Below are 140002 nucleotides of genomic sequence, written 5' to 3'. Positions count from 1 at the left end.
AGGGCAAGTGTCAGCTGGGGACTAGGGAGCAGGAGAGATGGATGCTGCCGTGATGGAGGAGCAGGATCTGGGAGTAGTGAGATGCTGATCTCTGTGCTAATCGCACCACTGCAAGTCCCTCTGACAGAACCTCAGCTGTCTGACTTTGTCTTCTTGTTTCTTCCCATCAGGTCTTTGAGAACCTCAGCACTGTAACGATGAGACTCCACTTTTTCCTCACTGCTCTTTTTGCCATCTTCCAGCTACTGCCCAGTAAATACCAACATCATGGCACTTTCTTATCATTGTTTCATTTTTTCCTCTCCCCAACAACAGTTGGAAGGTTAAGGATTAGGGGGATACTCGGAGGTCATCATTACATCCCCAAAATAATTTACTGAAAAGTTAAAAAAATTCCTCTGTGACTGGCTAAAAGTTATGATGCTAAAAGTCCAGTTAGGTCACTATCTTCTACTCCTCCACTTTTCCCTAGTGAACTAGATGATTTGAGGACCAAATCTATTGACTCATGTGATCAGTATAAACTGGGGTGGAGACAAAGATTCTTTGTATTTGCCCTGACCAGAGACCTCGTGCCACTCATCACAGTGGTGACTTCAGTTTGCCTGGACAGGGCTTCCATCTTAAGAGACTGTGAGAGATGGGCCAGGTCACATGAGCAGGGGTCCCTTGAGAGATGGACCAGGCGAAAGGTATTGATCATACTGCATCCCTGACACATGAACCAACTCCTGATTTATTTTTGAGGGTGGAAAGATGATTTGGTCAGTAGTTATATCAACAACAATGGGATCTTATGGCAAATTAAGAGGGTGAAGGGAGAAGAGGCTGAGGCCTTGGAATCAAAGTCACTTGCTTTTGCTGTTTAGCTGGGAAAGGTGGAGATTCCATCTGCATGGTCAACTCTCCTGCTTTCCTCCTCAGACTGTTGGCTTCATACAAACGTCTTTCCATTTTTCAGGCATTACTAGGGCACTTAAATTTGAAAGACCCTGCTACCTTAGAGGTGGAATCTGCCTGAAGCGAGGAACACCAAATTGTGAGCCTTTTTCAGAGGACCCTGCAGAGCTTTCACCATTTGCTGTAAAATAAGGAGAAGCTAATGGAGGAGCCCGACAAGGAATGCAGGCACAGGATCTGAAGTATGGCTCCTTTAGTTCGAATGAGAGCAAACCTCACTCAAGCCCAGATAATTGATTACAATAATTAGGATTGATTAAAGGAAGATATGTTTCCCATGATAGGGTAGGCATTTTTTAGGTTAAATAACTTGCCCGAGATCACGCAGTCTAAGACCTTTCCTTCAGTGATTTGCAACACTTTATGTGCATGGAAAGGAGACTGGGTATGAAAGAATTTACTACAGTTGGAAGAGGAGATGTGAGGACAGGGCTGGTCTCGGGATACCCCTGCAGTGGGTATTGGGCTGAGTAGGAGGAACCTACTGAGGGTGTACAGTCCTGGGAGCCCTGTGGTGTTGGGATGGGTAGGAGGGAGGCACACCTGTCCAGAGAGACTACCCAAAGTAGTCAGTCCTGCATGGAGATGCAGGCAGAAGCCTGTTGAGAGGTAGGAATTCCAGTTGTATGTCAGAGGCTTATGCTGTAAGGCTGGAGACCTGGGGTAAGTGTGATTATTTTGTGTCTTCCTTGGTCACTTTTCTTGTCCAGGTCTCAGCATCAGCTGTAGTGTCCTGAGCGAGTCTTTCCTCCACTATGAGCATCTGTGTCCTGCTCTGGTGAGGGAGTTAGCTTAGAGATGACCATTGCTTTCTGTAATTTACCGTGAAAGTTTGGGGTGGGAGGATGGAGACTGCAAATACCCCAAAGCGCCCAGGGAGGCAAACGACAAGGAGAAAGATGAGACACACAAACATGAAACATGCTGCCAAAACCTAAACAATCACATGGAAAAGAAGAGTTTGGCTGGCACTGTGATGAGTAACAAACAGAACCATGACCAGGTCCCAATCAATGAATAACTACAGAAAATTCAGCACAGGTTCGCAGATGAACGATGAGTAAAGATATCCAAATAAAGACACAAATACTAACTTCTCCAGTTGTTTTTTTATTGGCACTGGCTTCCTATACAGTCTGTTTACAGGGATTATTACTAGATTTTGAATATTTTTGGTGCCTTTGAACTTGGTTCATAGCATGCTCTGTCAGAACAGTTTATCTGTCCATCAGGAACATAGCCTACTATTACCAGAAGAGCTTGGAAATCAGCTAGTAATTTAGAAATAACTCAGTCTCTTACTTGTATTTCTTCACCATGAAGTGAAAAACCTCCTTTGCTCTCCCATATATTTTTCTCAGTATTCACAGATTCGCCATCATCTCTCTCCAATTTTTTTTTTAATCGCAGCTCTAGCCCTCTGTTTCTATTTCCTTTTCTTCCTTCCTTTTTCTTCTTGATTCAAGCACACAGGATTGGTCCAGTAGTAATAGAACAAACCTCAGGGAGGAGGGGAGGGAAAGGAAAGAACCCTAGTGGGAAAAACATAGTGGGAACACTTTGTCCTGGATGAAGAAAGAGGAGAGGCTGGGAGCACCAGATATAAGTGTTACATGTGTGTATTGTCAAATTTGTGATAATGTTCACAATCAATCAGTAGAGTGAGGTAGAATTCTGATTTGCTTACCCACATTGCTTGACTACTCAGAGAAAAGTACCAATTATGTTAACTTTCATTTGTTCATTTTTGTCAACAAACATTTACCTAGCAGTGAACAAAGCAAGATAAAAATTCCTACCTTCGTGGTGTTTACATAATAATAGGGAGATAGAAAATAAACACTAGGAATGAGTACTATATTTAATACATTATTTTATATGCAAAATTTTTAATATGGTTAGATTTATTTGTCACAATCTGCATTCCATTTTTCTTCCCATCAGGTCACTTTATACATAGTAAAATTCAAAGTTTGTGGTGTTGAGTTCTGAGGGATTTGCAAATGCAGAGCCCTATGTTCACTGCCACACTTCTATATGGCCTTCACCCCCAGTTTCTTTGTATTAGTCCATTTTCACACTGCTGATAAAGACATACCCAAGACTGGGCAATTTACAAAAGAAAGAGGTTTATTGGACCTATGGTTCCATGTGGCTGGAGAGGCCTCACACTCATGGTGGAAGGTGAAAGTCATGTCTTACACGGCAACAGACAAGAGAAGAGAGATTTTGCAGGGAAACTCCCCTTTTTAAAGCCATCAGATCTCATGAGAATTATTCACTGTCAGGTGAACAACACGGGAAAGACCTGCCCCCATGATTCAATTACCTTCTACTGGATCCCTCCCATAACATGTGGGAATTCAAGATGTGATATGGGTGGGGACACAGCCAAACCATATTATCCTTTATAGACAAACCCCTCCTGTGACTCTGAAACCCTGACAGTCACTGATCTGGTTTCTGAGCCTACAGTTTTGCTTTCAGTGTCATATAAATGGAGTCATGCAATCTGTAGCCTTTATGTCTGGCTTTCTTAATTCAACAAGTCTTTAAGATTCATCCATGTTATTGAATGCATCAATCATTTATTGTTGCTGTGTGGTCTTTCATTACGTGACATACCATGGTCAGTTCACTGGTCAAAAGGCAGCTGTGTTTCTTACAATTTGGGGCAATTATTGATAGAACTGCTATAAACATTTGCATACATGTTTTTAGTTTGAACATACATTTCATTTCTCTATGATAAATATCCATGTGGGGGATTACTGGGTTATTAGGTAAGTGTATATTTTACAAGGAACTACCAAACTGTCTTCCAGAGTAGCCATACTATTTTGCATTCCTATCAGTGGTGTATAAGAGTTCTGTTTAGTTGAATAAAGGAAGCTGATAAAAGAAAAAGATGATTCAGAAATTGTTTCTGGACCGTTTCAAAATGGGAGACATTTCCAGTCTAATCAGCAGGCTTCCACTGTAAAATTTGATCTTACCTATGCTGAAAACAATTCCTTAGGTTCTAAGAAAATGATTTTAAAGAAATATTGATATTTGGAAAGGTACCTTTGAAGAGAAGAAAATAATCACTGTCTCTCTAAATCTCGATCCTCTATAAATCAATGAGTTGATTTCAGCAATGTCTGAGTTCTGATTCTATGTGTTAATACCTAAGTGCCAAGTTAAATATTTCTGTAGAAGCCCAACTTATTTTCTTAGCTGTTTAATAATGAACTGGGATCCATTGCTGGATACCCAAGAGTTGTTAAGGGAGAAGGATACAAACAAGTGAGAATTAAATGTCTGTGAGAGCTGAGTGTGGTAGCTTACTCATGTAATCCCAGCACTTTGGATGGGAGAATGGCTTGAGGTCAGTCTGGCAACATAGCAAGATCCTGTCTACAAAAATATTTTTAAAAATTAGCCAGGCTTGGTGGCTCATGCCTGTTGTCCCAGCTCCTAGGGAGGTTAAGGTGGGAGGACCGCTTGAGCCCAGGAGTTCGAGGTTGCAGTGAGCCACGATTATGCCCCTGAACTCCAGCCTGGGAGACAGAGTAAGACCCTGTCTTGAAAATGAAAACAAAAATAAAACCTCTGTGACTTTTTAACTTATAGCCAACACACACACACACGCATGCACACACACAGCCCTCATCCAAAAATTCATAGATTCACAGACATATTAAACAGCATACAGGTGTCTTAGAAAATGCCCATTTCAGTGGTTAGAGGTGCAGAAACTGAAACCTAGGAAAAGAAAGGCCTTATTCAGAATTAATCAGGGAGTTAGTGGTGTGACCAAACCCAGATTCTAAGTTCTCCCCGCTCTGGTCCAACGGTCTATAAGTTAAGCATGTTCTCAGCAACAAAGTCCCATGGGTGGTGACGGCTTTATTCAGCAGAAGTCAGGGGCTGCGGTTCTCCTGGGCTACCCTGAGGCCCCTCTGGCTGTGCAGCTACAGCCTACAGCAGTGTTTGTACCGGCTTTTGCACAGTGCAGAAAGGATAGAGCATCCGTGGGTTTTTTGGTGCCTGCAGACACCACCCATGTGTTCACATTCAAGGAATATATCCTTTCTCTCATATCCTATAAGGGAAGAAGGGAAAAGAACAAAAAAGTAAAATCCTGTTTTAACAAAGTTACTAGCGTTCATCTTGTTTAGCGCACTATAGGTCACAGGGCAAAACTAACTCTGCTTCTTTTGATATGATGTGCGAACCTAGGACAGTTCTTATATCCTTATTTTTAAAATTCAAAACAAAATTTGGTGATACATGAAAATTACGTGAAACTCAAATTTGAGCGTCCATAAATAAAGTTTTAGAGGACAACAGTCACGCTCATTTATTTACGCATCGTCTGTGGCTTTCATCCGGCAGAGATGAGTTGTTATGACAGAGATCACACGGTCCACAAAGCCCAAAGTATTCATTACCTAGCCCTTTACAGAAAAAGCTCGCCGACTGCTGTAGTAGTCTCTTCTGACTGTGCTGCAAGGCCAGAACTATAAAATTTACTTCCCTCCACATGCTCGCCATAAAAGCTTTCTCAAGTGCCTTCCTTCTTCTAGACAGGGCAAAACTTTATAAATACTGAGTGCAAATTAGTCAATAAGTATTGAATGAATAGATAACTAAAGTGGGGTCCTGAGTATTCTGATTCCTCAATATGGTGCCTCCCATATTCTGTGAAGTGTGAGTTTTTTCATAAATTGTGATCCTTTTAATGTCAAAGCCGAGGCATGGAGTAGGCACTGCCTTCCTATGCTCAGGGAGCTAGGCTGGAGACTGGCACTACATCGAGGAGGTTGACCTTAGTCATACAGAGAGCAGGTCTAAGGAGCCAGAGAGAATGACCAACAACCATAAGAAAACAGTGTGAAGGGTTTCCATTAGAGTTTATGTCTTTTAAAGGCATGGCATTGTGATGGAAAGCATACTCAACTAAGATTAGGAAACTTGGTTTCTAATTCCTACTCCACCACAACTATAGTTACGGGCAACCAGGTTTTCCTTTGTGAGTCACAGATGCTCCTAATCTCTCATGAGAAGAGAAGGATACATATATAGATACAGATATATGTTATCTGTAACCACATCCATATCTATAGCTATTCTATCATCTATCTAATCTATTCTCTATCATCTATATTCTATCTATCTATCATCTATCTGATCTATCTAATCTATTCTCTATCATCTATATTCTATCTATCTATCATCTATCTATCTGATCTATCATCAATCATCTATCTATCTATCTATCTATCTATCTATCTATCTATCTATCTATCTATCACAATTAGGGTGTTAAGGTGTTCACCAAATAGATCTGGCTATTTTCTTGCCATGAAGTAGGATTGCCTCCCTACCTTTTGTTAGGAAGGGCCAATGAGACTTGCTTGGATGATAAATTTTGAGCAGAGGTGATGTGTCCTTGCAGGGCTGAAGCCCTTACCTGCGAGTGTGCGAACCTCAGAGCTCCTCCTTCCTTTGCAGTGGCCAGCAGTAGTCAAGGTTGTGGCCACTCCACCAGTGGGGTGGAGCGGCCACAGGGAGCAGAGCAGCCCTATGGCCACAAAGCATTTGTACCAGAAGTGGGAATTAAACCTTTGCTCTTTTTAGGACACCAAGATTTGACTGTTGTTTTCACCACAGCGTAACCTGGTCCATGTGTCATATACAGGAGGTTGCCAGGAAAATGTGAGACCTCTAGTTGAATTTGAATATCAGATAAACAACGAATCTTCTTGTAGTATAAGCTTGTCCCAAGTGTTGCATGGGACATACCCATACTTAAAACTGTTGATTTTTATTTTCAGGTATTGTTAAGTATTTAGTAAGTATTTAGTAACAGCATAATCTTTGGAACCAAACCAACTTGAGCCTGAATCTAGGCTTCACCACATACAATCCTTGTGACTTTGGACAAGTGATGCCATTTCTTAGTCTCCTATGTAAGGCAGGGTTAAAAATACCTGCCCCATAAATATTCTTATGAGGAGTACATGGCAGATAATATGTTAAAACAGAACACACATTTGTTTCAATGTCTGGTAAAGAGAAAGTGGTCGGCATTATTTGCTATTAGTATTGTGTTGTCATTGCCATTGTTTTGAATCTCATGGAAATGGTTTGTAAGCCATGATGCCTACGATTGATGTTATCTATCATAATTGTTAATTATGTCTGGTATCTACTGCAACAACTAGATAAACATAATCTTGGGAAGAGTTTTTTAAATTTCTTTAAGCTTCTCTCTCCTGAGTTGTAAAATGGCATTTCTTGTACATGCTGTGTTTTTGCTCAGCCCTGCGGCTGTTCAGTTACCCCCTATTTCAGTGCATCCTTGGCTTATGAATCAATTTGGCCTGCGTCAGCTCCAAGGGCATCTACCTCGTCATCCTCCAGGTGAGCTCGTAGCTTACCTGAGGCTGTTTGTATCAGACATCCAAGAAAGAGAAGAAGGTACAGCAGTCTCATGATGGGAAATGATTGGTCAGGATTATAGGAAGACCTCACAGCCTGAAGGAGGCTCTTTCTTCAGTGCACATCACTTGACAGGGACAAGTGGTCTGGGAATGAGTTTAAATTCAGTCAGGAAACTAACAGAGGAATAGAAAATCAAATATTACACGTTCTCACTTATAGGTGGGAGCTAAATTGTAGGAACACACACACAATTCCCCGCTGAATTTCACTTATTTAATGTTACCATAACTTAAGTTTACATAATTTAATGAAATTATATTGAAACTCCTCTGTCACTCCAGTAAGAATGAACGCTGTTGGATACCTATCACGTACCATGAATCTTGAAAGCAGTATCTTTGTTGATATAACTTTTATATGAGATAGACATTTTCGCTAACAAGTTATCTACAACTAGTGATTGAGCTGGGATTTGAACTCTACCAACAATCAAAGCTTTTGCTTATTCTACAGTCTTTCTTGCTAAAAAAAGAAAGATAACATTTTTTGAATAAAATAACACATTTCTAGTGAGATAAACTAGTTATGTGTGTTTGACAGCAAAAGAGCTTGAGGTTTAGAGAATGAGCAGGGTCGTGCATGAAAGGCTGTCTGAATTGCACTTTCCTAACACGGGGGAAAGTCTGCCTCAGGTGGGTCATGGTGGGTCAAGTGGGAAAGGCCAGTGCTCCCTATGCAAGCTCACCAAATAATTTATAACCCAAACAGAAAAAACTTTTTGGGAGCCTATTATTGATAGTTGGAACAACAGACATAAACTGGTACTGCCCCAGACAATCTGGGTGTGTTGCTACCCTGTCCTTAAGGAAACTCCTTTGTTAATAAGCACAGATTTCTCTGCAGCAGGTTTAGTTAGAGCCTTGGAGTTGATCACCATCTCTCTCCATTGTCTTCCCCATCACCACCCTGGAAATGGTCAACAACACATTGACCAATCACAGGGGTCTCCCAGGACACAGTGATCATTGATGGTACTGGCTTATCTTTCTAGCTCATTTCAGTTTTCTCTCTCAGCCCAAAGATTATGGTGGGAAAAGGCCTGAGAAAGAGTACTACCTCCTTTCACTGGGAAGTCATGTCAGCAACTCCATCAGTGTGCATGTCTGATTTTATGCTAACGTCGAACACACTTGTACTTCTAACTACATACCATCCACAATCACATCCTAAAAGAGACAGCATTGTCGCAGGTAAGCATTCATCCGGGAGGAGATGCTGAGAGGGAGGGTTTTCCTGGTTACTCATTCTTGGGGGCGAGTACACATTCATCCATCATCTCTTAGAAAATCCTCATCACGTGAGGATAATGTCAAATTATTTTTTGAACAAGGTTAGGGCATCAGTGAATGACTTCTTTAATATTTTGGCCCATGTATCACCTCCTGGGTTGGGAGAGGGTCTGGTGAGGATGCACTAATCTTCTTATCCTCAGTGTCTCTGCACACATGTGGCCTCCTCCAGGCCCCTCCTCAGCCTGCCATCGATCAGGTCTTCATTCTTGCTCCTCATCTACCACTGTCCTTAGAATGACGCTCTCAGTAGATGAACTAAGTATGTTTCTGACATTTTCTTTTGGTCCAGGCACGACTTAGAGATTAAATGTCTCAACTTTGAAACTTTCAATCAGTATTTGAATCTCTTACTACATAGAGATCTAGTTTAGTGATCTTGACCTGAAATAGGAAAATGTTTCTGGTAAAATATTTTTTAAAAGTAAACTTAGCACAGAGGCTGTGAGGGTTTTGCTCCCTTGGCCTCAGCAATAGTACTTTTGTGATAGTGGTGATGGTGACAATGCCTTGGTCCATTTGAGATGCTATAACAAAATACCTTAGAATGAGTCATTTATAAACAATCAAAACACATTGCTCACAGAGGCTGGGAAGTCCCAGATCAAGGCCCTGGCAGATTTGGTGTCTGGTGAGAGCCCATTCTTTATAGATGGTGGCTTCTAACTGGACCCTCATGAGGTAGAAAGGGAAAGGGAGCTTTCTAGGACCTCTTATATGAGGGTCTTATTTGAGAGGGCCTAGGTTCCACTTCTTAATACTATTGCATTGGGGATTGGAATCCAGCATGAATTTTAGGGGAGAGACACAAACACTCAAACCACAGCAAATAATAATGATGATAATACTGATAATAGTAATAATAATAATACCTCTATAAAGTAGAGTGGAGGCTGAAAGCTGTTGTCCACATTTCTGTCTCCTACACTTGCACCCTGAAAGCAATCCTCTTTATTGCCTCTCTCCCCTTCTTTCACCCCAGATGACCCTACTGGAAACCCACCTTGCAGCTGGTTCCTCCACACTCCACGGGTTGTGTGCTGTGTGTCCCTTTGAGCAAGGACACCTGAGAGCAGCTGCCAGTGACCACATAATTAGGGGTCAGATCAATGGATAGAGGCAGGGCTGAGTGAGGTCATGCAGGAGGCATTGTGACCCTCTTGACAGAAGTCAGGCTTAAGTGGCAGTGAGGGAAAGACGGGTAGTAGGATGTGGGGACTATGTAGACACCCCTTTCATAGGGTTTTCCTGAAAAGCTGGGCGAAGACAAAAGATAACAGCTCTTGTGTGTCCAAGAAGTGCTTTTCTTTTAGTTGGTATAGATTCAGTAGAGAGAATAAGAGATAGAGCAGGTGAGAGAAAGAATTGCTGGAGTCCTATTTTGGTTCGTCTCTGTGACCCCACCCAAATCTCATCTCGAATTGTAATCCCCACGTGTCAAGGGAGGGAGCCGGTGGGAGGTGATTGGATCATGGAGGCAGTTTTTCCTATGCTGTTTTTGTGATAGTGAGTGAATTTGCCTGAGATCTGATGGTTTTAAAATGGTGCTTCTCTCTTCTCTCTCTCTCCTGCCTGTACAGAGCTCATAGTCTAATGGAGCAGTAAAAATTTATCCCCAGAGCAGGAGCCACAATTGCATAAGCAGCCTAAATCAGAAGGAGGGGAGCACTTGGGAAGTGCAGGAGGGCAGGGTGTTCCCTGCTTGGTGGATCCACCCTCATTCCATGAGGAAAGAGGGCTTTGAGTTGAGAAAATAATAAGGCACAGTCTTTAGGGATGTTTTGGGGTAGGTGAGGGCATGCAAGGAGAGGAAGTAGGAGGAGCAAAGCACAGTTTATAGAAAAACAATGGGAATAACTGGGGAAGGTCAAGGGACCTAAAGGGAATAGATGTCAATGAACCGGAAAGCATTCCAGGTTCTGGGAACTAAACCTCCCCCAAACTGCAGCAGTACCAGTCTCCTTGTCAGAAACTCCCATTTCGTAATCATTCACTCACATCTCATGATCATGATGGAAAGGCTCAGGCTTGGAAAAGAAACTCAGTGTGGATTTTTTCAAGATGATACTGACACAGACTTTGTGTCTTTCTGATATGGGGTTTTGAATTCTAACATCCCATCGCTCCTGTTGGTTTGGGGTTACAGGAGAAGCAACCCACAAAACTCCTCCTGTGGCATCCCTGAACCCTGGTCTAGAGAGCTGGGAAGAACATTCCAAGGATGTCAGAGATGGGCTTGTCTGAAACCAACAGCACGCAATCACCATTATGATGACTAGGATCAAGATTCTGCGTCTTTGAACAGCGTAGCTTGATTTGGTTTACATGTTGCATGTTTCTGCTGAATGAGCCCTTTCTGAATCCACATGACTTTTTGCAGCATTTTATTCTATTATGGCCATAGGTGCCAATCTGTTTCAAGCTTCTAGAGCAAATATTCAGAACACACACACCTTTATTCCTGTGGCAGCTAGCAGGATTTTTATTATCTTTAGAAAAACCTAAAGAAAGGAAAAAAAAAATAGATAAACAATAAACAATAAGCAACCAAAGAACAACAGGAGTGATAGGGCACTAGAATTCAAGGCTCCATGTCAGAAAGACACAAAGCCTGTGTCAGTATCATCTTGAATAAATCTGTGGCAAGTTTCTTTTCCAAGGCTGGGCCTTTCCATCGTGATCATGAGACCTAAGTAAATGATTATGTGAACCTAAGTTTCTTACAAGGAAGCTGGCCCTGCTGTGCTTTGGGGATTCTTAGTTCCTGTAACCAGAATGTGAAAGACTCATTCTCTGCTCAGTGACCAGGGCCCCCAGATGGGGTCAGGTAGGAGCTCAACAAAGCCTCCTTGAGAATTCAGTTCCACCACAAAAAATAACCTAAAGCTACCCTACCTCCATTTTACACACACTGGCCAGTAACCTCTGCTTTCCAAATCATGAAGCCCATTAAGTATTTGAGCTGGAAGAAGAAGACATGGCTCAAAGGGTAGACATTGCTGAATGTGAATTTAATATGAAAGTAGCTTAGGGGCGGGTGCAGCGGCTCACGCCTGTAATCCCAGCACTTTGGGAGGCCGAGGCTGGTGGATCACCTGAGGTCAGGAGTTCGAGACCAGCCTGGCCGACCTGCGGAAACCTTGTCTCTATTAAAAATACAAAAATTAGCTGGGCATGGTGGCGAGCACCTGTAATCCCAGCTATGCAAGAGGCTGAGGCAGGAGAATCACTTGAACCCAGGAGGCAGAGGTTGCAGTGAGCTGAGATCGCGCCATTGCACTCCAGCCTGCGTGACAGAACAAGACTCCGTCTCAAGAAAAAAAAGAAAGTAGCTTGCAATTTAAAACAATAATTAACAGCAGAAGTAAATCTTTGTAATGAATTCTTTCTAATCTGTAAATCCTGTTATCAATCTCACCCTTCCATTTTCCCTCCTTCCTTTCCTTCTTCCCTTCCTTCCTCCTCCCTTTCTCTTCTTTCCTGCTCTCCTAAGTGGTGGAAAATCATCAAGTGTCTGGTGCCTCCAAAAACCCTTCTGCTCCTCTGTAACCCAGAACACAAAGAAAATTGATAAAATGAGTTTTTTTAACGTAATTTTTATCTGATTAGATCTCTCAGGTCTTAGGCTCAAATTGTCTTTTTCTCTCCATTCCTCCCTTCCACTCTCCTTTTCTTCCTTCACCCTTTTATTTTATTCTTAAAATATCAAGGAGAAAATGAAATTGGGAATTCAATTTTAAAAGTGGCTTTCAATAAGCTTTTTTCGTGCTGTGAACCTAGAGCAGCCTGCAGAGGAACAGTGTTCTCCAGGGACTTTGATCGGAAAAGACTAAGGACCAGTGTCCCAAACACAAGTTCCCGAAGTACAGGCTGTGCCTTATCATTCCTCCAAATTCTCCAGGTCACTCAAATCTACACTTCAAATATAAGAATTTAGAAAAATGACATTCTGTTCTTCTTTGGATAAAATCGAAATTTCTCACTTTTATTGAAAAATAAAAGTCACCTGACAGGTTTCAACCATAGTCTTAGTAGTCATAGAGTGAAGATCCGGGAGGAGATGAGATTTACAAGCTATTGGGCCCCTCGGGCTTAGAGGAGGGGGTGAGGCTGCCATGAGGCTCTTCAACTCCTTTCACATGGAAGGCAATGGAGTTTGGTTCAATAAAGCAAGGCATGCAATCTACTCAGTCTAGAAGTGAGCATAGAAGAAAGAGTGTGAGAAAGGGAGAGAGAGAGAGTGTGCTGAGACTGAGAGAAATAAGAGGCAGAGAAAGAAGAAAGACAAGGGAGAGATACGGCCCTACCACCTGAACATGCTCAATCTCCCCTGATCTTGGACGCTAAGGCGGGGTGGGCCTAATTAGTACTTGGATGAGAAAGAGGTGAGAGAGAGGCAAGAGAGAGCCTCTACCACATTCTTCCACTTATTCAAGCCTCCTGTTTCCCTGACCCATTTCACCTGGAAGAGGCGTCAGAAATACAAAGAGAAACAAGAGAAGGAAACACAGAACCCTCAGGAGTGATGGCCGGGAGCTTCACCACGAGCTGAGTCTGCGAAGGACACTGAGCCTTCCACCTAAACAGGTCTTGGCCCCTGGTCACTGGGCAGAATTCACAACAGGTAATGACTTCCATGTTAGTAATTACAGTGATTGAAACTGAACTCCTTTCTGGCTGTAACAGAGAAATGGCCTTCTGAGAGCAAAGTACACCCAGGAGCTCTTATGCAAATTTGGACACAAGAAACCCTAGAAAATCACCTTGTTCTACTCATAGGACGAGAGTTTTGTTCTGTTTTGTGTCATCTGGGAGCTGGGGTGTGAATGGAGTGAAGGGCTAGGCCTTTGTTACAGAGAACAGACTCAGGGCCTGTGAACGGGGGCTCACCTGCCTGCTCTGTGGGACGTCCTGTTTTGCCTGAATATCTGGGGACAGTCTCAGGCCACACTGGGAGCTGGTTCCATCTAATTGCATCCATTGCTGGAACATTCAGCTCCTGGGGATGAAGCAGGGCTGGCTGAAGCCCGGGGGCCCTGGAGGGGCTCACGGCTCTGGCAGCACCAGGAGCGTGGTGGGCCCAGTCCTCCCGGGAGGTCCGAGCTGGTAAAAGTCATGTGAAAAGTCCCCTGAAACACTCCATCATCCCCACAGGACAGAGATGAGACAGATGAGTGCCCGTTTCCTTCCTCTGAGAAGGAGAATGGGAGGGTGTGATTGGGCTTCATGTGTCCCCTCAGAGTCCACCGAGACCTGGCCAGGAGGTGGCCTACGGCCCCCACTTGAGTTCCTTCAGTTCACACAGTCACTCAAGGAGCATCAGCTCTGCAGGCTTCAGGGCTTTGGGAGCCAGGGCTTTCTCTGCCTTCCACAGACTCAGCATTAAGGGAGCTCACTGCTATGGGGATTTGGTGGAGAAGCACACAGTGGGGCTGCAAGGCCTCCACATGGTCTCCCTGTGGGTGATGGGACAAACTTCTGATGGAGCCCCATGTTTTCAGGGCTGTGGAAGGTCTCTGGGGCCTCTCAGGACCCTGTCCTTCCTCCATAACCCAGAGTGGCAATCGGTGGCTACAGGCAATGAACACAGCCTCTGATGCCAAGTGCTCAGGGGTGGGCTTTTCTCGGGAGAATAAGTGGCCTTCATCCTGGTTCCACCCTCTTTGGATCTAAGTGAAGTTTGAGAGACAAGCAGGACCCAGTGTCCGTGTCTGTGCTGTCTCGGGAGGTGCAGCAGTGACACAGCCATGAGGATAATGAGCCTGGAGCCATGGTCTACATTTAAAATGTCACAGTTTAAGAACTCACGGTTTGAGGCAGGCCAGAGGTATTTTTAAAGAAAGCTGAGGCCGGGCACGGTGGCTCACGCCTGTAATCCCAGCACTTTGGGAGGCCGAGGCGGGTGGATCACGAGGTCAAGAGATCGAGACCATCCTGGTCAACATGGTGAAACCCCGTCTCTACTAAAAATACAAAAAATTAGCTGGGCATGGTGGTGCACGCCTGTAGTCCCAGCTACTTGGGAGGCTGAGGCAGGAGAATTGCTTGAACCCAGAAGGTGGAGGTTGCGGTGAGCCGAGATGGTGCCATTGCACTCCAGCCTGGGTAACAAGAGCTAAACTCCGTATCAAAAAAAAAAAAAAAAAAAAAAGCTGCAATGGATTGTCTGAACAGGATCTTCAATGTCTTTCTTGTTATGAAAGTAAGTTTCTTGGGGAGTATGCAAAGAGAGGGCTGGGCCAGGGGTTGTCACAACTCCTGAAGGAATTTGCATCCAGGGCTGCAGCTCAGTCACCAGGGAGTCACTCCCTTTGTCACGACCTGGTTTTCCTTTGTGCTGAGTAGGCTGGAGTTGAGAGGAAGGCTCATTCATTCCTGATGTTAAAACTATTCTGGCCAAGGAAGCTAAACAGAAAACCTGAATGTGGGGAAAAAAAGCATTTATGTGCTCTGTCTAAATTAGTAATTTTTAAAATACACTTTCTATATCTTCACCTTTTGAAAGTAAGAGGCAAAAGTCATGACAGTTTACCCTAATTATCTCATCATGGATCTCTTATAAATAAGGAAAAAATTCCTGCATCAGTCACAATACCATTTATGCACATTAACAGGAATAATTCCCTGTCCTGAACATGGGGACAGGAACCATACTCTCAGGAAGTAAACTGCCAGGAAATTACTGCAAAACAGAAGTGTACCCATAGACACTGAAATTGTTCCAAGAATAGCTTCATGGCTGTTGATTTTTCTGGGTACATGTTCAATTGAGATTTGCACATTGAATTAGGTTGTCATGTCTATTCTTTGTTGAGTAAATATTCTTAAGAAAATCCCATGGTACTTGGCAAGGGGCCTTACTGGGGTTTAGAGTTTAAGAGGGTTCCCATCTTTTCATGTGCGGCGTCACTCCTGATTGATATGTTCTTAATGACTCCTAAGCTTAACATTGTTTTACAAAAGTAATACACTCGCATTTAAAAACTTACCCATAGCGGAGTGTGAGTTTCTCCTACACTCCTGTTCCAATCCCAGGAACCACCGATGGCATTGTGGCTTTATACTTTTTGTCCTCTGTAGATCTCACTCCATTTGTGAGGCCTTGTTAGAGAAGGAGGTGAAATTGCTCTGAAATAGGAAAGTCACTGAGAAGTGCAGCACCTCCGTGTCCCTGGGGAAGAAGCCACCAAGGCTGAGGTGACATGGGCTTGTTGCTCAGGGACAGCTGGGCTGACTCTTCCCATGAAAATCCCTATGGTTGCAGCTGCTGCTTTTTTCCTGGCACAGCCCAATGGGACTCCTTCACAGCTGTGTGCATCCTGGTGATTAAGTGTGTTTGATAAAGATCAAGGGAGGAGCACTTTTGTCTTAAAGGTAGGGTTATTATCTTGCTTCAGCAAGGACGACCAGCACAGACATGGGGTCCTTCCCAAAACCAGAGGCTGTTATTTGTGGCAAAGTGGTTCAGTACTTAGGTCTTACTTTATACTACAGGGTTGCCAGTGAGGAATTCTCTTAGTTTTTGTTGTTGTTATTAGAAAGTGCCTTTACTTATTATTGGAATATGTGTTTAGCATTGATCTAGAAATGTATTTTTGCTTGTGTGTTATGTTGCCTTATTTTTCTTCTTTAGGTACTTAAATAAGTCACTTTATTTTTTGCACTTGTGTAAGCAGTGTCTTCCTTCAGCATGCTTTTAAGATTTTCTCAATATTTTTTATTGAAAACGCTTTGATTATTGATATGGTTTGGCGCTCAGATCTCATCTGGAATTGTAATCCCATAATCCCCAGTGAGGGGGGCAGGACCTGGCAGGAGGTGATGGGATCATGGGGGTGGTTTCTGCAATGCTATTCTCCTGATAGTAAGTGAATTCTTAAGAGATGTGGTCATTCTCTAAATGGCAGTTTCTCCCTCCTCCCCGACATCATGGAAGACTTGCTTGCTTCCTCTTCACCTTCCGTCATGACTGTGAGATTCCTGAGCCCTCCTAGCCATGCTTCCTGGATTTCAGAGGATGTGTGGCAAAGCCCGGTTGTCCAGGTGGAAAACTGATGCAGAGGAGGAGTACCAACAGAAAAACTCTACCAGGGCAGTGCTAAAGGGAACTATGGGCTTCGATTCCCCACACAGTGTCCCCAATGGGATATTTCCGAGGGAAGGGAAACATTGCCCTCCAAACCTGAGATTAGTAGCAGAGTTCATAGCTTGTACCCTCAGCACGGAGGAACCACAGGCATCAGATTCTGACCTGTGGCAGCAGTCACGTGGACTGCACCCTGTAAAGCCACAGGGGCAGAGCTGCCCAAGGTCTTCAGAGCCCACCCTCACACCAGAATATAGGATGTGGAGTCAAGAATTATTTTGGAGCTTTGAGGTTTAATAGCTGCCCTGCTGCGTTTCTGACTTGCGTAGGGCCTGTAATCCCTTTAATTGGGCAATTTCTGCCTTTTGGAATGGAAGTGTCTAGCCAATGCCTGTACCATCATTGTAACTTGAAAGTAAATAACTTGTTTTTAATAGTACAGGCTCGTAGGTAGAAGGAACTTGAGTCTCAGGGGATGAGACTTTGGACTTTTGATTAAGTTACTGCTGGAAGGAGTTAAGACTTTTGGGAGTGATTGGGAAGGGATGATTGTATTTTGCATGAGATTTGAGGGTCTGGGGAAGAAGAATATTTTTCAGATGTTTGTGCCTTGGAAACCAATGCTGAAATCTAATCCTCAGTGTTGGAAGTGGATTCTGGTGGGAAGTGTTTGAGTTGTCGGAGTGAATCCCTAATGAATGGCTAAGTGCTTTCCTTACAAGAGTGAGTGAGTTCTTGCTGTGGGTTCATGCACATGTAGTTGTTTAAAAGAGTTTGGGACCTCCTTTCACTGTCTTGCCCTGCTCTCACCAAATGATACTCCTGCTCCCACGTCACTTTCCACTATGATTAAAGGCTAACAAGGAGCAAATGCAGGCATCGTGCTTCTCACAGGGCATGCAGAATAGTGAGTCAAAATAACTTCTTTTCCTTATGTATTATCCCACCACAGGTATTCCTTTAGAGCAGTGCACACAGAGTAACACAGGTCATCTTGTGCTATGTGAGATTTGACCTCAGTCTCCTCAATTCCACAGGATGCTGGTCTCCATGTGAATCTTCCTCCCTGTGCCATGGCCTGTAACCTGCCCCTGTGGCGAACTGGGGGCAGTAAGAAGTCCCACTTTATTTGTTTGTTGCGCTGCCTATAATCCAGTGTCTGCACACAGGTGTCTTACACCTGCCAATGGATTCCTTCTTGTCTACTCTAGGAGAGCCGTTCCCATATCTGTGAGTCCATTTGGATGGGAACTGAGGAATGGGCTCAACTTTATCCGACTTTGTTCTTTCTTCCTGAGAGTCTCTTTGTTTTTTCATATAAGCCTTCAGAATTTGACAAAAATATACATAAGATTTAGTAAAATGTTGATAGTTTTTCATCTTCGTTCTCCATTAAACAAATGTAGCCTTCGCTCTTTTGTCTTACTAATTTTATGCTCAGTTTATAATTTGAAACTGTGTATAGCTGGCCCTTCCTATTGGTGAGTTCCAATTCAGGAAATATTCTACAAAAACACTGTTTTTGAATTGAGCGTGCACACATTTTTTCTCTCAACATTATTTTTCTAAGAAATATAGCATCACACCTATTTACTTAGTATTTACATTGTGCTCGGTGTTACAAGAAATCTAGGAATGATTTAAAGTATATGCAAGGAGGTGTGAAGTAGTAATAATAAAATTCATGCACCTCTGTAGGAAGCATAATTGCATAAGAAACATAAACCAGAAGAAGGGAGCGCTTGTGGAGAACAGAGGACTGGGCATCTCCTCCCTTGGCAGATCTGCCATGATTCCATGAGGGAAGTGGTCTTTGAGTTGGGCTTGCTTTTTTTAGGGATGGTGAGGGGTAGGTGAGGGCATGCAAGGGGAGAATGCAGGAGGAGGGAGGCACCCATTCTAGGAAAATGCTGGGAGCAACTGGGGAAGGTCAGGGGACACAATGGGACAGATGGCTGTGACCCTGGAAAGCACTCCAAGCGCCACCGTGGTGTTCCTGATCACTGCACTGGTCTGCAGAGCAGAGAAGGACATTCCCAGGATGTCAGACAGTGGCCTGCCCAAACCACCACCACAAACTTGCCGCAATTACCAGCATCCAGGTTCTGTGTCTTTGAACACTAGTTTAATTTGGTTTACATGTCACACGCCTCTGCTGAGGGAGCCCTTTCTGAATCCACATCAGCCACAGAAGCTTCTCGGCCTCCTCATTTCCTCTTGCAGCACTTTGTTCCAGGGAGACCACAGGTGCCGACTTGTTTAAATTTTTTAGGGCAAAACCATGGATGACATATGGCACCACTCTTTATGCAGCTGACAGGATTATTTATATCACCAAAAACACCTAACAGGAAGAAACACAGAAAAAGCAAACACCACGTTAGAATTCAAAACCCATGTTGCAAAGCCACAAACCCTGTGTCAGTATGGCCTTGAGTAAATCAGCAGTGGGCATCTTTCCCAAGCCTGGGCTGTTCCATCACGATAGTGAGACGTGAGCCAGTCAGTGGGATCTAAGTTTCTGACGTGGAGACTGGCACTGCTGTGGTTTGGGGGATGCTTATTTTTGTAGAGACTGAATGTGAAAGACTCTGATCTCTCCTGAGTGACGGGGGCATCCAGGTGGGGTCAGGTAGGACCTCATCGAGGATCTCTTGTGAATTCAAGCTCCACCACGAGAAGCTAACCTCAAAGCCACCCTACCTCCATTTTAACATACAGGCCAGTAACTTTTGCTTCCCAAGTCATTTAGTCTGTTAAGTATTAGAACCGAGATGGAATAAAAGCATGCATCATGCTGGGCTGGGATTGTCGAATATGAACTTAACATGGAGTAACTTACAGTTGAAAACCACAATTAACTGTAGTAATGGCTTTTGTTATGGCTTGTTTCTTATATCTAAGCCCTGGTTCCAATGTCACCCTCTTTTTTCCCTCCCTCCCTCCCTCCCTTCAGTTGTTCCTGGTACTGTGCTACGTGTTGGAAAATATCGAGGTTTCTGGTGCCTCTCAGAGCCCCATTGTTCTCTTGGAAGCCAGCATCCGTAAACAAAATTGATAGAACGAGGCTTTGACAACATAATATCTCATCAGTTCCTTTAGGTTTCAGTCTCAAATTTTCTCTCTCCTTCTCTCTATCCTTCCCTTCCTTTCTCCCTCTTTTATCCTTTGATGCTTTCTATTTTATTTCTATAATATCAAGGAGAAAATGAAGGTTCAGCATCCAGGTTTAAAAGTTGCTTTCAATGGGCTGTCCCCATCCTGTGAAGCTGCAGTGGCCTCGTGGCAGGGAAGCGTTCTCAGGGCCTCCGATCAGAAAAGACCCAGGGGCAGAGTGTCTGTAGCAGTAGTTCCCAGGGGATAGGCGGGGCCTTAAGATTCTCTGGAGTTCTCCAGGTTGCGGTATCTGCCCCTGAAATGTAAACCCTTAGAAAGTGACATTGTGTCCTTCTTTCTTTAGATAAAATAACATTTCTGATTTCATTTTTAAAAAGTCACCTCACAGGTTTCAATCACAGTCTTAGCAGTCATAGCGTGGAAAGCAGTGAGGAGATGAGTTTAAAAAGCTACTGGGCGCCTTCATATCAGCCTAAAAGAGAGATTGGGGTGTCCGCTGGGTTATCAAACTCCTTCTATATTGAACCAATGCTTGGATCAATTAAGCAAGGCATGTGGTCTACTCAGTCTAAAGGTGTGTGTAGAAGAAAGAGAAAGACAAGTTCTGGGGGAGAGAGAGAGAGATAGGGAAGAGAGAGAGAAATAGGGAAGAGAGAGAGAGAAAAACAAAGAGACAGGAGGAGGGAGAGAGGGAAAGAGAGGGGCAGGACAGAGAGATACAGGGAGAGAGAATGAGGAGGGGGAGAGAGAGAGAGGGAAAGAGCAAGGATCAGGAGAGGAAGAGAGGAAGACAGACAAAGATAGGTGAGAGAGAGAGAGACGTGAGAGAGAGAGACAGTGAGGGGCAGGAGAGAGAGATAGAGGGAGAGAGAGAGGTAGGACATAGAGAGATAGAGGAAGAGAGAGACAAGAGAGGGAGATGGACAAGAGAGAGGGAGAGAGGAAGGGGCAGGAGAGAGAGAAAGAGACAGGAGGGAGGGGGAGAGAGAGAGGCAGGAGAGAAAGAGTGAGGGGCAGGAGAGAGAGAGATGGAGGGAGAGACAGAGGCAGGAGAGAGAGATGGAGAGAGAGGAGGTAGGAAGCAAGAAAGAGAGGAGGGGTTAGGGGAAATTAGAGAGGAGGCAGACACGGACAGCCTCTACCCCATTCTTCCATTTGTCCAGCCTCCTATTTCCCTGGCCCATCTCACCTGGAAGAGGCATCAGGAATACGAAGAGGAAGGAGAAGAGGAGGTACAGGACCCTCATGGCTGATGGCTGGGAGCTTCACCGGGAGCTGAGTCTGGGAAGGGCACTGAGCCTTCCACCTTATAAAGGTCCTGGCCTCTGGTCACCGGGTAGAATTCAGACCTGGTATTGGCTGCAATGCTCATTGCAAAGAGTAGAATTCAACCACCTAGCTGGTGAGTCAGAGAATGGTCCTCAGAGGACACTCAGGAGACTGTATGCAAATTTGGACTCGGGAAACCCCAGACAATCCCCTTCTCCTGCTCTTGGGACTCGAAAATTCCTCCTGTCTTGCATCATTTAAAACTTAGTGTATTGTTGGAGTGACGGGCTGGGCCTGTCTCACAGGGAAACAAAGTCAAACTCAGGGCCTGTAGCGTGGAGCTCACCTGCCAGCTCTGTGGGACGTCCTGTTTTTCCTATCTGGGGACAGTCTCAGGCCACACTGGGAGCTGGTTCCATCTAATTGCATCCATTGCTGGAACATTCAGCTCCTGGGGATGAAGCAGGGCTGGCTGAAACCCGGGGACCCTGGAGGGGCTCAAGGCTCTGGCAGCACCAGGAGCGCGGTGGGCCCAGTCCTCCCAGGAGGTCCGAGCTGGTGAAATTCATGTGAAAAGTCCCCTGAAACACCCCATTATCCCCACGGGACAGAGATGAGGCAGATGGACACCCGTTTCCTTCCTCTGAGAAGGAGAATGGGAGGGTGTGATTGGACTTCACGTGTCCCCTCAGAGTCCACCCAGTCCCGGGCCAGGAGGTGGCCTACGGCCCCCACTTGAGTTCCTTCAGTTCACACAGTCACTCAGGGAGCGTCAGCTCTGCAGGCTTCAGGGCTTTGGGAGCCAGGGCTTTCTCTGCCTTCCACAGACTCAGCACTAAGGGAGCTCACTGCTGTCAGGATTTGGTGGAGAAGCACACAGTGGGGCTGCAAGGCCTCCACGTGGTCTCCCTGTGGGTGATGGGACAGACTTCTGAAGGAACCCCGTGTTTTCAGGGCTGTGGAAAGTCTCTGGGGCCTCTCAGGACCTGTCCTTCCTCCATAACCCAGAGTGGCAATCAGCGGCCAGAGGCAATGGACAGAGCCCCGTGCCCAGTGCTCAGCGGAGGGCCTTTTCTTGGGAGAATAAGTGACCTTCATCCTGGTTCCTCTCTCTTTGGATCTAAGGGAAGTTTGAGAGACAGGCAGGCCCCCCAGTGGCAGTGGCAGTGTCTGTGCTGTCTCAGGGTGCAGCAGTGACACAGCCATGGGGACAATGAGCCTTTGCTTGTGGCCTGCTTGACCTCTTCATTTAAAATGTCAGGTTCTGAATAACTCTGGTTCCAGGCTGGCTAGAGGTGGATTTAAAGGAAGCTGGTGATGATATTGTGTGGCCAAGAGCCTTGATGACATTTTTTATAAAAGGAAGTTTCTGGCCCAGCATGACAGCTCACACCATGGGCATCCCAGCACTTTGGGTGGTCTAAGCATTTGGATCACGTGAGGGCAAGAGTATGCGACCAGTTTGACCAACATGGTGAACCCCCATCTCTACTAAAAATGCGAAAATTAGCCAGGTGCGGTGACTTACACCTATAATTCCAGGTACTTGGGAGGCTGATGCAGGAGAATCACTTAAGACAGAGCAAGACTCAGTCCCAAAGGATAAAAAGAAGGTTCTGATGCGGTATGCAAAGAAAGGGCTGGGTCAGGTGCTGTCAGAACTGCTAAACGAATTTGCATCCAGAGCTGGAGCTCAGTCACCAGGGAGTCACTCCAATTATCAGGACTTTGATTTCCTGTGTGTTAAGCAGGCTGGATTTGAGGGGCAGACTCATTCATTCCTGACACTAAAACTATTTCTTCCTGGTAAAGAAAGCATACAGAGAAATGGACTATGAAATAAAGCCTTTATGCGCTCTGCCTAAATTAATAATTTATGTTTTTTTGTATATTTGCTACGTCACATTTAGAAAGTAAGAGACGGCCCTCACTTGCTGCCAATGACCTGCCTCGCCACGTGTGTGTCCTGCTGCCGCCCTGCAGAAATGCTTCTGTTACCCACAGTCTTTGCCAGATCAGACTGGCATCCACAGTCCTGGCTCCTCATCTCACTGGGGCTGATGCCAAAGATGTAAAATTTGGTGCAGATGCCTGAGCCTTAATGCTTCAAGGCCTAGACCTTTTACCTGATGCTGTAGCCATTACGCTGGGGCCAAAGGGAAGAACAATGATTATTGAGCAAAGCTGGGGAGGTCCCAAAGTAACAAAAAATGGTGTGACTGTTGCAAAGTCAATTGAGTTAAAGGATAAATATAAAAATGTTGGAGCTAGACTTGTTCAAGATGTTGCCAGTAACCCAGATAAAGACTTTGGGGATGGCACTACCACTGCTATTGTACTGGTACGCTCTATTTCCAAGTAAGACTCCGAGAAGATTAGCAAAGGTGCTAATCCAGTGGAAGTCTGGAGAAGTGTGATGTTAGCTGGTGGTGCTCTAATTGCTGAACTTAAAAAGCAATCTAAACCTGTGACCACCCTTGAAGTTGTGCAAGTTGCTACGATTTCTTCAAACAGAGACAAAGAAATTGGTAACATCATCTCTGATGCAGTGAAGAAGCTTGGAAGAAAGGGTGTCATCACAGTAAAGAATGGAAAAACACTGATGAATTACAAATTGTTGAAGGCATAAAAGTGTGACCAAGGATATATTTCTCCATACTTTATTAATACATCAAAGGTCAGGAATGTGAATTCCCGGATACCTATGTTCTGTTGAATGAAAAGAAAATGTCTAGTATGCAGTCCATTGTATCCACTCTTGAAATTGCCAATGCTCACTGTAAGCCTTTGGTCATAATCACTGAAGATATTGATGGAGAAGCTCTAAGCACACTCATCTTGAATAGGCTAAAGGTTGGTCTTCAGCTAGTGGCAGTCAAGGCTCCAGGGTTTGGTGACAATAGAAAGAACCAGCTTGAAGATACGGCTATTGCTACTGGTGGTGCAGTGTCTGGAAAAGAGGGGTTGACCCTAAATCTTGAAGATGTTCAGCCTCGTGACTTAGGAGAAGTTGGAGAGGTCACTGTGATCAAAGATGCTGCCATGCTCTTAAAAGGAAAAGAAGGGTAACAAGGCTCAAATTGAAAAACGTATTCAAGAAATTGTGCAGCAGTTAGATGTCACAACTAGTGAATATGAAAATGAAAAACTCAACAACTGGCACAAGTTTCAGATGAAATAGCTGTGCTGAAGGTTGGTGGGACACGTGATGCTGAAGTGAATGAAAACGAAGAGTTCCAGGTGCCCTTAATGCTACAAGAGCAGCTGTTGAAGAAGGCATTGTTCTGGGAGGGGGTTGTGCCCTGCTTCTGTGCATTCCAGCCTTGGACTCATTGACTCCAGCTAATGAAGATAAAAAAACTGGTATAGAAATTATTAAAAGAACACACAAAATTCCAGCCAGTGACCATGGCTAAGAATGCAGGTGTTGAAGGACCTTTGATAGTTGAGAAAATTTTGCAAAGTTCCTCAGAAGTTGGTTATGATACTATGGTGGGAGATTTTCTGAATATGGTGGAAAAAGGAATTATTGACCCAACAAAGGTTGTGAGAACTGCTTATTGGCTGCTGCTGGCATAGGCTCTCTGTTAATTAGATCAGATGTTGTTGTCACAAATTCCTAAAGAAGAGAATGGCCCTGGAATGGGCGCAATGTGTGGAATGGGAGGTGGTATGGGAGGTGGCCTGTTCTAATTCCTAGAAGAGTGCTCTACCTTTATTAACAAATTGTGAAAGGAAGCCCAGGGCAGTGTTCCTCACCAATAACTTCAGAGAAGTCAGTTGGAAAAAATGAAGAAAAGTCTGGCTGATGTTTGAGAAACCACAATAACCATCAGCTACTGGTTTCGGTTGACAAAATATATAATGGTTTAGTGCGGTCATTATTCATGCCTACAGGTAATTTATACTTTTGAATAAGACGTTGTACATTGCTGATGCTGGGTACAAGAGTCATGTACCAATGTTCTGCTTTCAACTTCAGTCACTGAGGCATTTGTACTACTATTCTGTTAACATCAGGATTTTAGTGCTTGACACCACCAGATGAGAAGTTAAGAGCCTTTCTGTGCAGAGTGAGAATAATCGTGTACAAAGTAGAGAAATATCCAATCATGTGAGAACCTTTGTGTGATAAGTTTGTTTAAAGTTAGAAAGAGGCAAACATCATAACACTTTACTGTAATTATCTCAGCATGAATCTCTTACATATGAGGAAAAACCCCCACATCGAACGCAATACAATTCACACACGTTAAGAAAAATAATTCCTCAGTGTTATTTATTATCTTGTCAATATTTCACATTGCTCCAGTTGTTCCAACGATGGCTTCATGGCGGTCGATTTTTCTGGATACATGTTTGATCTAGATTCACACATTGAATTAGGTTGTCGTGTTTCTTTGTTTGTTGAGTAAATATTCTTAAGGAAACGTCATGGCACTATGAGAAGGGCCTTAGTGGGGCTTAGAGTTTGAATTAAGAGACTGGTTGCCATCTCTTTCATGTGTGGCATCAATCTTGATTGATACATTCTTACTGACTCCTATGCTTAGCAGTATTGTTATAAAAGTAATACACTCGCATTTAAAAACTCACGCATAGAAGAGTGTGAATTTCTCCTCTAATCCTGTTGCAATCCCAGGAACCAGTTGATAGCATTTTGGTTTTATACCTTTTGTCCTCTCTCTGTCTCAGTCCATTTGTAAGGCCTTGTTAAGGAGGTGAAATTGCTCTGAAATAAGAAAGTCGCTGTGAAATGCTGCACGTCTGTGTCCCTGGGAAGAAGTCACTGAGGCTTAGGTAACATGGGCCTGGTTGCTCCAGGAGAACTGGGCGAACTCTTCCTAATGAAAATTCCTGTGGTTGCACCTGCTTCTTTTTTCCTGGCACAGTCCAGTGGGACTCCGTCACATCCATGTTCATCCTGGTGATTAAGTCTGTTTAACAAGTACCAGTGGAGGGGCACCTTTGTCTTAAAGGTAGGGTTATTATCTTGCTTCAGCAAGGAAGACCATCCACTGGCGCACAAACGGGGTTCTTCACCAAAAGCAGAGATTCAGCAATTCTAGGATTTGGAGACGTGAAGATCTGGAAAAGTATAAATGACTGATTTTTATTTTCTTAATGAGCTAAAAGCAAAGCCAGATTGTAAAAGGGAAACCATCAAGCCTGACTGAGAAATATACTCACTGTGCTGTCTATTATGGAACATGAGAAGCCCTGCTGTGTCCCCAAACCTCTTTCCTGGAACCGAGGAGAGAATTCCAGCCTCGCTCTTTGTGGCAAAACGGTTGAGTTCCCTGGGCAAGTGTGGGAAGCCTCATTCTTAGAAGTAGGCTCCTAGAAAGCAAAGTCTTTCATATCTGTGGTTTAGGAAACAAAGTTTCTCTGCACTGTGTCCTCAATGGTAAAGAACAGAAGCAGTTTTACTGGTTCTCAGCTGTGGAGGCAGGGCCAGCTTCATGGGCTTGAGGGCTGGGCAGGGACACGGAGACCTCTCTCGGAAGGGCCGGTGCCTGGTGTCAGGCTCTGCTGACAGCTTCCTTTCTTGTTTTTTTCTTAGAACTTGTGTTTTGTAAGTGAAGCCCACTGAGACAATGGAGTGTGCACATGAGCAGAGTGGCTATGAGGGGAGACGAGGTGGGCGGGCCCAGGCCTGGGGCATGAAGGCCACATGCTGGAACTTGCTGCCCTGAGCATGGGCATCCTTGGAGCAGCCCAGGCACGCCTGCACCGGGAAGGAAGATGGCAAGGGACGGGGATGGGAGGTGGCAGCAGCAGCAGCCGCAGTATCCTCAGCCCTGGGGTGAAAGGAGGGTGTCTGTGTGGAGGCAGCAGAGACACCTCTGTGCCTGCTTTTCCTCGGAGTCATCCTTGGAGCTTCTGCACAAGTACTTACCCCCTGACCTGAACCCCAGGACAGGAAGCATAGGTGCTCAGATACATAGCAGATTGGGAGTAGATAGTCACAAAAGAAAAGTGTGCCCATGGACATTGAAATAAAGTATACCAGGGAGTTACTGGAATTCTTCAGAGAGTTTAGAGTTCTTCAAGGAGTTATCCAAGGCTCAGAAATAGAAATTAAACATGTAACGATAGTCACATTTAACAGAGATGGATGCGATATTTGTAAAATTTCTGATGGGCCAGACATGGTGGTTCATGCCTGTTATCCTAGCACGTTGTGAGACTGAGGTCAGAGGATTGCTTGAGGTCAGGTGTTGGATACTAGCCTGGGAAGTATAACTAGACACCATCTCTACAAAGAATAATAATGATAATAAGAGAAAGATTAGCTGGCCATGGTGTCACATGCTCATAGTCCTAGCAGCTTGGTAGGCTGAGGTTGGTGGATCACATGAGTCCAAGCTGTAGTGAGCTATACTATACTACTGCACTTGTCAAAATAGAGAACTTGTCAAAAAAAAAAAAAGAAAAGAAAAATCTGATTAATCAATTATTAACAAGGAGGGCAATTTTAAAAATTAAGTTTTTCTTGTTATTAAATACACAACAATAGAATTCATAAACAGGTTTTGAATAAGTTATAAATCATGATGTTACAATTGGTCATCTGCGGGCCCCTGCAACTTACAGAATATGTCAGAAGATGCTTCAAAATTCCATTGGTGAAATTTACACTTAAAATTAAATTAAAATTTACATAAAACTGATTTGTTTAAAGAGTTACATCTTTTGAGAAAAATTGTTTCACAAGAATCACCAGCTCCAGATACACTAAAATTTGTTTCAAAAGAATTTATTGGCATGTTGTCATAGCTTAGAATATATTCCAGAAAGTTGTTTTAGCAGATTCTTCTCAAAAGATAAAATGAAGTTGCTCAAGGTATAAAGTTTGATGACTTAATAAATTAATTGACAAGAAGTGGGCCAGAAAAATTGATTCATCTAAATCCAATTAATAAAGAAGTATTGTTTATAAAACTATGGAATTAATTTCTGTGGAGATTTGTAAGATTTTGTTGTTACTCCTGTATAACTATTAAATTTTTCATTAATGAAAAATATTTGCTTGAAAAAAAGATTGCCATCCTAACTGCGTTCATTACACTTTCTTTTTCTGCTCTTTAAACCATGCTCCTCTGCATTTCCGTTTTGCACTGAGCCTTGGGAATTTTGTAGCCAGCCCCGCCGTGGCCATTTTCATACAAGTTATCTCACTGAATCCTCAGAAGCAAACCTGCCAGGCTGGTATTACCCAAGTTTACAGAGACAGATCCTGGGGCCTAGAAAGGTTAGAGGACATGTTAAAGGTCACCTATTTCTAAGTGGCAGAGATGCAATTAGAAATAAAATCCTCATAAAATGATTTGGGAAGGATTCCCTCTTTTTGGATTATTTGGAATAGTTTCAGAAGGAATGGTACCAGCTCCTCTTTGTATGTCTGGTAGAATTCGGCTGTGAACCCATCTGGACCTGGGCTTTTTTTTTTGGGTGGTAGGCTCTTAATTGCTGCCTCGACTTCAGACCTTGTTATTGGTCTATTCAAGGTTTCGACTTCTTCCTGGTTTAGGCTTGGGAGGAGGCAACTGTCCAGGAATTTATCCATTTCTTCCAGGTTTTCTAGTTTATGTGCATAGAGTTGTTTGTAATAATCTCTGATGATGGTTTGAATTTCTGTGGAATCTGTGGTGATATCCCCTTTATCATTTTTTATTGCATCTATTTGGTTATTGTCTCTTTCTTTTTTATTAATCTGGCTAGTGGTCTGTCTATTTTGTTGATCTTTTCAAAAAACCAGCTCTTGTATTTATTGATACATGAGGCCAAAAAACATGAAAAAAATGCTCATCATCACTGGTCATTAGAGAAATGCAAATCAAAACTACATTGAGATACCATCTCAGGCCAGTTAGAATGGCGATCATTAAAAAATCTGGAGACAACAGATGCTAGAGAGGATGTGGAGAAATAGGAACACTTTTACACTGTTGGTGGGAGTGTAAATTAGTTCAACCATTGTGGAAGACAGTGTGGCGATTCCTCAAGGACCTAGAAATAGAAATTCCATTTGACGATTTATATATCCAAAGGATTATAAATCGTTCTACTATAAGGACACATGCACACGAATGTTCATTGCAGCACAGTTTACAATAGCAAAGACCTGGAACCAACCCAAATGCCCATCGATGATAGACTGGACAGGGAAAATGTGGCACATATGCACCATGGAATATTATGCAGCCATCAAAAATGAGTTCGCATCCTTTGTAGGGACATGGATGAACCTGGAAACCATCATTCTCAGCAAACTGACACAAGAACACAAAATCAAACACCGCATGTTCTCACTCATAGGCGGGTATTGAACAATGAGAACACATGGACACAGGGAGGGGAGCACTATACACTGGGGTCTGTTGGGGGGAAATACGGGAGGGACAGTGCGGGGTGGGGAGTTGGGGAGAGATAGCATGGGGAGAAATGCCACATATAGGTGAAGGGGAGGAAGGCAGCAAATCACACTGCCACGTATGCACCTATGCAACAATCTTGCATGTTCTTCACATGTACCCCAAAATCTAAAATGTAATAAAAAATAAATAAATAAATAAATAAATAAAAATAAAAGAAATAAAATCCCCCTCTCTTCAAAGCCCGTGTTCCTAACCACCCCCACACAATCACCATGGTGTCCTGATCACCTCCCTCTTCATCCTCCTACAGTCCCAGAGCTACAGTAATGCTCTGCCTGAGGCCACAGTGCATGGAGCTACTGTCGACCTCTCCCAGCTCCTGAGCTGAGTAGTGAGTCCAGAGCCTGGCCTGGCCTTGCAGGGGGTGAGGAACGAGCATACAGTTACCGCCACCTTGTGGTGGCTCATCTACATGACCGTAAAACACAGATCTAATCTCAGTTTCCTGCCTGCCTGAAGCCTGGGTGTGCACCTGAGACTTACTGTGATTTTTTTCCCCTTGTAATGAACCTAGTGAGAGTTCTCACAATTGTATGCATTCTCTCAAGGAATTAGCTTTCATTTATTTATTTTTAATGTTTTATTTCGTGCCCACTTTCTTTTTATTCACTCATTTTCTTTCAGTTTAGTTCTTTTTTTCCCCGGTATTTTTACAATAAAACCTTAGATTGTGTATTTCTGCATTTTTCTGCTTCCCATTGTAACAGCAGTGAAGGTTATTAATTTCTCTCCAAGCGCTGGGTTAGCTGTATTGCTACAAACTTTGTTATGTTTTCATTTGCTATCACTTCAAATTATTTTCTAATTTCTCCTTTTACTCATTAGAAACATGTTCGGTAACGTCCTAATATTCAGAGAATTTTCCAACTCCCTCTTCATGACAGCTTCGTACATTCCGCTGCGGATAGACATTATGTTTCATTTGACTTTATTTTGATTTTTTGAGACTTGCTTCTTAGGTCAGTATGAGCTCTCTTAGGTAACGTGTTAATGCATTTTACTGTTATTGGGAGGAGTGCCCTGTAAATCTCAAACAGGGCACAGTGGATGATACTGTTATTCATGTCCTTTCCATCTTTACATATATGTGTCTGCAAAAAAACTATATCAAGGAGAGGCCAGGCGTGGTGGCTCACAGCTGGAATTCCAGCACTTTGGGAGACCAAGGATGTTGGATCACCTAAGGTCAGGAGTTTGAGACCAGACTGGCCAACATAGTGAAATCCTGTCTCTACTAAAAATATAAAAATTAGCTGAGTGTAGTGGCATGCACCTTTAATCCCAGCTACTTGGGAGGCTGAGGCAGGAGAATTGCTTGAACCCGGGAGGTGGAGGTTGCAGTGAGCCGAGATCGCACCACAGCACTCCAGCCTGATTAACAAGAGTGAAACTCAGTTTCAAAAAACAAAACAAAAAAGCTATTAGAAAAAAGTGTTGAAATATCCCATTGTAATTGTTAATTTGTCATTTTCTTCTCTCAGTTCTATCAATTTATCTTTAAAATTTTTGAGATTCCCTTATTAGGTGCATACTAATTTAATAATAATAATATCTGTCCCTGGTGACTTAACCACTTTAACACTGGGAAAAACATTCTCTTAATCACTGATTATACACCTTGTTTTTAACTCTACTTTGAGTTAGAGTCAATTAGCCAATACAACTAATTATGTTTCTATTAGATTAATGTGTTCATACTGTGGTTCTTTCCATCCCTTTATATCAAGCTGTCTTTGTCTTTATATTTGGTTTGTACATTGGGTTTTTTTTTACAGACAGCATGTATTTGGATCTTGTTTTGTAGTAGAGGTTTGCTAGTGAGGAAATCTCTTAGTTTTTGTTGTTATTAGAAAATGCCTTTACTTATTAATGGAATATGTGTTTACCATAATTTTAGAAATGTATTTTTTGCTTGTATGTGTTCTGTCTTGACATGTGTTTCTTCTTTTGGCACTTAATCACTTTATTTTTCATTCTTCTGTAAGCCTTGTGTCTTCTCTAAGATTTTCGCAGCTGGGTGTGGTTGTTCACACCTATAGTCCCAGCACTTTGGGAGGCCAAGGTGGGAGGATCACGAGATCAGGAGTTCAAAACCAGCCTGGCCAGTGTGGTAAAACCCCATCTCTACTAAAAAAAATAATAGCGGGGCCTGGTGGTGTGTGCCTGTAGTCCCAGCTACTCAGCTACTGAGGAGGCTGAGGCAGAAGAATTGCTTAAACCTGGGAGGCAGAGGTTTCAGTGAGCCGAGATTGTGCCACTGCACTCCAGCCTGGGCAACAGAGCAAGACTGTCAAAAAGAAAAAAAGAAAAACCTTCTCATTATTTTTGATTGAAAATAATTTGATTATTGATATTGTTTGGTTTCCCCACCCAAGTCTTAACTCGAATTGTAATCCCCATAATCCCCAGTGTGGGCGCTGGACCTGGTGGGAGGCGACTGGACATAATCCCCAGTGTGGGCGGTGGGCCCTGGTGGGAGGCGACTGGATCCTACTGTTGGTTTCCCACATGCTGTTCTCATGATAGTGAGTGAATTCTAACAAGATCTGATGTTTTTATGATTGGCAGTTTCCCCTGCACACACGTGCGCTCGCTCGCTCGCTCTCTCTCTCTCTCTCTCTCTCTCCTCCCCTTCTCCCTCCCTCCCTCCCTCTCTCTCCTCTCTCTCTCTCTCCCTCTCTCTCTCGCCTGCCACATGTAAGACTTGCTTGATGCCTCTTCACCTTACCAATGATTGTGAGTTTCCTGAGGCCTCATAGCTATGCTTCCCGTGAAGCCTGCAGAACATTAGTCAATTAAACCTTTTTTAAAAAATACTCAGTCTCAACTAGTAGTTTTTAGAGTAGTGTGAAAATGGACTAATATAATTCTAATATCCTTGCTCTTGTTTTCTTTATAGTTATTCTTCTTGGATGTCTTTAAGTACCAAATTGTGTTATAGTCTCACCAAATTTACAAAAATAGGCTATTTTCTTTCTTTCTTTCTTTTTTTTTTTTTGAGAAGGATTATTTTCTTTATCCTTTCCCTTTCAACTTCTTTCTGCCTTTAAACACACACAGGTGATAGATTCCTTGATATTTCTGCACAGCACACTGTTCATTGTTTATCCAGCTTTTCTCTGCCTTGTGTTATTTCTTCGTCTGTTTGTATTAATATACAGATTTATTGATCTTTTCTTCAATCCTGTCATATGCCATTAATTCAGTTCAGAATATTTTTTATTCACATTCTTATTTTGTTTTATTGCTGGAAGCTCCATTTGTTTCTTTGTATGTGTCTCTCCTCATCAAAAACAGTTTTTCTCAGCCTTGAACATATTTATGACTTTTATAATCCCTCCCTGACATCCCTCTTTCTAATCCTAGTGCCTTTGTCATCATTAGGCCTGTTTTTACTGAATGACTTTCCTCCTGGTTATAAGCCTTATTTTCCTTCTTTGTATGCTTGGAAATATTTCACTCGATTCAGTATATTATAGAGCTGAAATGGCTGAGTGACAATTTTTGTTGTTTTCCTATGAAGACTGTTAGACCTTATTCAGATTCACTTTCACATTTGAGATTCTGTAGATTTGTCTGGACCTTTCGGGAACGGCTTCACACATTTCTTGGAGCAGTTGCAGAACACGTTAATCCAGAGCTAAATAGCACCGTGACTTGCCGATGGCCTTCTGAGGTCTCTGAGGGTCTCTCGACTTTGCTGTGGGGATGCAAAGTGTTCGAGTCTTGTCTGTCCTCATGAAATTGCCGTTCACTTCCTTATGGCGTTTTTGCTTTTCTCTGGTCTGGTGATGTCTTACCCCCAGTGCGTTCATATCACAACCTAGCCCTAGAGTGAAGGCGTCCCTGCCCTTCTCCAAAACTCAAGACCCCTGCCTCCTTCCAGTGGCCCCCTCTCTGCTATTCTCGGCTGTAAATTGGGGTGTGACACAGTTTGAATGTTTTTCTTTCCAAATATCATGTTGAAATGTAATCCCTGATGTCGGAGGTGGGGCCTGGCAGGATGTGTTTGGCTGGGGGAGTGGATCATTCGTGAATGGTTTGGTGCTGTCCTGGAGATAATCCACAAGTTCCCGCTTTGAGTCATGGGGGTTCTGGCTGTTTAGCATGGTGTGGCACCTTCCCCACTCTTGTTCCTTCTCTCACCCTGTAATACGCCTGTTCCCCCTTCACCTTCCACCATGACTGGAAGCTTTCTGAGGCCTCACCGTAGCAGACGGATGCTGGCACCATTTTACTCATAACACCTGCAGAATAGTAAGCCAGAATAAGCTACTTTTTCTTATGAATTACCTGGCATTAGGTATTTCTTCACGGTAGTAAAAAACAAACTAACACAGAAAACTGGTACCGTGGAGGGGACATTGCTATAAAGATACATAAAAAATGGGGAAATGGCCTTGTAACTGGGTAACTGGCAGAGGTTGGAAGAGTCTGCAGGGCTCAGCAAAAGACAGGCAGAGGAGGCTGGGCGTGGTGCCTCAGGCCTGTAATCGCAGCACTTTGGGAAGCGGAGGAGGGTGGAGCATCTGAGGTCAGGAGTTCAAGACAAGCTACACCAACATGATGAAACACCGTAACTAAAAATTATCCGGGTGCGTGGGGTCACCCCCGTAGTCCCAGGTACCCGGGAGACTGCAGCATGAGAACCGCTTGAAACCGGAAGGTGGAAGTTGCAGTGAGCCGAGATCATGCCACTGCACCCCAACCTGGGCAACAGAGTGAGACGTGGTCTCAACAATTAAAAAGAAAAAAAAAGGACAGGCAGTTGAGGGAGAGTTTGGAACTCTTTAGAAACATGTTAAATGTATGTGACCAAATGCCGATAGAGATACGGACAACCAAGTCCAGGCTGACAAGGCATCAGGCGCTGTCTTTCTTCCTGACGTTTGCGCCTCTCTCCTTGTGTCCTGTGCGATACTGTCCTCATTTAACGGTGCTCTCAAACAGGGCTTGTTTTTAGCAGCATTTACTTAGATCCTATTACGTTTGTGTGTAAGGAAACCCTTGTACAACTCCATTTTGCCATCCAATTTATGAAATAGTTTATGAATGACCAGCACATAAATGAATAAGACAAACTCCACACTTGTAGAAATCTCATAGCTAAATGGAGAATTAAAAATTCATGCACCTCTGTAGGAAGTATAATTGCATAAGAAACATAAACCAGAAGAAAGGAGCGCTTGTGGAGAACAGAGGACTGGGCATCTCCTCCCTTGGCAGATCTGCCATGATTCCATGAGGGAAGTGGTCTTTGAGTTGGGCTTGCTTTTTTTAGGGATGGTGAGGGGTAGGTGAGGGCATGCAAGGGGAGAATGCAGGAGGAGGGAGGCACCCATTCTAGGAAAATGCTGGGAGCAACTGGGGAAGGTCAGGGGACACAATAGGACAGATGGCTGTGACCCTGGAAAGCACTCCAAGCGCCACCGTGGTGTCCCTGATCACTGCACTGGTCTGCAGAGGAGAGAAGGACATTCCCAGGATGTCAGACAGTGGCCTGCCCAAACCACCACCACAAACTTGCCGCAATTACCAGCATCCAGGTTCTGTGTCTTTGAACACTAGTTTAATTTGGTTTACATGTCACACGCCTCTGCTGAGGGAGCCCTTTCTGAATCCACATCAGCCACAGAAGCTTCTCGGCCTCCTCATTTCCTCTTGCAGCACTTTGTTCCAGGGAGACCGCAGGTGCCGACTTGTTTAAATTTTTTAGGGCAAAACCATGGATGACATATGGCACCACTCTTTATGCAGCTAACAGGATTATTTATATCACCAAAAACACCTAACAGGAAGAAACACAGAAAAAGCAAACGCCACGTTAGAATTCAAAACCCATGTTGCAAAGCCACAAACCCTGTGTCAGTATGGCCTTGAGTAAATCAGCAGTGGGCGTCTTTCCCAAGCCTGGGCTGTTCCATCACGATAGTGAGACGTGAGCCAGTCAGTGGGATCTAAGTTTCTGATGTGGAGACTGGCACTGCTGTGGTTTGGGGGATGCTTATTTTTGTAGAGACTGAATGTGAAAGACTCTGATCTCTCCTGAGTGACGGGGGCATCCAAGTGGGGTCAGGTAGGACCTCATCGAGGGTCTCTTGTGAATTCAAGCTCCACCACGAGAAGCTAACCTCAAAGCCACCCTACCTCCATTTTAACATACAGGCCAGTAACTTTTGCTTCCCAAGTCATTTAGTCTGTTAAGTATTAGAACCGAGATGGAATAAAAGCATGCATCATGCTGGGCTGGAATTGTCGAATATGAACTTAATATGGAGTGACTTACAGTTGAAAACCACAATTAACTTTAGTAATAGCTTTTGTTATGGTTTGTTTCTTATATCTAAGTCCTGGTTCCAATGTCACCCTCTTTTTTCCCTCCCTCCCTCCCTCCCTTCCTTCCGTTGTTCCTGGTACTGTGCTACGTGTTGGAAAGAAAATATCGAGGTCTCTGGTGCCTCTCAGAGCCCCATTGTTCTCTTGGAAGCCAGCATCCGTAAACAAAATTGATTGAACGAGGCTTTGACAACATAATATCTCATCAGTTCCTTTAGGTTTCAGTCTCAAATTTTCTCTCTCCTTCTCTCTATCCTTCCCTTCCTTTCTCCCTCTTTTATCCTTTGATGCTTTCTATTTTATTTCTATAATATCAAGGAGAAAATGAAGGTTCGGCATCCAGGTTTAAAAGTTGCTTTCAATGGGCTGTCCCCGTCCTGTGAAGCTGCAGTGGCCTCGTGGCAGGGAAGCGTTCTCGGGGCCTCTGATCAGAAAAGACCCAGGGGCAGAGTGTCTGTAGCAGTAGTTCCCAGGGGATAGGCAGGGCCTTAAGATTCTCCGGAGTTCTCCAGGTTGCAGTATCTACCCTTGAAATGTAAACCCTTAGAAAGTGACATTGTGTCCTTCTTTCTTTAGATAAAATAACATTTCTGATTTCATTTTTAAAAAGTCACCTCACAGGTTTCAATCACAGTCTTAGCAGTCATAGCGTGGAAAGCAGTGAGGAGATGAGTTTTAAAAACTACTGGGCCCCTTCATATCAGCCTAAAAGAGAGATTGGGGTGTCCACTGGGTTATCAAACTCCTCCTATGTTGAGGAGGCTGGCAGGACACAGACATAGGGAGAGAGAGAGGCAGGAGAGAGAGGGAAAGAGTGAGGGTCAGGAGGGAGAGATAGAGGGAGGGAGACAGGCAAGAGACTGAGATAGGAGAAAGTCAGAGAGAGGGGCAGGAGGGAGAGAAAGACAGGTAGAAATAGAGAGATAGAGGGAAAGACAGGTGAGAGAGATAGGAGAGAGAGATAAGAGACAGGGAGAGAGCAAGGGGCGGGAGAGGGAGACAGGGAGAAAGGCAGGAGAGAGAGGCAGGAGAGACAGCAAAGGGCAGGTGAGAGAGAGATGGAGGGAGAGAGGCAGGCAGGAGAGAGAAATGGAGAGAGAGCAGCAGGAGAGAAACAGCGAGGGGCAGGAGAGAGAGAGAGATGGAGGGAGACAGGCAGGAGAGAGAGATGGAGAGAGATACAGGAGAAACAGAGGAGGGAGAGAGATATGAGAGAGAGATAGAGAAGGGAGGGAGAGAGAAACAGAGGGAGGGTTAGGGGAAATTAGAGAGGAGGCAGACACGGACAGCCTCTACCCAATTCTTCCATTTGTCCAGCCTCCTATTTCCCTGGCCCATCTCACCTGGAAGAGGCATCAGGAATACGAAGAGGAAGGAGAAGAGGAGGTACAGGACCCTCATGGCTGATGGCTGGGAGCTTCACCGGGAGCTGAGTCTGGGAAGGGCACTGAGCCTTCCACCTTATAAAGGTCCTGGCCTCTGGTCACCGGGTAGAATTCAGACCTGGTATTGGCTGCAATGCTCATTGCAAAGAGTAGAATTCAACCACCTAGCTGGTGAGTCAGAGAATGGTCCTCAGAGGACGCTCAGGAGACTGTATGCAAATTTGGACTCGGGAAACCCCAGACAATCCCCTTCTCCTGCTCCTGGGACCAGAAAATTCCTCCTGTCTTGCATCATTTAAAACTTAGTGTATGGTTGGAGTGACGGGCTGGGCCTGTCTCACGGGGAAACAAAGTCAAACTCAGGGCCTGTAGCGTGAAGCTCACCTGTCAGCTCTGTGGGATGTCCTGTTTTTCCTATCTGGGGACAGTCTCAGGCCACATTGGGAGCTGGTTCCATCTAATTGCATCCATTGCTGGAACATTCAGCTCCTGGGGATGAAGCAGGGCTGGCTGAAATCCGGGGACCCTGGAGGGGCTCAAGGCTCTGGCAGCACCAGGAGCGCGGTGGGCCCAGTCCTCCCAGGAGGTCCGAGCTGGTGAAATTCATGTGAAAAGTCCCCTGAAACACCCCATCATCCCCACGGGACAGAGATGAGGCAGATGGACACCCGTTTCCTTCCTCTGAGAAGGAGAATGGGAGGGTGTGATTGGACTTCACGTGTCCCCTCAGAGTCCACCCAGTCCCGGGCCAGGAGGTGGCCTACGGCCCCCACTTGAGTTCCTTCAGTTCACACAGTCACTCAGGGAGCGTCAGGTCTGCAGGCTTCAGGGCTTTGGGAGCCAGGGCTTTCTCTGCCTTCCACAGACTCAGCGCTAAGGGAGCTCACTGCCGTCGGGGTTTGGTGGAGAAGCACACAGTGGGGCTGCAAGGCCTCCACGTGGTCTCCCTGTGGGTGATGGGGCGCCCAGGACCCTGTCCTTCCTCCGTAACCCAGAGAAGTCATCGGCGGTCATGAACAATGAATAGAGTCCCATGCCAGGGGCTCAGGGATGGGGCTTTTCTCGGGAGAATAACTGGCCTTCTTCCTGGTTTCTCCCTCTTTGGATCTAAGCGACGTTTGAAGGATGAGCAGGCCCCAGTGTCCATGTCTGTGCCGTCTCGGGGTGCAACAGTGACACAGCCATGGGGACAATGAGCCTTTACTTGTGGCCTGCCTGACCTTTTCTTTTAAAATATCACATTGTGAAGATTTCTGGTTCCTGGGAGGCCAGAGGTGGATTTAAAGGAAGCTGGTGAGGACACTGCACGGTCAGGATCCTCAATGGCTTTTTGCGTCAGAGGATGTTTCCGATGGGATATGCAAAGAGAGGGCTGGGTCAGGTGCTGTCAGAACCGCTGAAGGAATTTGCATCCAGGGCTGCAGTTGTGTCAGATCTTTGCTTCCCTGTGTGTCCAGCAGGCTGGAATTGAGGCGCAGACTCATTCATTCCTGACACTGAAACTATTTCTTCCTGGTGACAAAAGTGTACAGAGAAACAAAATGTGAAGTAAAGCCTTTATGTGCTTTGTCTAAGTTAATGATGTTTTTAAAATATATATATGTTTCTGTTACCTTTAGAAAGAGGCAAACATCATGACGCTTCACCTTAATTATCACAGCATGGATCACTTACAAATGAGGGAAAATTCCCACCTCCATCCCAGTGCCATTCGCACCAATTAACAAGAGCAGCTCCCTGGCCTGAACACTGCGATGGGAGCCATAGGTACTCAGGAAGCAGACTCTCCGTAAATTATTGCAGAGCAAAAGCATGTCCATGGACATTGCACTTGCTCCAAGAAAAGCTTCCTGGCTGTTGATTTTTCTGGGGACGTGCTCAGTCTGGCATCACACATTGAATTAGGTTGTCACGTCTCTTTCTTTGTTGAGTAACTATCCTTAAGGAAATGCCGTGGTACTTGGCAAGGGGCTTTATTGGGGCTTAGAGTTTGAGTTAAGAGACTGGTTCCCTACTTTTTCATGTGCGGCATCACTCCTGATTGATGTGTTTTTAATGACTCCTATGCTTAACGGTATTATTATAAAAGTAATACACTCGCACTTAAAAACTTACCCGTAGCAGAGTGTGAACTTCTCCTACACTCCTGTTCCAATCCCAGGAACCACCGATGGCATTGTGGCTTTATACTTTTTGTCCTCTGTAGATCTCACTCCATTTGTGAGGCCTTGTTAGAGAAGGAGGTGAAATTGCTCTGAAATAGGAGTCACTGAGAAGTGCAGCACCTCCGTGTCCCTGGGGAAGAAGCCACCAAGGCTGAGGTGACATGGGCCTGTTGCTCAGGGACAGCTGGGCTGACTCTTCCCATGAAAATCCCTATGGTTGCAGCTGCTGCTTTTTTCCTGGCACAGCCCAATGGGACTCCTTCACAGCTGTGTGCATCCTGGTGATAAGGCTTGTCTGGTAAGGACCATCAGAGTATCACTTTTATCTCTCAAAGGTAGTTATCAGCTTCAGCAAGGAAGACCATCCACCAGCACAGACGTGGGGTTCTTCACCAAAACTAGAAGCTATTAAAGGATCTCAGGGCATGCCAGGCTTAGGTCAAATCAAATTGAATTCACTTTTATAAGCTCAAAGCAAAGCCATGTAAAAGGGGAGCCATCAAGCCTGACTGAGAGACACATGGCCTGTTTTTAATGGAACGTGAGGATCCATGCTGTGTCCCCAAACCTCTTTCCTGTAACTGGGGAGGAACTTCCAGGCTGTTTCTCTGTGGCATCGTGGTTCAGTTCCCCAGGTGATAGAGGGAAGCCTCATTCCTATAGATAGGATCCCAGAAAGCAAAGTCTCTCATGTCTATGATTTTAGAAAACAAAGTTTCTCAGCAGTAAGTCCTCAGTGTTAAGTAACAGAAGGAGTTTTATTCGTTTCTCTTTCTGTGGAATGGCCAGCTTCGTGGGCTTGAGGGCAGGGCAGTCCCACAGGAACCTGCTCTCGGAAGGCCCGGTCCTGGTGTAAGAATGCCACCCTCTCGACATTCTGAGTAATTTTCTCTTTGAACTTATGTTTAGTAAGTGGAGTCCTGTGAGTGGTGCGTGCGCATGGGCAGAGTGGACACACACGGACACGAGGTGGACAGACTCAGACCCCGGCACCACAGCCACATGATTTGTCATAGCTGGTCTAGCTGCCCTTAGCACTCACATCTCTGGAGCAGCCCAGGCACCTGGGGCTGGGCATGGTGGCACATGCCTGTAATCCCAGCTACTCAGGAGGCTGAGGCAAGAGAATTGCTTGAACCCAGGAGGTAGAGGTTGTGGTGAGCCGAGATCGTGCCATTGCACTCCAGCCTGGGCAATAAGAGCGAAACTCCATCAAAAAAAAAAAAAAGTCCTGGTCTCCACATGCCCCACTGTCTCACAGGACTCTACCTACGATGGCAGTGCCAGTCCTCAGCCCTGGGGTGAAAGGAGGGCCTCTGTGGGGGGGTAGCACTGACACTTTGTGCCTGTTCATTCCTGGAGTCACTCTTCTCGGAGCTTCTGCAAAATATGAACCTTCTGGCCTGAGCACAGGGACAGGAACCGCAGGTGCTCAGGCAGCAAACTCTCAGTAAATGACTGCGCGACAAAGTATGCACACGGACATTGTAATAAAGTCAGCCAGGGAGTTGATTAGAGTTCTTCAGATAGTTTAGAATTATGCAAGGAGTTATCATGGCCTCAAAAATGGAAATTACATTTATAAAGATAATTACATTCTATATATTACATAGAGAAGAGTGCTACTTTTATACAAACTTTCAGACGAATCAAACCTCAACAAGGAGGGCAGTTTTTAAATAGTTTTTCTTATTATTAAAGATACAGAAGTGAATGCATAAGCAGGTATTTTCAATAAACTACATTTTACAATACCACTTTGGTTCTGGTGCAGGCCCCTGCAAATTACAGGAAATATCAGTAGAGGCATCAAAATTCCATTGGATAAATTCACATGTAAAATTCAGTTCGAACTTACATGAAAATGGTTTGCTTAAGGAGCTACATCATTTATAAAAAACATTTAGAAAAAATCACCAGCTCCAGATATACTAAAATTTCTTAGTGTATCAAAATAATTCAACCCCATATTGTCACAACTTAGAAAATATTCCAGAAACATTTGCTTCAGCAGATTCTTCTCAAAAGAAAAAATGAAGTTGCACCAGGTATAAAGTTTGATGGCCAAATTAATTGACAGATGAGTGGACCTGAAAAATTGTTTAATTCACCCATATATCCCATTAATAAGATATTATGATTCTATTATAATCATGACGCTCATTTTGGGGGGAGATTCGCATGATTCTGTCATCCCTCTTGTATAACTATTATCTCTATTACATTTTTAAAACAATGAAATATATCGGTTTCGGAAAGCTGAATGTCCTCCTGCCTTTCATGACACTTTCTTCTACTGCTTCTTGAACAAGGCGCCTTGCATTTCCATTTTGCATTGAGCCGTGGGAATTTTGTAGCCAGTGCCACCGTGGCCATTTTTATGCAAGTTATATCGTTGAATCCTCAGAAGCAAACCTGCCAGGCTGGTATTACCCAAGTTTACAGGGACAGGTCCTGGGGCCTAGAACGGTTAGAGGACATGTTGAAAGTCACCTACTTCTAAGTGGCAAAGATGCAATTAGAAATAAAATCCCCCTCTCTTCAAAGCCCGTGTTCTTAACTACTCCCGCACAATCACCATGGTGTCCTGATCACCTCCCTCTTCATCCTCCTACAGCCCCAGAGCTACAGTAATGCTCTGCCTGAGGCCACAGTGCATGGAGCTACTGTCGACCTCTCCCAGCTCCTGAGCTGAGTGGTGAGTCCAGAGCCTGGCCTGGCCTTGCAGCGGGTGAGGAACAAGCATGCAGTTACCGCCACCTCGTGGTGGCTCTTTTACATAACGCTGAAACGCAGATCTAATCTCAAGTTTCCTGCCTGCCTGAAGCCTGAGTGTGCACCTGAGACTTACTGTGATTTATTTTTCCCCTTAATGAACCTAGTAAGAGTTCTCACAATTTTATAGATACTCTCAAATAATCAACTTTTACTTATTTATTTTTAATGTTTTGTGTCCAGCTTCTTTTTATTCACTCCTTTTATTTACTTTGGGTTTAATTTGTTCCCTTTTCCCTTTCCGTTTCTTACGGTGGAAACTTAAATTGTTTATTTGTGAGCTTTTCTGCTTTCTATTATAATAACATTTAATTATAAAATTGTCTCCAAGAGTTGCTTTAGGGCAGTTCCACCGATCTTGGTATGTTATGGTTTCATTTTCTATCAGTTCAACATATTTTCTAATGTATCTTGTGATTTCTCCTTTGACCATTAAGAAATATGTTCATTGATGTTCCAATATATGGGAATTTTTCCAGATACCTTTCTGTTATTGATAGCTTTGTGAATTCCACTGTAGATCGACACTATATTTTGTATAATTTTAAACAATGCTGATTTTTTGAGACATTTCATAAGTTAGTATGAGTTCTATTGGGTAATATTTGAATGGATTCTGCTGTTATTTCATAGTGTCCTATAAAACTCAAAGAGGTTGTGCTGGATGATACAGTTTTTAAGTCTTCTCAATCTTTACTAATATTTTATCTGCTTTAAAAAATCTATTACAAGAAGAGAAGTGTTGAATTGTCTAATTGTAATTGTTAATTTGTCTATTTAATATCTATTGATTTTTCTTTAAGAATTTCCAAATTCTGTTATTAGGTGCACATTGATTTAATATTAGTATCTGTTCTTGGTGATGTAACTGCTTTATCATGAGGAAAAATATCCCTCATTATTCCTGATAATACCCCTTCCTTTAAAATCTCCCCCAATTTATACCAACGAGCCAATATAGCCAACTCTATTTTCTTGATACTGTTTTTATATTATATCTCCTTCCAACCTTCTTTCACTCTGAATTCGTTCTTACAGTTTATACATAAAGTGGCTTTTCATAGACAGCATGCAGTTGGGTCTTGTTTTTTACTGATCTGGCAATCTCTCCCTCTTTAAGGAACTTCCAGAATGTTCGTAGCACATTCTTTTCATCATATGGAACGAAATTTCTATCTGGCATCTTCCCTTTCTGTGAAAAAAATTATTTTTGCATTTTATGGTACAGACTTGCTGGTGAGGAATTCTCTTAGCTTTTATTGTTGTTACTGGAAAATGCCTTTGCTTATTATTTGATTATGTGTTTACCTTTTCTTAGAAATATATTTTTGCTGAGATGGAATTCTAAGATGACTTTTTTTCTTTTGGCAGTTGAAGATTTTTTATATTTTGTTCTTCTCTAAGTAATATGTTCTTCTGTAAGTAATAAGTTTTGTTTTGTTTTGTTTTGAGATGGAGTGTCGCTGTGTTGCCCAGGCTGGAGTGCAGTGGCGTTATCTCAGCTCACTGCCATCTCTGCCTCCTGGGTTCAAGAGATTTTCCTGCCTCAGCCTCCTGAGTAGCTAGGATTACAGATGTGTGCCACCATGCCCGGCTAATTTTTGTATTTTTTTTTAGTAGAGACACGGTTTCACCATGCTGGCCAGGCAGGTCTCAAACTCGACCTCAAGTGATCCTCCCGCCTTGCCCTCTCAAAATGCTGGAATTACAGGGGTGAGCCACTGTGCCCGGCCTCAGGCTGCTTTTAAAATTGTATTTTTATTACTGATTTAACATAATTTGTTTATGACATGCTTCATGTGGCTTTCTTCACGTTTGTTCAGCTTGGATGTCTTCGTGTGGTAAATTTGTGCGTTTATAGTCTCACCAAATTTGGGAAACAATAGGCCATTCTTTCCTTAGCTCTATCCTCTCTCCCAAAACTTCTTTCTGCCTCTAAACGTACATAGGTGCTACATTGCTTGATGTTTCCATGCAGGTCAGTATCATTTTCCAGCCCCCTTTCCCTCCCTTTGCTTTATTTCTTCATTCATTATCTTTATGGTAATATAAACTCAGGTTTACTGATCTTTATTTTGGAATATATGCTACAATCCAATTCATAATTTTTTTACTCGGATATTTATTTTTAATCTCTGGAAATTCCATTTGTTTCTTTACATCTCTCACTCCTCATCATGAACGGTTTTTCTCTTCAACCTTGGACACATTTATAACAGGTCTTTTATATCCCTTTTTGCCAATCCTAGTATCCTGGTCATCTCTGGATCTGTTTTTACTGAATGACTTTTCTCTTGGTTATGGCCCTATTTTCCTGCATGCCTGCTAATTTTTGATGAGATTCAGTGCATTATAAAGCACAAATTGTTGAGTGATAGATTTAGTTGTTTTTCTTTGAAGAAGCTAGACTTTATTCTGGACCACATTTAAGTTTTTTATAGACAAGTCTTTCAAGAATGGTTTAGATAAGAATTGTTAGAGTAGTTGCAGAAAGGTTTAATCTAGAGCCAAACAGCACTGTAAGGCTGGTTGCCTCAACAGGAGCTCGGATGTACACCCCTCCCCCTCTTTTTTCCGAAAGCTTGGACATACTCGGGCATGTTCCCTTCTTCCCTTCTTGCACAGCCTGGCCTTCCCTTAAAGAACCCAGTATGCAAGCGGGCTCTTGGGATTCTAGCCAATAGCAGCCGAGTCTTTCTAGCCAATAGCAGCTGAGTCTTTCTAGCCAATAGCAGCCGAGTAATTCTAACCAATAGCAGCCAAGTCCTGTATGCAAACAAAGGCTTGTAACCTTACCCAATAGTAGTCCTGCTCTCCCACAACCAATCGAGCTCCTTCACTCCCTTTAAAACCCCATGTCTGAGAGGAGTCCGTGCGACTTCTCTGGCCCTTCCTGTCGGACCGCAGAACCTCGCCCGGGAGCCTGAATAAATTCCTTCATATTGGATCTTCTTGTGTTGGCCTCAGTTTCTTCTTTTTAAACTCGGCAAGAACCCAAGAACAAACCTTACAAGCACCACTACTAATGTGTTAGTTTTCCGAGGACTCTGCAGCCTCTCCACTTTGCTGGTGGACATGAAAACTTTTCCAGCCTTTAGTGCTCCTGACGTTGTTATCCAGTCCATTTTGTGTGTTTTTGTTTGCCTCTGGCCTTGTGAAGTCTTACCCCAAGTGTGCTCAGATGAAAACATAGCCCAAGACTGAAGATTTACCATGTGCCCCTGCCCCCACCGCCAACACTTGTGGGCCTGGTTTCCTTCTAGATACCCTCTCTGTGCTATTTTGCCCTGGAGATGGGGGTGTTTTGTGCTTCATGAACTTTTATCTCAGTTTCTCCAGTGCCTCAGAATTGCTGGTCTCCGTGTGACCCCTGTGGGCTGTGGTCTGGACCTGTGGCTGTAGTGAGCTGGGGGCATTCGGAAATCTCATTTCAATTGTCTGGTGCACCGCTTATTACCCAGTGTCTGAACACAGCTATCTCACACCTGCTGACAGGTTGCCTCTTGTCTACTGTCAGAGGGAGATTCCCATAGCAGTGAGTCCATTTTGGATGGAAAATGAGAAAGAGGCTCATCTTTTTTGAGTCCTTGAGCCTTTCTTCCTAAGAGCCTCCTTGTATTGTCTTTTTTCCACACATAATGCCTTGATTGGGGTCTGGTGTCGGGTATGAAGGACCACACACTCCGTTTCCTGGAATCCTTCCACATCAACATTAAGAGAGCACTAGACAGTTAAACTGCAGTACCTCCATATCATTTGAATGATTGAAGGACTCAAGTCAGAACCCATGTGGTGAATTAGAGGAAAGACTGTAAGCATTTGGGAAATCAGCTGTGTTTTTAAGTTGGAGATAAAATGTGAGATGGTCCCTGAAGGACGGGTTAAATTTAGAGATGAAGTTGGAGGAGCGATTATATATCAGACATGAGGCCAACCAGAGCAGAGGCATAGGTGAGAGAAAGCTAAGCGAGTATTTGAGGACGAGCCAGATTCCCTATTTCTCTGAAGACAGCGGTTTTGGAAGGAATTGGGATGACCCCTGAGGGATGCATGAACACCTGAGAAATAGATTTAGTGGAGAGATGCCATCTGGGGTGGAGGGACTGAAAGATCCAAGGCTTGTGTGACATAAAAGCAAAGGGCGTGTTTCAAGAGAGTGAAGAGTCCAACTTCACTGGGGCATGACGTTCAGAAAGGAGGAATAGAACCCGGTAACCCTTAGGTAATGTGATCAGGCTCCCTTGTAGATTTCTCGAGAGATTCTACCCTCTTTGAATGAAATGTGAGTCCTTAAGACTTTCTAAATTGCATTTTGTGAAACAACTACCAAAATAACCAGAATTCATAAAAAAAAAAAAAAAAAAAAGAAGCTCTTAATTTTTTTTTTTTTAAATTTTACTTTTATAAACATTATGGAGGCATTTCCACACTTTACAGCATCTCATCATGTTTCCGGGTTTTTTATTTCTTTCTTCGGCAGCATTTTCGGCCACGCGTCGAGCACTTGCCAATCTGTTCCTCCTTTGGAAGGCAGCTGAGCACAGCACACCGGCCGCCTCTGACTCGGCAATAATATTTCTGTAATGCGTTTATGATTCCTCCATGGCCTGCAATGACAAAATAGCACACATGGAAAGATTTTAGGAAGACTTTCGGTACATGTACAAGGCTTCTGGAATTCCGCAAATAACACATCTGTTGCTCTTCTTGTATTCTTTTGTTTCTTTTTCCTTTTTCTATAAACTCAGGAGGTAAAGGTAGGACCAAGCAACCCATAGGCGATGTTTCTACGGCTGCAGCTCAGCTGTGGACCCACAGTGGCCCTGGGGAAGCGGTGGGACCCTGTGACTGCCGCAGGAACGGTGTGGGTGCTGGGGCTGTGGTGTCCTCAGAGGCAGCCCAAACACTCTGCCTCCAACCACTGCACTTAGTAAAACAGGAGCCTGTGCTTCTGTTCTCAGAGTAAATCAGTCTTCCCTGCTGTATTAAAATATTGTGTCAGTTTCATGTCTCCTCAGCAGGCATAGCAATCTTCTAGGGGAAAGAGATAGCTTTTGGGAGCTATTTAGTTTCTTAGGAGTGGATCAGGAAAGACTGAGAAACCTGATGTAAGGTTCGTAATGATTTTTGTCTGAAAAAAAAAAAATGGTGATGCCCGGTTCCCATACAATGAACCTGCTTGATCTGAAGTGCTCTGAAGGATGGAGAGAGACTGACTCTGAATATATGCTCCCAGTTAGTTCAACCCTTGGATTTCCCAGCCCACCTTACCTGGAACAGGCACCAAAAACAGGAAGAGCAAAGCAAACAGAAGATAATGGATCCTCATAGCTGCCAGCCTTCACTCCAGGCTGAGACTGGATCTAAAAGTGTGCTTGGTCACTTTATAAAGGTTCCAGCCATTGCTGCAATTCTTTTCATGTTACAGTGATGACATTATGACATGTTTCCTGGTGTGTCATACCGGTGCCTCTCACCATGCAGAACACACCCATGTACTCAGACGTAATTGGAAACCCAGTGGTGAGGCAGAGCTCCCTCTGGAAATGTGGCTGTCCCGCTGCTCTCTGGACTCGAGAGGCTTGTCTGGTTGTGGGTCGGATCGGGTTGTGGGCACAGCTAGGGATGCTGTGGGCAAGAATGCCCCCTTTGGGGAGTCGTCTCAGAGCGTGTGGCTGGGGCTGACTTGCCTGAATGGTGTTACTTTGGAGCTTTTTTCCTCTTTTTAAAATGTTGTGAGAGTCTAAGATCCTCCTGGGAACCAAATAAATCCAGTTCTGGACATACTCAATATCTGGCAATAGGACTGGATTTTTGATAGTGAGGCAAGGGAGCAAAATGGGCTACATTCAAGGTTCCCTGACCCTCTGGCCCTTGGCCTATGATAGTGTGCTATAAGTTGAGTGAAACATATCTGATTCTTTCATTTGTTTTAATTTTGAGAGACAGAGTCTCACTTTGTTGCACAGTCTGGAGTGCAGTGGCATGATTATAGCTCACAGCCACTTGACCTCTCAGGCTCAAGAGGTCCTCACACTTCAGTCCCCAGAGTAGCAAGGGCCACAACCACATGCCTCCACACCTGCCTAAATTTTAAATTTTCTGTAGAAAATAAAGTGGGGTCTCACTGTGCCTCTCAGATTGGTTTTGGGCCCAGATGTGAACTCCTGAGTTCAAGCAGTCCTCCGCCTTCAGCCTCCTAAATTGCTGGAATTACTGGCGTGAGCCACAGTGTGTAGCCTATGTCTGATTCTTCATCATTGTCTAAAAACTAACAAATTTATGAGTAAAGAAGGTGTTTAATTTTACTTCATCAGAGGTCTGGGATGACAGATTTCATAGAGTGGCGTCTCCTCCTAGTCAATGACTATCCCTGTACAAAGAGGAGCTTTGGAATAGACATTTAAGACCTCAAGTTACTCTTGACTCCGGAGCGTTCAGGGCAGTCCAGGGGCCAGATAATTACCCCTGTATATAGATTCAATGTTTAGAAGGAAAAATGTTTAAAAGTTAAGAAAAAAGCAACTATTAGACTTAAGTGTTTAGAAGTCCAAACGATGGGTTATATTTGGTTTACTATTCAGTTGGGAGCTAAGTAAGTCAATGACTGCTCAGTTGGGAGCTGAAGTCACCGTGATGTCTTCTGGCTGCTGCTTCATGCAAATGCAGTTATAGCGGATCCACTAGGGATCCAGGGTGTGTTAGTTCTGGCAGTGCGTGTTCAGAATTTTGGTGTACCACACCTGTCAGATACAGTAAGCAAACTCCGAACACATACTGTGGGAAGGGACAAGTGTCATGTTTTCAGTGTAGGTGAGGGTGAAATGGGTGAGATACAAACAGGGATCCGTCTTGGATCTGTCTCTCCAGAAGCTCCATGTAGGGCCAGGTAGATGAGCAGGCAGTCAAATAATATCTTTAGGATGGATTCTAATGGGAGTCATAGGAAAAGCTGAAGCACAGGGCTGCAGAAATGTAGAAGATAATTCATGCTCAGAGACGAGCTCAACAGCAGATTTAAGACTTCAGATTTGTGGATGTTTCTTTTTAAAATCTAACTTTCCTCTTAAGTTCATGAGTTGAGACAAAGCAGTTGGAGATATTTATAAGTGGAGGAAGGAAGTGAGTGTGGGATGGGGTGGGTGCTGACTTCACAGTCTTACTACATGAGAGGTAACGATGGCGTTGGGTATTAGCACAAGCTCTCAGCCTGGGGTGCAGATAGATGCTGGAGATGACTTGCTTTTCCCCATGGAGACTAGACCTCCACAGGTGAACCCCTGGTCTGATCTGTTCCCTCACAGACTTGGAGGCATCTTTATGGCAACACCACTATTTCATAAAGGCTCCTTGGGGGGAAAAAGAGTGCCAGTTTTTCTTGTCAACTGATTTGGGAACTGGGAATTGGAGACTGGGTGGTGACAATCAACATTTTCAAGTTTGGGCATACTCTTCACTGATAAAATAAGTTTTGAGGGAAACTTACGTGTTTTAAGAAAATCATAAAAGTAATGCATTTTTATGGTAAAATTTCAAACAATAGAGAGACTGTAATTTACTTCTCTACTGCAGGGAACCACTGGTAACTGATTGCCCTCTTTTTGGCTTATTATAATCCTTTTTATGACATAAATGCTTTTAGCCTCTCAAATGATCACAGTTACACATATACGAATAGTTGGGTGAATAATTTCGTGCGTGTGAAGCCTTACAACACTAATGAGAGCTGGGTCTTCTCCCTCCCTGCCCCTGGGCTCTGAGTCACAGCACTTGAAACTGCAGATCCTGTAAAATGTTGTATTCCTTGTGCCTGATTTCCCTGCAGCTCTCACAGCCAGCATTTCTACAGTCTTGATTAGGTTGAGCAAGGAAGACAGACTTTAGTTATTTATCATCTCTGTTCATGTCAGACTTTCCTTTGATTATTTTTTTTTTTAAATTCTGTTCTTAAAATGTAGAGCCAAGATGTGATTGGTCTAAGTTTTTGGCTTAAGGGCAGAGCTATGTGGAAGACAATCACCAGGTCTGAAGTGAGGCATCATCAAGTTATCACTCTGCCCTACCATGTACGGCGTGGGTTTACCTGAATAAATTACCTAAGCTCTGTGAGCATCTGTAACTCAGCAACAAAGCACAGAGAGCAGTACATTTCCTGTTTAAGTCACAGTGAAAGCCATATGAGTTAATGATGTGAAATTGACTTGTACGTTGCAAATTACCATGTGACCCATGTATCACCCGAGTATCACCCAAGTATCACCCACGTGACCCTTGGTTAACAATATTAAGACTCCAGCATGGGCTCCCAGCATGGGAATCCAGGGTGTCAACTCTTCTTCATCCTGACATAGGGTAAGATGAAGGGTGGCTCAGCCATTCTCCTTTGCAGCCATTAATCTTGTCACAACCATCATTATATAAGTTATATAGATAAAGGCAGACATTGTCCCAATTTTATAGATGAGGACATTGAGGCTCAGAAAGGTAGCGTGACATGCTATAGTGAATGGTGGTGTTGTGACCTGAAGCCAGAATGGCCAGTCATTTTGCTGCTCTCAGAGCCATCCCCTGCCTCTGGTGCTGTGCCCTGTGCCTTAGGAAATGACTGACGCTTCCTAGCACCCCGCCTCCAGGTACCATATAGACTGGCCAAAGGGAGGCACTGACAGCAGGTAGAGGGCAGGAGCTGATGAGAAGCAAAGGTAATTCTCTTCCTATACTTCAGGAGGCATCACCTCTGTGGCTCTGATTCCTGTTATTAATAGAAAGTTGCTTCATCCACGGTCTCAGCTTACACAGGCAGGTCTGAGCAACTCCAGCATCTCCTGGGTGGTCCATATACAAGTTGTGAGACTACTACCTCCTTCCCGCCTCGTCCCTCTGGCCATAGGAATGGGTGTGCCTTTCTGCTGTTCCAGGTTCTGTAGTGACTTACCATACATTTTGGCTTTTAGTTCTCCTATCACCTCTATAATAAATCTTCTAAGTTAAATTTAACCAGTGTGAGATCTCTAAATTCACTTGTTTCTCTTACTGGGCTCTGACTATCTTCAAAGTCCACACTGTAATCAGTGGACACACACTGTAATCAGTGGATACACTTTACTAAGTGTAAACACACTTAGTAAAGTTCCGTTTCTTCCTCCCGCTGTGCTGATGGTACCACACTTCATCAGCGAGGATAGTGCTTTGCTGCTCACCACCTTCTTGCATATTTTATCAGCATCTTATGATTGAGCCCGATGTGGGACCTTGGCATATTGTAGAGTTGCCATTCACTAGCACTTTATTGTGGCTGCTTGCTGACACCTTGTCACAGTTGTGTAGGTACATATGTGAGGCCATTTCTAGCACGCTGATTTTATCTTTATCACTGTTATTTTTGCTTAATTATTTATCTCCCAAAGAAGATAAACAAGGAAACAGGAAGAACAAAGATTTTCCTCAGCTATGTCACTACCAACTACCTTTTCTTTTAGAAGAGTGGAAAACTCTAGGCCTTCAGTCAGAAAGTATCTGGGCTGGGCTCAGTGGCTCATGCCTGTAATCCCAGCACTTTGGGAGGCCAAGGAGGGCAGATCACTTGAGGCCAGGAGTTCCAGACCAGACTAGCCAGCATGGCAAAACCCTGTCTCTAATAAAAATACAAATATTAGCCAGGCATGGTGGCAGGTGCCTGTAGCCTTAGCTACTCAGGAGGCTGAGGCAGGAGAATCACTTGAACCTGGGAGGCAGAGGCTGCAGTGAGCCAAAATTATGTCACTGCACTTCAGCCTGGGTGACAGGGCGAGACTCCATCTCAAAAAAAAGAAAGTGTCTATGGAAGTGTTATGTTTTGCCATTGTATTAGGCCTCCATGGAGGTTTAAAACTCAACTTAGTGAGTTTGTTTTATTTTCCCTGTTTTGTGTGTGTCTCTTGATGGCACCAGAGCTATGACTCCAGATCTTATAGGCATCGTCTTCCCTGTAAACCCACATCAGAAAGAGCCACTCCACAGCACGAGGGATTGGCCCAGGAAATGTGTAGACTTTACTTTACACCGAATAATGTAGTTGTCTGTCTCCACTAAACCTTCTGGGTGTGGACTAATATTTATGCTGACTTGAGGCAGCGAACTTGCTTGTCATTTTTGCATCTTGCAGGTAGGTACACACAGTGGAGGCTTTTTGGCTTCCTGAAAATGCCTTTAAATTGTAAACACTCTGTTGGATACTGTGATCCATCCACTGTGCAGAAAGAGAGAGAAGAGAGAGGAAATATAATATATAGACAAGAAGAGGGTGTGCAGAGAAGGGAGAACAGCTGGGCATGAAGGAAACCTGCTCATCCTGAGGCATAGACTCTGGATCTGGCAGCTCCGGTGGGACAGACAGTCAGAAGTGCTCTCTCTGAGAGCAGGAGCAGAGGTGGGGAGGCACAGGGCCAGTGTGGGGAATAGGGAACAATACACTGGCCAAAGTCTGATGGGCAAGGTGGTGGGCAAGTTTGCATTCGATTTGGTAGATACGTGGAGGCCATACCATGAATGCATGAAAAACTAGACCTCACATTTAAATTATCTCACTTTTTGACCCCACCAATAATTCCTTAAGACTGATGAGGGGGCCGGGAGAGATGTACATCCAATGAGCCTGGCAGTTATGCTTTCAAAAACCTGTGTGTTTTAAAGGCCACTTACATAATCTATTTGCCAAGGTTGTCAGTCAGTGACTCTGGGAGCTTGGCCACTGTGGGATAGGCTGTGATGCCCGGGAGCGTCCACCTGCTCCCAGCCATTCTGTGCTACTCTGGCTCTTAGAACAACTCAACAGTCCAGAGAGAAGAGGCTCTCAGCCGAAGGCATGGCGTGTTTTCCTTAACCAGGGGCTGTGCCAAAATCCTGATTCAAGGACTGTTGGAAGAGTAGCTGGGCATCTCTTCTCAGTGGTCCCACATGGAGAGTTACTGAGGCTCAGTGTCGGCCAAATCCTAAAGCCATCTCAAATGCATTTCTCTTTCTCTTTACTTATCAGGAAAGATAAATTAATTGGAAGAGATGGTGTTTGAGATCTTCTTTGGCTAAATCAGTAAGACTGCTTCCTAAGGTTCTCCAGACCCATCATGTCCCACTTTCATAGACTCATTGCCCAAAGTTCTAAAATTGGAACACTCCAATCCAGCCAGGCTCTCTCCCCACCACTGCCACTGATGATGGGCCATCCCCCAGGATCCTACCCATTGGTTTAGCAGATCCAGACACTGCTCAGCTTTGACAAAGGAAGAATAAATTGAGAAAGTGATTCCACGTCCGCGTTCTGCATCAGTGTCCACAGAGAGCTCCTCTGGGTTCCTAATCACATCACAAGTCCAGATCCCCCCAAATTACCCTCCTTGACTTTCCCTCTAGAGAGCGCCATGCTTACTTGATGTTGCCTGGGACAGGATTACAAGAAGAACAAAAACAATGGAGAGAAATTGCATGGTGTCATGGAATTTCTGAGGATTCCAGGAGAGCAGAGCCTAGAGGACTGTGTTTTCGCTAGTGGTGAGCTGTTAGGCAGTGTCTGCTGGATGCAGTGCTGGAAGAAAGGGAACAGATATGTGTTATATTATAAATATATAATATGTTACATATGTCATGTGTATATATACACATATATATAACATTATATATCATATACATATATACTATATAATATATGGTATGTATCACAGATTACTATATATAATATATAAAATTATATTCAGGCTGTGGCTTCAAGGGTAGACTCTTTCCTTGTGGATACAATCGAGTCAATTCCTTCAGGGGAAAAAGGTGTCTTCTTAGTTAATGCAGTTGGGGCGTGTGTGTGTGTGTGTGTGTGTGTGTGTGTGTGTGTGTGTGTGTGGCTATTCCTATATTTCTTTGCAACTTAGGTATCTTGATATTATCCTTTTCAAGTAAAAAACAGTCAGGTGGTTTACCCTTTTCAAGTGAAAAACAGTCAGATGGTTTAGAGAGTATAATTTTTAAAAAAATGGAAAAGACCTATACAGGGCTCTAAATGTAATCCTTTGTTTCACGTTCACTGGAAGGAAGGCCGGGCTGAGTGCCCAAGGTTGAAAGGCAGAGATAAGCGTCGTGATTCGGGGTTGCTGAAAAGAGGCAGCAGACACTCCAGACTGTAGCGGTGCTGCCTTTACTTACGGCAAGAGAAGAGACAGAGAGTGCACTGGAGCCCCTCTTTGCATATGGTCTGTCCCCTGTGGCCAGCGAATCCCTGAGGCCCATGCCTGTGATGTTGTTTTGAGCGTGCACTTGGCCCTGCAGTGGAAGGAGCTGGAGTGGGGTCTGACATACAGAAGGCTGGGAGTCATGGAGACAAGCACTGAAGCAGAACACAGCAGCTCGTTGAGAGGGAACAGAGAAAGATCTTCCCACCCAAAGAGATGCGCTCTGCACAGGCTGCTTGGCTCCCTGTCTCCCCTTAGGGAAGTGGTCCAGGCTCGAGGCTCACTTTTATGTGGCACAGTGGCATGGAACTGCCTCTCCCAATGCCTTCCCTCACCTAGTGTTTTACCTTAATCAGAACAGAAGGAACCAGGACCAATTCTCTTCCAATCAAATCTCCACGTTCCAGTCTCTCCCTCTAAGTGTTGTATTTTCCCCAGTTCCTGCTTGCTTCCTTGTTTTAGGGGGGGACCTTTTTTCTAAGACCGTTCTACTTGGGAGCCTACCTGTTTGAACCGTGCAGCATTGCTTAACTCTCTGTTCTCTTAGAGCACTCTCTCCCTGCCTTCCTCCACAGGCTCCTTCACTGCAACCCACAACCAAATTAGATTATTAAAAAAAAAAAATAACCTGTCTGTGATCCCTTTTTTCTCCTCACAAGGTTACTCATGGTTTTCTTTCATTCATTCTCTAATTTCTCAAATGAGTGGTCTACACTCGTGTGTGGCGGCCTCTGCTCAGGTGTGTACCCTTCTCCATCACCCCATTGCCCCTAACCCATTACATCCTGGCACCTCAAGACATCTGTCCAAGCTGCTGTCCAAGCTGCTCTCCCTAAGTTCACCCAAGCCTTTTACATCCCCAGTTCAATGGCTTTTCTGTCTGTAATCTCCTGACTTGACCACATTGCAATATGTGCCTTGTAAGGCCGCTTTCAGAAACCTATCGCTCCACTTGAATTCAACACTCAGAGAACTTCATAGGCATCTGCTCTGTATCAGGGTCTTAGGGCCTGGTGCTGTGCAGGATAGAAAAATAAACAATATTTACCCTGTGCTCTGTAATTTTCACTATTTCTTAGTCTAATGGAAAAAGATACACACTGACGTAGTAACACAATGTAACAGACATCCACTTTCCGTTTTCTCCTCCTAGCCTCCTGACTCTGAAGTCCCCAAAAGGGAGCATCTTCAATAATTTAACATTTTTACGGCAATGATGATGATGATGATGATAGTAATGATTCTCCTCCTGTTCGTCATCGTCACATCATCATGACTGAGATTTGTTGAGCACATATTATGTTCCAGACACTGTGCTAAGCAGTTTACTTGCATTTATTTCATTTAAATCATACAGTAATTTGATAATGTTGATACACTTATCTGCATTGCACAAATGGGGAAACTGAGACCTAGAAGGCGAGATGATGCTTACATGCTTCTGACTATTCCAGATGCTTGCTCGTGGGCCTCTCCTGGCTTCAAAGTCTTTGGGATGTGGTTACCTATGCCTGCATGCAGCTACCTTCCCTCTTCATCTCTGGTCTGGACCATTTTCCCAATGTTTTCAGCCAATCTTTACATCAGTTGAAGATCATTGTCATCTTGATAATATTAATACCTTGTATCTGTTCCCTCTTTTTGTAAATATCAACTTCACTCTCCAAATTGCTTGATAATAAGGGCTGGAAATTAGATTCTTTCTGACTCTTCTCTTCCTTATTGCTCAAACACCATCACTCGTGGCATTTTTTTTTTTTTTCATTTTTTGTGACAGAGTTTCACTTTGTCTCCCAGGCTAGAGTGCAGTGGTGCAATCTTGGCTCACTCCAACCTCTGCCTCACAGGTTCAAGTGATTCTCCCACCCCAGCCTCCTGAATAGCTGGGACTGCAGGCATGTGCCACCATGCCCAGCTAATTTTTGTGTTTTTAGTAAACACAGGATTTCACCATGTTGGCCAGACTGGTCTTGAACTCCTGACCTCAAGTGACCTGCTCTCCTCAGGCTCCCAAAGTGCTGGGTTTACAGGCATGAGTCACCATGCCTGGGCAGGCATCTGCCAATCCTTTCTAAAAAATGGTTTGCACAATCTTCAGGGCCCAACCCAAATACCAGCTCCTCATGATCCCAGTCACCCCAGTTGAAAGTGATCCCTCCCTACTCTGCAGTTCTGAAGAGCTCACTTTGCATGACACTTGGAGTTTCTATCAAGTTTCATGATGAATGCCACATACTATTTGTGGACAATTCTTACTATCTTTAATAAATGGTGTCTTTTCATCCTCAAGTCCTATGTTGCTTTCACCCTTTGGATAATAAGAATGATTTTTAAATCGTAGAGTATCCCCTAGGATACTCAGGATGCATATCGCAAAGAAGAAATAATTCCAGAAGAGCAGGGAAATAGGGACAGAACACCAGCAGCTTATGCGAAGACAACAAATGATTTACAACATGAGAACAATCTGAACACACTAGGGTTTAACAAAACATACATTCGTGTGACACTGAGTGTGGCAGCCAGCCACTGCAATGGCCCCCAGTAACCCCTGCCTTTAGGGAATGCTGGCATCATGCTTTGGTGCAGATATGATATACGGCATGGAGCAGAGGCTTACAAAACCGAAGGCCAGAAGCCCAAGAGCGGAACTCAGGGCTGCTGTGTTTCGGATGCCAGTGGGAGAAGGAGGCAGACCTGAGTGCTAGAACCATCTAGAAGAAGGAATCAAGAGTTAATACAGCAGTTGAGTATGAGAGAAGGAATTGAGAGAGGAGGCAGGCTAGAGAGACTGTTCAGGAAACAGGGTAGATGGCAGTCCCAATAATTAGAATTAAAGTGGTGACACTGGCAGGCATTGAGGGAGAAATGATCTGGAGAGAGAGCCAGGCTTAATATATGAAAACAGGCTCAAACTAGTTTAAGAATTTATAGGCTTAGCAGTGATGTGGGGTTGCATGCCTCTCCCAGAGTTCCTGAAATCATGCCTGACAAGACAGGGGCTGACTCTCCTGACTCCTATGGGCAGAAACAAGGAGGAGGTAAGTATATGAGAAATTCATATAAAGCTACCCTAAAGACATTTTTTTCTACCCATTTGGCAGCAATATTTTCACCACAAATAGAAGGAAGTGCATGAGTGCCTCGCCTTCTGTTTACACTATTATATTCCAACCACGGTCTTTGTATTTAATCATGCCCCATCCCAGTGAAAACTCACGCTGTAGTACCTGTTGCCACCAGCCTACACAGTTGTGCAGGCTGCTTCCTCAGGCAGGACTTTTAGGGGACAGGTGGCTCTTACAAAACAATGATCAGGTCATCTCATCAATGGGCTGGCAGCTGAGGTGGGGAAGTGATGCATCCAAGAGCAAAAGGTGTGACCCAGGGGACTTTTTTGTTTAAATAGGTCATGTGCCACTATCCTTTCATCGTAACTGGTCATTGAAATGATCCTATTGACTGATGTGGTGATAGGCAATGGATGACTATGAAATGATTTGCACGTAGTGGCTGGCATCTATGGAACTGTTATTACATGCCTGGCACTGCAGTTGGTGCTTTAATGCATTTTTCCGACAAAAAATACATAAAGTAGGTATCATAATTTTTACTTAAGGATGAAGAGGCAGAACAGTGGCTCATGCTTGTAATCCCAGCACTTTGGGAGGTCAAGGTGGGTGGATCACCTGAGGTCAGGAGTTCGAGACCAGCCTGGCCAACGTGGTAAAACCCCATCTTTACTAAAAATACAAAAAGTAGCTAGAAGTGTTGGTGGTCACCTGTAATCCCAGCTACTTGGGAGGCTGAGGCAGAAAAATTGCTTGAACCTGGGAGGTGGAGGTTGTACTGCACTCCTGCCTGGGCAACAGTGACACTCCATTTCCCCCCCGCCACCAAAAAAAAATGGAAACTAAGGTTAGGGCAAATGAAATAACCCAGGACCTCAGGCACACAGATTATGCTAACCACTTGCTTATTATTCAGATTATTGTAGTTATGTTTTATATCCATGTTTTTGTCAAAGGCTTTTGGTGTGGGGTTTCCCAGTGGAAAAGTGAATGATTATATGTGATGAAGAATAAATGAGAGGGCTTGGGGAATGGAAGCCACACTTCACCCACTTGGCCCAGACCACAGGGCTGCTCTGGTTTTGAGAATTTCCAGCTAATTGCCTTATGAAATTATATAGCATGGTATTTATGGTCCCAGAGCACCAAGAAAAATTCAGTAAAATGATGAATTTGACATCTCTGTCTCAATCTTCTCTTCCATGTTTTTCAGGAGGTTTTATGATTGCATGTATTAGGGACCAGCAAACCTTCTCTGTAAATGGCTAGACAGTAAATATTTGTAGGCATTGCTGGCCATGTGGCTTCTGTTGCAACTGCTTAATTCTGCAGGTGTAATGCAGAATCAGTCATAAACAATACGTAGACAAATGGCCATGGCTTTGTTCCAATACAAATTTATTCATAAAACTGGGTGGCACGTGGATTTAGCCAGTAGCCTGTAGTTTTCTGACCCCTGGCATAAATCTGTGAGACCCTGAGTGTGGCCGGCAGCTTCTGTGATAGTCGTCAGTGATCCCTGTCTTTGTGAAATGCTGGTATTCATGCTCTGGTGTAAGCCACTCCTTTTGATTACAAGCTGACTTCGTTCACTCATTTCTAATAAATAGATTGTAAGTCTATGAATCATTAAATTATACCCTAATCTCAGAAGTGGTGAGAGTAGGCTAAGAAAAGGCTGTGGGTTCAGTTTTGGATGGCTTCTCACTCTTCTTGCCCTTATGGGAGCCAGCTGCCATGTTTGGAGCTGCCCCACGGAGAGACCTACAAGGCAGTGAACTGAAGGAGTTATCTGGCCAACAGCCAGGGAGGCGCTCGGGCTCTTAAAATACCAGCCCACGTGGAACTAAGTAACTCCCACCAATAACCATGTGAGTGAGTTTAGGGAAGTAGATCCTTCCCTGTGTAGGCTTCAGAAAAAACTGCAGCCCTGGCTGACAGCTGAACCGCAACTTCATGACCGAGCTTGATCCAGAAGCACCCAGCTGGGCCATACCTAGTTTCTACAATGCACAGAATGAGTGAGATGAGCAGTGTTTGTTGTTTTCATCCACCAAGTTTTCAGATATGTTATGTAGCAATGGATAACTAATATACTGAGGTATAGTGCAAAGAATGAAAGAGATCTGGAGACCTGTGTTCCAGTTCCAGGTTTTTGACAAATATACCGTGTAAATTTAGGCTGACTGTTGACCAGATCTGGACTTTGCGTGTTTTTATTCTGCCTACAAAAGGGAAAGGAATCATGGATCTCTGAGGTCATTACAGGTCTAAGTCTTCATGGTTCATTCAGTTGAGTCAAGCTGATTCCTGCATCTAAACCAGAGTCATGAATTTTGGAAACCCATGGGTAAAATAGAGTCCACCAACATTTTGATATTAGTTGTCAACATTTAAAAAACTAAAAATTTTGTTTAAAAATCCAGCTTTGTGGCTTTTTCAGAAAACTTCAATGATTAAACCACCAGGGCTCAATTTCTACATGTAACACTAAGATAGATTCAAAAATCTCTTGTCCCGTTATATTGGGGATTTCCAACCCCTGGGCCATGGAGCAGTATCAGTCCATGGACTGTTAGAAACTGGGCCACACAGTCTGAGGTGAGCAGCAGGCAAGTGAGCAAAGCTTCATCTGTATTCACAGCTGCTCCTCATCACTCGTATTACGACCTGAGCTCCACCTCCTGTCAGATAAGCCACAGCATGAGATTCTCACAGGAGTGCAAACCTTATTGTGAACTTGCGTGCAAGGGATCTAGGCTGCATGTTTCTTATGAGAATCTAATGCCTGATGATCTATCACTCTCTCCCATCACCCCCAGATGGAACTCTAGTTGCAGGAAAACAACCTCAGGGCTCCCGCTGATTCTACATTGTGATGAGTTATACGATTATTTCATTGTATGTTACAATGTAATAATAGAAGTAAAGTGCAAAATAAATGTAATGCACTAGAATCATCCCAGAACCATCTCTGCCCACCTTGTGGGGGTTACTGGCATTTCTCCGTTTTCTGGGGACAGTCTCTTTGAAAAGGAAGTCTATTTTTATTTCCATAAAGGCTACTCAGCCAAATGCATGAGATAGCTGTTTATTTTCCTACCCTGCAATCTATTTGCTCTTTTTTCAAGGTTCCAACTCCATTTTGCTTTTTCCAGGAAGAAAAAAAAATATTTAATTAGATCCTAACTTGAAAATCCAGGCTCAACAACCTCCTGAGATACAAAAGGAGGGTGACCATGTGCCTTAAGGATCTAAGCAGGCATGAGGTGGAGCAGGAAGGAAATCAAGTGCTCCTTTGCTGGACAATGAGGTTCTAACTCTTGGGGAAGTGAGAAGCATCTCAGTCATCAGGGAAATATTTCTTTCTTCACTGTGGGTTAAGAATGCACAGTCCTCAAAACCTAACATTTGTCCTGGAGAGTTGTACAGATGTTCTAGCTAACAGGTCCATGAGCTAAGAAATAAGCTTGTCTGCACTCACCCTGGTGGACAGGCATGGAGAAAGCCTGAGGGTTGGAACAGTGCCCAGTAGACAAGGTGCCTTGGAGAGCTCAGCCCCTCCAGGCGTAATGCTCTCGGAGCTTGGGTGTCATTAGACACCCGTGATGTTCCTGCTGCTGTTCTCAGTGACTGCTCCAGCCTGTTTAAGTGAATGGAAAGAGCTGCTGGGACAATTAAGTGGTGTCCTCACTGCTGGTTGGTGGGAGGGAGGTATCCCAAGCAGTGAAGGAGAGAAGGGAGGGTAAACGAAGGAGGAGGACAATTTGTGGTCAAGAGACTGAGGCTGGAACACATAAGAGCCCACTGGCCTTTTAAAGGACCTAAGCAAAGAAACTTCCCTCTTGGAATCTGGGAAAAGCGTACATTTTCTAGATTTTAATTTGTTGCTCTTCTTTGGTGAAATCACCAGAAACTTCAGTAAAATGTTCTGTTTGTGTGGCATAGGTCTGGTGCAAAAGTGTGAGGGAGTTTGAGGGAGCTTGTGGTCAGGGAAGGGTCACTGTGGTCCATTGCTACCCTCCTGTGTGTGCCTGGAGAGAAGGCATCACCTATTACATGGAGGTGACGACAGCAGAAGACCATGACCCATGGCAGAGCCTCGGCTCTGGGGAACGCTCACAACACGTAGGAGGACCCAGAAACATTTGTTCAGGAAGAGCCACGACTGTGCTTCAAGCAGTGGTTCTGAGCTCTGGACCCAGAATAAGCACAACAAAGTGTCTAATAAAAACAGTTAAGGATCCACCCCAGACAAGGAAGTCAGGACACTGCAGAAGGTGCCTCAGCGTAATACTTAATTTTCAAAAGCTGCCAAGATGGGACTGAGAACCACAGGATTAGAGGAAGATGACTCCTTAAAGATGAGGACACTCATCTGGCTTAGAGACACAACCCGGCCTGTAGCTGGTCCCGTCTGCACCTCAGGCTCCTCCCTGTAACAACAACACAGTGACAGCAGTAAAGTCAGATGTGAAGCTTTTCCAGTTCCTTTGGTTATGCTCACCTGTGACGTGCACCACACCTAGCATCAAACATCGCAGCTGAATATTCAGTCCCGTGAGTCACCATGACTCTCTACGATCAGCTGCTCAGGCAGATGTGAATTCCGGGAAGCCCGAGGCTGGTGCATCCCCCTGCTGGGAACAGACCCAGCCCCTGCTCTGTCTCGTGGCGTGAATGTGCATTCCTGTTGCTGAGGTTGCTCGGTCACCTTTACTCCCAGTCATGCTAGAGTCTGCTGGGCTTTCCTCACCTGGAGGAGGACACATGAGTCTTGCAGAAGGAATTGGATAGACACCCCCTCTTTAGAGGAAGAAGGATGGAGAAGCACCATGATGCTGAAATGCTGCCATCCAAGACTTCTTCAGCTCTAGCAACTTTCCCACTTCCAGGCACCAGCACATGCGTGGTCAATCCTATAGAGAGGCTGAGAGTCTCCTTGTTACCTGGTCCCCCCATTGCTGCCCCTCCACGCGGCCCTGCAGCTGATGCTTCCCTCCATGGGCTCCCCCACCCAGGATCCAGGCACTGAGTCAACTGGGAGGCAGGAAGGGAGGACAGAGCCCCTTTGGCTCTCCCACATTCTGGTGGGGCTGATCCATTACTCTTCCGGGTGCCAGCCGCTGGGCTAGTCCTTAACTTCCTTCCTTCATTCCTTCCTTCCTTCCTCCCACTTTCATTCCTCCCTGCCTTTTTTCCTTTTTTCCACAAACATAGGCATCGAGCTAAATATTCAGGAAAATAAATAGTGCACAGGTCATAGCTGCTGGGGTGCACGGGACTCTGTAGAGCACAGCAGTCATGGGAGGCAGATGAAGGGGACAGACTCCAACTCCGGGAGGGCCTGGCAGTGGAGGAGTCACAGGAGGGGAACCCGCCACACTCAGGCTGAGCGTCAGCTTCTCAGAGAAAAGATAGCCAGAGCTGTGATCTAAAGGGTGGATAGGAGGAAATGTGAGCAATGCCCCAGGTATAGGGACCAGAGGGTGCAAAACTGGAAAATAAAAAAGCATGTGAGTTCCAAAATTTAAAATACCTTGGGGCTGGAAGTGGTGGCTCACTGCCTAAAATAATTAGCAGTGTGCAATTGTGCATGCCTGTGCTCCCAGGTATTTGGAAGGCTGAGGTGGGAGGATCGCTTGAGCCCAGGAGGTGGAGGCTGAAGTGAGCCATGATAGTGCTACTGCACTCCAGCCTGGGCAACGGAGTGAGACCCTGTCTCAAACAAACAAACAAACAAAAAAAGACCTTGGGCTGATTGGAGATGAACAAGGTAGTGGTGCTGGCTGGGGAGTTTAGCAAGGGCTTCTGTTCAAGGGGTCTAGGGGACCCCGTTGGGAAGTTTGGGGCTAACCAGGAGGACAGTGAGCAGTTTCTGATGAGGTTTAGGCAGTCCATGCAGGGTCAGACTAGACATCAGGACATTCAGCCTGGTACCGAGGGAGGCGGAGGAGCACCAGACCCAGCATCGGGGAGGCTCCTGAGCTCTTTCCTGCCTGCTGCTTATCGCCCCTGGCTTTGGTTTTGATGTCTCTATCTTGCTCTTAGAACAAACCCAGTTCCTGAATCCATGCCCAGGGGCTGGGACCCGCTTTGCTCTCTGCTGGCCTCCCTACTGAGTCCATGCCCAGGGGCTGGGACCTGCTTTGCTCTCTGCTGGCCTCCCTGTGCTTGCTCATTGAATCTTTCCCACTTGTCATTTTCGGCTTCCATGCTATACCCAGGGTCCCACCGTAGCAAGCCCGGTTCAGCCGGGCCGAGGCAGCTCACTCTGCTACATCAAGTTTACGCTTCTCTCTTTTCTGCACCGTGCAGACCCAATTGGGGGGCCAGGAGAGCCTGCTGTAGTGATGGGTCTCATGCCTGAGCCTGACCCTTCTCTCTCTCTGTGGCCCTGCACTGGAGTCCCGGGATATGAGAAGGTGGCAATTCTAAGCCTTGACAGCAGGCTACAGCCAGTGTCTGTGCCTCTAGTTCCATTTGTTTATTTGTTTGTTTATTTTTTGAGTAGGAAATATGAACAATGGATTCAAACTTCTCTTTGGAAGTTTAAATGGCAGGGGGAGAACCCTGCTATGCTAACATGGATCAAAGGGAGGGAGACTCTTGAGTGCAAAATCATTCACCAGCTTCTCCCAATACCCACCACTTGGACAGACACAAATCCCCCTTTCCAGGACCATCTTGCCAGGCTCCTGTCTGCCTCCTTTCTTCTGAGACAAGGCAGGGGTCCCTTATCCCCTCATCTTGAGGTGAGCTCTGAAATACCTTGAGGTGGCTTCCCAGAGCGGCATGGCGCAAAGCCCACAAGTCATTTTCCACCTTGCCCAAACCCAGGAATACAGGCACTTGGCAGAAAGTCCAAACTCCTTTCACAGGTTCTCACCAAAGCGAGAACAGGAGACTCACCCTTTCTTCCACTTTACCAGCGGTCAGCTCTTGAGCAAGCTTCTTAACTTGGGTGAGTTTCCATTTCTTCATGGCTAGGTAATAATGGCCACCTACTGCAGATTGAGCATCTAATGTGAAAAGCGATTCATAATGCATGGACTTCTGTTAACCTTGTTACGACCACAGTGATTATCACAGCACTATTTACTAAGGGAGAGCTAGAAGTGACATTGTGGGCGAACAGCATGTCTCCAATATTTCATGGTATAGGAACCATGTGGCATCAGGGAATGTGGGCCAGCTCGGGGGCCCATCTGGGTCCACCTTGACTTGCTCCTTGCAGACATGCCTCCTGAACCTGAAAACAGACGCAGTAAAAGTCTGCGGGCTCCTGGCTGTGTGGCTGTGGGCAAGGGACTTCACATCTCTGAGGCTTAGGTGTCTCATCTGTAGTACAGACATATTCATGCAACTCCATAGGTGGCCTGGGATAAATGCATGAGCTGTGCTCAGCATAGGAGCTGGAGTGGAGAAAGCATTCTGTAATCTCCAAGGAGCTGGGGGAGGTGGCATTGCTAGGTACACCCGCAGTAGGTGCTCAGGCCCCTAAGAGTTTAGCACCAGAATTCTTCTATACCTGTACGCAGACAGATCTGGTCTGAGCTCTGCATCCGCCTGGGCCTTGTCTGTGCTGGTGCTCCTGTCCCATCCCAGGGGCCTCCCCCACAGTGACCACCAAGCCCTTGCTGGCCTGTCTATGGGGTGGGCTGCTCCTCTGTGCGCATTCTCAGATTTAGGCAGTACAGGCACATCTTACCTGCAGGTGAGGCCTGTGACTAAGCCTCCAGTGGAGTCACCTGTGGAACAGCCTGCAGGTGACCTAACACACACGTGGCATCCCATGGGGAGGAATCCTGGAAACAGCTTAAACATCTGGCAACTTGCCACCCTGAGGCCCATCAAGAGTTTAGAGATGCCCTTTATGGTCTTCTGGGTGTGCGGACACTTGCTTCTCCCCAGAGTGAGGGAGGAAGCCAAAGGCCTTGGGGGAATTCTTTTCTTTTTCTTTCTTTTTTTTTTTTTTGAGATGGAGTTTCACTCTTGTCACCCAGGCTGGAGTGCAATGGCGCGATCTCGGCTCACTGCAACCTCCGCCTCCTGGGTTCAGGCAATTCTCCTGCCTCAGCCTCCCGAGTAGCTGGGACTACAGGCATGTGCCACCATGCCCAGCTAATTTTCCTATTTTTAGTAGAGATGGGGTTTCACCATGTTGACCAGGATGGTCTCGATCTCTTGACCTCATGATCCACCCATCTCGGCCTCCCAAAGTGCTGGGATTATAGGCGTGAGCCACCACGCCCGGCCGGGTGAATTTCTTCATGTCCAGGTGTCCTTGGCTGAGAAATAAATGTTCGTGGTAGGCTAGGTTCATTCCACGCAGATGACATTATTTGTGTGCATAGAGTGGGATGCAGAAGGCAGTTCCAAAAGAGGAAATTTGTATTCTGAGCTATTGCAGTGTTATTATTAAAGCGCATAGCCTATTGACCTGCAAGAGTAGCACGTTGAAAGGTCTCCTTGTTTGTTTTGTTTAAAACCCATCTTATCCCTTTATTAAGAGGGATTTTCAGGTAGTTGATGGGAGAGCTGTGCTGCCCATCTCTGCCTGGTGTGAACAAGGAAAGGGGTTTGGAAGAGTTTCCAGCGGGATGGACCTGCTCGTCTCCCCCAGCACAGGATTGTCATGGGGGTGGGACTTGGTGGTAATAAATCACCTTCTGACATGGGGGCAGAACAAGAGCCTCACCTTTCTGTGACGATTATTCACATTCAAGGATTCCAAGAGGTGGCAGGACAGGCCTGGCTGCCTCGATCTGAAGAGCCCGGATGAAATCTAAAAGGTTTAGACATGGAGCTTACCTGGGGGATTGGCTCACACATGGATGACTTAAAAAACCATTCTTGGCCAGGCGCGAGGGCTCACGCCTATAATCCCAGCACTTTGGGAGGCCAAAGAGGGTGGATCGCCTGAGGTCAGGAGTTCAAGACCAGCTGGCCAGCATGGCAAAACCCTGTGTCTGCTGAAAATACAAAAATTAGCCAGTTGCAGTGGCAGATGCCTGTAATTCCAGCTACTTGGGAAGGCTGAGGCAGAAGAATTGCTTAAACCTGGGAGGCGGAGGTTGCAGTGAGCCAAGATTTTACTGCTGCACTCCAGCCTGGGTGACAGAGTGAGACTCAATCTCAAAAAAAAAAAAAAAAAAAAAAAAAAAAATCCATTCTGGCTATAATTGCATAATGAGACACCGAGTGTAAATGTGTACATGTATATGCATGCGTCTATTTTAGTCACTAAATTATTCCACCTGTGTGATGTTAAAAGGCAATACGTACTCTTTTGAGGTTGACAATAATCTCCAATCGCATTTGCTGCCTAATTTGAATCAAGAAGATTCAAATATTAGATAATAAAATGAATCACCTCTATAGTCCCAATCCTGTATGGTTCACAAAGAATCTCATGTATCCTTTGTTTTCAAAATCAAAGAGCACACACGTGTGTTCAGATTATCAAGGAAGGGTCGACGCTCAGTGAGGTCAAGGATGGCAGACATGGGACGAGGATGCAGGCACTTTGATTCCCAGTTCAGGGCTTTTCCAGGATGCCATGAGGCCTATCAGGGGATGGCCTCGTTAAATGGCATCCTGGGCCCCTTTTCTGTCTGTGATTCCATGAGAGTGGGACAGAGGGTGCTGTTGGGAGGAGGTATTGATGTGTGTGATGGAGTATATGTTTGCTGAGAGACAATGGCAAAGAACACCGAGCCATCCCCAGCAGGAAACTGCTAGAATAAGCAAGCAGTATGTACTGGTCAGCATGAGTTAAACCAGTTCCCAAAACACAGGATACATGACCTTGTCCCCATTGCTGGCTCGCAAAGAGTGCTTTCTGGCTTGTTTCTATTTTAGAAGAGAACAGGCACTATCTGCCTGTTTAGTCTGTCTTTATTCTATGAAGAAACACTCAGCACCTGCTTATTAAAAAGAATCACTTGTTCACAGAGAATACATACGTGGGTCAGAGTCTGCTCTGAGCTGTCAGCTGGGAAATGCTGGCAGACCCCTGATGTCCCACTCTGATCCCACTTTTTCACTCTATCTTTGTTTCTGTTTCTTAATTCCTTGAGCGCCACCTGGGTTGGGGTCTCTACCACCGAGCTGGTCTCAGCAGGGTGCGCATGTCATGCTGTCAGGGCAGATGCTTAGGGTGGAGACTCAGGGGCCAGGGGCTCTTCACTTCTCCAGCCCTTGCTCCAGCCTCCACTCATTGAGCCTCCCTCCTCCCATAGGGTAAGAGTTACGCCCCTGAAAATGAAGGGTTCACAAGATCTGTTGTGAGGCTCTATAATAAAGGCTTCACCCCACCTTCTGACTGGGTTTTAGAGAAAAGAACCCCAATGGGAGCGGGAGTGGTTGGAATGAGACGAGGAAGAAGGTGGTGAAACCCAGGGGCTGTGAGAGTTAAGACAGGGATGCAGGCTGCGGGCTGTGACCAGAATGTGGCTGCAGCCACCATGGGGTTTCCCCGCATCCCCTGGTGAAACCTTCACCAGCGCTTGGATTAAAAAGGACAGTAGTGGTGCACTGAAGAAGACCCGGTTTGAGGCTTAGATTAATTTACTCATTCCCTCCTCTATTTCATACTTACTGTTCTTCACTGGTTACTAAACGTGTAAATATGAGTATGAGTTCCAGGCTCTGTCCTTGAGAAGCTCAAGGTCTAGAGGGAGGACTATAAATATGTAAATGAATAATGGCAACAGAGTTACAAGACCCTATGATGGGATGCGCCAAAGTGTCTGAGGGGCAGACACGTGCAGCAGTGGACGATGCCAGGCAGGAGAGTGGGGAGAGGGCCAGGAAGGCTTCAGAGTGGAGTTGAAATTCTAGTCAATTTGAGTATGAGGAGGGAACAGCTCTGTCATTCCTGGTTACTGTGGCATCTCAGGAAGCTGATTCCTTAGAGATACAGTGGAGATGATCATACTTATCTCAGAAGAAAGAGCTATGTGGAAAGTATGAAGATTTGCCAGGAATAACATCCTGGGCCCCCATTGGACCAGGCCTGGTCCTTCTGCCCCTGCCAGCTGGCTGGAGCCCCAGCCCACCACCAGGCACCCTCCTGCCTCTCCTGGAGTCAGCAAAGGGTTCACACACCTCCGAGTACCAGGCAGAGAAGCAACTTGCAATGTCTTGGGTCTCCCAGCACCTCTTCCCAGCTTCCCCTGAACACAGGCTGAAGGTATCTTAGCAAAGACAAGGCAGATGAATCCTCAGGTTGAAAACAGATCTGAACTGAGGGCAGGATGGGGTGGATGCAATCACTACTTTCTATTTATCCTCAAACTTAGGATCATATTCCGGTCTCTTACATGGAGCCCGGGGGAGGCAGTCCATGGAGTACAGCCGGGAGGCAGCCTAGGCTTAGAACCCTGGACCGTGTGGCGAGGCCCTGGCTCTCCCGCTGCAGAGAGCTGCCTGCTGGGCTCTGAGGCCCATCCGCCTGGGCCACCCTGCGGTCACGACTCCAGAAGACAGGAGGCAGGAAGAGGAGGGCTCTACTCTCCTTATCCACAGCATTGTCCATGCTGCTGGCCTGTCCTTGTTCCCAAATAAGAGCGGATGCACCATAATGCCTCAGTAAATATTCCAGCAGTTTCAGTCTGAACTCATGTCCACACACCTGGCGTGAATGGTACCCTGTGCAGGGCACAGAGGAATGAGGCACTGTAGTCAGTGCCACTGACATTCAGGCCAGAAGCCTTGGTAAGCCGGGCCGCCTGGCTGTCCCCTGCGGTGACCCCAGCTGCTCCTTCCTTAGCCCAGTGCCCAGCTTCAGAACAGGTGGTCAAAAAAGCCCATCTGCAACTTGCGTTAGAGCGGCAGTGCGCCCCCGCGTGGTAGATGTTGGTATTGCCGGGATGCCTGCTTGGCCCGGACGTTCCAGGCTTTGTAAAAGAGCCTTCTGGGGATTCTGTCTTAGAACAACGCCAGGACTTTTTAGCACTAAGTTCAATCCTGTCACTTTACAGACGGTGACAGGGATGCTATGGAGATCTGCCCAACATCCCAGAGGGGCGGAACGAAAATGTAAGCTCCGGTTTTGGGGGTTCATTTGGTTTCTGGGCTAATCCAGTCAGATTCATTCTCAGGCCTCACAGAGACACTTTACGTTGAAGAAAAGAAAAAGAAAAACAGAAAAAAAGTAATAAAAAAAAAAAATTAACAGAGCAACTCCAGAGCCCACCACTGAGGACTCTATGCGCCTGGGCGGGCTCCCCTCCCCTCCCCTCCCCTCCCCTCCGTATTCACTTCCCGGAAGCCTCAGCAAACACTCTCAGGCGTGTTTCATGCTGGGCAATGCCATAGATACCAGTTTTTACCATACCCGACAGGTGAACAAATGCTTCCTTTGGAGAAATTTTACATGAAGGAGAGATAACATTTTCCACAATAGAGACCAGCTGAGGCCTAGGGTCCACCTTAAAAATACTAAATAAAACAGCAGAGGGCCCATGTGAGCACCCTTCTGGCCAGCCCTGGACTCTGCGAGGGCTCCCTAGGGGTTCTCCCCTGCACCACCCTGGCAGGGAGGGATGGGGCTCCCAGGCTCCCCACCTTGCCTGGTGGAGACCCCCTAGGTCCCTGGGTGAGGCTGTGCTTCCACACCCCCAGGCTGCTGTGCTCTGATGGGGTCTGAGATGGAGCCCAGCTCCTTCATTTCATTTCCGAGGAACATGAGACCAAGAGAAGGGGCTGCTGTCTAACGGCACCTGCCCAGAAGTCCCATCCATGTGGAACCAGGCTTTAGCCCCCTAGGGCCCCCTCATGTTTTGTGTTTCTGGTGCACAGACCTACTGGTGTGGGCTGGAGCCACTCCCGGCTGAGAATGCATCTGCCGGATCTGAAGCGTGGACGTTTGCTGTGTTTCACCCTGAGCTGAGGCTAACTGGGGCCAATGCCCTTCAGGAGGTCATTCCCTTCAGGGATGGAACGATGGCTCTCCCCTCTAAAGGCATGACTGAGGGCCCTGCAGAGATGCTTGTGCCGAAAAGAGGCTTATTCTGTCCTGGGGTCTGATTGTATTTAGAAAACAAAAAAGAACCAAGAGTGAGTTTAGAAGAGTCTGCGAGAGGCTAAAGGCATTATGCCAAGTATTTATTGCAACTTGAGCTGGGAATTGAGACTGGAGCCCCGCAGTGTACATTCTAGGGGACTTGTGAAGTAGCTCAGCTCACTCAGGAGCACACTGGACCCAGGCAGCAACAGAAACGGAGGCACACGGTATCTTCCCAGGTCATCTGAGTCGGGAAAAGCTTGGCATGTGGTCTCTACCCCTCAGCACGTTTGTTTTTATTATTTCTTACATTCCTTACCTGAAATTAGTATTCACTAGTCTTGGAATTAGAAGGTGTGACTGATAGGCATACCAAGAATGCCCTTTATGAGTTGCTAGCCTGGGGAAATGTGCTTAACCTTATGATTTTCATTTCTCTTTCATTCCTGAAATGGACCTGCTTGCAGCTTATTATACATACTATCAGACTGTTGTATTCATCCATTGAAATAGCCTAAGAGTAGATGCTTGAGAACAATACTATCCTACTGAAGGGACCTCTTGGTGTTATTGCTTGAGGAGGTATAAAGAGAAAAGGGAAAACGTGCATTAAAATCGGGGTGTATAAGCAGAAAACTAGTGCTGGGTGTGGTAAGAAAAATGCCATCAGATGGAAAACAGAGCAGCACATTGGTTGCATTTATGTCTCTCTGAAAATCAGTGTGTAACTTGGTTTCTAGACTATTACCATCTCCAGGTACTTGAGAGATATTCCCCGGACTATGAAAGGCAGGTGGAATATCACAAAATTCTGAGACCCCTTTGGAAAAGCAGTACATGGAGAAGTAAGGAAGTTAAGAAAAATGTTTTATCAGCTCTTCACCTTTGGTGCTAAATTCATTCAACAAATATTTATTGAACACCTACGATAAGCCACACATTCCTTTAAGTCTTTGGGATACTTCAAGATCCCTGTCTTCCAGGAGCTTATATTTTAGATCCCAGATCTGCCATCCTTCCCTGGTTTCTCTTTTTCTTCTTCCTCTGTATTTGATACGCAACACCTATTCCAGGGATCAGAGCAAATGTCATGCTTTTTCTCACCGGAATGGCAGAAAAAAAGTCACAGGTCCCTTGCTGCATAAGGCAGATGGTATTTCTAATTCCAGGTGGAACATCCTCTATGGATACAACAGAAGAGAGTTGACATTTAATTCACATAGCTCAAAGACTAGAAGATGACCCCAGCCCACAGCCAAGGGTTACTGTATTCTGACAATGCTGAGCACTTTTGGACAAGTCCCAATTAACTGAGCTTTGGCTTCTTAGCTTTAAAACAGGAACAATAATTTATATCTGAAATCTTGCCAGGAGGGTGATCGGGTGTGTTGTGTGCATGCTCACCTGGCCCATGTAGGCCCTAAAAAGCCCATGCCGCTCTTAAATCAGGGTCCTCAAGCTTCCTGGAAAGAGACTTGTACTAGGAGGAAGCAAAGGGAGCTTCGGAAAACAGAAGTTGTCCAGAATAGGATGGGTCATGGTCTCTAAGAAAATTAGAAATATTAACCAATTCTCAGCTTATGGCCCAATTTTACTTTTATGTACCACAGTGAAAAGGAGAAAATAAAACCTCTGTCCTCACCAGTACCTGTGGCCTTTTAAGTCACGAAAGACCACCTAAATTTTTTATTAACAACAGGATATTGGGCAAGAGATGGTTGAAAGAAAGATCTCACTTATGTCAGATCTACAAATGCCACATACAATGACTTTAAACAACAGCAACAACAAAGCAACACAGTGTTGGTCTTGCATGATTGTGAAAACACTTGCATCCAGCAACATCCAAGCTCCAAACGGGGTCTACTCTCTGATTCTGCATCATCTCAACCCTGCCACAGCTTGAGGGGACAGCAAAGTGAAGAAGGGGGGTCCACATTTAGACAAGACAGAACAGCCCCTAGCATGGAAGCTTGGAGACCTGATTATGGTCTTACCTCTTCCCATATCTCATCATGTCTCCATAGAAAAGTTATTTAAGTGGTTACACTTAGGCTTGCCCATCTGTAAAATGTGTTATATGTGCAAGCAGGGGGAATATTATAAGTCAAAACCTACTATGGCCATAATTATTCATTGCACAGTGGCAGGTTCATACTTTCTCTGGACTTCGGTTTTCTTTTTGTGGAGTGTGGGGCTGCTGTAGACAATCTCTGATTCCCTTCCAGCTCTGGCATTCGTATGACTATAACTTCCTTCTGAAAACGTTTCTGAGACTTCAGTGATTGCTTCCCATTTGTATCAGAGCAAATATACTCTTTTGTCTTATGTCAAGACCCTTATAACATGTATTTAGCTTTTAAAAAACTTCAAAGGGGAGATCAAGATTTTCCAAGGCTGAGCCCCAACTTGGCCCACCTGCACCCACTAACAACACACAGACACACCTACACACTGTCCACATAGACACACACAAATGGAATTTCTGCCCTACCTTCCCCAGGGCTAACCTTCCCCAAGGCTAACTAGGAGACATTTACCTGAGTTTGTTTGAACCAAACAGAAGAGAACAGCAAATAGGAAGAGGACCTTCATGTCTTAAGGTCCTTGAACCTCTCTGCCCTCCTGAGAAGGAGAGCAAATATGATGAATGATGGAATGAAATGGAGTGGAGAAGGCACAAAATGGGACATTTATAGGGTTTTGAGAACACTGATCAGTGTGAGCACATTTATCTGCTCTACTGAGTAAGGCTGTAGGCAGAAGGTACTGACTCCTCTTCCCTTTCTGCCTAAAAATAGACCGGCCTCCTGGTACTCAGAGAAGCAGAGATCGACCAATAGTTCCATAGATGTAGATTGAAGAGGAAAGTGAACCAGTGTTGATTTGGATGTGGCTACTTAGTGCCAAGTGCTGTGCTAGGTGATAGAGACACAGCTGTGTAAGGACAGGTTTTCTGCCTGCAGAAAGCCGTGGTGTCCACCACAGTCGCGCAGATAAATAGCTCATCTCCCAGCACCATCACTCCCACCTACCAACAGAAACATAGCCCCATGTGCATCAGGAGATGTGAGCACGAACATTCACTGTAGCACAGTTCCTCGCAGCCAAGAGAATGCAACTGAATAGTGAGTTATGACAGCAATAAAACACACTATGTATTCCCACACAGCAACAAGAATAGAAAAGCAAGATGCGTACAACGACGTGGGCGAACCTCACAGACACCATGCTGAAAGAAAAAAAGAAACAGAGAAAACAAACCACAGTATTCCAAAAACTTGGCAAAATGAATGCATTTCTGAAAAGTCAGGATGTTGTCTACTTTGGGGGAAGAGGACAGGCTCTTCTCATTTGATGGAGTTATACCCGGTTGGTGGTGACAGTCTAGTGAGGGATGCAGAGAGCCCCCAGGGACTGGGACCGTAGGGCTGTGTCATCCTGGGCTGGAGGGAGCTTTGTGGGCTCTGGGCGCTGCGTGGAGACCCACTTGAGAGTGGGAGACATCGGGCAAGGGGGTTGTGAAAGCAGCGGGTGCCAGGACACGATTCTGTCGTGTGGGTTTATATCATGTGTGGCATTAAAACGCACAATCAATAAAGCTGCACATTTTGCCCCTATTTGATTTTAGTCCCAGGGTCATTTAGATTTATTTCTCTTAAAATTATCTTAAGCAAAAGTGGAAAGTGAAAAGGATGTGTCTTCTTCTCGCCTATCCCCCTGGGCTTTCATAGCAATTGCTATTAGCTTCTTATCAGTCCTTCCAGAGGTGTATTCTTATTAATCCTTCCCATGTATATGGAAGCAGAGATGAATCCATACCCCATTTTCATATAAACAATAGCAGACTCTAGATATGATTCTGAATTTGCCTATATGAATTGGTGTATCTTGCAGAGCTTCGTTATTCTTCTAAGCAGCATCATCCTATTTTCTGCAAGCTGTCTTCTGCCTTATTTAACCTGTCTACAACAGCCATGTCTGACCATGACTCTTAACTAGAAATGGATTTTGAAAATAAGACATCAAATCGTGGCTTTGGACTTTCTGCATGCGTGAACAGTGTGAGCATCTGAAGAGGCAAGGGCCAGGTGTTCATTCTGAACTTCCCACGTCTGGAGAGAGGATGTGAGACAGTGGGCGCTGGCAGAGACTCTGAGTCACAGACCTTTCTGTACCTTGTAAAAGCACCTTTGAAGTCAGGACTTTAGGGGAAAGTTGCTTTTATCGCTCTGCCAAAAAAAAAACAAAAAGGTTACCTTAAATGTTAGCCATGAACTAAGTAATTGTAAGATAGGTATGAAGATTTGTGAGGCTCCAACTCAGCACGTTAAAAAAATCAATTAAAATGTGAAGTTCTTTCTCTGTGGAGCATTTGTCCTGAAGACACCTCTGAAATCTCTCATTTTAAAAAAGGGAAAGCAGTTCCATTTGACTTTTAGGAAAACTAGCTTCCCCACCACATAATACCTTAACTTCAAGAGTCCCAAGGAATAATGATAATTCTGAATGTGTCCCGTGCATAGACAAAGCGTGGCCGTGTGATACATACATGAACAATTGTGTGATAAACACAGTGTGTATATTCAAAAGTTTGAGTCATTTAAAAAAGTCACTAAGAAGACTTATAGATAAGACAATAAAATGCATATTTGGTACTTTATATTGATTCTTTCTTTACTACACCTTGTTTGGAAGGATCCAAGGGAAACGTGGATGGCATATGTTTTTCTAGCAGCACAGTCACCAAATCATTATGAAATGATAGTTTAGAAAATTTCTGTATAGTTTGGAAACAATAAACTATGTTGGAAAATAAACTCATTTGAGGGAGAAATAGTAATAGTATCAAAGTTTATCACACATCTCCTCCTCCAGACTGGAATCCATTTCCCAATCACAGACCCTGAAAGCAATCCCCAAGGAAGAATGTCATGGATAATTTTGAAGAATAAGACACGTCATTTCAAAGAAATCAAACTAGAAAATCAAGCTTATTGGCTAATTTTGTTAATATTTGATCATAGGTTCATAGGTTCATCTAATTGCAGAGTTAAAAAGAAATAGAGTTCAGTTTGTCTCAACACAAAAGGTCATTATTCTGATATGCATCATATGAATGGAAAAGAAGAGCGTAAGGAGAAGAGAGAAAAGATACATTTGGGTTTGCAAGCATTTCATAGTAGAAAAAATGTTTCTGTATTAAAAAAAAAAACTTCATACAATTCAACAGCAAAAAGACAACACAATTTAAAAATGGATAAAGGACTTAAATAGATTTTTCCAAAGAAGAAATGCAAATGGCCAGCAAGCACACGAAAGATGACCAGTGTCATCAGTCACGAGAAAAATGCAAATGAAAACCACGATGAGATATCACTTCACATCTACTAGGATGCTCATAAAAAAATAAAACTTCAGAAAATAGCAAGTGTTGGTGAGGATGTGGAGAACTTGTAACCTTCATAGGTTGCTGGTGGGAGTGTACAGTGGTGCAGCTGCTGTGAAAGTCTGGCAGTTCTTCGGGAAGTTAAACATAGAGTTACCAATATGGCCTGGCAATTTGACTCCTAGGTGTATACATATAGGCAGTGAACATAGGTGTTCAAACAACTCGTACATGAGTGTAGTGTTCATAGCAGAATTAGTCACAACAGTCAATGGAAGCAATGCACATGTGCATCAGTTGATGAATGTCTAAGCAAATTGTGGCACATCCATACAATTCAATATTCCATCACACACACAAAAAAGAAGTACTGCCATATTCTACAAGATGGAGGAACCGTGAAAAACTCCGATTAAGTAAAATAAGCCAGGCACAGAATACCACATATTCTGTGATTTCATCTATGTGACACGTGCTCAGCTGGCAAATCCAGTGGCTGCTGCTCACTGGTGTCTCCTTTCGGGATGATGAAAAAATCAGCTGGGGGTTTTCTCCACTTTTTTGTCCTCATGGACAATGCTTGCTCCTGAGATTTTGTTTTACTTTTTGGTCTTTCAAGAAAGAGTCAGGGTTTACGTTAATGAATTTAATCTCTCTTTATGCCATTTTGTTCTTTTTTTTTTTTTTTTGAGACGGAGTTTCGCTCTTGTTACCCAGGCTGGAGTGCAATGGCGCGATCTCGGCTCACCGCAACCTCCGCCTCCTGGGTTCAGGCAATTCTCCTGCCTCAGCCTCCTGAGTAGCTGGGATTACAGGCGCGCACCACCATGCCCAGGTAATTTTTTGTATCTTTAGTAGAGACGGGGTTTCACCATGTTGACCAGGATGGTCTCGATCTCTTGACCTTGTGATCCACCCGCCTCGGCCTCCCAAACTGCTGGGATTACAGGCGTGAGCCACTGCACCCGGCTCCATTTTGTTCTTATTACTAAGGAAGATTCCCTGGGTGCAGTGAGGTCATTTCCCGTGACCCAAAGCAGTAAGAATAAGCCAGGTGAAAGCAGGCCAAGCCTGCAGGGTTGCGGTGACCACGACATGTAGGGACAGGAAGAAAAGATTGGATGTGGCCATTATTTAAGTCACACGAGGTGCAATGGGGGTAGAATTGACTAAGCCTGCCCATCTGTCCCCTGCCCCACAGACCTCAGGCATTGAGGAAGAGACAGGCTTCCTCATGGCAGGGACAATCTGGGCAATGGATGAGTCAGAAGGATCAAATCTCGGGAAAAGCTTCGGGGGAACAGAGGAGGGAAGGACACTGAGGGCGGAAGGTGGGCATGCAGAGCCGAAAGCAAAGCAGTCAGGTGTGCTGTAGTGGGTTCTGAAACAGCGTCCAGACAGCTCCTGTCTGAGGACCTCTTCCCACTGTGGTACAGCTGGTGGCCATAAAACCTCATCGGTGCTCAGGGGCCTGTACTAAAAAGCTGCTGTGAGAAGAACAAAGAATGCATTACTAATGCGATTGCTGGTTCAGAACTGACCTTGAGAACCCATTATACTTATTCAGTTGTCTCCAAGTAGGACTGCAAATTTCTTTTTAATGTCCATGATTTTTATTTTTATTTTATTTTACTTTAAGTTCTGGGATACATGTGCAGAACGTGAAGGTTTGTTACATAGGTATACATGTGCCATGGTGATTTGCTGCACGCATCAACCCATCATCTAGGTTTAAAGCCCTGCGTGCCTTAGGTATTTGTCCTCATGCTCTCCCTCCCCTTGCCTCCCACCCAGCACTGCAAATACTATAATGCCAAAGAATGAGAGGAAAAAAATCAGTTTTTACCTATTCCTTATGAATCCCAGGTAGGCTCCAAAATCTCCCTGGGTCACATGCTTTAATGTCATATCATCTTTTGATAAAAATTTTTATTTTTTTTTCATTCACCACTATACAAACAAGGAGCCTTATCTTAATGGCCAGGAAATGCAAATCTGTGAGTTTCTGGGTGCAACTTAAGTCTACAACACAATGTCTTTGCCTATGACTAAGTGATATCTTTGTGTGTGTGTGTATGTGTGTGTGTATGTGTATATATACACACACACATATATAATGTATATGTATTATATATACATTATATATGTATATATGTATATAATGTGTATATATTATATATACATTATATAATGTGTATATATTATATATACATTATATATGTGTATATATTATATATACACATATATATACATTACATATATGTTTATGTACACATTACATGTATATATATTATATATTCATTACGTGTATATATACATTACATATATACATATATAATGTATATATGCATTAATGTGCCATATATGTGTGTGTATATATATGCCATATGTGTGTGTGTATGTATATGTACATGTGTATGTATATGTACATATGTATGTATGTACATATACATACACACACATATATGGCACATTAATTTTGTTCTTACAAATGTACATTTAAAATTTAAGAGTAATGCAATAACTTGATGGTATTTTAAAGGTACAAATACCTAATAATCACCAACAATTTTAACATTAGAAACTTTATTGTTTTTGAACATACTTTTCACAGTTAATTTTACATCAAATATGTGAACATTGATATCATCATTTTTAGGACAGGTAAGTATTTTGAAAATATGCATTTAAATGGTTTTTCACTGTGTTACATTTATTATACCTAAGAAATTTGTAACATCTCTGACTAGATGTAGTACAGTTTGCTAATATAGTGGTCTATTTTGAACATTTTAGATTTTTTTTTACGTTTCTCAAAATAGTTTTTATTTCCTAGTATAATTTCTGAGCAGAATAACTGAAACAATGAGAACAAGTATTTTGTCTTACACACATACTAAGATTGTTTTGCAAAGAGGTTATATAAATTACCAGTGTTTCTGGTTTTGTATGTAAGTACTAGTTTCATATACATTCATTATCTCTGGGCGTCAGCCCCATGTGCGTGCGCCTGTGTGCAAGTTGATTAAGGAACATCTTTGTTTGGAAAAAGAGTCTGGAAAGGCGGTACTCTGTAAAGGGCTCTGTGTACCTAGTTTTTTTCTTATGCTGGGCCCTGGGATGCTGATTGTTACTCAGATACTTATATTTAAGGTGGTGCCAAAGTAATTATGTGTTTGACCATTATTTTCAATGGCAAAAACTGCAATTACTTTTGTACTAACCTAATACATAGCAATATTTGCAGAAATTTTTGATTTAGAGGAATAAAGAAAACTGCAAAGAGAATAATGAGCTCAAAGTTTTGTGATGTGCAGTTTATTATTTATTAACTTGATCCTAAAATAATTACCACTTATAAAAATTTCATGGACAGGTTAGGCAAATATTATTTCTTCACTATTTATTTATTAAAGATATCCATGAAACTTCTTTTAAGTAGAGATACTCTACAGAAAATTATAAGACAAACAGCAGATTCTACCCCCATTCATTCTTTGCCACCTCTCACTCACTCGCTTACCCTACCAAAGAAATCCTCCACAGCTGGTCTGCATGAGAAAGTAGATGTTAGCAGTCAGTATAAAACTATTAGAAGTAAAGTCAGCACTTTTAAGAAGTAAAAGTGAACTTAACGGGACTGGAATACATGCTATTTCAATGGAAAATGCATTTTTTAGAAAAATCAATACGTACTTATTTCTAATGAGATTTGAGAAACTATGGTCAGCAAAATGAGAATTAGGTCCCATGAAAAAGTCACACTTCAAGAAAGAAAAAGGCTATTTGCAAATATAAAACTTTTAAAAAATAAGAGTCTAATAACTGAACTTGAAAATCCAAAAATAGTAAAAAATAGAAGGGCTCTACAGAAAGAGAAACTGATGATATAAAAACAAATATCTGCAAAGTAGAGAGCAAAAGGGAAAAGCATGAAAATTATAATTGAAAGATAATGAGAGGCTATTTCAAGGATAAGTGGGGTTTAAGCAGGAGGCATTCCAGAGAAAGGGAAGATAATTGTTGGAGGAAAGAAAATATAAGGTTAGACATAAAAGGAGCACAGATGCATGGATAAGAATAATGTAGTAACCCAACAAAACTATTACATCTTACAGAAGAGTAAACAAAATGTTCAATAAACAAATGGAAAAATGCTCAACTACACAGTCATCAAGGGTGTGCGAGATTGACATCTACAAGATGGTGGAATAAGAGGCTTCAGCCTTTCCTCTCTTCCACAGATATACCAAAGAAATATCAACACAGAGATTGGTTCTTTCTGAGAGGAAGCCAAAGACTAGTTGAAAGACAACTACACATTAATCAACTGAGAAAATATTCACATGATAACAGTTGGGAAGAGCTGAAACACGCTCCCACCACAGTCCCCATCCCAGGGATAGCGCCTTGTAATTGGTAAGAATTCCCAACTCCTGGCTTCTCCCTGAGGAGTGAAGGGTTCGGATTACACATAGTACCCTGGTCTTTATGATTCTCATCCAGGGGTTTGTTACCCAGCTCGGGGTTGATAGAGCTGGGCATCTGCAGGTGTCCCTAAACCACAGAGACCAAAGAGATGGTTTGACACAGATTTGCAATCACTTTCGGCAGCTGTCTCCCTGGGCTCAGATCAGAGCAGGCAGGCAGGCAAATGCCCACCTCCTGGTTTCTACCTACAAGGAGTGTTCCCATCTGCTGCCTGAGGGTTGACTTCTGAGTCTGCATCTGGGAGCCAAAAGGGCAGGATGAGGAGGAGCTCACCCTGTGGGAGCCTGAAGAGGAGGGTAGGTAGGCACTGTGCCTGCTCCTCTCAGCTAGCTCCATCAAAATGTCCAGGTCTCCACCTTCTCCCTAGAAGGAGAATACATCAAGCATACTTTTATATCTGCCACCTGAGGGACTGGCTCCCACACCACTGATCTCTGGAAGTGAATGTGAGGCAGGAGAAACACAGAGGGAATTGGACGTTGGATAAAGGGCAGAATGAATAAAAACAGAAACAGAGGCAAGGAGAAGGGGCGGGTGAGCAAGAAGCAGGATAAGAGGCAGAAGTTAAGCAGCCAAAACCAAAAGATAAAAGAAGAGATCAAGGACCCCATGGCCAGCAAGATCCAGATCAAACCAGTGAAGGGCAGCTCTTCAGGGACAGGCATGCGCATTAAAGAGAAAAGGTATCCTGAACATGACCCTGTATGATAATCAGCCCATTAAAGCTCATGCATATGGACTGCATATCATGCATAGACTTAAAATTATGGGCTGGAGGCAACATGTAAGCCCACAGAGGCTAAAGTAAGCAACACACCTATCAATCAAAAGCCAGACACCAGCTAAAGATGAGGCAGCCTTGGGAAGAGAAGAAGAAGAAAAAAAAAACAACATTAAAAGACCCAAAGTACACCGAAGTGATGCTGATCTCATTTCGCAGAAGTCAGCCCACTTCCCCCCTCTGCGAGTGTAATGCTGTGTTTCACACACGTCTGCTGCGCGCTTTGTTAGTGGAGTGTCACATCAACTCACAAAGCAAGCCGCAGAAGTGTGTGACACCCCTTTTGTTCAGGACACTGAAAGCCTGGAACTGCACAGCACCATCGGGTCACAGATGGGGCTCTGCATTTTGTGAGTCTTCTAAGGCCGCTGAGAACAAATACGTAGTTTTAAAGGGGCACGAGAGCACTTCCGGTGGATATTCCTTCAGGTTTAGCCCAGAGAGAGCAGTCAGCAACTCCCAGCTCCCGGTCTCTCCCCAGAAGGCATTTGCCTGCACACTCTCTCAGCCGGGGCTAGAGAACAGGGCTTTTAACCAACCTTCATGAAGGAGCTGATGGGGCTGATGGAGAATGGGTTTGACCGCACACCTAACATCCTGACTACATTTCACAATACTCAGAATATTCCGTTTCACAGTACCTAGAATAGAAGTAGCTACTCAAAAAACACTTTTTAAATAAAAGAACGAATTATTTGAATTCCTTCCAATGAAAGTTTATTATATCCACATTTACTAGCACAAATTGTGTGATTTTGAAGATTCTGTTCATCTCAAGCTAAGTCATCTTCTGTAAGATCACGGGTAGCATTTTTGCCATTTATTTTGCCACAATAAAACATTTGAACTGTCTAGCACAAGTGGCAATACCTCTGCTCCCTGCTGCTCAGACACTTCTGCAAAAAACCTGCGCCTGACTGGACACCATGGCCCGGAAGAACAGGTAAGTGGCAGAGCTTTGCTTCTGTGTCAGCGACATCAGTTCTGATGTAAACAGCAGGCCTTTTTCTTTCTAGAGCAGTGGCCTACTTGCGTTTCCATATAATTACAGTATTCTTGACAGAAGTCTTCGCTTCTCTTGCAGTCAACAACTTTTAAATCTGATGGAGGTTCTGCATTAAAAAAAAAAATCCAACGTTAGCTTCTTAAGACCATCTCCAGAATCAAACAGTGGTCATTTTAGCTCTGAGAGATAGGCTGGGGGTGGCATGGATATGAAACAGCTTTCCATAGTTGATAGCTTCAAGTTCTAAACTGAAACAGCAACTCCAGATACATAGCTCTGCCCTGCTAAATCTCCTCTAACCACAGGAGGTAATAATCCTTTCTCGTGGGAATGCTGTTTTCCAATTGTTGCACTTGTTTGTATCTGTAGTGCAATAACTGAGTTTCCTTTTTCCCTTTCCTTGGAAGGAGATGCAAATGAACGACTCCTTTGGAACTGAGGGCCAATTAGAAGGGGATGGGAGGTTGGCTAGGATGCTGCAGGAGTCATTCGGCAGGACTTCATTTGCTGGGTGTCACAGCAGTTTTCCAACAGCCTCCTGTCTGTCTTATTCCTGCCCACGGAGCTGCCAGCCTAGTTCTCCCTGTCTTAGGTTCAGCAACGAGCTTGGGATTAAAGAAGCATCTTGGAAAGTGCAGGCTGCTCCACGCCCTTCTGGATTTGAAGCTGGTTCTGCCCAGGGGTTTGGGGGCTGACCAGAAGGCTAGCCCTTTAGAAGAGTCCAGAAGAGTGGCTGTGGGCTCAATTGTCCCTTGCCATTCCCTGCTGCTTCCTTGCCTGAGTAGACAGACAGGACAGTCTGTTCTCTGCCCCCAGCCTCGGGTAGCATTTCCCGGACCTCGTTTGATGCCTGGCACTTAGCAGGTACGTTCCTGTGAGGGTAACGACCTCCAAAGCTAAGGGCATGAGGCTGCGACCTGGCAGGAGGGGACATTTCCACCAGCGTTTCCTCTAGCTCCTGTGCTTGGAGGAAGTCAGCAATTACAGTCATGGCCTCAGATAATTAGTCTTTTGGCTCCTCAATACTCCCACGTTCCACGAGGCCCTCAGTGATCCAGCCCCAGGGGAAGCTGTGAGACCCCGTGGCCTCCCTGCCAGGCAGGGCAGCCCAGTGCACCCACACCATGTCTTCCCCAAACCGTGACTGCTCAGCCACCCAGACCAGCATAGACACCCTCCCATCTGTTCGTTCCCTCTCCGTCTCCCACTGGATGTACTTGTTACACGTGTTGGACCCTGACTCACCTTGGTAAGGTGGGGTGCGCGGTGGTAAGAGGTCGCGTCTCACTGGGGGGGTGTGACAGCTGAGACCCGTTTTTGCCTTGCCCGGGGGCTCCTTCCTCGAGTTCTCTGGGAGCCGCCATGGCTGAGCGGTTAACATATCTGGCTTGGGATGATCCTGTGCAGGTAGAAATGCACAGCAGAGGATGCTCCGAGGCCTCCACCTGGCAGACCCATCAGCATGAGGTGCCTACACGCTACCAGGTGAGTGAGCGTGGGTGATTGGGTGGGGGAGTTGGGAGGGGTGCTGATGTCCTCTGTGTGTGTGCACGTCTGTGCACAGTGTATGCACCTCTGTGTAGAGAAAGAAAGGGAAGGTGAATGATGTGTAAGAAATGTGTGCCATGAACAGTGAGACTGAGCACCTCAAAGCCAACGCAGCCAGAGAATTTATTTCAGGTGTCACTAATGCAGTTGTTGAGATTCCCTAAAATGTAATGTCCTTCTCTGTAAGGGAAAGGGGAATGTTAAAAAAAATGAGAAAATGGAGTGTGGGCAGGACCCTCTCCCCTGGGAAGCAAGTGCCATCACTCAATTCAGAGTGCCACTTACGAACCCAGCTTAGAGACTCGTACCCAAAGCTCCACCAGGAATGCCTGCTCCCAGGACCTTGTCTCTCCCACCCAGCCTGGACTCCCATACCCCAGATGACCATTGCAGTGAAATTCTGGCACCCAGGTCGGGTCACCTTTCCATTTTATCTGGAAACGGCAGGGCCACAAGGAGAAGACTGGCAAAGGACAGGAGCAATCGTTGCCTCATGTCTGCCAAGGGGACTGCAAGCCAGAAAGCACCCAGGGTGGGTGGGCAGGGAGTGGGCTCCTTTTACGGAGTGGGGCTGAGTGTGTGGGCCCGGAGCGTGGGAAGAGCTGTGTTCCAGAATGACTTCCCATTCTCAGAGGACACGTGTGGATGCGCTACTATCCCGCTGCCGGTGGAACAAACACTTGGGCCACGTATTTCAGGAAGCAGATAATATGCCTGATTGTCTTGGTTGGGTTTGGTGAATAAGGAAGATCAGAGAGTAACAGAAAGATGAAAGGCAGGGAGGGGCAGAACAAACATGAATTATCATAAAGTTGCCAATGTCCTCAACTGCTTCTCAAAAGTCCCCTGATGTTCATGAGAACAGTGACGTAAACTGCCGTGTTGATTCTATCCTGCCTGCTGAATGTGTTTATTGTTTATTTTAGTGTTAAAAAATTATGCCTAAGACATACAACATAACAGGTGGGATGTGGCTTTGCACACTGTCACTTCCTGAAGTTACATACAGAGTTCCAAGGCTGCTCAAAACGTTACTTACTTTTCCTTCTCCCTGAATCTCTCTCCCTGTTTCTTGGTCCCGTCCTCTTCTCCTCCTTCTCTTTGGACTCCCCGCCTTTCTGTTTTAATTTATTTGTGTTGTCTTTATTTTTCTCTCTCCTTTTTATTGTCTCCTGTTGATGTCACTGAGTCCAATTCAATTCTTTTAGAAAAGAAAAAATAATCTGTGATTGAGTCTGGGTTTTCTCCTGTAGTGATATCCAAGCAGAAGGCTTGTCTTCCCTTCTCCTTCATCTCTTTAAAAATGTTAACCGAGTGTGTGTTTCTTATTTGGCTGCCTTAGCTCAGGCATGCATGTAACCCAGGCAGGCTGCTCTGAACTTAACTAAAGTGATGAAGGCTTCAGTTGAAGAGTTTTGTGATCACATAACATCCAATATAACATCAGCGACTTCTGGAAAAGATAGTGCTTATCTCATATGTCTCATTTGCATGTACATTTGGAACCAGACAGAGAAAACATGCTAGATCATTTGTGTAAATGAAAACACTTAGTCGGGTGCAGTGGCTCATGCCTATAATCTCAGCACTTTGAGAGATCACCTGAGGTCAGGAGTTCTAGACCAGCCTGACCAATGAAACCCCGTCCCTACTAAAAACACAAATTTAGCCAAGTGTGGTGGCACGTGCCTGTAATCCCAGCTACTCAGGAGGCTGAGGCAGGAGAATTGCTTGAACCCATGAGGTTCAAGAGTGCTCTTAAGGCTGCATGTAAAAGAACACAGGAAATCCTTATATGAACTCTAAGGCATAAACACCATTTTTTTTGGAAATAAACACATGGCATTGTTATCTTAAATATATCTGTTGAGGTTGCCAATTCTTTTTTTTTTTTTTTTTTTTTTTTTTTTTTGAGATAGAGTGTCGCTCTGTTGCCCAGGCTGGAGTGCAGTGGTGCAATCTTGGCTCACTGCAACCTCTGCCTCCTGGGTTCAAGTGACTCTTCTGCCTCAGCCTCCCAATAGGTGGGATTACAGGCACCCACCACCATGCCCAGCTAATTTTTGTATTTTTAGTAGAGATCAGCGTTTCACCAAGTTGACTAGGCTGCTCTTGAACTCCTAACCTCAAGTCATCTGACTGCCTCAGCCTCCCAAAGTGCTGGGATTACAGGCATGAACCACTGCACCCAGCTGAAGTTGCCAATTCCGAGGAAACAATCACAACATTTTAGAACTGAAAACTGTATTAGAGATCTAACCAATATTTTAAGAAGAGGAAATGGAAGATGAGTGAAAAAGCGATGTATCTATATGTGTGAATTAAAGACTAAAGATCTGGACCAGGCTGTGCTCTGCAGACACTTAGATAATTAGCTGAATGGAGTCCAAGTAAATAAATAAAGGGGTGCTCAGTGTTAAAGGGAAAGGCAGCAAATTTGTTTGGGAAAGGGCAGGAATTCATGGTGGTCATAGACATAGGAAATACAGCTTTTCACAGGAATGGTGATGCTTTTATTCTTTTCTCCCTGATGCTTTTATTTTTGTATGTGTGTAGTTTCTCATAACTGGAAAGCTTTTCATCCCCTTCCTAGTCCTCAGAGGCAGACCATTTTTTTCTCTCGGATTCAGCCGCAAAAGCATCTCTACCACTCACCATGTGTCTGCTTTTGACTTTGTCATGTTGGGAAGCCTCCGGACCCCACCTCCTTTTACCCACAGGGCCCTCTGTGCCTATGAAAATGAGGTCCCTGAAGTTACTGTGGATGAGTCAACATATCACAAACTAAAATTCAGGAATAAGAAAATCTACATAGGAATCTCTGCTTCAATCATCTGTGAGACTCCTCAAGGCTAATTTTCTTTGGGTCATGTGGTAATTTAAGAGAAGAGTTCAAGGTTGATTATACAGCAACTTCTGAGCACAGACCTGGCTACAATATGTTCCCTCTTTTCACAGACATATTTTCCAGGCTTTAATGGGATGTCTCTTGAGAGACAAGAAATAGAATGTGCCAGTGTTGAAAATCTTAACTCCTGCACGTTGAAAATTTCAAGTTCTGCACTTTTGGATATTTCAGCATGGACCTGCGTGGTGGATCTGCTCACCCAGAGATTTTCTCTGTCAATCTCTCTCTCCCTCTCAACTTCAAATAATAAAAAATGCATACATTATAAAGTGAAAAATGTTCAAACAATCCTTCTTTCTGTTGATTTTCAGTAGGCACATTTCAAAGAGTTACTGATGGTTCATTGTGAACAACAGACTTCAGATCATCCTTTGGAGATAGAAGATAAGTAGCGATGTTACTCTGATTGTGTTTGTGGTGCATCAAGTACAGATTATTAAATATTTCCTGCCAATTCTGGAAACAATAAAATAGAAAAATATATCTTTGTTCCTTTACTATTAAGACCTGAAATTAAAGAAGGGTGACTTTGTGATTTCTTTAAGTACTGAGAATAGCAGTTCATTAATATGACTATGTGAATTACACCTGGGGGTGGAGGATGCTATTTCAGAATCCAGCCTCTTTAGAAAGCAAAAGAATAGAACACTAGGACAGCAAGCCAAACACAGGGCTCTTCAGAGAAGACCACGATACAAGGCCATTCAATGTTATCTGACGATGAGATAGCTTTGCTTTCTGCTTGTTATCATCTCTCTGGCCATTACTGCTGGTGGCATTGATGAAAGTCTGCAGAATTCCCTTGCTTTGCTCTATATTTATATGGGGAAGTACAAGATTGCCTTTCTTGGCAAGGCATCAAATTTTAAAAGGAGACAAAAATAATTTTAGCACAGGGTCAACAGTTGAGTCTGTGTTTCGTGTTGTTTAGCAGAATGCCCATACGGCAGGAGGGGAAATCAAGGCACACGTCAGATAAGTCACCTTCCCAAGGTTACCTGCTAGGCAGTAGGGCTTGGATTCAAGGCTTTGTGTATTTGTATAGCCATACTCAGCTGCCTCTGAATTGCACTTGAGATGTGGGTTCTAGGCCTGGTCTTGCCTAATATCCTGACTGATGTTAGGAAAACCACTAGTCCCTCTGAACCTTAGTAATAATGCCTAAAAGGTGAGGATAATGAGACTTAAAATGCCTAGATTCAAGAGTTTATGGTGAGGATCACAGGAAATTATGTATTAAAAGTAGTTTATAAAATATAAAATATGAGAATAACAAAAAGGGTCTAAATAATGAAACATGAGAATATAAGAATGAAAAGGGTCTAAAACAATATAAGAATAAATGTCACATTGTCCTATAGCGTGTTCTGTGTCTTGCATTTGGAGTATGCAAATGCATGTGGCATCCTTGGGGGTGGTTTAATGGTTTCCTCTTTTCCTGTAATTGCAGTGATGAGATCTAGGGGCTTGCCCAGATATGCACTCAACTTTCACCACAATATTTTATAGGTGGAATAGCAAATACACATCACCATCTACGCAAGAGAACTTGGAGGCAAACAACCGAGGGCAGTGTGTGGATCTTCCAGGATCCAGATTCTAATAAAACCACTCTTAAAAAGGCACTTATAAAATGCTCAGGGTCATTTGAATACAGATTGGCTGTTAAATTGTATTAAGGAACGAGGGCTGATTTTTTTCCAGGGGTGATAATAGTATTGCAGTTCTGTTTTACAAAATGAGTTGTTTTCCTCCTGATTGAAGTATTTTCAAATGGGCGTCTTTGAAATAATTTATTTTTTATTTGAGATAATCTGGGAGAGGGTCTCACCAAGGGATGAAACAAGACTAACCCCATGTCAGGGCCGGGTGATGGCTACGTGAAGGACTATTACGCTGTTTTGGCAGAAAGGGCACAATCAGCCTCCGTTTTACCCTGAAAAGGTGAGGATGATGCCACTTACGAGGACTAGAAGCTCATATGTGGCGTTATGTCCTTCTGTTAGGAGGCACAGGTAGCAGATTTCTTTCTGGCTTATTTTAATCACTGTTGACATTCCTTGGCTAGATCCCTGTTTCCCTACGTGTTTGCAAAATGGCGACACTCCTCATTTATTAGCTGCATTACTTTTGAGGAGAGAAGCTTTTGACTACCTTAAAATCTGGTTTGGACAGGAAAGGCAGGCTGGTCAGATGTTTCTATCACCACTTCACCAGTTTTCAGGATGAAGAAACCACAGCTGGGCGCAGGACTGCTCTCTGCTGCCCTCTGCTGGATGGGAGTCTCCACAGACACCCACTTGATCAACACCTTAAGTTCCAATGGGTTCCCAAGCTTGTCATCACACATCACCTCTTTTGTTTTTCTCCACAGAGGTCGATGTTTCGAAATATAGTGTATTCCAAACAAGACATACTGAACATTTATTTGATTTCCATTTTAATTAAAAAAAGACATATGTAACTGTTGAGCAAAACTTTTGATCAGAAAAGAAAACCAGTATCAGGATAAAAATGATGTTTTTCTTGGGTTTACAGCTGATTAGGTAGACATATTTTTTTGTTCAACTTGTAAAGCATTGAAACTCATGCTTAATCTGCATTGCTGTCCTCCATTATCACAACCAGAGGCGGCTTTCCAGCCTGTATTCTTCTTCGATCTCCTGCCTTGGCTTTGCATTGAGGGGAAGCTCAGCAAACCTCGTTTGATAAGGATCCGTGGTTGCACTGGGGATGGCCTTGCTGCAAAGCCTCAGGAAGAAAAGTCACCGAGGTCCTGCTTCCAGTGATTCTAGGGACCAGCACTACTGCGTTTCAGTGTTTGGTAAGATTCAGGAAGCTCTCATCCCATTTCTTCAAACAGCATGCATAGGTGTTGGGGCATCTTCCAATTTTGTATTCTTGGTTTTGACATTTCTTCCGGCAGCGGGCAGTCCCATAACCACATATTCTGTCCAGTTCAAATTCACTTCTCACTAGATAACAGGATACGGCACTGTGATTAATTGTGCACTGGCGCCAAAAGGCAAGGCTTTGGCAAAGGGTGTTTTCAGAGGGGGACAGAGAATGCTAGTGCATGGTGGTGGTGCTTTCCCTGCACCCTCGTCCTCCTCCACTTTCCTAGACGATTGACTTGACCCTCTGGTTCCCAACCAGCATGGATTTTATTTGAAAATATACATCAGTCCATGTCACACCTGTTTTCAAAATCCCTGCAATAGTTTACTATCGCTTTTTGATGAAATCTAACCAAGCCCCTTACTGGGTCTCCAAAGCCATCTTGATCTGATCTTGTGCCACTTTTTTCAAACTCATGCTGTTCCACTGTGGCCCTCACTCTGTTCCACTGTGGCCCTCACTCTGTACCTCGCCGGCCTCCCTTCTGTTCACTGTGAGCTTACTCTTTGCTATCCTAGTACCTTCACATGCACTGTCCCCTCTGCCTGGAAGGTTTTTCTTCCCTCCCATGAGTGGATTCTTTGAACTTTTATATCTCAACCTTAAGGTCAAACCTTTCTCCATCCTCTTCATGTATTTAAATACCCCAAAACTATTTTTCTCCCTATGCATTTGTTATTCTTTTATATCACCTATCCCAAGTTGTAGTTTTATTTATATACATATATATAACTATATATAGAGAGGTACTCTATATATACTCTCTCTCTCTCTCTCTCTATATATATATATATATATACTCTATATATTACTATATATAGTAACCACATATTCTGTCCAGTTCACTTCTCACTAGATAACAGGATATGGCACTGTGTAGTATATATTACTATATAGAGTATATATAAGAGAGATATATAGAGAGAGATACTAGTATGTATATAGATATACTATATATAATATATATAGAGAGATATGTAGATATAGATATGTGTGTGTATGTATATGTGTGTGTGTGTGTATATATATATTTACATATATATATAGTAATTTGCTATTCTCAATGAAACTGTGAGCTCCCTGACTATAAGGCCGACGTTACATTGCTCAGCACTGTGTAACTTGCACCAGGAACATAGCCTGCGCTCAGTAAGGACCTGGTGAGTAAACGGTTGGATAGACTAGACCAAAATAAACTAGAGTAGTTGCAAGCAGAGCGGAGGAAACGAGAAAGGAGCAGAATCGTGGTTGTTTGGCCCTTGGCCCAAAGCAGTGTTCAGGAGACATTGATTTGTTTTCTCAGTCTCAGAGTGTGCTCTCTGAGGCTGAAAGCAGCTTCGTAAAGCTCATTATCTCACATGCCATGCTGGCAGCATCTTACAGAGATACCGGGAAAGCCCAGAAGCAAGGCTGCTGTTAGGGAGGAGAGTATACCGCTGGAGAGAGCTTTGTGCGAGGTTCTCTAGCAAACTCAGCAGGAGCCAGGCTTGGGGGACTGTATCCAGGGAACTGTGGGAAGAGGAGAGTCAGGACTGCAAGTGGTCCTGTTTGCAAAGGTCGGGGCCCAAGGCCCTAATATCACCTGAGTCCTGAGTCCTTCTCCCCCTGTCACATTTGTTCGTCTTCCACAAAGCAGAAGGGCAGGAGAGGTGAAACAGGCTGCTAATCCTTGCACCGGGGTTTTACGTCTTTCCTTTGTTCTGGTAAAGAGAAGCCTCCTATTTCGGATGCTTAGGTGTCGGGTTTCTTTGTCCTGGATGCAGGTGAGGACTAAAAGGCAGTTTGACCAATTCATGGGCTTGATAGGATATTGAAGAGGTTTATGTTTGGAATGGCTGCACAGTGGGTGATGAGGAAAGCCTGTTTTGCTGTAACCTTCATTCAAAAGCAAGCCCTTGTGGTCACAATACAAGGCAATGAAGAAAGGAGTGAGGTGAGCTGCAATGTCTATCACACTAAGCGAGTATGTGGAGGTTGGGTAGTGGATACGTGGCTTCTGACATGTCTGTGGCAGGCCACTTTACAACCTGGAGTCAGAGGAGGAAAAGGAGGATGCCATGCTAGCTCAGGGAAAACGAAGCTTAGCTTAGGGAAGAAGAATAGGCTAGGAAGAGAATACAAACTTTAAAATGTTAGACTGTCAGGTTCAAGCAAGCCCTCACAGGCCGTCTCTTCAGAGATGAGAGTTAAGGCTCAGAGAAGGAAAGTGACTAACCTGAGGTCACACAGCAACATATCTGGCAAAGCTGAAATAAACACCTAGTTGGTAAGTCTTACAGTCTGAGTAAACAGAATGCAAAAGGGAGAATACAATCTATACACTGATGCTGAATAATAAATACATCCTAAGCAATAAATACATTTCAGGGTAGACTAAATTACACTAGTTTCTTTCTTACATAAGCAATTCCCCTCCTCTGTTCTGTGGACCCACAAAGTCTGGGACAGGTCTCAGGTATTAGTTAATTTAGAAAGTTTATTTTGCCAAGGTTGAGGATGTGCCTGAGACACAACCTCGGGAGGTCCTGAGTTCATGTGCCCAAGGTGGTTGGGGTACAGCTTGCTTGCTTTTATACATTTTAGGGGGACATAATACATCAATCAATACATGTAAGGTTTACATTTTGTTTTTGAGACAGAATCTCCCTCTGTTGCTCAGGCTGGAGGGCAGTGGTGTGATCTAGGTTCACTGCAACCTCCACCTCTCGGGTTTAAGCGATTATCCTGCCTCTGCCTCTCAAGTAGCTGGAATTACAGATGCCTGCCAACACACCCAGCTAATTTTTGTATTTTTAGTTGGCTTAGAGACTGTCGGCCAGCCCAGTCTTAAACTCCTGACCTCAAGTGATCCACTAGCCTCAGCCTCCCAAAATGCTGAGATTACAGGTGGGACCCACCACATCTGGACAGGTTACATTTGTTTGGTCCAGAAAAGTGGGACAACTCAAACTTGAGTTTGTCTAAAGACCTGGGATCAGTAGAAGGGAATGTTTGGGTTGTAATAACAGGTTGTGCTATGGAGACCAAAGTTGTATCATGCAGTTGAAGCTTTTAGCTGGCAGGCTTCAGAGAGAACAGGCTGTAAAATGTTTATCAGACTTTGTCTGTGTTGATGTTATGCTGGAGAGGATAATGAGGCATGTCCAACCCCCACTTCCTTTCATGGCCTGAACCAGTCTTTGTGATTAAATTTTAAGAGCCCTGGTTGAGGAAGGAGTCTATTTATATGGCTGGGGAGGGGGCTTAGAATTTTATTTTTGGTTTACAGCACCCATCCCCAGTCCCTGTGGGTATCTGAATGGCTGACAGTGTGTGACAGCCAGACTTGCCCAAAGCAGGGGCGACAGGAGATGAGGTGGGCAGTGCATGCCATTCAGCCTCACCCGCTTCTGCCACTTCCCTCCCAAATCCTCTTCCTGCTTAGGAACTTTCTCAGAATTCAACTGTGGAGGCCAGTCTGACCCAGCTCTCAGCAGCCAAGTGCAGGCAACGGCAGCCAGCTCTGCGGTACATTCTCCGGGCTCTGGAGGGATCCCTGACCCAGGATTTCCATCCCAACAAGTTCTTTGTCCTGGGATCATAGGTTGAAGAAAACCCGTTCTTTGATTGCTGTCGTATTTTGACAGACCTGGAACATACTGATAGCAGAATTTCACAGAAGAGTCTTTGGGAAATGACACGGGAAGAAAGAACAAGGAAGAGTTAAGCTAAACAGGTACCCTCTGGAAAAAAAACAACCCATCTGAATCACAGCAGAGACACAGCCTGGAAGAGGAGAAAGGTGGGTGCTGGGCATCTGTCAAAGCCCCAGAACATCAGCTGAGCAGCTTGGAAGAGAAGATCTGACGGCCTCTATGAGTCAAAACTATTGATTTCATCCCAGCTCTGCTAGACTTGTCAAACAACTCTAAAACTCTTATTTTCTCTCACTATACTGTAGAAGATGTTGCTCAGCTTGTAAAAGAAGGAAATTAGATTAGGTGCTCTCTCATATCCATTCCAAATATATTAAGAAATATATGTTCTAGGGACATAGAATAACATAGGAGTCAGAAGATTGCTGACCTCTCAGTCTAACTTCAAAGTTTCCTCAGCAGAGTTCAAAGGCACATGCTATTTGTGTGGTCGATAATGTTCTTGCCTACTGAAATCACTGTGTCCCTTTTAATCCTTCATATGCGTGATATGAAAAGTTTCAAAATTGAGGAGGATGAGTAGGCGCCCTTTCAGAAGGAGGAGAATGGAGGAAGGCATCTCATTCTACAAAATCAAGTGAATCATTGCCACTGCCTTGCAACGGAACAGCATGGCTAGTGAGTCCTCATCTCCCAGGATTCCAAGAGCAATTGTCACCGCATATGGCCTGGGGGTCAATGACATCTAGGACTCCTGATCCCTACATTTTTTTTTCCTCCTTGAGCTAGTAAGCCTGGTTGCCATAAGGTGCATGTAAGGACTGCCACGTACTGCGTTTTACTAATGGACCCAATGAGAGCAAGAGAAAAAGGCTGAGATTGAAGGTTACTCTGTCCTTCAGGAATTTTCTAAATCAAATGTTTTTGGGTTTTTTGTTTGTTTGTTTGTTTGTTTGGCTACTTGTCATCCCCAGCAACTGTATATATTTCCAGTTGAGAGTCTCTTTTTACCTGGAAGATCTCGATCTAGTAGTAGGGAAATGGTAAAGAGCAGCAGTATAAATCTCTGCATAACGCCAGGGCTGCCAGTGAGAAGCAGACGCATGGCGGAGGGAATCACGCCAGGCAGGAGCGGGGCAGGTATATTTAGGGATAGAGGCTGCTCCTGATTGCTGAGGCTTATCAAAAGGCAGCATTCCCTGGGAGACACTCACCAAGACACAGTGTGTGTGTGTGTGGAGGGGGGTGTTGGGCAACAGAAATGCCAGCAGGGCAGTGTTGAGGGTGGGGAGAGAGGATTATCATAAGTTGCTTCCCTGAACCATTTCTGAAGCAAGAATTGGATTAGATGATCTCTAAGATACCTTCCAGCCTTGACATTCCTTGATTCTAGTGAGAGGACTTTCTGTTCCGTTTCGGTTAAACTGGCATTGAATTGCTGTAGGTAAGTTTGAGTCAGGAAATTCTTGTTGAAATGGTGGTATGGGAAATGGAATTGTAGTCCATCACCCCCAAGACCACTCTGACGTCAACATATAGAAAGAAATATTCAGTGTCGAAGAGAAGAACGGCATGGGGCGTGGGGAGGTCATAAAAGCCTGGGGGGGTCCCAGCACATTTCTGTGACAGAGTGTAGGATGAGAATGACAAATGACAACAAGGAATACTTGATGGTGGGCCTTGTCCAAGGGTGGGATGTGTAACCACAAAGCGTCAGGCTGACTTGGGGCTCAGGTGAAAAGGAGGGCAAGAGTGAGAAGAGCAGGTAAAAGGAGAGGATTTGTGGGAAAGCTGCATTCCTAACAAGGGCTCCAAATGAAACATAACCTTCCTCTTTGCCTTTCCAGAGAGCATACGCCCTGCCCTCACCCCAGGGTATATGCTCCCTGGATTTAACACCAACCCCATCCCCAGCAAAACATACAGAGCATACACTTCTGGCATTTGCCCATAGGAAAAACACCAGATGATTTTATTTTAAGAAAAAAGTACTTCATCTCTCTGAAGTATTTTAGAGAAAGCAAAAATGTCCAATCTCAGAAGTTGACATTGCAGCGCCCTCAAGACTTAATCACCTCCCCAAAGGCCTCACCTCTTAATCACCTCTAATCACAGTGGGGATTAGGCTTCAGGATTAGTTTTGGAAGAACACATTCCTACCATAACAGTAATTTTGAGGCTTAGAATCAGAACGTAACTTGTCAGTTAGCCCGTTCCTAGGAAAATAGTAGGCAGTGATTTAGGGAAGAGGATCTAGGTCACTGGAGTTACTGAGAGTCATATTTATGATCCTCTTGCCCATTAGCAAATTTTATCTCAGACTTATATGTAGAGAACAAGTCCTTAGGAAATATTTAACTAGCACCAATTAAAAACATGGAGTAATGATAATTAATTTATACAGGTGTGTGTGTGTGACACATAAAAGTCCTTGATAAATGGACTGCCTATCTATCAATTTGTCGTTAATGTAACTATTCATCTAAATGTATGCTCATTTATGTGGACATACGGCATAAGGGTAAAACTTTTAAAAGAAGTATGCTTAGGCTGGGCGCGGTGGCTCACGCTTGTAATCCCAGCACTTTGGGAGGCCGAGGCGGGCGGATCACGAGGTCAAGAGATCGAGACCATACCGGCCAACATGGTGAAACTCCGTCTCTACTAAAAATACAAAAAATAGCCGGGCATGGTGGCACGTGCCTGTGGTCCCAGCTACTCAGGAGGCTGAAGTGGAAGAATCGCTTGAATCCAGGAGGCGGAGGTTGCAGTGAGCCGAGATTGCGCCACTGCACTCCAGCCTGGCGATAGAGCAAGACTCCATCTCAAAAAAAAAAAAAAAAAAAAAGAAGTATGCTTGTTTCTCTACCTATTCATCTTCTTTCTACCTCCCTGTCTTTCTTTTATTTTGCTTCTTTCATCTCAATAGGTTAGCAAGGGCCAAGTGACTGAGTACAAGCTAGAGATTTGTTGATTTCTAGTAGCTTCTAGTTCCCTTTTAAGAAAAATATCAGATGGCTTTGGGACAATTTCTTTTCCACAGAATTACAGAAAAATAATCCAGGATGGAGGGACCATCAAGGTCATGTAGTCATGTTCTCCTTTCTAAATGAAATACTTGACAAACTAAGCAAAGACAGTCATTTATTTTTATTAAAGTGTCTGCTTGCAGCAGAGGCAAGAGTAAAAACAAGCTAGATCATGTATGCTTCTCTGGAAACCTGAATCTTCTGAATTAATCTTCTGTAATCTTCCCACATGGCTGGATGGTCAGACAGCATTTCAGAGACTTCTGGCAGAGGGCAACAATTTCTTCATTTTTCTTACAATAACCCGTGCATGTCCCTTTAAGTCTCTGGCATCTCTCATCAAAAAATGCATTCTTGACTACACAAAGGAAGAAGCCATTTGGATTAATTCACTTTTCAGACATGTCTGTTTACCAGATACAGTTGTATGACTAGTTGGTGAATATTTCTTCACAAGCTGACATAGTGCCATATCCTACCAGTAGATGAGATGGTAGGGAACCTGTTTTTTATCTAATATTTCTGTCTTCTGGTCACACAGGATGAAATACCAGAAGGAATAGATTTTTCTTCCAGCATTTGAGACCAAGCTGCGTAGGAGCTTTGGGAAACAGAAGCTAGGGTTGTTTGATCAGAATCTGTTGGGGATAATTATCAGCTTGTTCCCATAAACAGCCCCAGAGGCTGCTAATTTCCCCAATGCACTCTCAGAGGTTGCTACTTGGTGAGAGCAGAGCAAGAGCTGAGACTGAGGAGATGGCGCCAGACCAGAGCAAAGGAAGGGATAAAGATATAAAAAGAAAACAAGTTTACTCTGGTAGATAGAGACTTGCTTGGAAGGCTCACCCTGATTTCTCCTCCACACTCCACCAAAGCATCGACTGTGGAAAGCTTGTGCTTTAGAGCAGGAGGGTGTAGCATGTTGGGAATGTTTTTCTAAGATTTTCTCAGGTCAGTTTGTATAGAATTCCACTTCCCACCTTAGGGGTTTATCAGTAGCAGTCCCAAGAGCAGCCTGCTTCAAGTTAAGGACAGACAGCGCATCTTATGAGGATCAACATTTTAGAGTTGCCCAATTGAGGTACACATAATGAATGCATCAGATGTACAGAGATTGCATTTAATGTTAACATATGAATGTAAACATACAATTCACATCTACGTAAAACGTCCAACCAGATGGATTAGTGCCAGCGTGTACACTAATCATTATCCAGGATCAGCACATCAGTTGATAAGTGAAAATACCCACTATTTCAAAGCTCGATGAACTCCGGCTTTCACTGGTGGGGGTCTGTGTTCTCTCTGCCCTACTATAAGGCAGATACTAATACAATACTGTACTATAGACTATAGTATAGGACTCAGAGGAAATCTTTTTAATTTAGTATAGTATTATAGTATAGCATATGTATACTATAAAAATACTAGTATTATAGTATATACTATAGTATTATATGTACTGTATACTAGTATATAATAATACTTCCTTTATTCTTAATTTTTTCCAATTTTTGTTTTTGTTACCATGATACCAAAAGGCATGTTTCCTGGACTTCCTTTATTCTTTCAAACCTGTGACAGTCCCTCCTTGACTATATTGTGCTAGTATTAATAACATAATAGTATAATATAGTATAGTATACTATAATATCGTACTAGTATGTTATTATAGTATATACTATGGTATATCATAATACTCTACTAAGCCAAAAGGATTTTCTCTAAATACTATTATAGTATAGTATTATACTACAGTATATCTGATAGCTAATTATTAGATTATCTAATTATACAATTATAATTATCATATAATTATTATAGTAAATTATGATTGTATAATATAGTATTATCTAATAGTATAATGCTAGTATATATGTATTATTATAGTATATACTATGCTATACTATAATACTCTTCTAAGCCAAAAAGATTTTCTTTAAATACTATCATAGTATAGTTTTATACTACAGTATATCTAATAGCTAATTATTAGATTATCTAATTATACAATTATAGATAATTATATATTATATAGTTATAGTAAATAATTATAATTGTATAATTATAGTATTATCTAATAGATAATATAATGCTAGTATATTATTATAGTATATATTATGCTATATTATAATACAATACTAAACCAAAAAGATTTTCTCTAAATACTATCATAGTATAGTATTATACAACAGTATATCCAATAGATAATTATTAGATTATTTAATAATTATATCATTATGGCTAATAATGATCTATAATTGAATATAGTAAATTATCTATAATTGTATAACATAGCATTATCTAATAGATAATTTTATAGTATATAAACATTTATTGTTTTGACTAATTAGTAAGTATGAGTCATCTGACAAAGATACCTCTGGCCAATTTCCAATGTGCACATCAAAGCCAGTGGCCTGAATACAGTATGGGTCACTTTGAGTCCTAGATCCTCATGTCCTGACACAGAATCTACTCTACAGGCTTGTCACAAAACAGACCAGAGCTATGAACAACGGATGTGAAAATTTGCGCATTACACATGGGATCATGTATCACTGGCATCTGGCACAAATTGGGACTTACTGTGGGCTCTGAGAATCCCTTTCTTCAGCTCTCTAAGGCTGTCATGAGCCTAGTCTTATGCCTTAATTTTGGAGAGGATACAACTGGAGCAATTGGAAATTCGTGGGAGCAGGAGAGAGTCCAGAGAGTTTTGATATGGGAAGGGCATCTTGAACGCCTCTCACTGTCAGGCTCCTCCCCTGACTGTTTAGGTTATCTATATGACTCTGAGAAGTACTTAGCCCATCTGAGGCACAGTTTCTGCATCTGTAATAAAATTTGTAAAACAGACCTCCAAAACCAAAAAGATTTTCTCTAACTACCATTAAATTAGAAGCAGGACAGAGTTTTCCTTAAAGGCGCTGGCACGGAAAGACTAGATGCATTTTCTGTGAACTTCTCATCACAGTACGTGGCTTGACGATATGTGATTGGGAAATGGCAGTCCAAGTTATGCTACCTTACCTGTTGCCATGACTGGCATGAATGCAGAGGTGTCTCTAAGCTCCAGTCCTTACCTGTCTCCCTTCCTTACCTGTCCCATGCTCTACCATAACTACATTTGAAAAGATTCATAGACTGCCATCCTTGTTTTTAAATTTTTTCCAGTTTTTGTTTTTGTTATTGAGCATGAGATTGGATGCCAAAAGGCATGTTTCCTGGCCTTCCTTTATTCTTTCAAAGCTGTGACAGCCCTTCCTTGATAACAGTGTAAAATGCAAAGAAATTACAGAAGAGGCATGAGGGGAATATCACCTCTTGTAGCAGATGGGTTGATCATGCCCAGGCATTCACCGAAGGGGACCCCCTCTCTGGGATACCAGCTCCGATCACCTTCCCTATAAAGATGTGAATTTTACCTGGGGTCAGAAAGAAGAACACAGCAAAGAGAAAGAAGAATGTCCTCATGACTGGGAGAGTCTCGAGAGATCAGCACAGTGTCCATGAGGGAAGAACAGCTAACACCCACATTTATACATTTCTCCAGACCAAGTAGCATCTTGATCAGTGAGGCTTATCAGAAATGAGAGGTCCATGCTCTCCTGTGCAGAGCCCAGCCACCCTCAGTGGGTGTTGCTCAGTCTACAGCTCATCACTTCTCTGACTCTGGAAAGTTTTCAAGAAGGAAAGTGGGGATGAAGGGAGGACAGAGTAGGGCAGACACAGAAAAAATTAAAAAATCTGGAGTCTGGCAGTTTGGTTTCTAACCCTGACTGTGCTCCTGAATAGCTTTGATTTACCCATATGTAAAATGAGAGTAATCACAGAATCTCTCAATGCTTCAGTTAAGAGCTGATGCACCATAGTGAGGTGGAATCTGAATTCCAGATTCAATGTTTTTGAGCTTTGTAAACTTGGCAAGAGGCTTGACCTAAGCATATATTTCTTAAAAAACGTGAATCTTGCTGTATGTTGCATGCTTTTCTTGCTTGGTCCTGCCGTGCTGCCTACCTGTACCATGGCACTGTTGGCACAGCAAGGGGCTGGTAACCATCATGCCTTGCCCTAGACACTCAAGGCTTAGACACTCACCTCCAGCCTTCTGCATATTCACACCTAGGTCCCTGTGGGGTGATGGCTGCTGGAAGGGGTTATTGAGGGGGAGGCCAAGCGGGGCCCAGGGTGCCAAAAGTGAGGAACAGGTGGCTAAGAATCCTCCCAGGAAGGTGAAAAGGGGAAGGGAGTCTGGAGTGCACATAAGCTGTGCTTCCAAAGTCCCAGAGCATGCTCCACTGTCCCATCAGACTTGATTTACAATGCATATATTCAGAGGCAAAGTTAATAAAACTTTCAACACAGTGACTGCAGAGCATGAAACCCCAAATTGAGGCAGGGATCTGTGGCTGCATTGGCCATTTGCCTGGGAGGCTGGCCCTGATGCAGGCTATATAAAATACCTAAAAGCTGAAAGCCTGGAGGCTCAACCCTATCCCCTATATATACAAGCATTAGCTTGGATTCCGAATCTGAATAGCTTGCAAGCCACAGCAGCAACATAAAAATGTGTGCCTTCCTGCATAGGCCAGAAAAGGTTCATGGTGAATTTGTGGACTTGAAAAAGAGTTTACAGAAAACTTGGGCTCAAGGCTGAATAGAGAGAAAGGTGCATTAGTACTAGTGATAGTAGCCAGGAACTCTGCTAAGCACTTTATATAGCTCATCTCAGTCAATCCTCTCAAATACTCTGTGACTGAGTACCGTAATTATATCTTTATTTTAAGGGTTAGGAAACTGAGGTTTAACAATTTAAGTAACCTATCCAAGGTCACATACTTTGTGAGTCATATACTTCATAGTCTACGTTTTAAAATTATTCTACTTTACATTACAGAAATGAAGGACAGAACGTCGTATAAATACAGGCAACAGGGAAGAATAAGCAGGACTTATTTGAGGGGAAGATAGTGGTATCAGTATTGCTTTTCATATCCACATTTTGTTCTGTTTTGTGCTTTAAGATAGGATCTCGCTCTGTTGCCCAGGCTGGAGTGCAGTGACATACTCATGGCTCACTGCAGCCTTAAACTCCTGGCTCAGGCCATCCTCCCACATCAGCCTCCCGAGTAGCTGGGACTACAGGTACATGCTACCATGCCCAGCGATTTTTTTTAAAAATTATTTTGTAGAGACAAGGTCTCACCATGTGCTCAGGCTGATCTTAGAACTCTTGGACTCAAACAATCCACCTGCCTTGGCCTCCTAAAAAGCTGTGATAATAGACACAAGCCACCCATCTGGGCCAATACCTACATCCTTAATGAATTTAAAATATGCAGTAATTATGACTTTCATCTGTGAAGTGATATCTTACAGGAAAGGGGACTCAGAGCTAACTTGACAGAATGATTACTGCCCCTCCTTTTCTCCCCGTAATACTTGTAGACAATAAAAATGAAAGCTAGGAAAGTGAGAGTCCACATTTATTGAGTTCTTACAGGGCACCAGGCCTCATTCTAAGCATTCCACATGTTCAGAACACTTTTGCATTATAATCATAGTAGATCCTTATAAAACCTTGAGAAGGAGGCAGAATTTGCGAGTGGGTTCTTATTTTCTCCCAGAAAACAGGAGCTGGAAGAGACGAAAGGGGGCACTAGCTTCTGGTCCCTGGATTAGTATGCAGAACCTTGCATGACCCCTGGTCTTTCAACCCTAGCCTGGTGTTCTTTCCACTACACCGGTTAGACTCCCCAAAATATAAGGCTTTCTGGATGCCAAGGGTTATTATGCATTATATCATCCCTTGATCCTGGGAAACGGAGCATATAATTGTGCTTTCTTTATTGATTCACTTCACTGATCAAGAGCATCTCCCCATTACTTTTACATATAAATGAGCCTCTCATTTGGGTCTTCTCAAGGAAATCTCAGCCTCCATTCTAAAGAGTCTTCCCTAAAAGATGGTCCTGATAAGGAAGATGTTTTATTTTGTATTTGCTGTGTTCTTCATTTTGGCTCAACGGCCATCTGGTAATGGATGGGATTTTGATGGGGCAGATTATAAACCCTGATGATTCTTCTCTGTTTGACCTTGAAAAGGAGAGGAATAGTCAACGCCCCATGGTACCTGTCATGGGAATTTCTTAGATATACAGTGACATTTTCTAAGAGCAAACTGCATATAGTGGAATTTTTTTTTTGTTTGTAATTTGTTTTTGCTGGTTACCTGGAATGCTGGCCTTGAGAAATAGAATAAAGATTGCAACTCTGTAACCTACCGTCTTCTGATATGCCATGTCACATGTGGAGTTGGGAATAATGTTTTATACAGTGTTAATTCCTATGTTGATTTTAATTTTCAAAATGTATTTTGTTTTGAATTTAGGGAGCCAGGCAGGACTTGATTTTTCCCAGCCATTTTCATCAGGTAAGTAAAATCTCTTGTATATAATTATTTTTTATCTGAAAAACTCTGACTCTGTTGGTTCTCTCAGATGTTCAGAGACAAAAAGGGGACAGAGATAGCGGCGGAAATAGAATTGTCTGAAATACTAGTTCGCTAACTTATCTTCTTCTCTTTCTCTTGTTCCAAGTATAATATTTGGATAGTTTTGATTTCACAGAAAAATATCTTTGTGACTGGACTGTAATTTGGCCATAGAGAATTGGACTCAGTGGCTTTTCCCATTAGCTGTTGGTGCTCACTAAACTGAGGTCATAGATTTAGTCTTGTACCAGCCAATTAGCACAGCTCTGAGAACATGCCTGCCCATCTCTTGCAAGCTCTGCTGCTAAGTCTGGTAATAACATATATCACACATGCATGAGGTTGGTTGAAGGAAGCTCAAATTAAAAAGTGAGGTTACTTCAATGAAAACTGAGCACCATTGCAGAAAAGCTATTCATAAAGAATAGCCCACAGATCTCTTCTCTTTTTTTGAAGTCATCTTATACAGAAAGAAAGCACATTATAAACAAAAATGAAAGAAATATTGTAAACAAAGTTGAAAAGGGTTTAGAAAGAATTTCAAAGTGAGAAATATTAGGTTTCTACTAGTCCTTGAGTGTTTCCTGTGTACCAGGCACCCTATTGAACACTTTACATGGATTTTGTCACATAATCTTCAAAACACTCCTATGTGGTAGTTACTATTATAACCAAAATATTTGCATATAATATTCCATTTAATCCCTAAGCTGATTTAAAAATGTAGTCAGGTGCTTCTAGGATGGTCACTGGACAAGTGAGAATGCTGATCTTAAGAACTTAGTGAGGATACCTGGCGATTGCTAGGCCCAAACAAGACTTGAACCTAAGCTTCTTAACTCCATCTTCAAGGATCTTTCCGAAACCACAGTATACCCCTCCCATTTTTGTCTAGCAATTTCACAGTAGTATCAGGTATGTATTTTTGTAGTTCTATAGTATGTTTGTCTCTTTGTCTGCCTATGGTTTACTTTCGATCCCTGCAAGATTATAAACACTTGGAAAGTAGGAATTGTGATGATCTGTTGCTTAAAAATTAACTCTCCCTAACTCCCTACTGCAAAACGCAGGAGCTCTTATTGAAAAATCTGGGCTGGTTCTTGAAAATATTCTTTGTAATCATATATACAAACTCTCCCCTTTTTTGGGTGGATTTTGACATGTTTCCCGTTTCTAGACAGTTCCTGAAAGACCTCAGCAGCTCTTTCTTGGCACAGGTGAGTTTGCTGTCTGTGAGTCGTGCAAGCTCGGTCGGGGAAAATGCAGGAAAGAGTGCTTGGAGTCTGAGAAGGCTGTTGGAAGTTGCAGGCTGAACTTTCTCTGCTGCCGACGGAGGATCTGACAAACCAGTCCAGCACCCTTCTGGCCTTAGAAGTGTATTCAAGGAAGAAGTTCAAGAGAAATTATGTGGCTTATCCAAGTCACACGGTGAGTGAGTCTCAGAATCATTCTCATTTCTTTCTCTCTTTGTTTTGTTTTATTGCTTATGTTTTTAAAGATGACTTTTTTTTTTTTTTTTTTTTTTTTGAGATGGAATCTCGCTCTGTCACCCAGGCTGGAGTGCAGCTGCGCAATCTCAGCTCACTGCAACGTCCACCTCCCTGGTTCAAATGATTCTCTTGCTTCAGCCTCCCAAGTATCTAGGAATATACATGCCACCATGCCTGGCTAATTTTTTAATAGAGACAGGGTTTCACCTGTTGGCCAGGCTGGTCTTGAACTCCTGACCTCAGGTGATTCACCCAACTTGGCCTCCCAAAGTGCCAGGATTATAGGCATGAGCCACCATGCCCGGCTGGCATGATTTTCTCGGCATATTTCTACATCTTAAGCAGAAGCCGTCTTTCCTTTAATAACATATTTATTTAAGAGATACAGAAATACTTATATTTTCTGCTAATTTTTGTGTCAATTTTGGTATGTTAAATTTTTGAGAGAATTTTTCCAGTTTATATAAGTTGTGAAATGCTTTGTCATATACATGTTGACAAAAGTTTTATATTATTTAATGTTTCTTGGATCTGTAGTGATAACTTCTATTTCATTTATTCTGTATACTTGGGCTTACATTGTTTTCTAAGGTCTTAGAACATAATTCTAAGTCATAGATTTAAACACTTCTTCTTTTCTACAATAGGTATTTGGATATAAATTGCTTTCTAAGTGATTGCTTTGTTGTGTTCCACAAAATTCGATATATAGAAATGCTTTCCAATTATTCTTATTACTTATTCTTTGATGCATACACAATCTAGAATTATGTTGCTTTATTTCCACTTATTTGGGAATATCCTAAATAGCTTATTTTATAGATTTCCAACATAATCCCCTTGTGGTGAGAAATATACTCTGAAGAATTTAAATGTTTTTAAACACATGAATATTTGTTTTATGGCCTAGCATATGGTTTATTTTTATGACTGTATCATATGTACTTAAAAATGGTTATTTTGCAATTGGGTGATGATGTGTTCTATAAATAGCAACTTAGTCAATGGAATGGTGCTATTGTTCAGATCATGCATGATTTTGCTAATTTGTCCATGTTCTATCAGTTGCCAAGAGACTGGTGTAAAAATTTTCTACTATGAATATAGAAGTGTCTATTTCTCCTTTAATTAAGTAATATAAAAACATGTTAATGATTTTTATGTATTTTTGATGGATTAACCCTTTTCTTTTTAAGCAACATCACTCCATGCAATAGAGCGAGACCCAGTCTCAAAAAACAAACACACAACCTGCACATGTACTCCTGAACTTAAAATTGAAGGTTTTGTTTGTGTTAGTTTTTTTTTAACAATTAGGTTTTATGTAAAATTGTGTACTAGGAAAAGGTTGGTGGCTATATATCTTATGAACATGATAATAATTGAGATAAGACTTGAAGAAAAAATGAGAGAAATCTAAGCAGAGACATAGAATAAAATATTCCAGGCAGAAAGGCAGGGTTCTCTGCCTTTCTCTTCCATAAATGTGATTTAGTTCAAATCTGATCCATCAGCCCACACATTAATCAGTGGAGCATGGAAAACAGTATGTTCTCAATGAACATTACAAACCAAGGTTGACTTCCAGCCCTTTTAGAGCAGAGGAACATATTTTAATCAATGCCTCTTGATAAAAGAGCTTGATTCCAGCTACTGCACTTCCTTCATCAACTCTCCAATGATGCCTGGAGCCATGAGAATATTTTTTTTTATTTTTGCTGCTCTCATTCTTCTTGCTCAAATTTTCCCAGGTAAGAGGGAAGTTCTTTTAGAGATAGAGATGACAGTCTGCTCAGGACCTGTCTTTTGAGAAGAAAGCTCAACTTTTACAAAGTTGAAGTTTCCAAGGCAAACCAGTCACTGAAAATCTTTTCCTGAGCTCAGGCACAAAACAATGGGACCTCACTGACCCAGACCATCTCCAACCATAATAGTATCCGGTCAACTTCCCTAATAGCTCTGCCAAGGAGTTCAGACTTCTTTGGACATTTAGATCGCTTTCCTCCTTTTATAATCTGCAATGCAGCTTCAGCATCTTCCAAAGTGATTGCTTTAAAATGAAAAAAAAAAAAAATTTTCCAAGGCAAATGCCAAACATATTTGTTAATTTAGAGAAGTACAGCCTTTGCAGTCTAAATTAAACTAAAGTTATGTTAATAGATTCTTAGACAGCTAATTTTTTTCGTGTCTGAGTTGTTGGTCCAAATCTCTTATCCATAGATTATTTTAGGCTCTCTGGTTTTCACACACTGGTTGAAAATTATACCATTAAAACCACTAAACTAACATCTTACTATTCTCTTAAGTCTTTGAGTCTATCTTTGCTTAATACCAACCATGATTCTGTTCCTAAGAAACATTTTTGTCCATACCTTCTCAAGCATTCCTTGTTCCTTCTGTTATGAAGCTTTTCCTGTTATAGAGGTTCCCCATGCATCATGAAGCCCCTGTCTGCTCCTTCATGGCTCCTGAATTTTACATTTCTTTATTACACATTCTGTCCTCAGTAGTCCTACCAAACCAACAGATATTGAATGTGTGCTAACCAATTATAAGAAATTGTTCTATCCACTACAATAAAGGTAGGTAAAGTGAAGAGGCAAAAATATAATTAAAGCATGGACATTGACCCTAATTTCCCTGAAGTTGTTAGTCTGTTATTTCTGTGTTGTTCAAAAATAGATTGGCTGTAATGGTAAATAGACATTTAATAAATTTAACATATATGAGTAAGTATATCAATGAGACAGGTAGATACACAAATAACTTTAATATGAAACAGTTTTCACAAGTGCCATAAAAGATGCAAAGTATAAAGAGAAGCCATAGATCCAGAAACTTGGTTCTAACTAGGAAATGCAGAAAGGCTTCCTGGGAAGTAGTATTTGCATTGCACATTTGGAAATAGGCAAGACTAGAACTAAAGATCAGAGCCAAGGAACACTGTGTCCCCATGAAAGTTTGAGTGACCCCATTGTTTCAGTGACCCCTTTGACTGCATGAAAGTTTCAGTGACCCAATGAAAGTCTGAGTTGTAAAATCAATTCCCTATTTTCTGCCCTCAGTATCTTTTCATAAATGTCAGATAGTGCTCCAGGATAGATAAACGCATTTTAAATTGTCTTCTCCATCCACTTTAATCAGTACTCCAATTTATTCAGATCAATCTATAGATGTAGATGCCTAATAGCTTCCTGTCCACAAAACTCATCTCAGACATACTTGATTTACAATAATAAGCATAGTTTGGGCACAAATTGGGACCACCACCTTCACCATAATCGCACAGAATCTCAGAGTTAGAAGTGAATTTAATGATCAATGTAAAAGGCAACAGACATAGGTTATTAGACCAAACTATATGAGTTTGGATCTCAGTGACAATCTTTATAAGCTGTATGTTCTCTGTGTTTTACTTTCCTTTCTATAAATGATAATAATAACAGCACTGTTTTGAAGATGAATAAGCTTGTTACATTAATTAGAAACTAACTTATTATAATAAAGAAACTTAATAGAGTGACTGAAAAAAAGATAAAACCTCATTTCTTTTTCATGTAAAAGTCCAAAAATAGATAAGTTAACTAGGTGAGGGTAGAGGGTTTGTTTTCACCAAGTTATGTTGTGATTTGGGCTGAAGGTCAACCCTGCCATCCTAAACAGGTGACCATTTTATTTGGTCCCAAGGATGTTCTAACAGGCAGGGTTAGAAAGTATAGAACATGGGGCCGGGCGTGGTGGCTCACGCCTGTAATCCCAGCACTTTGGGAGGCCGAGGAGGGTGGATCACGAGGTCAAGAGATCGAGACCATCCTGGTCAACATGGTGAAACCTGTTCTCTACTAAAAATACAAAAAATTAGCTGGGCATGGTGGCGCGTGCCTGTAATCCCAGCTACTCGGGAGGCTGAGGCAGGAGAATTGCCTGAACACAGGAGGCGGAGGTTGCGGTGAGCCGAGATCACCCCATTGCACTCCAGCCTGGATAACAAGAGCGAAACTCCATCTCAAAAAAAAAAAAAGAAAGAAAGAAAGAAAGTATAGAACATGATAAAGATTACATAGAAGCAGCTCACATCATTCCATTCCTTTTTCATTTTTCCAAATTTGTTCATGTGGACATATAGAAATAGGAAGCTAGGAGCTGATGTCATTAGCTAAGTATTCATGTGTCCAGGTAACCCAGGGGCTCTATGGCTAAAAGTCTGAAGGCAAAAATGACTGCTTTAGGACAGTTTGACAATCTTTCTATATAACTGGGCAGTGCTGGGCACATACTCTGTGCTACGTTAGAGTTTACTATTGTTTAATTGTCATTTGTTCTTCTTATTTTTGTTGTTGTTGTTCTCTGCCCTGATTCAGTATTGAATACCCTATACATGTTTATTTTTATATATATGTCAAATGATTGTCCAGATGCCTGATAAATTTCAGTGATCTGAAACTCACAGTATCCCAAGTTCAACTTTGGACTATTTAACAATTTCTCCTTAATTACAGCACAAATATAAATCCCTGCAATTTCTTTCCATTAGTCTTTGCCTTAACTTGGAACTAACAAAATATCTTCCACATGATAGTATTTCAGATATATGGCAGCTGATATGTACTGTTTCTTCCCAGAAGTTATTTCCAAGAATAAACATTGCTCCTTTTAAGATTAACTGCAACTTCTTCCACTATTTTTTCCTAAGAATATATCTTACCAATTAAAAAAGATTCCTGTTTTAACATATTTTTTCTCTCTTCAACCTAATCTCTGTTATGAGTGAGGTACATTGCCTATGTCTCATTTGCTTGCCAGAGCCAAATACATGATTCCATTGGTGTTCTTTGCACAGTAAATTGAGAAGGATGAGTGACATGGTTTTTTTTTTATCTTTCTATCTAAAACTGTGAGACTCCAAAACCATATGCCAAGGCATATAATCTATTATTGGTCTGCCTATAATGTTACAATCTTTAACTTTTGCTATAAATCAGACTATTTGGAGACATGGAAAAAAATCTGTTGGTAAGGACTGTTTATTGAAATCACAAAGTATTTTGTCACCTTCCTTGGAAGAAACATTCTGTTTGTGTACAAGGTAGATATGATTTTGACATATAAAAATCTTTTCTGTTTTTTCTAATTGACTTAATAAGGACATTGATTATACTGTACCAGGGTTGTGAGCTCAGCTAGAACTGTTCAGATAACATCTGATTTTTCTAATTTCTAGGTTTATAGTCAGTGTTTCTAGGAGTGACAGTAATGAGGAAGTCTGAATTTGGCCTAGGCAATGTAATTTTATGTTCCAGTTACTAATTACTAGATAACTAAAAACAAATTGCTTTCTTTACTTAGCCAGGACAGCAATTCATAAAGCACTAATTTGTAAGAGACTGGAAGGTCACTGTGAAGCTGAATGTCTTACTTTTGAAGTAAAGATTGGGGGCTGTAGAGCTGAATTAACACCATTTTGCTGCAAAAACAAAAAGGAGCATTAAAAACTAAGCACCAGCTGAAAGAATGAAAGAGGTAAAGATTCTCTGGCTGCGATATCAGTGGGACAAATCTCTCTGGACCGTCTCTCTTTGATCTGCAAAGTTTGGATGATCTGAAGCTGTGTCAGTCCAGTTTCCAGTGCTACAGGGAGACACCCTTCCTAGGCTGTGAACTTCTCCCAGGCAGGCACTATATCTTGTTGACCTTTGTACTCTCAGTTCCTGACACAGGGCCTATTAATCATTTTTTTTTCACTTTATAAAAAAGTAAGTCATTGAATAAATAGATAAAACAGATGGAGTGGAATGGTTGGACTGGCACTCAGGTGAATTGAGGTTTAAAGTTGTAGCTCTGTCTTTAAACAGATGTAGGACATTGGGTCCTCTGTGCCAAGATTCTGATATCTATAATGTGAGCAGGGAGGAGGGGGAGGAGGGGGAGGAGGAAGAAGGGAGGGAGGGAGGAAGAAGAGATGGGGGAGGATTTTTAGCTTTTAGCTCTTATACTACTAGACTTTCTCTTTATAAAGGTACCAGGTACCTCCTTAGTCACTTAATAGTAGCTGTTCTCTTAATAAATTACCAGGGCCGACTCCAGTGACCTCTGACCAGTATTCATCTTTCAGGCCCTTTCTGAAACATTTTATGAGGTAATCAGTCTCCTGCATCTTAATTTCTCTCTCATCTGCCCGTGAGGATGTATGTCTGCTGGGCATTTCTCCTTGTCTTCTGCACACATTCTCAATCTTCTTTGCTGACTCTTCCTAATATTCTGTGAAATTCTCTTTGCTGGGATCGCATGGACCTGTGTTTCACTCTCTTCTTATATGTGTCATCTTCAAACCGTCTCCTCCATTCTCATGGTTCCCAATCTTTATGGACTAATGACATGGTGTTACTTCTTTACCAGCCTTTATGACTTCTGCTTTGCTCTGCTCTGTGGTGCTGTGCTGGGACTCTGAAAACTGCATTTGCCAGACTTCCTGGCCAGTTAGCTTCTTGGTAGCACCTTTAATGAAAGGCATTAGCAGGAGAGTGGAAAACGAGACAAGGAATGAAGGCACTTGTTCCCATGTCGTTTTTTTTGTCAGCAACATTCCAATAGCAGCAGGTGGTTGGCTCCAGGCTTCAGGCTTTATATTCTTTCCGCTTTCCCAGCAGCCTTACAAAGATGCCAGAAAAGGACTGGCAGCATCCCAGCTCTACCTGCTTGGTTGTAAGAGGACCACCTGAGCTACGATCTGCTTTTCTATGCACCCTGTCTATCCAAGCACCTGTTGGACCATGTCTCCTCGGAAGTCTGAACACTGGCAATCAAGAGCCTCTGACTCATTTGTCTGTGCCCGTCATTAGGCACTGCTCCCTTAACATTTTAAGCATGACTTACACGGTGTACCCCACTAAGAGACCCAGGCAGTTGGTACTGTGTCCCCTCCTCATAGGTTCAAGCTCTAGCTGCATACAAGTAACAGAATTTTGAGCACTAGCCCGAGAGTACCTTTCTCCCACTGTTCCTATATGTTTAAAGGTGATATCTCTTTTGTGTGGTTATTTCTGTGCCTTTTCAACCTTCCATTACTTATTCATCTAATTTAAGTTGAAGGAGCTGCTGGTCTTAACTAAGTGGATTTCTGGTAGGCACTTCAAAGGCAATGTCTTTATTGCAATTTATTGGTTTGTTTCCAAATCTGGTCTTCATTTAATATTCTAAATCTTAGAAAATACTATTATCGTTGGCCAGGCACGGGGGCTCAAGCCTGTAATCCCAGCACTTTGGGAAGTCGAAGGAGGTGGATCACCTGAGGTCAGGAGTTCGAGACCAGCCTGACCAACATGATGAAACGCCATCTCTACTAAATACACAAAAATTACAAAAATATCTACTAAATATACAAGTAGCACGTCTGTAATCCCAGCTACTCAGGAGGCTGGGGTAGGAGAATCACTTGAACCCAGGAAGCAGAGGTTGCAATGAGCTGAGATTGCACCATTGCAATCCAGCCTGGGCGAAAAGAGCAAAACTCCATCTCAAAAAAAAAAAAAAAAGAAAAGAAAAAATATTGTTATCTTTTATTTGGCATTGAGTTTAAAAGTAGGGGTTTACTGAGGAATGCTTACTTTTCTGCATAAGTCAAACAATTCACTCATGACATTAATCTGCATAAATTGCTCATTAATCCCTGTAAATCTTAATACAATTATTTCCCTTCTTTTTCCTCACTGTTGTTGTTCTACAACAGTGCCTTATTATCTTCAGCCTCTACTCTTATTCTGTCAAACTTGGTGTTAACAAATCTATCCACACTACCAATTATCTAAAATTACAATTTGCGGATTGAACTTTGCATAAAGAAAGAGTTCTACTTTTTCATGATGTATCAGCACACACACGAGCACACACACCCATGTGAATTGTCAAACCATAAAAATTAGTCTAAGATTTATATTCAGATGTCCACAAATGCTTAGAATTCTCAAATATTAGAACTAGAAGCAGCCTTAGAAATCACTTAAGATCCTGTTTCCAGAACTATATTGGTTAATTATAATCAATGTAACTAGCCTAAAATAGAGCCTATGCCCCACTTTAACACTTTCAAATTGGGATCTCTTAAGCTAAGAATCTAAATGTGTAAAATGACTTTTCCAATTAAGTCTACTGCACGGTGACATTTGAGAACTGGTGATCACTGAACACTGAAGCATCTGAGATCCACTGATCTCTGTCCCACGTCGCCTGTTAGTTGCAGAAATAGAGATCCAGGCTCAGATCCAGGCTTCCTGCCTTCATGTCCAGTGGCATGTTACTGTGATGAATGTTTCCATTTGTAAAGAAGGTGTGGAGAAGGCATGACCAAGTGGCTCACCTTGCTCAACCCCAGGAACAGGAGCTCAAACTTTAGTGGGTAGACAGACACATGTCCAGCAAATGAACACTCCATGTGGTAAGTTTTACAGCTCCTGTGAGTTTAGAACATGTGCAGTTTGATTATGACGAGTCATTGGGGTCCAGGGAGGTTTCACAGACAAAATGCCCTGTGATCATTTAAACCAACTGGTTTATCATTTAGCATAAATCACTTTAACTGATATTAAAGGAGTGTTGTTGCTAAACTTCCTTTGCTGCCAATATATTCATAGTTTATGTTCTTATTTGATAATTATTTCTATTCTAAACTGCTCACTCTCATTCTTCTGGGGAACTCAACTGAAAATGTTAAGGACTCTCTGTTCTCTTATGAAAGCCCTTCTGCTCATATGGTGCACTTCTGTTCCTGGTTGTCTATACAGAAAGGTCTCTATAGTATAGAAAGGTCCTTTTTATCCAAACAAAGATATTCCACTGTCCCAGGTGAGCTACTGACCAAAATGAGGCTACCTATCTCCTGTCTCTATGGACACCTTCACCTGTGAGGACTATTAGCATTCTCATTTGCCACTTAATTTTTTTCCCCATTTTTTTTTTTTTTGAAACAAGTCTCACTAAGTGGAAAAACAATCTGTGGAAACCTTGACAAGTTTAATAAAATTGAGACCTTGGGGGAATCCACTGGGCAAAATCTCCAATATCTATATATGGAGAAGGGGCTGTATGAGAAAGCACGAAACCTGATGATGAGAGAGAATTGTCTAATCCCTGCACGAGCTCTTCTGACCGTGAACCACAGAGCAGGCCGAGTAAAGGCTGACTTGGATGAACTGCAGTCAGAGGTGCTCCAGGTGTCTAGATGACCCGAAGGTGGTCCTCCTCGTTGACCCACACTAGAAAGGTCTTACTGTCATTGTGCCAGATGCCGCGGGCGCGGGCGTCGGGCCAGTGGAAAGCCATGTGCGAGGCCAGCAGCAGGCGCGACACAGGCTTGTCAAAGAGGAAGTGGTCGGCGATGAGCTGCTGCAGCTCCGCCTCAGTCATGCTCTTGAGCGCGCAGTACTCGCCGTCCAGCCTGGACACGGCTTCCACCGCGAGCTTCTCCATGGCGCGGCGCTCCCGGTGCGCACCCACGAGCTCAGCGCGTAGTTGGGGTCCAGGTCGTCGCCGTCCTGCCGGTTGCCAGGGTTGAGGTCGGTCTTGTGCTCATCGCTGGGCTTGTAGCCGCCGTGCCGGTCCTCCATGATGGGGTCGAAGAGATCCTTGAACGCTGCCTAGGACTCCTCGTCGCCCGCCACGCAGCCCACGGTTATGACGTATGGGTGGCCGGGGTCGTCCACGCCTGTCTGGATGACGTCGTCCAGCCTGAAGCCGCTCGCCGTGCTCTTGGCGCGCAGCTCCCAGTACAGCTCAGGCCGGCACCTTGACCATATGGCGGTTGTGGCTGCTCAGGTCGGGAAACCAGTCTTCAGCCCGGAAGCGCAGCTTCAGCGTGTTGTGGCTGTTGGAGAACAGCATGGCGGAGGCGGGCTCGCAGAGGCGGGAGCGGGGGTGGGCGCGGCCGGGCGGGGGCGGGGGCGGGGGCGGGCGCAGCGTGGCGGGGGCGGGCGTAGCGTGGCGGGGGCGGGCGTAGCGTGGCGGGGGCGGGCGTAGCGTGGCGGGGGCGGGCGTAGCGTGGCGGGGGTGGGGATGCTGCGTCCGTCTGCAGCTCCCGGTGAGCGGCGCAGGCGTACCAGGACCACTGTTCCGTTTGCCACTTCCATGGTTTTGATTATTCCAACATATACATGGTTTCTGTCCAGTGAGTTCTCTCCACTGAGTTCTCCTTCAGTCAGTGTTCTGCCCTTAGTCATGAGAAAAGTAACAATGGAGAGAAACTTTAAGCATGTCGTTTATGGGTTACATCCTTGAGTCAGTGTTCTTATACTAGGGAGTGTCATTTTCCCCAAAATTGTATATGACATAAGCTGTAGTCCTGAGTCACAATAAGATGTACTATTTATGTGGTAAAATTGTATGGGATTTGACAAATGCATAGCGGCAGGTTCTTTTATTCAAAAATGCTTCTTTTATTCAAGCTCCTCTTCCCTCCACATACAGGGAATCAATCGCCTTTTGTATACTGTCCTTCGACGTTGCTTCTTTGTTTCAACTCTTTCATCAAAGCAAATCATACCGTGCTCTATTTTCATTTGATCTTCCAAAAGAAAAGTACTGAATATATAAACGAGAAATTCAGCTATTCAGACTCAGATCCACCGCTAAGCTGTAAAGGCCAAGGCTCCTGCGCTGCAACACTATGGCCGGGAGAGGGCGCTGGAATCCGCCTTCCAGGCCTGCGGGGCACATGCCGCATTCTGGCTGCGGCGGCGGGGCTGGGTGTCCAGGGAGCATGGGAGCCAAGGCTTTGGGGCAACTCAAGCGATGTGCATCATGAGGAAAACTTCCTGTCGGCAGCCCTAACTGCTGAGAAGGGAGATTCACTGCAATCTCCCAGATATTTCTCTGAAACAGCAATAAAGACTTAATTTTATGGGCTGTTCCCACATGTTTTGTTCTGTACTTCCTGTTGGCATATTTTAGTATTATTTTACAAATGTATAAATTTTTTGGGGGGCGGGCTTTTTGATGGATAATCAAAGCAGGCTGTAATATGTCCTCCCTGTGACCTCTTTCAGGATTGATTGTGAGGAGAAACACAACAATTGTGAGGAAATTCTACAGAATACAGGGACCCTGCAGATGAAGAAGTGTGGGACCAGGGCAGGGCCGGCAGTCTCAGTGCAGCCCGAAGGATAGGGGCTCCTGCCGAGAAACCCGGAGCTCTGCATCTGTGCATTTCCACGTTGTGAGGGGCTCATCTTTCTTACAGTGCTAAAGTCACTGGAAAATAGACAATGAAAGAGAGGGACATTAATTCAACATTCAGTTGTTGACACTAAAGCATTAAGAACCGCATCTTTCTTTTCATCATAGCACTGCAGATTTTAAAAATGATTTCCATTACAAAGGCAAGGGGAAGAGGTACACTTGTGAACAACAATTTGGACCCCAAATGAAACTATATTGTTAAATATTTCTTCAAAAATAAGTTATTATTCTGTGTTTCAGTATATATCCTGAGACTTTAACCCATAAATAGGTTAAAAACATTTTGTTTGTAGTCAAAGCGAGTATAATGGTAAAATATTTATTTGGCAAGCCCCTCATATTTTTATTCTTCTACTGGTTTGCCACCCTTAGGTTTTCAGCTAGAATTGACACAAGAAACTCACAATGAGGGGTCCTTCTCTTCCTTGACTGTAAAATATGCATACTCTAGAACACTCAACATAGGCTGTTTCTTGAATATCTCAACCTGAACCCTACAACCAGAGAGAATGTAGGCAAGTAACCCAATTTTTTTTTTTTTTTTTGAGACGGAGTCTCCAACTGTTGCCTGGGGCGGAGTGCAATGGCATGATCTCGGCTCACTGCAACCTCCGCCTCCCAGGTTCAAGCAATTCTCCTACCTTAGCCTCCAAAGTAGCTGGGATTACAGGTGCCAGCCACCACTCCTGGCTAATTTTTTGTATTTGTAGTAGAGACATGGTTTCACTCTGTTGGTTAGACTGGTCTCAAACTCCTGACCTCATGTTCCATCCACCTCTGCCTCTCCAAATTCTGGGATTACAGGCGTGAGCCAACATGCCCGGCCAAGTAACCCTATTCAAAACTATGTCTGGGGGCCAAGTGTGGTGGCTCACACCTATAATTCCCAGCACTTTTGGAGGCCGAAGTGGGCAAAACCCTGAGGTCAGGAGTTCAAGACTAGCCCGGCCTATAATTCCCAGCACTTTTGGAGGCCGAGGGGGGTGAAACCCTGAGGTCAGGAGTTCAAGACCAGCCTGGCCAACATGCTGAAACCCGTTTCTACTAAAAATACAAAAATTAGCCAGGCATGGTGGTACATGCCTGTAATCCCAGTTACTCAGGAGGCTGAGGGACGAGAATCATTTGAACTGGGCGGCGTGGGGTGGAGGTTGCAGTGAGCTGAGATCGTGCCATTGCACTTCAGCCTGGGTGACAGAGCAAAACTGTGTTAAAACAAAAACATACATCTGGCAGGGGGCCGTGACTCATGCCAGTAATCCCAACACTTTGGGAGGCTGAGACGGACGGATGACTTGAGGTCAGGAGTTTCAGATCAGCCTGGCCAACATGGTGAAACCCTGTCTCTACCCAAAATACAAAAATTAGCCAGGCATAATGGTGCACACCTGTAACCCCAGCTACTTGAGAGGCCGAGATTGGAGAATTGCTTGAAACTGGGAAGCAGAGGTTGCAATGAGCTGGCTTGCAGCACTGAACTAGAGCCTGGGAGACAAAGTGAGACTCCACCTCAAAAAGAAACAAACAAACAAATAAAACTACGTCTGATCTTCCACAAAGTATCTGCTGTTCTCCTCAGAAAAGACTAAAATCCATGAAGCAAAGAGACCTCTGAATAAAGGCACCAAGGTTTGCCTTGGACACTTTTAGGACATTAGCAAAATTAAATGAATTATCCTGTTTTTCTCTTATTCATCTAAATGATTTTTTTATCTTTTTTTTTTTTTTTTGAGATGGAATTTTGCTCTCGTTGCCCAGGCTGGAGTGCAATGGCGCGATCTTGGCTCACCACAACCTCTGCCTCCCGGGTTCAAGTGATTCTCCTGCCTCAGCCTCCTGAGTAGCTGGAATCACAGGCGAGTGCCACCACTCCCGGCTAATTTTGTATTTTTAGTAGAGACGAGGTTTCACCATGTTGCCCAGGCTGGTCTTGAACTCCTGACCTCAGGTGATTCACCCACCTTGGCCTCCCAAAGTGCTGGGATAACAGGCATGAGTCACCACTCGTGGCCTCATTTAAATGACTTCTTACTACAGAGGAAGGCTTCTCGGAAAAAGACATTTTGTAATTAGATTTATTTTTATAAAAATCCAAGGGAAACAGGGTCTATACTTCACCTAATAAAACTGATTAGGAATGGAAGGAGAATCTACAAACAAATGTATACAAGATCTAGGGAAAGCATGACACCCCGAGCTCAAGGGCCTGTTAATGGCGGTGCACCCAGTAAAGGTGCAGCCTCACAGATTTTCCATCTAGTTCAGTTCTTGTATCTACTGGTCACCTTTTTCTCCCCCAATACCATCTAACCTTTTTTATGTTGTCAAATAATTTTTAATCATAAAAAGGTTAATTCTGAGTTTGGGCATTTGGTGTCTGGCCACCTGAAAGTTCAGGTGACTTTGTCCATGGAAATCATGGATTTTTAATTAATAAGTAATGTTGAAAGGGAAACTTGCATTATAATTCGGAAATCAGTCCAGTGGGGGATACAGGCAAGAAATAAGTAAACAGACAGATTAGCACATAGTGATATATTAGAAATTAAATAAAGGTCCTTTTTGTATTTTCCTCAGCTTGTCTTATAAGCCTATTACATTTGGATAACTTTCGCCAGGAGATTCATTTTAAAACTTAATTCACTTAAAATACATAGTATTTTATTATTTAAAAATACTGTTGCTTGGAGTGGTGGCTCATGTTACGGTGAAACCCTGTCTGTACTAAAAATTCAAAAATTAGCTGGGCAGGGACTGTAATCCCGGCTACTTGGGACTCTGAGGCAAGATAATTGCTTGAACCGGGGAAATGGGGAGGTTTCAGTGAGCCAAGATTGCACCACTGCACTCCAGCCTGGGTAACAGAGTGAGACTCTGTATCAATAAAAAAAAAAACCTATTGTCAGCCCTCCACATCCATGGGTTACAGCTCTATGAATTCAAATAATCTTGAATAGAAAATAATCAGAAAATATTTATACAGGTTTCCCTCCCACCCCCACCCAAAATTTGAATTTTCCATTCATCAGATTCTTTATTGAGAACACATAAATGATGTGAGGTCTGGGCATTGTATTAGGTACTGTAAGTAATCAAGATAATTTAAACTAAATGAATTAATATGAATACGTTACATCTAAATTCTATACTGCTTTATTCAAGGGACTTGAGCATCCACAAATTCAAAGTTTCCTAGAACCAATCCTTTATGTTTACCCAGAAATGACTATACATGTGAACCTTTCAAAAAATAATTGTCTTTCCTAATTAATGAACAAAGTACAATAGAATGTAAATAGCACTCTTTTAAAATACTGATATTTTGTATCACAATTATATGGTGAATCAGAGTAGAAGTTACATCGGATTGACTTTGATTAGATTAAGCTGATTATGACAGAGGCACACCCATATTGACTGAGTTTTGATAAAAGTACTCCCATGCAGGTCCCTCCTATTATTTAATCAGCAGCACTAGCCAATCACATTCATCCATTTTGACAAGTCCCATGGCTCTATCTCTTATAAGCCTCTTGGAATTTTCCCAAGATTTCATTCTACCAAAGCATCATTCAACCTGTCCCAGGCCAGGGCACACTCTCCCATGTTCTGGCTGTGCCGAGCTGATCATCTTCTTCGGATAAAGGAAAAGATCAAGTCATAGACTGTATAGATTTACAGAACATAAGTCAAAGATTGAGATTTTCTGATACAAGCAAATCTAGAGAACCTTTACCATGTATGGTTACTGGTGCCCAAGAAGCCCCAGTGATTTCTGGACAGAATTGCAAAGTGACAATCAAGGAGAGAGCAGGTATGTTGGGATGTGTGTCCACCTTGGGTTGCGAGGAGGTTGACGTGTGACTGTGTGTGTGTATGTGTGTGTGTGTGTGTGTGTGTGTGTGTGTGAATGCATGATAAAGGGCCAAACTAGGGCAGAGAACGCACTGAATATTATAAACTTAGAACACGTAGGGAAGATATAAGACCCACAGTGGAGGCCCACAGGATGTAGCCAGCATGGGGGGCTTCTGGAACCTGTTAGGGAGCTCATCTCAGGCTTCCTCCACTGTCGATCTATGCCTCTCTAAATGAAAGTCGCCTTGTGTGTGGAGACACGTAAACTGTGGGCATGATCTAAATTTATTCCTTGTGTTCACTAGAAAATGAAACATTTCCCATCATCTCTCACTCTATTCACACTGTGACTGCATAGACACAGGGGTCAGATACCTGAAATACCAACATCTTCTCCTAAAGTCCTCAGACCAAATTAGATGCCCCTCCTTCTCATGTGGATGAGCTCCTGAAAAAGCAAACTGTTTGCTGTGGTCACCATTCCTGATCACATACATGCACCAATAGGAAAAGGCTTTGGAAAAGGTGAGGGTGAGAGATGAGTGTTAGTACTTACTTGGTGCAGCTACAATTTGGAGTTGAGCACAAGTGCACTTGACCTAGGGCCACAGGAAAAATGTGTGCCGGATGACAAATGGAGTTTTTGGCTTGTGAGAATGGACTCTGTGTCACTGTGTGGAAGACTGATAGGTCCCTTTCTGTCCTAAAGCTTGGCGACCACACAAATGAATCCACCCAAACGTCGCCGAGTGGAGCAGGGTCCCAGGACAGGTAAGGCACTCTCCCTGATATTTCTTAAGATCCCCATGCCTGGAAGTCAGCGTCATGTCTCACAATATCATAAATGGAGAGGGCGTTTCTGCAGGATGAGTGGGTTGTTGAGGGCTGGTGTCCTGAGGCTGGCCTGTGCTGGGTTGTGGATTTCTGAAGGTCATATTCTCAAATCCAAGAGACTTTTGCTGGAAGAGAGCCTTAACCTCCCTCACTGTGGTCTCTCTACAGGTGCAAAAACACCCTCAATTCCAGGAGCTCCACACCAGGATTCATGCCAGTCCCTGGAACCTTCCCAGGTAAGTTCCTATGTCCCTGCATGGCAAACACTGTACAGTGCTGCACGATCTTCAGGCTCAAGGGACATCCAGGGCATGTACATTTAGGTGGGTCAGACTGAGAGGGAGTTTGTATTTTAAAGTTGTGGAGGGGGAAGCTCCTGGCATCTCCCTTCCCATGAGCCTCATTTGCAGCCTTTTGGAGGGGAGAATGCTGAGGGCTGTCTTTCCACAGGGGCAGCAGGATTCCAGCACAGAGGAGTTCTTCGTGATCCTGGAAGAAGAGACAGAAGTGACGCTGAGCCTGGAAGACGGCATCCTCATCCTGGCCCCAGAGACAGCCCTACAGCTGACCCTGGATAACACAGTCCTTGTAATTGTCCCTGAGCACGACCTGAGGTCACCACATGGCCTGCGGTCACCTGTGCAGATCCAGTACATCTTGCCCTCTGTTAATGGCTTCACCTTGGAGTTCCATGATGAAGATGGCGACATCTCAGACATGAGAAGAGAGAATGTGCCTCTTTTGCCTGCAGAAGAGGGGGAGGCAGCACCCCTATATCACCAGCCCTTGATGATACCCCCAGCAAACCACATGGCTGGGATCAGCCCTTCTCTCTCAGTAACCCCATTGTGCATTCCACGATGTCTGGCAGCCTTCCCCCAACACTACCCTCTACCACCCACACCTAGTCCAATGCGACGCATTAAACCGGATGACTACATTTTCAGCCTGCATGGTATGGAGCTCTTGTGCACCTCCTCCCTCAGACCTATGCCCCCTTCACCAAGTCCTGGTCCCCAGATCTATCACAGGATTCACCATAGGCCTCTTAGCAGAGGACGAAGATGTCTCTTCAGGGAGTGATTTAACCCAAGGACCCCCCCTCGCATTGACAGGTCAGAGATTGTCCAAGTCCTTAGTCAGTGCATTCCCTGTATGTGGAGAGAGAGTAATTCCAGGGACCTCTTGCTTCCCCTTTGCTGTTTCCCATCATCATCCACTGTCTTCAACAGCAGAGGGTCCCAGATGCTGCAGGGATGGGGAGCGCTGCAGGGAGTTCAAATAAAATGATCGCATTTCACTTCACACACACTGTCCCTTAGAATTTCTCTTCCTTATTTAACTGCTTAAATCCATCCACACTCAGCTGAATCCCTGACTCCTGCATGTGAGAGTTGGCGGAGGGGCACAAGCTCCATTCCTTGTCTTAGGCCAGGTTCCCCCGATTCCCAGGCCAATGCTTTTGAATAAGCATTGATGTTATTGAATGAAGCAGTGGTGACTGCTGTGTTTGCTGCCAGCCAAGACTCTCTGCTCTCGCTTGTCCTGTTTCCATTGACATTTGCCTTTGTCTAGTTTTGTTTTCCATTGTTTGGGTGTATTATTCGTGTACTTCTGAAACAACTGCTACCTTTCTGACAAGTCCACTTCCTCCTGCTTTTCCTGCTCCTCCTTCCAGGTTCACTTCCTCCTCCTCCTCTTCCTCCTCCTCTTCCTCCTCCTCCTCTTCCTCCTCCTCCTCTTCCTCCTCCTCTTCCTCCTTCTATTCCTCTTTCCTCCCCCTCCCCCCTCTCCTCCCCCTTCCCCTCTCCCTCCCATCCTCCTCCCCCTCTTCCTTCTCCTCCTCCTCCATTTTCTCTTCCTTTAGGCAGAAGCTCCAGGATCACTTCCTCCTCCTCCTGCCCCGCTTCTCCTCCTTCTCCTCTCCTACATCTCCTCCCCCTCCTCCATTTTCTCTTCTTTAGGGAGAAGCTCCAGCTTCACTTCCTCCTCCTGTTTCTCCTCCTCCTCCTCCTCCTCCTCCTCCTCTTGTTCCTCCTCCTTCTCTTCCTCCTCCTCCATTTTGTCTTCTTTAGGGAGAAGCTCCAGATTCATTTCCTCCTCCTGTTCCTCCTTCTCCTCCTCCTCCTCCTCCATTTTCTCTTCTTTAGGGAGAAGCTCCAGGTTCACTTCCTCCTCCTGTTTCTCCTTCTCCTTCTCCTCCTCCTCCTCCATTTCTTCTTCTTTAGGGAGACGCTACAGGTTCACTTCCTCCTCCTGTTCCTCCTTCTCCTCCTCCTCCTCTTCCCCCTTCTCCTTTGTGTTTTCTCTTCCTTTATTTCTGTGAGGCCAGAAATTGGTGCTGCCATTCACATTGGTGAATCTCGACCCTAATCCTCATGACCTTTCTGAGGAAAAAGTAAAATTCTGCAAAATATGTAAAGAGATTTATTCTGAGAAAAATATGATTCACGATTTCCTGTGGCACAGCCCTCAGGAGGTCCTGAGAACATGTGCCCAAGGTGGTCAGGGAGCAGCTTGCATTTATACCTTTTACGTAGACATGACTTCAATTAAAAGCATTTAAGATATCCGTTGCTTTTGTCCAGAAAGGTGGGACAACCTGAAGCAGACGGGCTTCCAGCTTATAGAGAGATTTAAAAATTTTCCAGTTAATAATTGGCTGAGATTAAAAGCAGGATCAACTGAAACAGCTGTCCGACCATTGCAAGCCTGCCAACAACACTTTCCTAGTGGTATGAGAATATTAGGTCACTCCAGTTAATCCCCAAGACACAATCACATCAGCAATGATATTTTGTAGATCACTACACCTAGTTCCAGAGCTTGCTTTTCACGTGTCTCGTCCTGATCAGCACTCACTTGAGGATCAGTCCCTGCTTCCAATGACTGCCTGTCAAGACTGTATGAAGAATGTCAGGGTGTGAGCACCTCGTGTTTGGCTGTGCTGGGTTTTCTGTGGGCTGGATGTGCAGGAACATCTAACGTGTGTGGTTTCCTTTCCTTCAGGTGGCAAGCAGGCCAATGCCGGTCCACACCACCAAGAGGAGGCCAGTCGTGGACGCTGCTCTCACTGACGGCTCAGCTCCCAAAAGAGCTGACAGGGGCTCCACCTGGGCTTCATTGTCTCCCCTCAGAAAAGCCAGTGTGAGCTCCTCCTCAAGTCGTGGACCCACGGAACCACAGACAGGGGCTGTGGCCCATATCCCTCAGCCTGCATTCCGGCGCCATGGCCCGCAGCCTCTCCTCTTGGTGAAGCCCACAAACAGCCGCCCTGAGGGTGGCTGCCGTGAAGTTCCCCAGGCTGTCTCCATCACCCACGGCCTGAACCATGTCATCGACCCCCAGGCACAAGACAAACGTCCTGCTGTGACCTCACAGCCCTGCCCACCAGCCGCCACACACAGCTTGGGCCTAGGCTCCAATCTCAGCTTCAGACCAGGAGCCAAGAGGCCGGCCCAGGCTCCGATTCAGGCTTGCCTGAGTTTCCCCAAGAAAGCCAGATTCGGTCCCGTCCAGATCCCCGAAGACAGCATCCAGGGAGGGCAACTGGGGGCCCTGGAGACTCTACAACCTCTGCCAGCTCTAACTGAACTTGGACCAAGTAGGTCACCCCAGATAAGCAGGAAGACACCCACCCCTATGCCCGGCATCGACCTGCAGCCTCTGCAAAGCAGACCTTGCCTGCCGACTGCCCAGGCCTGCACCATGTCCCATCACCCTGCGGCCAGCCAGGATGGAGACCAGCCTCTCAGAATACTCTTCAGGAGACTGGAAGACGGAGGTTGGAGCTCCAGGTTCCTGACGGCTCCCTCATTCCACGCTCTGGAGGAGCCGGGAGCCGTCCCGACTCAGAGCCCTCATGTCACAGAGAAGTCTGAGGGGCCCTATGTTTGTGTCCCACCCAGTGTCCTCTATGAGGACCTTCAGGTTTCCTCTTCCTCAGAGGAGGAGCTGGACTGACCTGGAGCGAGACTGCAGGTGGCAGGGGATTCCTGGCCTCCAGCTCCCGTGACTCAGAGGGGACTGTGGGACTGAGGAGCCCAGAGCGGGGAGCAGAAGGTGTGTGGTGACTCAGAAGCTCCCCAGCTTCTGAGGCGCTCCTGTGCATGCTGGAGCCCAGATCAGGCCAGGACCAGCTGCAGAGACTCTGCCTACTTGAATTCTGGTGAGGGAAATTATATTTGGAATGGGTCTCCTGAAACCCACCCTGAAAAGCTTCTGTACCAGGGATTCATTGTGTAAGAGACTGGGTGTCCTGCACGAGTCAGTCTTCCACTCTCATGTCAACTGGAAACTATGGAATTACTCTGTGTCTGCTCTCTACATGACTGAATATGGGAAAAGTTAGGGAACCCTGATAGGTGCCCCTCTTCAGCCACGCCCCACACTGAGATTGGTGTTTTGGACCCTGGGATGGGTTCTGCCGAAAGCATTCTTGGGGTCTTTCCTCAGCCTTGAAAATTGTGGTAGGGAATGCCTTTGTAAATATGTGTGGTTAATTTGTTGGGAAGTTAATAAAATTATTGGAAAAGACGACATTCTGTGTTTCGACTCTCATTGTGTGTTTCTTTTTCGCCGATTTTCCAAGGGCTTGAAGGTCTCTCCACTTTCTTAGCAATCCACAGCGTTGACGAGATTGTTTCTCCCTTTGATTTCCTAAGAATCTACAGGCGTTGGAAAATCTGCGCCCCACTCTACCAACACACGTACCCAGTCAAAATCTGCCAAGTGAATCTCACGCACATTGCGGACGTGATGAGCACGGCTTGCACCCATGAGTCCCCGGTTGGCTCACAGGGATGCCAAGTGTGTGGTGAAAATTGTGATGGTCCCCATGAAGCCGCTTCCCGGTGTGCACAGGAACACTAGGCACAGTTTCATTGGCCAATTAGACCCCAGTAAAGCTGAAGTACATTCCGAGGTCAAAGATTCATCCCGTCTTCTTTTCGGATGCCTGAGCCCCGGGCCATTGAGTCACTTCCCACACGATCCTAAGAGGAGGTGACGTTGAGAATCACTGAAAGAACCAGGCAAAGACATCCATCATGCACAGACTGTCTCCATCCTCTGACCTGGGAACAACTCTGACCAGGATTCCACATCTAGGAGGTCTCTGAACTGAGAGGGATTGTCTGAGAAAGACCAAACGGTGGCTCCCCTTCCGTTGCTATAGAGGGTCATTATCTTGATTATCTACCTGACCTAAAAAGTATCAGTATCCAAAATCAATAGGAGAAACTCTCTGCTCCCCTGAGAGCAAACAGGATGATGACCAAAATGACCAAAGAGCATGGAAGGAAACGTTATGATCAGAAAGCTCACGGAACCAGCTCAAGGCGGTGGGGTGCGGGGTTGAGGAGGGGCATGGGGGGTTGGTAAGAAGGTGTTCCACCCTGAATCATAAATAATTAATGAAATGAAAATGAAAGGGGAATCAAGCTTCAACAGGTGCAGTGCATCCCATGGGAAATCGCCCAGTTCAACTGTTGTGTATTTCCGCATCTTCTAAAAAACACATGTAAAATAAGACAGAGTTACATCCACAAATGGAATCTTTCTGACAGGAGACACACAGTCTTTAAATCTTGCTGGTGGACACATGGGTTTTAGAATGTTTGTCAGTAGTGAACGTCATTTTGGAGTGGGCTTTGTAGACAGACATTTCTGGGTCATGTAATTGGATTAAGTTGATTAGGTGAGGGTACATTTCCGGATGGGTGTCTCCAGATGCAGTATAAAAGGCAGCCTGCAGAGCCCAGTTCCCTCTCAGACCCTTCCTCTGGCTTCCTGGAGGCTGCATCGCTTCCCGCAGGGCTGCTCCAATATCTGCCCATCTGAGCGCCAGCCGACGAACCATAGTAGACCTGCCATTTCAGGTTAGTTTCACTGAAAAATTGTTTGTCTCACATCATTCCTGAGGAGTTGGAAGGAAAAGAGACAAAGAAAGGTGAAAGGAACAGATCACATTGGGGTAATGACTACATGATAGGGTAAGACGTGTGTTCTTGTTACTAGTATTTCCTGGAACAGAAACTGAGAAGGTATTTCCATCTTCTTTCCATCCCTGGAAAGAAGATGGAGATGGAAATGGGAACAGAAATGTTCTCCATCATGCCGAGTTGCTAGGTTAATGGAAAAAGAATTGTGGAACGAGGGTGGTTTGTCTTTTAGTCATGTAAGAAACTGATATGACCTTAGTTCACCCTGTTTCCATAATTCGTATGGAGCCTATAAAATACCAGAAAAATAAAGATGGGGGCTGGGGCTGGAGCTCAGCCAAAAACATAGAACAGGGAAGACCATATCCAGCTATGGTGATAGAGGGGAAGATGATTTCTTTTTATGAATTTCTATTTGGCAGCTGCCAAGTCAGATGTCCAGAGGAGCAAATCAAGTTGTGATAGGAAGCATCTGTTATTCCTGATTTAAAATAGACCTGCCAAAGGGGCCCGCAGACCATGCCCTGTAGTTTTGACTGTTGTGAGCGTCAAGGGAGACAGAATCACTGTCTTTCCTAGTAGGCTGAATCATGATAGACCTAAGTCCAGTCTCCAGAATCAGTTGTTGGGGGTTGAAAGCTCAGCTCGCCATACAGAGGCCACGGGACCCGTGGCAGGCGAGGTTTCCTCTTGGACCAGGCAATCCTGGCAGAGGAACATACGGTAATCTGAGGATGCACATCACATTGTGAGCCACAGATTGGACCAACTGCTGGCAGGTCTCCTCATGACCACAGCAGCAAGGAATTAGGTGAGGGCTTGTGGGTGTGTGAATATCCAGTGTGCTTAACTGTGGATTTGTGTGTGTTTGTGTGTGATTCAGGTGACCCGACAGTCGACCCTGAAAAACGCAGACATCAAACCCCCAGGAGTTGAAGATGATGGCATGCCGTGACCCCAAGAGAGGGGCAAACAGACTCATGAGAGTCCAGACCCTCAAGAAGCAGCAGAGGGCCCCAGCTGGGCCAAGGGCTCCCCCACCCGATGAGGAAAATCCCAGGGTAAGTGTAGTCCTGGATCTTTTGGGCATCAGGGTGTCCCGTGGTCCTCAGGGACTGGGTTGGATTCAAAAGAGTTCTATTACCCCCACCCACATTGCTTTTTCTTTTTTTTTTTTCTTTTTTTTTTTTTTTTAAATGAGACAGGGTTTCACCATGTTGGCCAGGCTTGTCTCAAACTCCTGACCTCAGGAGATCCACCCGCCTCGGCCTCCCAAAGTGCTGGGATTACAGGCATGAGCCACCGCAACCGGCCCAAATTTCTTTTTCTATCCAAGGTGGGCCTGGCTTGGGTCCTCCTCTCAGGCCACACAGGTCCCTTGAGAGACCCTTGAGAGCAGACTCCCTTCCTGCCTAGAATCCCACGTAGCCAGTTTTGGCTGTGTTGTTGACACTGGGTTTATGCTCATACCCTTAGAACCTTGCGTGTTCCCGTTAAGAGTTTCTCTGTAACATGGACTCCGGGAAGGAACACCGTATCTGAGCTCTCCCAGCACTTAACGGCCCCCATGCCACCGTCCCCTCCCTGGAATCCCTACTGAGCTCTGAATTCCCAATCTGTCTCATTTTTGATATTTGATTTCTGCCTCAAATGCTCGTGCACTGACAGCACTTCCTTTCTACCCACAGGTCAAGTGTAAAGACTGCGGGGCCTTTGGCCACACGGCCAGAAGTACAAGGTGCCCCATGAAGCGCTGGAACGGAGCCCTGGTCCCCCAGACCTCTGTCAAAAAGGAAGGGAAGGAAAATCTGAAACCGTGGAAGCCCCGGGTTGAGGGGAACTCGGGGCCCTGGAGCAAGGAGAAGGGAGAGAATGAAGAGAGACCAAGGTGAGCAGTGGGAGGGGTTTTCACCGCTCTTTGGGTACTGCCACCTAAGAGCTGGGTGTCCTCCAGGGTGCCACACCCAGGAGCTCCCTTCACCCTGGGAGACCAACTCAGGGACGGGAGAGGCAGGGGTGTTTCCTGGAGGTTGCCCAGGACAGGGGAAAAAGAAATGGAATGCAAAGGAACATCCTTAGTTGGGAAACCTAGAGGGCCGCCTGGAGGATGGGAAGCTTGGCACATGAGGGAAGGGGACTGGGCCCCAGATGGGGTTCTCCCTGTCCCCTGGGGAAAACTAGGGGCCATCACCTGAACTTTGTCTGTTCTGCAGGCCACAAGACCAGCAGAGGAAGGCTCTCCTCCAGATAATTTCCGGGAAACCTCAAGCCAAGCAGCTGCCAAATCGAAAAGAATCGACGGAATCCTGTGACTATCTGAGGGTGAGTGTCGCCCTGGGCCCCTCCTCTTTATCTGCTGTAGGTTACCCTGGGGGACTTCCTTTCAGGCCCCTGTCTGTGGGAGGGAATCCGGAAACCCCTCCTCCTTGCCTTCTCAGCCTCGGGGTCTCAACGACCCTTTCAGGTCTATTTGATTCCAGGTGAAGGCGTTTAAGGACGCCATATTTCCTGGTGCTTTCTCTCTGTCCGACTATTGCAAGCCTGCCAACAACACTTTCCTAGCGGCAGGAGGACATTAGGTCACTCCAGTTAATCCCCAAGACACAATCACTTCAGCAATGATATTTTGTAGATCACTACACCTAGTTCCAGAGCTTGCTTTTCACATGTCTCGTCCTGATCAGCACTCACTTGAGGATCAGTCCCTGCTTCCAATGACTGCCTGTCAAGACTGTATGAAGAATGTCAGGGTGTGAGCACCTCGTGTTTGGCTGTGCTGGGTTTTCTGTGGGCTGGATGTGCAGGAACATCTAACGTGTGTGGTTTCCTTTCTTTCAGGTGGCAAGCAGGCCAATGCCGGTCCACACCACCAAGAGGAGGCCAGTCGTGGACGCTGCTCTCACTGACGGCTCAGCTCCCAAAAGAGCTGACAGGGGCTCCACCTGGGCTTCATTGTCTCCCCTCAGAAAAGCCAGTGTGAGCTCCTCCTCAAGTCGTGGACCCACGGAACCACAGACAGGGGCCGTGGCCCACATCCCTCAGCCTGCATTCCGGCGCCATGGCCCGCAGCCTCTCCTCTTGGTGAAGCCCACAAACAGCCACCCTGAGGGTGGCTGCCGTGAAGTTCCCCAGGCTGTCTCCAGCACCCACGGCCTGAACCATGTCATCGACCCCCAGGCACAAGACAAACGTCCTGCTGTGACCTCACAGCCCTGCCCACCAGCCGCCACACACAGCTTGGGCCTAGGCTCCAATCTCAGCTTCAGGCCAGGAGCCAAGAGGCCGGCCCAGGCTCCGATTCAGGCTTGCCTGAGTTTCCCCAAGAAAGCCAGAGTCGGTCCCGTCCAGATCCCCGAAGACAGCATCCAGGGAGGGGAGCTGGGGGCCCTGGAGACTCTACAACCTCTGCCAGCTCTAACTGAACTTGGACCAAGTAGGTCACCCCAGATGAGCCGGAAGACACCCGCCCAGGTGCTCGGCATCGACCTGCAGCCTCTGCAAAGCAGACCTTGCCTGCCGACTGCCCAGGCCTGCACCATGTCCCATCACCCTGCGGCCAGCCAGGATGGAGACCAGCCTCTCAGAATGCTCTTCAGGAGACTGGAAGACGGAGGGTGGAGCTCCAGGTTCCTGACGGCTCCCTCATTCCACTCTCTGGAGGAGCCGGGAGCCGTCCCGACTCAGAGCCCTCATGTCACAGAGAAGTCTGTGGGGCCCTGTGTTTGTGTCCCACCCAGTGTCCTCTATGAGGACCTTCAGGTTTCCTCTTCCTCAGAGGAGGAGCTGGACTGACCTGGAGCGAGACTGCAGTTGGCAGGGGATCCCTGGCCTCCAGCTCCCGTGACTCGGAGGGGACTGTGGGACTGAGGAGCCCAGAGCGGGGAGCAGGCTTTGTGTGGTGACTCAGAAGCTCCCCAGCTTCTGAGGCGCTCCTGTGCATGCTGGAGCCCAGATCAGGCCAGGACCAGCTGCAGAGAGAGACTCTGCCTACTTGAACTCTGGTGAGGGAAATTATATTTGGAATGGGTCTCCTGAAACCCACCCTGAAAAGCTTCTGTGCCAAGGATTCCTTGTGTAAGAGACTGGGTGTCCTGCACGAGTCAGTCTTCCACTCTCATGTCAACCGGAAACTGTGGAATTACTCTGTGTCTGCTCTCTACATGACTGAATATGGGAAAAGTTAGGGAACCCTGATAGGTGCCCCTCTTCAGCCACGCCCCACCCTGAGATTGGTGTTTTGGACCCTGGGATGGGTTCTGCCGAAAGCATTCTTGAGGTCTTTCCTCAGCCTTGAAAATTGTGGTAGGGAATGCCTTTGTAAATATGTGTGGTTAATTTGTTGGGAAGTTAATAAAATTATTGGAAAAGACGACATTCTGTGTTTCGACTCTCATTGTGTGTTTGTTTTTCGCCGATTTTCCAAGGGCTTGAAGGTTTCTCCACTTTGTTAGCAATCCACAGCATTGACGAGATTGTTTCTCCCTTTGATTTCCTGAGAATCCACAGGCGTTGGAAAATCTACGCCCCACTCTACCAACACACGTACCCAGTCAAAATCTGCCAAGTGAATCTCACGCACATTGCCGACGTGGTGAGCACGGCTTCCACCCACGAGTCCCCGGTTGGCTCACAGGGATGCCAAGTGTGTGGCGAAAATTGTGATGGTCCCCATGAAGCCGCTTCCCGGTGTGCACAGGAACACTAGGCACAGTTTCATTGGCCAATTAGACCTCAGTAAAGCTGAAGTACATTCCGAGGTCAAAGATTCATCCCGTCTTCTTTTCGGATGCCTGAGCCCCGGGCCATTGAGTCACTTCCCACACGATCCTAAGAGGAGGTGACGTTGAGAATCACTGAAAGAACCAGGCAAAGACATCCATCATGCACAGGCTGTCTCCATCCTCTGACCTGGGAACAACTCTGACCAGGATTCCACATCTAGGAGGTCTCTGAACTGAGAGGGATTTTCTGAGAAAGACCAAACGGTGGCTCCCCTTCCGTTGCTATTGAGGGTCACTATCTTGATTATCTACATGACCTAAAAAGTATCAGTATCCAAAATCAATAGGAGAAACTCTCTGCTCCCCTGAGAGCAAACAGGATTATGACCAAAATGACCAAAGAACATGGAAGGAAACGTTATGATCAGAAAGCTCACGGAACCAGCTCGAGGTTGTTGGGTGCGGGGCTGGGGGTAGGCATGGGGGATTGGTAAGCAGGTGTTCCACCCCGAATCATAAATAATTAATGAAATGCAAATGAAAGGGGAATCAAGCTTCAACAGGTGTAGTGCATCCCATGGGAAATCGCCCAATTCAACTGTGTCTATTTCCCCACCTTCTAAAAATCACCATGTAAAATGAGACAGAGCTACATGCGCAAATGGAATCTTTCTGACAGGAGACACAGAGTCTTCCAATCTTGCTGGTGGACATATGGGTTTTAGAACGTTTGTCAGTAGTGAACGTCATTTTGGAGTGGGCTTTGTAGACAGACATTTCTGGGTCATGTAATTGGATTAAGTTGATTAGGTGAGGGTACATTTCCGGATGGGTGTCTCCAGATGCAGTATAAAAGGCAGCCTGCAGAGCCCAGTTCCCTCTCAGACCCTTCCTCTGGCTTCCTGGAGGCTGCATCGCTTCCCGCAGGGCTGCTCCAATATCTGCCCATCTGAGCGCCAGCCGACGAACCATAGTAGACCTGCCATTTCAGGTTAGTTTCACTGAAAAATTGTTTGTCTCACATCATTCCTGAGGAGTTGGAAGGAAAAGAGACAAAGAAAGGTGAAAGGAACAGATCACATTGGGGTAATGACTACATGATAGGGTAAGACGTGTGTTCTTGTTACTAGTATTTCCTGGAACAGAAACTGAGAAGGTATTTCCATCTTCTTTCCATCCCTGGAAAGAAGATGGAGATGGAAATGGGAACAGAAATGTTCTCCATCATGCCGAGTTGCTAGGTTAATGGAAAAAGAATTGTGGAACGAGGGTGGTTTGTCTTTTAGTCATGTAAGAAACTGATATGACCTTAGTTCACCCTGTTTCCATAATTCGTATGGAGCCTATAAAATACCAGAAAAATAAAGACGGGGGCTGGGGCTGGAGCTCAGCCAAAAACATAGAACAGGGAAGACCATATCCAGCTATGGTGATAGAGGGGAAGATGATTTCTTTTTATGAATTTCTATTTGGCAGCTGCCAAGTCAGATGTCCAGAGGAGCAAATCAAGTTGTGATAGGAAGCATCTGTTATTCCTGATTTAAAATAGACCTGCCAAAGGGGCCCGCAGACCATGCCCTGTAGTTTTGACTGTTGTGAGCGTCAAGGGAGACAGAATCACTGTCTTTCCTAGTAGGCTGAATCATGATAGACCTAAGTCCAGTCTCCAGAATCAGTTGTTGGGGGTTGAAAGCTCAGCTCGCCATACAGAGGCCACGGGACCCGTGGCAGGCGAGGTTTCCTCTTGGACCAGGCAATCCTGGCAGAGGAACATACGGTAATCTGAGGATGCACATCACATTGTGAGCCACAGATTGGACCAACTGCTGGCAGGTCTCCTCATGACCACAGCAGCAAGGAATTAGGTGAGGGCTTGTGGGTGTGTGAATATCCAGTGTGCTTAACTGTGGATTTGTGTGTGTTTGTGTGTGATTCAGGTGACCCGACAGTCGACCCTGAAAAACGCAGACATCAAACCCCCAGGAGTTGAAGATGATGGCATGCCGTGACCCCAAGAGAGGGGCAAACAGACTCATGAGAGCCCAGACCCTCAAGAAGCAGCAGAGGGCCCCAGCTGGGCCAAGGGCTCCCCCACCCGATGAGGAAAATCCCAGGGTAAGTGTAGTCCTGGATCTTTTGGGCATCAGGGTGTCCCGTGGTCCTCAGGGACTGGGTTGGATTCAAAAGAGTTCTATTACCCCCACCCACATTGCTTTTTCTTTTTTTTTTCTTTTTTTTTTTTTTTTTTAAATGAGACAGGGTTTCACCATGTTGGCCAGGCTTGTCTCAAACTCCTGACCTCAGGAGATCCACCCGCCTCGGCCTCCCAAAGTGCTGGGATTACAGGCATGAGCCACCGCAACCGGCCCAAATTTCTTTTTCTATCCAGGGTGGGCCTGGCTTGGGTCCTCCTCTCAGGCCACACAGGTCCCTTGAGAGACCCTTGAGAGCAGACTCCCTTCCTGCCTAGAATCCCACGTAGCCAGCTTTGGCTGTGTTGTTGACACTGGGTTTATGCCCATACCCTTAGAACCTTGCGTGTTCCCGTTAAGAGTTTCTCTGTAACATGGACTCCGGGAAGGAACACCGTATCTGAGCTCTCCCAGCACTTAACGGCCCCCATGCCACCGTCCCCTCCCTGGAATCCCTACTGAGCTCTGAATTCCCAATCTGTCTCATTTTTGATATTTGATTTCTGCCTCAAATGCTCGTGCACTGACAGCACTTCCTTTCTACCCACAGGTCAAGTGTAAAGACTGCGGGGCCTTTGGCCACACGGCCAGAAGTACAAGGTGCCCCATGAAGCGCTGGAACGGAGCCCTGGTCCCCCAGACCTCTGTCAAAAAGGAAGGGAAGGAAAATCTGAAACCGTGGAAGCCCCGGGTTGAGGGGAACTCGGGGCCCTGGAGCAAGGAGAAGGGAGAGAATGAAGAGAGACCAAGGTGAGCAGTGGGAGGGGTTTTCACCGCTCTTTGGGTACTGCCACCTAAGAGCTGGGTGTCCTCCAGGGTGCCACACCCAGGAGCTCCCTTCACCCTGGGAGACCAACTCAGGGACGGGAGAGGCAGGGGTGTTTCCTGGAGGTTGCCCAGGACAGGGGAAAAAGCAATGGAATGCAAAGGAACATCCTTAGTTGGGAAACCTAGAGGGCCGCCTGGAGGATGGGAAGCTTGGCACATGAGGGAAGGGGACTGGGCCCCAGATGGGGTTCTCCCTGTCCCCTGGGGAAAACTAGGGGCCATCACCTGAACTTTGTCTGTTCTGCAGGCCACAAGACCAGCAGAGGAAGGCTCTCCTCCAGATAATTTCCGGGAAACCTCAAGCCAAGCAGCTGCCAAATCGAAAAGAATCGACGGAATCCTGTGACTATCTGAGGGTGAGTGTCGCCCTGGGCCCCTCCTCTTTATCTGCTGTAGGTTACCCTGGGGGACTTCCTTTCAGGCCCCTGTCTGTGGGAGGGAATCGGAAACCCCTCCTCCTTGCCTTCTCAGCCTCGGGGTCTCAACGACCCTTTCAGGTCTATTTGATTCCAGGTGAAGGCGTTTAAGGACGCCATATTTCCTGGTGCTTTCTCTCTGTCCGACTATTGCAAGCCTGCCAACAACACTTTCCTAGCGGCAGGAGGACATTAGGTCACTCCAGTTAATCCCCAAGACACAATCACTTCAGCAATGATATTTTGTAGATCACTACACCTAGTTCCAGAGCTTGCTTTTCACGTGTCTCGTCCTGATCAGCACTCACTTGAGGATCAGTCCCTGCTTCCAATGACTGCCTGTCAAGGCTGTATGAGGAATGTCAGGGTGTGAGCACCTCGTGTTTGGCTGTGCTGGGTTTTCTGTGGGCTGGATGTGCAGGAACATCTAACGTGTGTGGTTTCCTTTCCTTCAGGTGGCAAGCAGGCCAATGCCGGTCCACACCACCAAGAGGAGGCCAGTCGTGGACGCTGCTCTCACTGACGGCTCAGCTCCCAAAAGAGCTGACAGGGGCTCCACCTGGGCTTCATTGTCTCCCCTCAGAAAAGCCAGTGTGAGCTCCTCCTCAAGTCGTGGACCCACGGAACCACAGACAGGGGCCGTGGCCCACATCCCTCAGCCTGCATTCCGGCGCCATGGCCCGCAGCCTCTCCTCTTGGTGAAGCCCACAAACAGCCACCCTGAGGGTGGCTGCCGTGAAGTTCCCCAGGCTGTCTCCAGCACCCACGGCCTGAACCATGTCATCGACCCCCAGGCACAAGACAAACGTCCTGCTGTGACCTCACAGCCCTGCCCACCAGCCGCCACACACAGCTTGGGCCTAGGCTCCAATCTCAGCTTCAGGCCAGGAGCCAAGAGGCCGGCCCAGGCTCCGATTCAGGCTTGCCTGAGTTTCCCCAAGAAAGCCAGATTCGGTCCCGTCCAGATCCCCGAAGACAGCATCCAGGGAGGGGAGCTGGGGGCCCTGGAGACTCTACAACCTCTGCCAGCTCTAACTGAACTTGGACCAAGTAGGTCACCCCAGATGAGCCGGAAGACACCCGCCCAGGTGCTCGGCATCGACCTGCAGCCTCTGCAAAGCAGACCTTGCCTGCCGACTGCCCAGGCCTGCACCATGTCCCATCACCCTGCGGCCAGCCAGGATGGAGACCAGCCTCTCAGAATGCTCTTCAGGAGACTGGAAGACGGAGGGTGGAGCTCCAGGTTCCTGACGGCTCCCTCATTCCACTCTCTGGAGGAGCCGGGAGCCGTCCCGACTCAGAGCCCTCATGTCACAGAGAAGTCTGTGGGGCCCTGTGTTTGTGTCCCACCCAGTGTCCTCTATGAGGACCTTCAGGTTTCCTCTTCCTCAGAGGAGGAGCTGGACTGACCTGGAGCGAGACTGCAGTTGGCAGGGGATCCCTGGCCTCCAGCTCCCGTGACTCGGAGGGGACTGTGGGACTGAGGAGCCCAGAGCGGGGAGCAGGCTTTGTGTGGTGACTCAGAAGCTCCCCAGCTTCTGAGGCGCTCCTGTGCATGCTGGAGCCCAGATCAGGCCAGGACCAGCTGCAGAGAGAGACTCTGCCTACTTGAACTCTGGTGAGGGAAATTATATTTGGAATGGGTCTCCTGAAACCCACCCTGAAAAGCTTCTGTGCCAAGGATTCCTTGTGTAAGAGACTGGGTGTCCTGCACGAGTCAGTCTTCCACTCTCATGTCAACCGGAAACTGTGGAATTACTCTGTGTCTGCTCTCTACATGACTGAATATGGGAAAAGTTAGGGAACCCTGATAGGTGCCCCTCTTCAGCCACGCCCCACCCTGAGATTGGTGTTTTGGACCCTGGGATGGGTTCTGCCGAAAGCATTCTTGAGGTCTTTCCTCAGCCTTGAAAATTGTGGTAGGGAATGCCTTTGTAAATATGTGTGGTTAATTTGTTGGGAAGTTAATAAAATTATTGGAAAAGACGACATTCTGTGTTTCGACTCTCATTGTGTGTTTGTTTTTCGCCGATTTTCCAAGGGCTTGAAGGTTTCTCCACTTTGTTAGCAATCCACAGCATTGACGAGATTGTTTCTCCCTTTGATTTCCTGAGAATCCACAGGCGTTGGAAAATCTACGCCCCACTCTACCAACACACGTACCCAGTCAAAATCTGCCAAGTGAATCTCACGCACATTGCCGACGTGGTGAGCACGGCTTCCACCCACGAGTCCCCGGTTGGCTCACAGGGATGCCAAGTGTGTGGCGAAAATTGTGATGGTCCCCATGAAGCCGCTTCCCGGTGTGCACAGGAACACTAGGCACAGTTTCATTGGCCAATTAGACCTCAGTAAAGCTGAAGTACATTCCGAGGTCAAAGATTCATCCCGTCTTCTTTTCGGATGCCTGAGCCCCGGGCCATTGAGTCACTTCCCACACGATCCTAAGAGGAGGTGACGTTGAGAATCACTGAAAGAACCAGGCAAAGACATCCATCATGCACAGGCTGTCTCCATCCTCTGACCTGGGAACAACTCTGACCAGGATTCCACATCTAGGAGGTCTCTGAACTGAGAGGGATTTTCTGAGAAAGACCAAACGGTGGCTCCCCTTCCGTTGCTATTGAGGGTCACTATCTTGATTATCTACATGACCTAAAAAGTATCAGTATCCAAAATCAATAGGAGAAACTCTCTGCTCCCCTGAGAGCAAACAGGATTATGACCAAAATGACCAAAGAACATGGAAGGAAACGTTATGATCAGAAAGCTCACGGAACCAGCTCGAGGTTGTTGGGTGCGGGGCTGGGGGTAGGCATGGGGGATTGGTAAGCAGGTGTTCCACCCCGAATCATAAATAATTAATGAAATGCAAATGAAAGGGGAATCAAGCTTCAACAGGTGTAGTGCATCCCATGGGAAATCGCCCAATTCAACTGTGTCTATTTCCCCACCTTCTAAAAATCACCATGTAAAATGAGACAGAGCTACATGCGCAAATGGAATCTTTCTGACAGGAGACACAGAGTCTTCCAATCTTGCTGGTGGACATATGGGTTTTAGAACGTTTGTCAGTAGTGAACGTCATTTTGGAGTGGGCTTTGTAGACAGACATTTCTGGGTCATGTAATTGGATTAAGTTGATTAGGTGAGGGTACATTTCCGGATGGGTGTCTCCAGATGCAGTATAAAAGGCAGCCTGCAGAGCCCAGTTCCCTCTCAGACCCTTCCTCTGGCTTCCTGGAGGCTGCATCGCTTCCCGCAGGGCTGCTCCAATATCTGCCCATCTGAGCGCCAGCCGACGAACCATAGTAGACCTGCCATTTCAGGTTAGTTTCACTGAAAAATTGTTTGTCTCACATCATTCCTGAGGAGTTGGAAGGAAAAGAGACAAAGAAAGGTGAAAGGAACAGATCACATTGGGGTAATGACTACATGATAGGGTAAGACGTGTGTTCTTGTTACTAGTATTTCCTGGAACAGAAACTGAGAAGGTATTTCCATCTTCTTTCCATCCCTGGAAAGAAGATGGAGATGGAAATGGGAACAGAAATGTTCTCCATCATGCCGAGTTGCTAGGTTAATGGAAAAAGAATTGTGGAACGAGGGTGGTTTGTCTTTTAGTCATGTAAGAAACTGATATGACCTTAGTTCACCCTGTTTCCATAATTCGTATGGAGCCTATAAAATACCAGAAAAATAAAGATGGGGGCTGGGGCTGGAGCTCAGCCAAAAACATAGAACAGGGAAGACCATATCCAGCTATGGTGATAGAGGGGAAGATGATTTCTTTTTATGAATTTCTATTTGGCAGCTGCCAAGTCAGATGTCCAGAGGAGCAAATCAAGTTGTGATAGGAAGCATCTGTTATTCCTGATTTAAAATAGACCTGCCAAAGGGGCCCGCAGACCATGCCCTGTAGTTTTGATTGTTGTGAGCGTCAAGGGAGACAGAATCACTGTCTTTCCTAGTAGGCTGAATCGTGATAGACCTAAGTCCAGTCTCCAGAATCAGTTGTTGGGGGTTGAAAGCTCAGCTCGCCATACAGAGGCCACGGGACCCGTGGCAGGCGAGGTTTCCTCTTGGACCAGGCAATCCTGGCAGAGGAACATACGGTAATCTGAGGATGCACATCACATTGTGAGCCACAGATTGGACCAACTGCTGGCAGGTCTCCTCATGACCACAGCAGCAAGGAATTAGGTGAGGGCTTGTGGGTGTGTGAATATCCAGTGTGCTTAACTGTGGATTTGTGTGTGTTTGTGTGTGATTCAGGTGACCCGACAGTCGACCCTGAAAAACGCAGACATCAAACCCCCAGGAGTTGAAGATGATGGCATGCCGTGACCCCAAGAGAGGGGCAAACAGACTCATGAGAGCCCAGACCCTCAAGAAGCAGCAGAGGGCCCCAGCTGGGCCAAGGGCTCCCCCACCCGATGAGGAAAATCCCAGGGTAAGTGTAGTCCTGGATCTTTTGGGCATCAGGGTGTCCCGTGGTCCTCAGGGACTGGGTTGGATTCAAAAGAGTTCTATTACCCCCACCCACATTGCTTTTTCTTTTTTTTTTTCTTTTTTTTTTTTTTTTTTAAATGAGACAGGGTTTCACCATGTTGGCCAGGCTTGTCTCAAACTCCTGACCTCAGGAGATCCACCCGCCTCGGCCTCCCAAAGTGCTGGGATTACAGGCATGAGCCACCGCAACCGGCCCAAATTTCTTTTTCTATCCAGGGTGGGCCTGGCTTGGGTCCTCCTCTCAGGCCACACAGGTCCCTTGAGAGACCCTTGAGAGCAGACTCCCTTCCTGCCTAGAATCCCACGTAGCCAGCTTTGGCTGTGTTGTTGACACTGGGTTTCTGCCCATACCCTTAGAACCTTGCGTGTTCCCGTTAAGAGTTTCTCTGTAACATGGACTCCGGAAGGAACACCGTATCTGAGCACTCCCAGCACTTAACGGCCCCCATGCCACCGTCCCCTCCCTGGAATCCCTACTGAGCTCTGAATTCCAATCTGTCTCATTTTTGATATTTGATTTCTGCCTCAATGCTCGTGCACTGACAGCACTTCCTTTCTACCCACAGGTCAAGTGTAAAGACTGCGGGGCCTTTGGCCCACCACGGCCAGAAGTACAAGGTGCCCCATGAAGCGCTGGAACGGAGCCCTGGTCCCCCAGACCTCTGTCAAAAAGGAAGGGAAGGAAAATCTGAAACCGTGGAAGCCCGGGTTGAGGGGAACTCGGGGCCCTGGAGCAAGGAGAAGGGAGGAGATGAAGAGAGACCAAGGTGAGCAGTGGGAGGGGTTTTCACCGCTCTTTGGGTACTGCCACCTAAGAGCTGGGTGTCCTCCAGGGTGCCACACCCAGGAGCTCCCTTCACCCTGGGAGACCAACTCAGGGACGGGAGAGGCAGGGGTGTTTCCTGGAGGTTGCCCAGGACAGGGGAAAAAGCAATGGAATGCAAAGGAACGTCCTTAGTTGGGAAACCTAGAGGGGCCGCCTGGAGGATGGGAAGCTTGGCACATGATGGAGGGGGACTGGGCCCCAGATGAGGTTCTCCCTGTCCCCTGGGGAAAACTAGGGGCCATCACCTGAACTTTGTCTGTTCTGCAGGCCACAAGACCAGCAGAGGAAGGCTCTCCTCCAGATAATTTCCGGGAAACCTCAAGCAAGCAGCTGCCAAATCGAAAAGAATCGACGGAATCCTGTGACTATCTGAGGGTGAGTGTC

At 44.8% G+C, this 140002-nt stretch overlaps 12 protein-coding genes and 2 pseudogenes across 12 annotated transcripts; 7 read left to right on the top strand and 7 right to left on the bottom strand.

Annotated features, from left to right (window-relative positions):
- Positions 1-19034: 19034 nt before the first annotated feature.
- On the bottom strand, positions 19035-21191 carry LOC110567506 (defensin beta 4A). The gene is made up of 2 exons (XM_064369794.1): positions 21134-21191; positions 19035-19171 (listed from the first exon to the last, which is right to left on the bottom strand). Exons 1-2 carry the CDS (start codon positions 21189-21191, stop codon positions 19035-19037), a joined length of 195 nt encoding a protein of 64 aa, XP_064225864.1.
- Positions 21192-23629: 2438 nt separating this feature from the next.
- Positions 23630-24906, top strand: LOC105720680 (60 kDa heat shock protein, mitochondrial-like; annotated as a pseudogene).
- A 10295-nt stretch (positions 24907-35201) lies between these two features.
- DEFB4B (defensin beta 4B) lies at positions 35202-37427 on the bottom strand. The gene is made up of 2 exons (XM_064369796.1): positions 37334-37427; positions 35202-35442 (listed from the first exon to the last, which is right to left on the bottom strand). The coding sequence occupies exons 1-2, from the start codon at positions 37389-37391 to the stop codon at positions 35306-35308; spliced, it is 195 nt and encodes a 64-aa protein (XP_064225866.1). The 5' UTR covers positions 37392-37427; the 3' UTR covers positions 35202-35305.
- A 9280-nt stretch (positions 37428-46707) lies between these two features.
- LOC105720690 (beta-defensin 103A) lies at positions 46708-47860 on the bottom strand. The gene is made up of 2 exons (XM_012457334.2): positions 47587-47860; positions 46708-46922 (listed from the first exon to the last, which is right to left on the bottom strand). The coding sequence occupies exons 1-2, from the start codon at positions 47642-47644 to the stop codon at positions 46777-46779; spliced, it is 204 nt and encodes a 67-aa protein (XP_012312757.1). The 5' UTR covers positions 47645-47860; the 3' UTR covers positions 46708-46776.
- Positions 47861-71586: 23726 nt separating this feature from the next.
- On the bottom strand, positions 71587-84302 carry LOC105720689 (sperm-associated antigen 11A). The gene is given in 6 exon segments (XM_064369793.1): positions 71587-71717; positions 71720-71773; positions 83505-83553; positions 83555-83704; positions 83822-83834; positions 84229-84302. Coding segments are annotated over 6 exon segments (471 nt in total).
- A 4921-nt stretch (positions 84303-89223) lies between these two features.
- On the bottom strand, positions 89224-94368 carry LOC105720688 (beta-defensin 104A). Its single transcript, XM_012457332.2, has 2 exons — positions 94260-94368; positions 89224-89690 (listed from the first exon to the last, which is right to left on the bottom strand). Exons 1-2 carry the CDS (start codon positions 94351-94353, stop codon positions 89530-89532), a joined length of 255 nt encoding a protein of 84 aa, XP_012312755.2. The 5' UTR covers positions 94354-94368; the 3' UTR covers positions 89224-89529.
- Positions 94369-96383: 2015 nt separating this feature from the next.
- LOC105720717 (beta-defensin 106A) lies at positions 96384-99792 on the bottom strand. Its single transcript, XM_012457361.2, has 2 exons — positions 99706-99792; positions 96384-96635 (listed from the first exon to the last, which is right to left on the bottom strand). Exons 1-2 carry the CDS (start codon positions 99752-99754, stop codon positions 96484-96486), a joined length of 201 nt encoding a protein of 66 aa, XP_012312784.2. The 5' UTR covers positions 99755-99792; the 3' UTR covers positions 96384-96483.
- A 2412-nt stretch (positions 99793-102204) lies between these two features.
- On the top strand, positions 102205-116332 carry LOC105720715 (beta-defensin 105A). Its single transcript, XM_012457359.3, has 4 exons — positions 102205-102316; positions 102672-102713; positions 103991-104201; positions 115297-116332. Exons 1-3 carry the CDS (start codon positions 102247-102249, stop codon positions 104113-104115), a joined length of 237 nt encoding a protein of 78 aa, XP_012312782.1. The 5' UTR covers positions 102205-102246; the 3' UTR covers positions 104116-104201; positions 115297-116332.
- On the top strand, positions 105859-109840 carry LOC105720716 (beta-defensin 107A). Its single transcript, XM_012457360.3, has 2 exons — positions 105859-106014; positions 109610-109840. Exons 1-2 carry the CDS (start codon positions 105942-105944, stop codon positions 109750-109752), a joined length of 216 nt encoding a protein of 71 aa, XP_012312783.2. The 5' UTR covers positions 105859-105941; the 3' UTR covers positions 109753-109840.
- LOC105720714 (creatine kinase B-type-like) lies at positions 107015-114136 on the bottom strand (annotated as a pseudogene).
- Positions 116333-117781: 1449 nt separating the features above from the next.
- On the top strand, positions 117782-121264 carry LOC105720687 (proline-rich protein 23D1-like). The gene is made up of 4 exons (XM_012457330.2): positions 117782-119303; positions 120057-120118; positions 120350-120417; positions 120632-121264. The coding sequence occupies exons 1-4, from the start codon at positions 119227-119229 to the stop codon at positions 121262-121264; spliced, it is 840 nt and encodes a 279-aa protein (XP_012312753.2). The 5' UTR covers positions 117782-119226.
- Positions 121265-122671: 1407 nt separating this feature from the next.
- Positions 122672-124144, top strand: LOC105720679 (protein FAM90A5-like). The gene is made up of 3 exons (XM_064369791.1): positions 122672-122682; positions 122774-122878; positions 123181-124144. Exons 1-3 carry the CDS (start codon positions 122672-122674, stop codon positions 124142-124144), a joined length of 1080 nt encoding a protein of 359 aa, XP_064225861.1.
- A 2917-nt stretch (positions 124145-127061) lies between these two features.
- On the top strand, positions 127062-129915 carry LOC135271791 (putative protein FAM90A26). The gene is made up of 4 exons (XM_064369772.1): positions 127062-127184; positions 127812-128011; positions 128337-128445; positions 128962-129915. Exons 1-4 carry the CDS (start codon positions 127062-127064, stop codon positions 129913-129915), a joined length of 1386 nt encoding a protein of 461 aa, XP_064225842.1.
- A 2921-nt stretch (positions 129916-132836) lies between these two features.
- LOC110567501 (putative protein FAM90A26) lies at positions 132837-135689 on the top strand. The gene is made up of 4 exons (XM_064369774.1): positions 132837-132959; positions 133587-133786; positions 134112-134220; positions 134736-135689. The coding sequence occupies exons 1-4, from the start codon at positions 132837-132839 to the stop codon at positions 135687-135689; spliced, it is 1386 nt and encodes a 461-aa protein (XP_064225844.1).
- The last annotated feature ends 4313 nt before the right edge of the window (positions 135690-140002 follow it).

Source organism: Aotus nancymaae, unplaced genomic scaffold, assembly GCF_030222135.1.
Source record: "Aotus nancymaae isolate 86718 unplaced genomic scaffold, 86718_ANA_hifiasm-v0.15.2.pri h1tg000090l, whole genome shotgun sequence".
Lineage (NCBI taxonomy): Eukaryota > Metazoa > Chordata > Mammalia > Primates > Aotidae > Aotus > Aotus nancymaae.
Note: the sequence above shows the minus strand (reverse complement) of the source record. Positions and strands in the feature narration are given on the sequence as shown.

Excerpts from the sequence above, each read along its gene's own strand:
- LOC110567506 (XM_064369794.1), bottom strand. The coding sequence starts at position 21,191 with ATGAGGGTCCTGTACCTCCTCTTCTCCTTCCTCTTCGTATTCCTGATG. Across the intron at positions 19,172-21,133 it reads ATTCCTGATGCCTCTTCCAG|GTGTTTTTGGTGATATAAAT; the intron begins GTGAGATGGGCC and ends TCTTCCTGTTAG.
- DEFB4B (XM_064369796.1), bottom strand. The coding sequence starts at position 37,391 with ATGAGGGTCCTGTACCTCCTCTTCTCCTTCCTCTTCGTATTCCTGATG. Across the intron at positions 35,443-37,333 it reads ATTCCTGATGCCTCTTCCAG|GTGTTTTTGGTGATATAAAT; the intron begins GTGAGATGGGCC and ends TCTTCCTGTTAG.
- LOC105720690 (XM_012457334.2), bottom strand. The coding sequence starts at position 47,644 with ATGAGGATCCATTATCTTCTGTTTGCTTTGCTCTTCCTGTTTTTGGTG. Across the intron at positions 46,923-47,586 it reads GTTTTTGGTGCCTGTTCCAG|GCCATGGAGGAATCATAAAC; the intron begins GTAAGGTGGGCT and ends TTGTCATTGCAG.
- LOC105720688 (XM_012457332.2), bottom strand. The coding sequence starts at position 94,353 with ATGCGTCTGCTTCTCACTGGCAGCCCTGGCGTTATGCAGAGATTTATA. Across the intron at positions 89,691-94,259 it reads ACTAGATCGAGATCTTCCAG|TGAGAAGTGAATTTGAACTG; the intron begins GTAAAAAGAGAC and ends CCTGTTATCTAG.
- LOC105720717 (XM_012457361.2), bottom strand. The coding sequence starts at position 99,754 with ATGAGGACATTCTTCTTTCTCTTTGCTGTGTTCTTCTTTCTGACCCCA. Across the intron at positions 96,636-99,705 it reads GTTCTTCTTTCTGACCCCAG|TCAAGAATGCATTTTTTGAT; the intron begins GTAAAATTCACA and ends TCCTTTGTGTAG.
- LOC105720715 (XM_012457359.3), top strand. The coding sequence starts at position 102,247 with ATGGTCCTGATAAGGAAGATGTTTTATTTTGTATTTGCTGTGTTCTTC. Across the intron at positions 102,317-102,671 it reads TTTGGCTCAACGGCCATCTG|GGAGCCAGGCAGGACTTGAT; the intron begins GTAATGGATGGG and ends TTTTGAATTTAG. Across the intron at positions 102,714-103,990 it reads TTCCCAGCCATTTTCATCAG|GTGAGTTTGCTGTCTGTGAG; the intron begins GTAAGTAAAATC and ends TTCTTGGCACAG.
- LOC105720716 (XM_012457360.3), top strand. The coding sequence starts at position 105,942 with ATGATGCCTGGAGCCATGAGAATATTTTTTTTTATTTTTGCTGCTCTC. Across the intron at positions 106,015-109,609 it reads TCTTGCTCAAATTTTCCCAG|CCAGGACAGCAATTCATAAA; the intron begins GTAAGAGGGAAG and ends TTCTTTACTTAG.
- LOC105720687 (XM_012457330.2), top strand. The coding sequence starts at position 119,227 with ATGTATGGTTACTGGTGCCCAAGAAGCCCCAGTGATTTCTGGACAGAA. Across the intron at positions 120,119-120,349 it reads GGAGCAGGGTCCCAGGACAG|GTGCAAAAACACCCTCAATT; the intron begins GTAAGGCACTCT and ends GTCTCTCTACAG. Across the intron at positions 120,418-120,631 it reads AGTCCCTGGAACCTTCCCAG|GGGCAGCAGGATTCCAGCAC; the intron begins GTAAGTTCCTAT and ends GTCTTTCCACAG.
- LOC105720679 (XM_064369791.1), top strand. Across the intron at positions 122,879-123,180 it reads GGATCAACTGAAACAGCTGT|TTTCCTTCAGGTGGCAAGCA; the intron begins CCGACCATTGCA and ends TGTGTGGTTTCC.
- LOC135271791 (XM_064369772.1), top strand. The coding sequence starts at position 127,062 with ATGATGGCATGCCGTGACCCCAAGAGAGGGGCAAACAGACTCATGAGA. Across the intron at positions 128,012-128,336 it reads GAGAATGAAGAGAGACCAAG|GCCACAAGACCAGCAGAGGA; the intron begins GTGAGCAGTGGG and ends TCTGTTCTGCAG. Across the intron at positions 128,446-128,961 it reads AATCCTGTGACTATCTGAGG|GTGGCAAGCAGGCCAATGCC; the intron begins GTGAGTGTCGCC and ends CCTTTCTTTCAG.
- LOC110567501 (XM_064369774.1), top strand. The coding sequence starts at position 132,837 with ATGATGGCATGCCGTGACCCCAAGAGAGGGGCAAACAGACTCATGAGA. Across the intron at positions 132,960-133,586 it reads CCGATGAGGAAAATCCCAGG|GTCAAGTGTAAAGACTGCGG; the intron begins GTAAGTGTAGTC and ends TTCTACCCACAG. Across the intron at positions 134,221-134,735 it reads AATCCTGTGACTATCTGAGG|GTGGCAAGCAGGCCAATGCC; the intron begins GTGAGTGTCGCC and ends CCTTTCCTTCAG.